Here is a 144,179-nt window from a genome sequence, read left to right as displayed (position 1 = left end):
GACACTGACTACACTGACACAAGCTACAGATGGACACTGACACTGGCTACAGATGGACACTGACTACACTGACACAGGCTACAGATGGACACTGACACTGGCTACAGATGGACACTGACACTGGCTACAGATGGACACTGACACTGGCTACAGATGGACACTGACTACACTGACACAAGCTACAGATGGACACTGACACTGGCTACAGATGGACACTGACACTGGCTACAGATGGACACTGACTACACTGACACAAGCTACAGATGGACACTGACACTGGCTACAGATGGACACTGACTACACTGACACAGGCTACAGATGGACACTGACACAGGCTACAGACTGACACTGACACAGGCTACAGATGGACACTGACACTAGCTACAGATGGACACTGACTACACTGACACAGGCTACAGATGGACACTGACACAGGCTACAGACGGACACTGACACAGGCTACAGATGGACACTGACACTAGCTACAGATGGACACTGACACTGGCTACAGATGGACACTGACTACACTGACACAAGCTACAGATGGACACTGACACAGGCTACAGACGGACACTGACACTAGCTACAGATGGACACTGACACTGGCTACAGATGGACACTGACTACACTGACACAGGCTACAGATGGACACTGACACAGGCTACAGACGGACACTGACACAGGCTACAGATGGACACTGACACTGGCTACAGATGGACACTGACTACACTGACACAGGCTACAGATGGACACTGACACTGGCTACAGATGGACACTGACTACACTGACACAGGCTACAGATGGACACTGACACTGGCTACAGATGGACACTGACACTGGCTACAGATGGACACTGACTACACTGACACAGGCTACAGATGGACACTGACACTGGCTACAGATGGACACTGACACTGGCTACAGATGGACACTGACACTGGCTACAGATGGACACTGACACTGGCTACAGATGGACACTGACTACACTGACACAGGCTACAGACAGACACTGACACTGGCTACAGATGGACACTGACACTGGCTACAGATGGACACTGACACTGGCTACAGATGGACACTGACTACACTGACACTGGCTACAGATGGACACTGACACTGGCTACAGATGGACACTGACTACACTGACACTGGCTATAGATGGACACTGACAAGGATGCAATGATGGACAAGGCTACAGATGGGCACTGATGAGGCTGCATTGATGGGCATTTAAATATAAGTTTTTTTTTTCCCTAAACTTCCCTCCCAAAACTTTTTTTCCTTAAAATCCCCTCCTAAACTTGGCATGCGTGTTATACACCGGAGCGTGTTATACGCCGATATATAAATATATATATATATATATATATATATATATATATATATATATATTTGTCTTTGTATATGTTGGCTCACTCTGCTTTGCTCATAGTTGGAGGAAACATCAAGCCTGGGCCTGTCCTGCAGGCTTCTCCCCCAACCACCATGTAGTGGGTGGGGGGAGACAAAGGTGGAGGCTCTCCAGAGGCACTGAGGCCTACTCCATATGCTCAAGCTGCAATGAATGCTGGGCCTGTCCCTATGCAAGAGCAGTCCTTACTAGGGATGAGCCGAACACCCCCCTGTTTGGTTTGCAACAGAACATGTGAACAGGCAAAAAATTTGTTCGAACACACAAACATCGTTAAAGTCTATGGGACTCGAATATGAATAATCAAAAGTGCTAATTTTAAAGGCTTATATGCAAGTTATTGTCATAAAAAGTGTTTGGGGACCTGGGTCCTGCCCCAGGGGACATGTATCAATGCAAAAAAAGTTTTAAAAACGGTTGTTTTTTCGGGAGCAGTGATTTTAATAATGCTTAAAGTGAAACTATAAAAGTGTAATATTCCTTTAAATTTTGTAACTGGGAGGTGTCTATAGTATGCCTGTAAAGGGGCGCATGTTTCCCATGTTTAGAACAGTCTGACAGCAAAATTACATTTGAAAGGAAAAAAAGGAAAAAAAGTCATTTATTAATGAATTGTCGGTCCGACAATACACATAAAAGTTCATTGATAAAAATGGCATGGGAATTCCCCACAGGGGAACCCCGAACCAAAAAAAAAATGGCATGGGGTCCCCCTAAATTCCATACCAGGCCCTTCAGGTCTCGTATGGATATTAAGGGGAATCCCGCACCAAAATGTTTTTAAAAAAATGCCATGGGCATCCCCCTTATAATCCGTACCAGACCCTTCAGGTCTGGTATGGATTTTAAGGGGAACCCAATGCCAAAATTTAAAAAAAAATGGCATGGGGTCCCCCCAAAAATCCATACCAGACCCTTATCCGAGCATGCAACCTGGCAGGCCGCAGGAAAAGAGGGGGGATGAGAGAGTTTCCCCCCTGAACCGTACCAGGCCACATGCCCTCAACATTGGGAGGGTGCTTTGGGGTCCCTCCAAAGCACCTTGTCCCCATGTTGATTGGGACAACCGCCTCATCCCCACAACCCTTGCTCGGGTGTTGTGGGGGTCTGCAGGCGGGGGGCTTATCGGAATCTGGAATGGAGACCCCCAGATCCTGCCCCCCCTCGTGTGAAATGGTAAGGGGGTACAAAAGTACCCCTACCATTTCACAAAAAAAGTGTCAAAAATGTTAAAAATGACAAGAGACAGTTTTTCCTTTATTTAAAGTCTTCTTCTTTCAATCTTCTTTCTTCTATCTTCTTTCTTCTGTCTTCCTTCAGTTTCTTCCTCCATCTTCTTCTTCTTCTGGTTCTTCCTCCGATCCTCTGCTTCTTGCTCCGGTGTTCTCGTCCGGCATCTTCCTCCGCGGCGTCTTCTTCCCTTCTTCGTTCTCGGGTGACCTCGCCCCCTCTGACGTCACGGGGAAACCCATAGGGAAATCCCCGTCAAGTCCCCGTGCGTCAGAGGGGGGTGGGGTCACTGGGTGGCCCTGCCCTCCGTTATTTAAGAAGTGCCAGAAGACGAGAAGCATCACACAGCGGGAGACTCCCATCATGGATGCAGAACGGCCCAAGAACAAAAAAGGGAAGAAGACGCCGCGGAGGAAGATGCCGGACGAGAACACCGGAGCAAGAAGCAGAGGATTGGAGGAAGAACCAGAGGAAGAAGAAGATGAAGGAAGAAACCGAAGGAAGATAGAAGAAAGAAGATAGAAGAAGGCTTTAAATAAAGGAATTGTCAAAAACTGTCTCTTGTCATTTTTAACATTTTTGACACTTTTTTTGTGAAATGGTAGGGGTACATTTGTACCCCTTTACCATTTCACACAGGGGGCGGGATCTGGGGGTCCCCTTGTTATAGGGGGCTTCCAGATTCCGATAAGCCCCCCACCCGCAGACAACCACAACCACCGGGCAAGGGTTGTGGGGATGAGGCCCTTGTCCCCATCAACATGGGGACAAGGTGCTTCGGTGGGAACCCCAAAGCACCCTCCCAATGTTGAGGGCATGTGGCCTGGTATGGTTCAGGAGGGGGGGGCGCTCTCTCGTCCCCCCATCTTTTCCTGTGGCCTGCCAGGTTGCGTGCTTGGATAAGGGTCTGATATGGATTTTGAGGGGGACCCCACGCCATTTTTTTTTTTATTTTGGCGCGGGGTTCCGCTTAATATCCATACCAGACCTGAAGGGCCTGGTATGGAATTTAGGGGGACCCCCACGCCATTTTTCTTTTACATTTTGGTTCGGGGTTCCCCTGAGGGGAAATCCCATGCCATTTTTATCAATTAACTTTTATGTTTATTGTCGGACCAACAATTCATTAATAGCCGCGAGTAGTTTTGAATGACTTTTTTTCCTTTGAAATGTCATTTTGCTATCAGACTGTTCTAAACACGGTAAACATGCGTCCCTTTACAGGCATACTATAGACACCCCCCAGGTACAAAATTAAAGGAATATTACACTTTTATTGTTTCATTATTAAAATCACTGCTCCCGAAAAAACGGACGTTTTTAAAACTTTTTTTGCATTGATCCATGTCCCCTGGGACAGGACCCAGGTCCACAAACACTTTTTATGACAATAGCATGCATATAAGCCTTTAAAATTAGCACTTTTGATTTCTCCCATAGACTTTTAAAGGGTGTTCTGCGGCTTTCGAATTTGCTGCGAACACCCCAAATTGTTCGCTGACCGGCGAACTGGCGAACAGCCGAACAGCCGATGTTCTAGTCGAACATGAGTTCGACTCAAACGCAAAGCTCGTCCCTAGTCCTTACTAGTCTTCCAGGATAGAGTGGTAAACAGACTTTGCCTCATTGCTAAGGAGGAACAGAAACTTGCTGTCATGATAGAAGATCTCAGGAAAAAGAAATCTCTGCACAGTAAGTCTGGAAACAGTAAGAGGGAAGTCTCCAAGCTGAAGTCTCTGGAAGAGGCATTGAAAAAGGAGGAGAAGTTGGTCGCCTCTCTGAAGGAGAGCAGCGGTGTGTTCATAGAAAAGTGTGAGAATGAGGAGAGATTGCAACAGATGAAGGAGAGTGCCTGTGCCAGTACTAGCCAGAGGGTGGATACCAGAGCAATGACAACAGTATGGATGGGGGGTAAGGAAGTGGCTTCACATGGTGGCCCCAGTACTACCCCTGTGTCAGGATCTGTCATGTCTGAGTTAGTATCTGCCCCCCTCCCTCCCCAGCAGCCTTGGTCATCTCAGGAGGAGGTTGAGGAAAATGGCGGATTGCCGCAGGCCATTACAGAAATGGGATCTCCCTTGAGCAGCACTGACTCATCAGATGAGTATCATGATAAAGGAGTGCTTGCTGAAAATCTCTCTCAGTTTGTGGAGAACTTTCCTGAAAATTGCACCTGCCAACAGATCCTTGCAATCAGCAGGGAATGCAGGATTAGCTGGCTGCGACAAGTCCCACATGGACACTAACAGTGCAGAACAGGAATGTTGCATGAACATTGAAACTGCAGAGCAGGAGGGCTGTGTGAACGCTGAAACATCTGGTGTTTTTTCTAAACAGAAGACTTTACTTGATGACGGACTGCTGGTATCTCTGGTACTTCTAGAACTATGGTGAGCGGGACTGTTGTGCTGGAGGGGAGGAGGGAGTGGTGGGTAATTTACCAAAGCAGATTTCAGAGGTTCCTATGCAGCCAGATAACATTCCTATGCAACCAGTTAATGTGTCATCTGTCCCAGTTATGAATTATGCTAAGGCTGTGTCGGGAGAAAGTCATGCCGCTGCTGGTGGAAGGGAGTCAGTTGTGCAACTTTCACCTAACGCACCTTCCATTAAACGCAGGAATGTGGTACAGCTCAGGTGAGAAGGAGGAGGTATTCCACCTATCAGGGGGGTGGTTGTGGATAAAATCATAGTCATGGGATTTAAGGCGGGGGATATTTATGCTCTTATCAGTCCAGCTGGTTCATTTGAATGTGATTTGTCATTTGGGTGTCCGGAATTGCTGGATCTGTTTTGGGAGAGGTTTGAGCATGTATATGGGGGGCAGCCAGACTGGAAGAGGCTTGTCCCCCAAAAGTTGTCCTTAAAAAAAATATGACTATTCTGACAAGGAATGAGTCTATACCCCCCAAGGATTTATAGGTCTGGTTGAGGAGGTTTGGTGAAACGTTGTGTCCTCTAAAAAAGATTGTGGATGATAGGGGAATCTGGACGGGTGGCTGGTCGGTGTCAATGAGGTTGAGTGTGTGTGGGAATGAGTGGCAACCCATCCATAGGGGGTGCACGGGTGCCTCCCCCCCTCCAGGCAGTCACAAAAGAAAATTTTTTTTTTTTAAATGGCCCTTTAAAAAAAAAATTAAATAATAGAAAAAAGGTCCTTAAGTGCACTGTGTTCGGGCGCCGGACACAGTGCACTATGGGAAGCGCCACATCGAGATTGCAGACGAGGCGCTTCATTTGCGGGCTTTTATCCCATCTTGCGGCGCATTCCATTGCGCCGAACAGCTTCCGCCCGGCGTCCATAGTATGTATTACTACGGCAGGGTGGTTTGATTGACATCCAAGTTAGATGTCACTTCCAGTTTTCTCTCTCCCATTGCGCCCGAGCGGAGGAAGTGTGAGGAACGGACTCCTCCACCGCCGCTGCCAGTGCCCACTGAAGGAGATACAGCAGGAGGAGAGGACACCACAACAAGGTAAGTGCCGGTCCAGACCTCCCGTGGAGAAAGGGAGGAGGGGAGTTTGATGGGACAGTGAGGCTGCATTTTATGGAACACAGGCTGCATTTGATGGGACACAGTGAGGCTGCATTTGATGGGACAGTGAGGCTGCATTTGATGGGACACAGGCTGCATTTGATGGGGCAGTGAGACTGCATTTGATGGGACGGTGAGGCTGCATTTGATGGGACAGTGAGGCTGCATTTGAAGGGACACAGGCTGCATTTGATGGGACAGTGAGGCTGCATTTGATGGGACAGTGAGGCTGCATTTGATGGGACACAATGAGGCGTTGAGGAGCACGGGATGTTGCCACACAATAGCTGGATGTGACGAGCACGGCGCTCGTGGATACATTTCCCCCCAGCTGTCTTTTAAATGTAAGTGTATGATATTTTGGTTTACTCATTAAAGTATATTTTATACGGGATCACGCTATGTGCGGTTCTTTGTTTTTTATACCGCACATTTTTTAACGCTGCATGACGGGCGGTGAGGAGCAGGAAGCGAGGACACTTTGGAGGATCCAAAATCAGCGTTTGGGATTATACGAGCTCAGCGCTCGTGGGTTGAGGCTTGCGCTCATTGTTCACAAGTGAGTGCAACCCCCCCCCCTCCCACTCTCCCTCCCCTCCTGTGTCCTCTACATCAAACGGAATTATACCATATGCTGTTTGTCTTGTTTTTCTACATATGACATACCGCATCCTTGATCAACGTCATCCGCTGTACTTGTGGATTTCCCTATCTACTGGGCTTCCATTATATATGCTGTATACCTTACAGCCGTAAGGTAAGGGGCTTGTGGTCACGGAGGTGCCCCCACTGAAGATCACTCCCCTCCCTTTACTTACACCATTGTTTTTTGGATTTCCATTCAGAAGTGTCACATCTGGTGGCGGGACTGTTGTCACATTTTTTGTAATATTTTTATATATTTTTTATGTTTATTTTACTTTTATTTTTGGATTATATTTGCAAGTTGCCAAGTGTTGGTGTGCTACCAACATTCACCACTGGGACTATTTAACATACTTTGATATATATTTTTTCATTCATGTATTTATTTTGTTGATACTAAATTAATTATTCGTCTTTCATACTATATAATCTTTTTTTTTAGCATATTTTTATACGGTTTAAGAGATTGTATTTGATTACTTTTGGGATTTTGCACCTCTGTATCTGCTTTTCATATCCATGTGCACTGCTTGCTGATATTTATTTTATAATATTCTCTTTGTTGCTTGATGTTAGTACTTTTTGTATGCACTACTAAGTGTTATTCATTTGCACTCGTTAGCCCTCTTTCACTTATTTGACTCATGTTTTTAGGTCATCTGTTATGCTTGTCACGTGCACTTTAGTATAGTCCCCCTCCCCCTTCCCCCCTATTCCCTTCCTATCACAGCGCAACTACTACCCCCCTACCTACACTATTGTTTTGTCTGTTTGGAGCAGTTTTTTAGGTGTTGCACAGCAGTGTCCCTTTAGTATAGAATTCCGCTGACAGTGCAGGAGTTTTTTTCACTCTCTGTAGTCTCTTTTTTGTTGTCATTAAAATCTGTTCCTTTCTATATTATCTTGTCAGGAAACGGTTTTCTTTACTTGCTGATGTAAGCATGCTTGTTTTTGTTTAGATGTTGTTTATTTTTGTGTAAATATGTTTTTATTAATAAGCTGTATGTTTGTATAATTTTTTAATAAACAAAAAATTATACTCTAATGTCCTCCCACAGTCATACACTACTAATATTAGCAATAAAGGTGGTTTTCCCCATTCCCTAATACGTAACTCAGATTACTCTGGAAAGGACTTTGAGATGAAAAATTCCAGCTTTAGATAAGGTCAGTTAGTAATAACACTACCCGCAGTGTGTGATGTGCTTCACAAGCCCGGTAAGTACAACAAAGCTTTTATTATTACTTTTATAATAATCTATAATATAATAATATTTCATTTATATAATATCACATCTGTCTAAATTGTGTTTGGTGAATCTATGAGCGTGTCTGTCTGTCCCTGCGGAGTTCTGTCCCTGCGGTGTTCCTATCGGACTCATATGCCAGGGTCGTGTCACCTGAAGGAAGTCTGTAATCTGTCATGTGTTACAATGTGATCATTTAAGACACTTTGATCCTTAGACTGTCATATTCCTCTTTCAGAATCTATAGGCGGGGGGGGGGGGGCTTATATATGAAGTATTCAGGAAGACAGACTTCGTTTTTTTCTGCTTTTGCAGCAGTTTTATTCCCAATCTTGCAGATTAAAGTTCACTTTACATGTTTTGTGTGGATTGCTGCTCTAAAGCTACATTTCTTTGGTAATATGAAGATCTTTTTCTGTTTAGTCAAATGTTCAAAAGCAAAAATTTGCATCCCATTGCATTGGGATCAGCAGGTAATGCTATTCATTGATGGTGCACTGCACTCATTTTTAAAGCTGGACTTCAAGTACAAAACTTTCATTGAATACAGATGTTTCATCCTCTGCTCCCTCTGTGAAGGCAGGATAAGTTCTGCAACCTTGCCCTTGTAACGTGGATCAAGAAGGGTTGCTAGCCAGTAATGATCCCTCTCCTTGATACCACGAATCCTAGGGTCCTTTCGCAGGCTTTGCAGAATCAGGGAATAGTCACAAAGAATACAAACTCTGCTAACCCCAGACAGAGCACTCAAACCCCTTGAAGCCCATGGAAGCCTAATGTTGGAATTTTTTTCTAGCCGTTTGCAATGCTAATTTGCAAGTGGGTAGCGTGGGCATGGGTAGCTGGTACTGCCATAGTGGACTCGCCTTCAACCCAAACTTGAAACTCATTAAGTCTCTAAAATTTTACTAGTCCAGGTTGGAAAAACAAGATTGGGCCGTATGGAACCTATGTGATAATTTACATTTTTTTTCTTATGTATAGAGGTTTAAAATTGTTTGGATTTAACATGTTTAAAAGTGACAACCAAGGCTTTACAGATTACATTTGTGAACCAATTTTACCAGTTGCCACCCAAGCCAATTCTCTCCTACATGTAAAAATCATCATCTCTTTGCTATAAAATTACTCAGGACCCCAAAACATTGTATAAAATTGTAGCAAATTTTTAAACGCAACTTAAAAAAAAACCAAAAAACACTTTCATGAATTAAAAAAAACAAAACAGTAAAGTTAGTCCGATTTTTTTTGTATAACATGAAAGATGATAATACACTGAGTAAATAGATACCTAACATGTCACGCTTTAAAATTGCACACACTCAAGGGGCATGCGCAAAATCTCCCAAGATGGCTGCGTAAGCCTGGAGCTCCGCACTGCCCCGGTCATATGGCTCCCACTATAGCGGACTAGGACTGATTGGACGCCCGCTAATAGCAGCATCTAAAGGGGGAGAGCCCCCAACACCAGCACATGCCAGGGGCGACCATCAGACGTGACCTCAGACCCCAGTTCGCGTCTGTGGACAAATGGGGAGAATCGAAGATGGCGGTAGTGGCCCAGACAGGGGACCAGGCCATAGAGGGACACACTGATCTAAGGCAAGTGCTGACCCCAGCAACCCTGTCCTTTACACCCCAGGTGCCTGGCTCCAATCCTCACAGCCAAACCCCATCTCCAGCATCCACAGTCTCGCTCATAGAGTACTCCATTGGATCCTATGGATGATCCCTGCTCGGATTAACCCCTGCACCCCCAGACCCCAGCTCAGCTTCAGGTGACTCTGGCCCTGACATCCCTTTCAATGTCACTGATTTATTCACTAAATTCTCGGGGCTGCTTGACAGAGGACTGACACAAACAGCTGACAGACTGGAGACTTAGATCAGACTTTCAAAACCTAGGCTCGAGAATAGAAACCATTGAGCACAAACTGGACATTACGGATCACGTCCACTTGCTCCAAGAACAACTTGATATGGCCCATGCTAGGATCGATGACCTTGAAAATCGATCAATGAGGGACAATTTCAGAATCAGGAGCCTCCCTGAATCCATCACGGATATCCCTTTAACAGTAAAAGAAATCAAAAAAAGACTGCGCTAGAATACCTATTGAACTCCTTGTATGATTAGGTAATTAATAAAAAAGCAATAAGTCAATTATTCAAAGATGAATGAATGAATGATAGGTGAACCAAATATGACACAGATGATGACATTGAAATATATGTGTCAACTACCAAGAATATGTCCAAAGGAATGGTGAAAATGTTCAAAAAAGAAGTGAGTCTCTGAAATCAGAGCTTGATAAAGGGTGATCAAACGGTTACACTCAGCACCCAGTGAAAAATCCTCCACCTTATAGGATATGCGCTTACCAGAGGTAAGCTGGATAATAGCTTATCTATGAATATCCACACAGGGGACACAACTCTATGGACCTCCTCGCCAGGAAGGGGTAGACAGGAACTCTCTTGCAGCGGACCTCAGACAGCATACCAAGGGGACCCAGAAATAAAAGGAATTTCCTCCATAGTGTGAATCCGTTTTGTATTTTATTATGAAATAAGGTAAAAGCACTTACATAAAATCTGGTTAAAATCACAGAGACAGCCGGCCGGCTAGCATACACCCGTTCGGTGAGATGAAACGATGACGTCAGCGCGTCGACCTTCCTAGGACCTTCTGCTCCATGGCCTGTGACACTATAATCACCTCTCTATTCCGTATAGTCTCCTATAACGCACAGGGATTAAGTTCCCCACTGAAATGAAGGAAAGCCTTTCAGGTATATTGTTCTCAGCATATTGACGTGGTCGTGTTGTCCATAGGACCCCACATCTCTCCTCTATGCTGGAAAGACTGAGATGAAAAGAAAGAAAAAAACGATCTCGGCTTCCCAGCCGAATACACGGCAGTGTTTACAACTGCCTTGGCCGGACGTCATAACGTCACGCCTAGCCTCTGAGAGTCATAGAGATGACCAGGGACCATCTTGTCCTTGGTCAGCTCTATGGTGAATTTCCGCCGCCGGCAGTTTCCGCCTCGCTAATAGGACGGGTGAGACTGGATGGGCACCGAAGGGTGGTGGAGTCCTTTTGTAGTTGGTATTTTGTGTTTTCAGCCAACTTAACCAAGGGCCCAGTATACTGTAGTTCCTGGATAATGGCATTCAATGTTGTAATAGCAAATGTAAAATCTCCCTAGTGAGACTTTAGTGAGGGAAGCAAAGTAAAGGTGTCTGCATGCAGTGTCTCTTGAAGTGCAAAAAAGGGTGAACTTTAAATGGGAAAAAGAACCTCTTATGGGATTTTGAAGGCAACAAAAAGTGCATGCATGATGCTCAAGCAAACTATCTGCTGAATATCAAACTCTTCAAAGAGAAATGTAACATTGCCAAAGTATCAATTGCATATAGATGTGTGCAATGGATCTTGGCCCAAATATGGCCATGTGTGTTTTTAGCAAGGCTATGGGGTTTATTTACTAAAGCTGGAGAGTGCAAAATCAGGCTCACTTCTGCATAGAAACGAATCAGCTTTCAGGTTTTATTGCCAAAGCTTAATTAAACAAGTTGAGGTTAGAAGCTGATTGGCTACCATGCACAGTTGCACCAGATTCTGAGTGCACTAGTTTTAGTAAATCTACCCCCTATGTCTTTTTAGAGTTTTATAATAAAAGTTGTTTTATATATAAATGTTTATTAATTTTTCATTTTTTGGTTGCCTTCAAAATATCATAAGAGAGTCTTTTTCCCATTTCAAGTATAGAAATAGGAATAGTGGCAATATAGAGGTATAGAGAACATAGAATCCCAGCTGGAAGTGGTCAAAAAAGCACACAATGAAATAGTGGACGCACATGAGATGAGGGACAGGCATACGCGATCTGCAAGCTACAGTTAAAAATCGCAAACTTAGAGGATCGCTTTCGTCGTAGTAACCTAAAAATAAGGGGAATACCTGAAGCTGTTAAGCCACAGGATCTCATACCTTATTTGCAGCAACTATTCCTAACGCTCATCCCAGATCTTACCCCTAGAGATCTACTGATGGACAGAGCACACAGAATCCCCAAACCAACGCATTTGCCTGATATGGTTCCCAGAGATGTGGTAACTCGGGTCCACTTCTATCACATCAAAGAATGCCTGCTGAGAGCAGCTAGATAAACCCACACGTTCTCACCTCCATATGCGGGAATAGCCCTATACCAAGTCCTCTCCACCGCAACCTCCAAAATGAGGAAAGAATACACCCCATTACTGCGATGCTAAGGGACGACAACCTTGTTTACTGCTGGGGCTTCCCCATCAAACTGCTGGTCACGTATCAGACCCAACAAATTACTATCACATCACCGAAAGATGGCTACAAGATGCTCCATAACTGGAGCCTGACACCCTCACCATCTACAAGACATCCAAGTAATAATTCAACCCCTAAAACCTGAACAACCGGCTACGCAGCAACCACAAATCCCACCCGATGCTCATATTAATACAACTACTGCCATCCATCCCCCCTCTTGTCAAGCTGTCTAACTTCTCACAGATCACTTAACTTGTGTCCTGGAATGTGGACTAACATGTTGTTCTATACATATTTGTTAATCCATTTTCTGGTTTTAACACACCCCTGGCACGAAGCATGTTAAGAACACAGCCTTCACCTGGTTTAACTAGTTCTGTTTTTTTATTTTTTATTTTGTGTTCTCTGTGATAAATACAACTGTTTGTTTAGCTATAACCTACTGTTTATGACTGATCTAGATTGAGTCCAGATACCGTTCCTCACCTCCCTGTACACCTGCCAAACGGAGATATACCTACCTTCTTACCCTACACTTATCCGACGCTAATCCTTCTATCTACAATGTCCATCCGCCTCACCACTATTATTGCAAATGGCCTTAACAGCCTCTTTAAGAGGTGCCGATTCTGGCGGAAAGCCATCAACCTAAAAACAGACATCCTATGCGTTCAAGAAACGCACTTTATACAAGATAAATCTCCCTCCTGTCAGCACCATCTCTACCCCCATACATATTTTGCACACTCTAATAAAAACACGAGGGGTGTCATGATTGCCATACCCAAGTCCTTATCCTTCCAACTTCATCACCTTGACGCTGACCCCTGTGGAAGGTGTATAATACTAGACATCCTATTCGACAATACACCATTTGTTATAGCTAACATATATGCTCCCAACTCCCACAAAAAAAAAAACAATTTTTCAAAACGATTATGAACAAACTATCCCACTATCTGAAGGAACGCATAATTATATGCAGTGATTTCAATGACACCATAGACAATGCACTTGATTCCTCCAGCCAGTGCAGACTAAGATCCTCGGCCCTCCCCACACTCACACAACTAGAAGATCTATATGATCTTCGGTGGTGTTTACATGGAACAGAAAGGGACTTTACCTTCTATTCAGCTGTGCAGAAATCCTACTCCAGGATCGATCTTTTCCTGCTACACAAACTCACCTTGCAAACTATCTCCCAAGCAGGATTAGGTCTAATAATATGGTCAGACCACACACCAGTTACGATCACTATCTCAAGCAATCGATTCCACCATCTGGCACATGAACACTTCCCTTTTATCCCAACCCAAGTGTCAGGAAAAGATGAAACAGGAGTTGGAGAATTACTTTGCTAGCAATGTAAATTCTGTATCAATGTAGTACTTTGGAACTCACATCAAGCTTTTATGAGAGGTGTTTTCATTAAGAGAAACGTGTGTGAACCGAAAGACACAACCACTTCCTTGATCACATACACAAACTTGAAAAAACAAATAACACCTCTCCTAACGACGTTGACACTACCCGCTTATGCATATCCAGAGAAGAATTTCGCACCTTCTTTGATCACCACATTTAACGGTTGAAAGTCCACTGGTACACCTCGGGAAAATCCCCTACATGCACACAACTCAAGGACACAGGGTCAGCAACCCCACAGACATTGCCAACTGCTTTCGGTGCAAGTAATTCAGCAGGTTCTGTACTGCAGGCGTTGAGGGTAACTTCACGATTGTCACCAAGTAAATTGGAGCTGCCAATGGCAGATGCATCCAGACACTCCCACCAGAGGCTTCCCTTGTTGCCTAGGCCACAGCACCGACTCGCACTCCATCAACCGTCCAGTTCACTGATTCCACCTGAAGGCTGTGGTCCCAAGAGAGCGACTCCTCCCCAACACAGGTCATTTATCACCTCTCCCAGAATTCTGTTCTCCCTCTTCAGCCAACTGGAACTTGTAGTCCATAAAGATCAACCCCTAGTGTACATTTGGGCTCTTTAGACTACATGTCCCAAGATCTGTGAGTTCTCACTCTGCATTCAGGAAGTGACATGGCAGAGTTCAGACTGAGCACTAGCAGGAACAGCTTCACTGTGCCAGATGCTGTAAAGTGTCCAATGACAATAGAGGCAATTTAGCCAGCTCCTGGCTACATAAGATTACAAAATACGAGAGTAATGCTGTATGCAAATATACCATTTTATTGTACTAACCTAACACTTAAAAGACAAGCTTTCAAGAATTGTCCTTTCTTCCTCGGGTATTGCTTCAGACCTGAGAAATAGAGGAAAACTTTCAAAAGCTTTTCTTTATAGTTTAAAGCCATCTCAGCAAATACCAGGGCTGTGTAAATAATCCTCTATGTTAAATATGTCACTAATGAAGACCAATGAACAGAGTGCGTGTGTGTGTGCATGCCAGTTTACACATAATAGCCCCCAGCATTGGTGCCAGTTTACACAGAAATAACCCCCAACATTGGTGTCAGTTTACACAGAAATAACCACCAGCATTGGTGCCAGTTTACATAGAAATAAACCCCCAGCAGTGATGCCAGTTTATACAGAAATAACCCCCAGCATTGGTGCCAGTTTACATAGAAATAAACCCCAGCATTGGTGCCAGTTTACACAGAAATAACCCCCAGCATCAGTGGGGAAAATGTCAAGCACTTTTCTGCAGAAGAGAATGACATTTTCCAAACCGAATTTGGGGCCCCGTATCTCGGGGCCACTTGATGCTAGGAACCCCAGCTCAAAAACACCCCCTGGCCACTATAATTCAGATGCCCAGCAAGGGGCCGGAGACCTGGATATGTTGTAGTGCTAGTTCCACTGGGTTTTCACACCAAATTTGGGGTTCCTAGCCCCAAGTGGCCCCGAGATACGGAGCCCCAAATTCAGTTTGGAAAATGTAATTTTCTGCTGCAGAAAAGTGCTTGACTGGAGTATAAGCCGAGGGGGGCATTTTCAGCACAAAAAATGTGCTGAAAAACTCGGCTTATACTCGAGTATATACGGTACATCTTTTTGGGTTCAACGTTGCATGAACGTGCAATTGTCAGTTAAAGTAACGCAGTGTCGTATTGCTTGCTTTCAGCCGTGCTTGTGCTTTTTAAAGTAGACACATGGAACTCAAATGACATACTGGGCCATAAATGAGTGGAATACATTTAATCTGCTGTGTGCCTCACCTACCTAATTCCAGGAAAATTTTAGAACACTCTAATAATTAACTTATTATTAATAACCACAACTACTAATATTTATTCCCTAACTAAATAAAAATCATTATAATTTAACCACCTGCAAGATGATAAGGAAGTAATAAGGAAGTATTTAGTAAATCATGGGGAACTTTTCTCAGCTGGAGGAAAGCTACTTTCATTTAAAATTCTTAAAGTTGAACTAAGGTCAACAATACTTGCCTCAGTTGCAAAAGGCTGAAGCCAGTGATGTCCCTCGCCAGCACTGCCATCTTCTTCTCAGTCTCTTTTTGGGTACTGGTTATCCCTGCACAAAGGCATGCACAGCTCAGTGTACATTCTACAGAAAACTGCAAGCAGGTAGGTTGGTTTATCTTATTGCAGAAGACACATTGCATGCAATAAAGAGACAACCTGTTTTGAATTTTTTTTTAGTTGAGACTTTAATTCCACATTAGGCTGCTGAGGGCCACGAGTAAACCAGAGGGAGTGAGAGGGCCACGTGTGACCCCCCAAAAAACAGGTGTGAGCTGTTCTACGTGCTCTTTTCTGTGGTGGAAAAATGGGACTGGGAGATCTTTCATTGGGCAGAGACTGATGTGGGATGTTCTACAAGCTCTGTATTGTGGTCAAAACATGAGATAAGAAGCTCTTTCATGGGATAGAGACAGGAGATGCTCTACATTCTCAGTATTGTGGTGGGAACATAAGATCTGGAGCTCCATCCAGGGACAGAGACTGGTGTGAGATGTTCTACATGCTCTGTATTGTGGTCAAAACATGAGATAAGAATCTCTTTCATGGGATATAGACAGGAGATGTTCTACATTCTCAGTATTGTGGTGAGAACATAAGATCTGGAGCTCCATCCAGGGACAGAGACTGGTGTGAGATGTTTTACATGACTTTATAGGCTTCAATATGGGAGACACAGACAAGTTTATATAAAAGATAACAATTTTATTTGTATATTTTTAAAATTCAACAATAAAACAAAGGCTTCTCAGCCTGAACCATCCAGTAGCTACTGTTGTATGTAGCTATTGGATGGTTCAGGCTGAGAAGACTTTGTTTTATTGTTGGATTTTAAAAATGTCCAAATATAATTGTTATCTTTTATATAAATTTGTCTGTGTCTCCTACATCGAAGCCTATAAAGTCTGGTATTTAGGTGGACCTGGCATTGCCGGCCCTTTACCTCCTCTTTTGTAGTCCCTTTGGATTTGGCTTTTTTACCAAAATTAGTTTTTTCTTTGTTTTACATGGAAGCTCCATCATTGGACAGGGGTGTGAGATGTTCTACATGCTCTGTACTGTGGTAGAAACATGAGATTGGGAGATCCTTTATGGGACAGAGACTGGTGGGAGATGTTCTACGTGCTCTGTAATGTGGTAGAGACATGAGATTGAGAGCTCAATCCTGGGACATAGACTGATATGAAATGTTCTACATGCTCTGTACTGTGGTCAAAACGTGAGATTGGAAGCTTTTTTTATGGGACAGAGGCAAATGTTTTACATGCTCAGTATTGTGGTGTGAACATAAGATCTGGAGCTTCATCTTGGGACAGAGATGTGTATGATATGTTCTACATGCTCTATTCTGTGCTGGGAACATGAGATTGAGAGCTCCTTCATGGGGCAGAGATTGGTGTGAGATGTTCTACATGCTCTGTTCTATGCTGGAAACATGAGATTGGGAGCTCCTTTTTGAGGCAGAGACTGGGGTGAGATATTCTATATGCTCTGTACTGTGGTAGGAACATAAGATCTGGCTATCCATCCTGGGATGGAGATTGGTGTGAAATATTCTACATGCTCTGTAATGTGGTCAGAGCATGAGAGTGGAAGCTTCTTTATGGGACAGAAATGTGAGACGTTTTATATGTTTGTGGTAGAAAATGAGATCTGGAGCTCCTTCTTGGGACAGAGACTGATGTGAGATGTACTATATGCTCTGTACTTTGGTTGGAACTTGAGATTGGAAGCTCCTTCATGGGACTGAGACTGGTGTGAAATATTCTGCACGCTCTTTATTGTGCTGGGAACATGAAATTGGGAGCTCCTTCATGGGACAGAGACTGGTGTGAGATGTACTATATGCTCTGTACTGTGGTTGAAACTTGAGATTCGAAGCTCCTTCATGGGACAGACATGCACAGTGTTCTACATGCTGTATTGTGGTGGGAACATGAGATCTGGAGCTCCTTCATGGTACAGAGACCGGTGTGAGATGTACTACTTATTCTATACAGTGGTTGGAATTTAAGATTGGAAGCTCCTTCATGGGACAGACATGCAAGATGTTCTACATGCTGTATTGTGGTGGGAACATGAGATCTGGAGCTCCTTCATGGTACAGAGACCGGTGTGAGATGTACTACTTGTTCTATACAGTGGTTGGAATTTAAGATTGGAAGCTCCTTCATGGGACAGACATGCAAGATGTTCTACATGCTTTTTTTTATTGTAGTGGGAACATGAGATCTGGAGCTCCTTCATGGGGCAGAGACTGGTGTGAGACGTACTATATTCTCTGTACTGTGGTTGGAACTTGAGATTGAAAGCTCCTTCATGGGACAGACATGCAACATGTTCTACATGCTCTGTTCTGTGCTGAGTGGGAACATGAGATCAGAAGCTCCTTCTTGGGATGGAGGCTGTTGAGAGATGTTCTACATGCTCTATACTGTGGTAGGAACATGAAATTGGGAGCTCCATCCTGCTACAGAGAGTGATTTGAGATGTTCTTCATGCTCTGTAAATGACTGCACACTAGAAGAACCCCCAATTAGTTAAATATTTATTTTTAATCTAATGGATTTTATATGCTGAATGATTTTGGACTTTTCTTTTCAAAGAATTGTATCTTTTTTTGCTATTCGAATGTTTTGGAAATTTACCTCAAATTTAAGAGAGAAAATTACCCCTTTTTTTTACACTAATCTTTAATTAAAAATGAAAGGCTTTAATATATTTTTTACAAATGTCTCTGAATATTTGTTGTAGTTAGCTTGCCGACAAAGATTTATGAATTTATGTTGTAATTTTAAAAGCTATTTTTTTTAATCTGTTTTAAGGATCTGGCCTTGGGAAATGGTGTCTGTGAAGCCGGTAGTTGGGATACTTTCTAAGGAACACCCAGAATCGTACCAGTGGTTGACTACTTTTCTCTCATCTCTACCAGAAGTGAAAGATGTCCTCTGCACTCACCTTCCTGGGAACAACTCCCCACACTTTAGAGAGGAAGTGTCTCAGTACGATTTTGTGGTTTTCTACACACCAAAGCACATGGAAAAAGAGAGCAGAGAAGAGGAACGGTGGCGTGGACAGGACTTTGTTATGATCGCTGAGACTGAGCCACCGTATACTGAAGATCTGGCACTTGTTTCGGATATGATAGGTACAATGAAAGAAGGATATACTAGCTAAGAAAGAAACATTCCTCGTACACCAATGCTCCACATTTTTTTTCATTCAGTTCTTAACTCTGTCCAATCACTTTGTTATTTCTACTAAGGATATCTTTCATTTTTCTGTAGATTAAGGTGATTCTAAAGGAAAGGAAAAAAAAATAACAAACATGTTATACTTACCGGCTCTGTACAATGGTTTTGCACAGAACAGCCCTCGATCCTTTCTTTTTGGGTCTACCACCAGTAGTCCTGACCCTGCCAACCCCACCCCACCCCCCAATAGCCTCTTGCTATGGGGGCCCCATTTAGCTTCTGCAGGACAGAAAAGAAAAAACTGGAAAAATTGCAACCTTGACCTTCATAAATACGTTTCTTCAAGTGCTATTCTTTTCATGATTGAATCCCGAGCTTTGCAGGCTTTACTCTTCTTCCTGATGATTAGCGGGGCTCACATTAATATTAGTAATTTGGTTGGACAAGGACGTGAATAAAGAGCACACATATGTACATATTAAAACTGATATAAGTTCTGTCCTGACCCACTTCTAGGAAAGAAAAATATTCTGATGGTGACCGATGAGCCAGAGAGAAGCACCTCTGAAGAGAAGACCCAGAACCTCCAGAACCAGGACAATTATAAGCAATGGATTCAAGAACTCTTCCAATTCACTGGACAAGACAAAACGGCTCCTCTCGATTCAAAGCTCTCGAATGGGATGATGACAACCGATCTGCAAAACAAAGATCTGCTCGAAACACAAATCCCAAATGAACCATTAAAGGAAGATCTGGGTGATATGGATTCTGTTTTAAAAGGTCTGTAAAAAAACATGTGTGATTCGTTTTTTATTATGAATCAAAATTCAGACAAAATTCTCATTATTCGGAGATTCAGATGTATCCAAATTTCTGAATCACAATAGTAAGGAATCCGAAATAAATTATAACAAAATGAATTAGCTGAATTTGAAAATGATTTTGAATTTGAACTGGAAACATATTGCAATAAATACAGTAAGGTATTAAAGTAAAATAATTGATATTGAATTAAATTTTAAAAAATTATAATTATTACTTAGGCTGCTTTATAGAATTGAATAGAATAGAGCAGAATAGAATAGACTAGAATAGATCAGGACAGAATATAATAACATAGAATTGAATAGAAAAAAAATAGAACAGAATAGAATAGAAAAAATAAAATAGAATGGAATAAAACAATATAAAAAAAAAGAATACAAGAGAATAGAATGTAAAAAAATAGAAAAGAATAGAGTAGAAAAAATAAAATAGAATAGAATAGAATAGAACGAATTTAGGCATCTTCTGAAATTCTATTTTTTTTTTTTTAATAAAAAATACACAAAATGAATCTGAATATACAAAACAAAACTGAAAACAAAATTTTCAAACAAAATATTAACTTAGCAAACAAATCCCAGGCCCGCAGGGGGCCCAGGCATCTGGGTGAATTGGATGTGGGCAGGAACGGTAATCGGCATGGCAGGGGGGCAATTACTAGAACCTATCCCCTGTAGGGCTTTCTGCAGCAGCTGAAAGATGGCTTCTTGTCCTCCTCCTCCCACCAGCTTTCAGCTGCTTCAGAGAGAGCCATAAAGGAGATAGTTTCCAGTAATTGCCCCACTCCTCACCGCACCAATCACCCTCCTGGAGGACCATACATTTCCCCTGCTGCCCAGACCCCCCCCCCCTGTGTGCCCCCATCCCGGTTGTGCTCCTGGATTCCCTCCTCTCCTTCCTGCTGGCAGCTGTAAGCACACAAAGGGATCCTTCAGAATGGAAAATGGGGGAAGGGTCCAGTAAATATGTCATATATTTACCAGCCCCTTCCTTTGCTAAATGAATACAATGAGTGATCGGTACTGATCACTTATTGTGTTCATTCATAACTGAAGCAAAGTAAACTGTTTTTTTTTTGTGGGAGGGGGGGTCCTGTCAGGTTGGCTGTATGGGGTCCCCATGGTTTCTAACAGCAGCCCTGCTCGTAAGCATGAGTTTTATTTATATTTCTCTTGGCAGGTGATGCTGAAGCTCCTTCAAGTTCAAGTTCATCAGTAGATGTCCAGACAATATTGACCAGCAGGGGGAGCCCTGACAGCACCACAACCAATGTAAATATCACATACGTTCAGTTTTCTCCCTCTTACCTCTGTCACCATCATATAAATACTTTACATTATACATTATTGTATTCCCAATCAAAAGATAAATGTGCCGAAATCAAAACACCTTCTAAACATATTTTAATTATGCTATATTGGTTTGAGCCAGCAAATAAAAAATATGGTTTGAGGTTTTTTTTTTATTACAATCGACTATTTGGTCTCAAAAATTAACAGGAGAACAAGGAATAACATGTGATGGATAGTGATGAGCAGAACACACCTGAGTTCAGTATGAGCAGGGTTCTGCAAAAATGACTGAAGTTTGGGTGCCGGATATCAATCCCATCGCATTCAATGGGAGATGAAAGTTTAGAATCAATTCTGCCCATTTTCTAAACTAATAAGCAGGGAGTCATCAAATAAATGGAATTGGGGGGGGGGGGGGGGGCTGGGCATTGCCCTGGGGGGCATGTACTGAAGCAAAAAACAAAACAAAAATGAAATTCCAATTGGAGGGGAGCAGCAATTTCAGTAAGGTTTAAAGTGAAACTTGCAAAATTCTATGAAATAACATGTCTAGGGGGTGCCCTGACCCTGCCTGTGAAGTGGCACATCTGTGTGATGTATACAACCTACTGCAGTAACACTGATATTTACAAAGGACATCGGGTGTTTAAATTGATGGCAAAATGACAGTTCCCGGGCACTTCAAAGCAGAGACATAGACACAGAACTTGGAGCTGACAGGCAGGGAGGAGTGGGTGAGGGGGAGAGAGAAGAGCAGAGCTGTGGATAGCGGAGGGACATGTGCTGACCACGGTGATCAGGGCTCAGCAGCCCTGATTTTCGTGGTCAGTGCACAGAGGGGGATACAGCAAGTTGCAGGTTCAGGCAGGTTTTTAACCTTCTAGTGAGGGGCAGATTACACAGCACAAGGAGTGTGCTGTTTAATCTGCTTTAAGGGACCAGGATCTCTTTTTTTTGGGGGGGGGTTAACAAACAATTTAAATCTTCTATCTGGAGAAGTGACTCCAGTCAAATTGCTATAAAGATACAGTTTACAGTGGCAATGCAATGCTGCTTTTACTGAGCATGCCCAGAAGTGAAGCACTCGCCCCTTACACCTTGAATGCTTCCTCCTCTGCCCTCCACCAGATCCCTCTGCTGGGGATCCAGTATCTACAGGAAACAAGGAATACTTTTTGCATTTTGGGAAGACAGCAAAAAGGAGAAATCTGAGAATATTTTTTCAAACTATCAGAGCGATCTACTGAAAATATAGGGGCGGAGCCGGGGGGGGGGGGGGGGGGCAAAATCAACAAAATGAATCAACAATGAATAAATCCATAATATTTTATCTTTTCTTTTCTCTCTCCTTTTATTTAAACTGAAAATTAGTCCTTTGCAGCTCCTGACACTTATGTTGTATTTGGCAGGAGGACATTGAAAGCTTTTTTGAGGATACCCGGAAGAAGAGTACTTTCCAGGTTGGTGATCTCCTTAAGAGAACCAGTTGTGATGTAATACAAGAATATTCAGTCTCACATTAGAACAGTGGTCAAGCAATGGACATTTAAACTTCATTCCAAGCTTACCCTTGTAGTGTTGTCTAGTATGGACTTGGGAGGGACCCCATGCCACTTTTTTTTTTTGCTCAGGGTCCCTCTCAAAATCATTAATAGACCCTTTTCAGGACCTCACACTTTTTTTTTCTTTAAGGCATGTGGTCTGGTATGGTTCAGGAGGGGGGTTCACTCCTCCTTTCCTGGCCACTAAGGCTGCATGTCTAGAAACGAGTCTGGTATAAATTTTGAAAATCCCCCATAAAAATTAACATAAAAGTGAGGGCCCCCTCATAATCCTTAGCAGACCCTTAACCTTGAGGGAACCTCACACAAAAGAAAATAAAATGGTATGGGTTCCCTTCAAAATCCATACCCTCGCCGCTTCCCAGCATTACTTTTTTTTCCCCATTTTGATGGGACAAGGACCTCTTTCCCATATCGCTGGCACCATGGATGTTGTGGTCTGTGGTGGGGGGAACCGATCAAAATCTGGAAACTCCCTTTAGACCCAAGGGGCCCTCAGATATCTGATAGACTCCTTACCTGAGTACAGGATACATATTAGTCCTTGTAAAATAAAATTATAATCTGCGTCACGTCAATACTTACTACTACTACTACTTAAAGGAGAAGTCCAGCCTGAGCTCGTTTGGCTGGGCTTCTCCTATGGGTCACAGGAGTGCAATTTGTTTTGCACTCCTGTAACCTGTTTTCAGCAGAGAGCGGTCTTAAATCCGCTCTCTGCTGACGTCACGGATTTCAGTCCAGGCACCATGTCATCACGACAATTAAGTCTGGATCCACCAGGTGCTTGGATTGATACCCGTTTCAGCCTCTCAACAAGCCGCTGAGAGCCTGAGATGGCCGCTGCCCGCCCCTCCAGAGCTCAGCGTTCCAGTGAGCATGGGAGGGGGCAGAGCGGAGAGCTGTTGATTGACAGGCAGCAGCTCTCTGTTCGGGGAGCTCTGAGAACTGAGCCATTGGCGGTGTTCGATCGCTCAGTTCTCAGTGCAGAAGCAGCGGGGGACCGATGCTGCATCCACCTAGGTAAGTATGATTAGGGAAAAAACATACTTCTCTTTTAATACAACAAGGTGTGTATAAAGGTGCAGCTGCTATCAGTAGGATGTATGAAAAACACCCAAGAATAAGCAAATTTCTAGACAGCAGTATAACAAAAAGATATATACAATATTTAATAATACATCACAACTAATAAATAATACATCTTCTAAAAATCCATCTAAAGTATGCTGTGTCAATTCATCAAAGTATTGTGATAAACATTATCAAACATATAATCAATAAATAAAATATGCAATACAAAATGAGAAAATTCCAAAGATGTCCTCTGAAGACGTTGTGAGACGAAACGCGTAGGAACGGGCTTGTGTGAACGTGACATCACCACGTAATGCCAGGTCCGGGCTCACAGCTAGGAAGTGCAGCTGGAGCCAATTTGGTTAAAGAGATACCACCTGTTTTTTTCTGTTGATTGCAACACAGGAATATGATGCACTGTGAACATGGACTTAGGTTGCCGTTGTGAGGCTCTTCAGAAAGCAATAGTGGTTCCAATAAGTGATGTTTCCATGCAGCTTTTTTGGGATGCTCTTTAGTTGGTGTCTCATGTTGCCAGCAAATAATTCTAGTGAGTTAATAGATTGATTGGTGTTGGATTGCACATCTGTGGTGGGCACCAAAATCATTTGTGGATGGTGGGAGGCGATGCACTTGTCAAGGTTTTAAAGTTTCATTTTTCTGCACTGGACACTGTTCTGAGTGAAAATTGTGGCATAGAGAATTTTCTTTTAGCACAATATATCAATAGCACAGGACACTTTCATTAAATTTTGATCTTTATCTTGCACCTTATGTATTGGACACTATATTTATATGTTTTATAATAGTTATTACGAGACTTTGATGAGTTGACACAGCATATTTTGGATGAATTTTTTGAAGACGTATTATTTATTGATTATGGTGCATTATCAATTGTTGTATATACTGTATCCCTTGGTGATAGCCCCGTCTAGGCATTTGATTACTTATTAGTCCTTGTTACCTGTTCATAAAAAAATAATCACATAGTAACAATCGTGCCGATACAGAGCATTTGCCCGAGTACTTGTATTCTTGTATTGTATACTTTAGTATTTTACTAAAATACATGAATTACTTCGGAGGAAGAATGAGGCATTTTTGGCCCTAATCACTTTAACAGAAGTGGAAAAAAATACACAAAGGTGTGCATTACATGCATTTTTTAGGGGTTCCCTGGCCGCCCTGGGGCCGAAAGCTTGTGATCCTTACCCAAAGAAGTTCTTCTATAGCACATTACAGTACACTATGTGCAAAAAACTTCAAAATTACCAACATACACTACTCAAGTGTGAATGGATCCATTATTACGCTGAGCCCCCCCAATGACCCACAGACCTGATGATCACTGCTATGACTAACCTCTCCCACCAATACTCCTGTTGGAAAAGGGACTGCTATCATTGATCATACAGTATATAGTCAATGCTTCCATGGAATTTCCACTGCTTTGTTTACAATGTGAAAGAAGCCGGAGGGCAAGAAGCCATCATTTAGTGGGTTTAGTGATATTGCCACTAAATGAATGAGCTCTGGGTGCAGCTGCTGGAGGTTTGTCTAGGCTAATCCTGATATATACTTTATATGTCATGTGTCATTTGGCATAGTGATCAGTGGCTTTGTTAATAAACAAAGTCAACCCTAATGCCCCGTACACACGGTTGGATTTTCCGATGGAAAATGTCCGATCGGAGCTTGTTGTCGGAAATTCCGACCGTGTGTGGGCTCCATCGGACATTTTCCATCGGATTTTCCAACACACAAAGTTGGAGAGCAGGAGATAAAATTTTCCAACAACAAAATCCGTTGTGGGAAATTCCGATCGTGTGTACACAAATCTGACGCACAAAGTGCCACGCATGCTCAGAATAAATAAAGAGATGAAAGCTATTGGCCACTGCCCCGTTTATAGTCCCGACGTACGTGTTTTACGTCACCGCGTTCAGAACAATTGGATTTTCCGACAACTTTGTGCGACCGTGTGTAGACAAAACAAGTTTGAGCCAACATCCGTCGGAAAAAATCCTAGGATTTTGTTGTCGGAATGTCCGAACAAAGTCCGACCGTGTGTACGCCCTATAAGGCTCCTTTCACATGAGCTGTCCGTTTAGGTCCCTCTATCAGTTTTTCAGGACCATCCATTCACTCCTATGGAACAACAGATGTGACATCCCTAAAAAAAAAAAAAAAACACCAAAATTACTTTATTTTAAACTTCCCCATTGACTTTAGAATTTTACCAAAATGCTGCAATTTTTTGCTAAAATTTCAGTGAATGTTCCCAATTTTGCTGGTCTCTATTGCTCTTAGCGTGGTCTCTTAGTATTACATGATGAGGAATGCCATCATCTATGTTTAATAGATTCATCAAATGCTGTTTATGTCTTTCAGAAATACTTCTATTGGATAACTATCTTAGTTATTTTGAATATTATGATCCTTATCACGGGACTGGGAGTAAATGAAGTAAACAGACAAAATGGAAAAAACACCACAGCCATCCCGGAAAATCACACCTATTTCTCAGAATACACCACCATGGCAACTTCAGGGAATACTATGACCAAAATGACTACGTCTCTTTCTTTATATACAACGCAAAATGCCACAACGCCAATTAATTATACTACTGAATATACAACACCTAGTGCAACAACGACAAAAGGTTACACTACTGATTACGTCACAAACACTACTACAGCATTAACAACTAACACAACTACTCCTCTAACCACAATGAGCCCAGGAATCTCTACTACTGTCTATCCAGAAGACACCACCAATACATCATTGGGGAGCAGCATAAATGAAAGTACCACCTCCCCTACAACACCAACAACTTATACTACAGAGTATACACCATATAATGTCACAACCACAGGAGGCTATAGTGATAATGTCACAAACATTAGCACAACATCAACCACTAACACAACTACTCTTCCAGCCATGACCACAAGAAGTCCAGGAATCTCTACTGACTATCCAGGAGACGCCACCAATACAACATCGGGGAGCAGCATGAATGAAAGTACCACCTCTCCTTCTGTAGAAACAACACCAAAGAATTACACAACAGAGTATACAACATATAATGCCATAACAACAAGAGGTTACACTAGTGATAATGTCACAAACATTATCACAGCACTAACAGCTAACACAACTACTCTTCCAACCATGACCACAACAAGTCCAGGAATCTCTACTGACTATCCAGGAGACACCACCAATACAACATCGGAGAGCAGCATACATCAAAGTACCACCTCTCCTTCTGTAGATACAACCCCAAATAATTATACAACAGAGTATACAACACATAATGTCACAAACATTACAATAGCACTAACGGCTAACACAAATACTCTTCCAACCATGACCACAACAAGTAAAACTATCTCTACTGACTATCCAGGAGACACCACCAATACAACATCGGGGAGCAGCATAAATGAAAGTACAACCTCTCCTGAGGATACACCAAAGAATTATACTACAGAGTATATAACATATAATGTCACAACCACCGGAGGCTATAGTGATAATGTCACAAACATTAGGACAGCACCAACCATTAACACAACTACTCTTCCAGCCATGACCACAAGCCCAGGAATCTCTACTGACATTCCAGGAGACACCACCAATACAACATTGGGGAGCAGCATGAATGAAAGTACCACCTCTCCTTCTGTAGATACAACCCCAGATAATTATACAACAGAGTATACAACATATAATGTTACAAACATTACCATAGCACTAACGGCTAACACAAATACTCTTCCAGCCATGACCACAAGAAGTCCATTAATCTCTACTGACTATCCAGGAGACACCACCAATACAACATCGGGGAGCAGCATACATGAAAGTACCACCTCTCCTTCTGTAGCTACAACCCCAAATAATTATACAACAGAGTATACAACATATAATGTCACAAACATTACCATAGCACTAACGGCTAACACAAATACTCTTCCAACCATGACCATAACAAGTAAAGGCATCTCTACTGACTATCCAGGAGACACAACCAATACAACATTCGGGAGCAGCATAAATGAAAGTACAATCTCTCCTGAACATACACCAAAGAATTATACTACAGAATATACAACATTTAATGTCACAGCCACAGGAGGCTACACTAATGATAATGTCACAAGCATTACCACAGCAATAATAGCTAACAAAACTACTTTTCTAACCACAACCACAACAAGTAAAGGAATCTCTACCGACTATCCAAAAGACACCACCAATGCAACATTGGGGAGCAGCATGAATGAAAGTACCGCCTCTCCTTCATTAGATACAACACCAAATAATTATACTACAGAGTATACAACATATAATGGCACAACCACAGGAGGCTACAGTAGTAATAATGTCACAAACATTGCCACGGCACTAACAACTAACACAACGCTTCCAACCATGATCACAACAAGCCCGGGAATCTCTACTGACCATCCAGAAGATACAACCAATACAACACTGGGGGGAAACATAAATGGAGGTAGCACCTTTCCTTCTGAAGATACAGCACCACATAATTATACAACAGAATATACAACATATAATGTTACAACCACAGGAGCCTACGCTAATGGTAATGTGACAAGCATTACCACAACACTAATAGCTAACACAGCTACTCTTCTAACCACAACCACAACAAGCCCAGGAATCTCTATTGACTATCCAAAAAACACCACCAATGCAACATTGGGGAGCAGCATAAATGAAAGTACCATCTCTCCTTCTTCAGATATACCAAATAATTATACTACAGTGTATACAACATATAACATCACAACCACAGGAGGCTACACTAGTGATAATGTCACAAAGATTATCACGGCACTAACCACTAACACAGCTACTCTTCTAAACACAACCACAAGTCCAGCAATCTCTACAGACCATCCAAAAGATACAACCAATACAACACTGGGGGGCCACATAAATGAAAGTAGCACCTCTCCTTCTGAAGATACACAACCACATAATTATACAACAAAATATACAACATATAATGTCACAACCACAGGAGGCTACACTAATGATAATGTGACAAGCATTACCACAACACTAATAGCTAACACCGCTACTCTTCTAAACACAACCACCACAACAAGCCCAGGAATCTCTACTGATTATCCACAAGACACCACCAATGCAACATTGGGGAGCAGCATAAAAGAAAGTACCACCTCTCCTTCTGTAGCTACAACACCACATAATAATAATACAGAGTATACAACATATAATATCACAACCACAAGAGGCTACACTAGTGATAATGTCACAAACATTATCACGGCACTAACCACTAACACAGCTACTCTTCTAAACACAACCACAAGTCCAGGAATCTCTACAGACTATCCAAAAGACACTACCAGTGCAACATTAGGGAACAACATAAATGGAAGTACCACCTCTCCTGCAGTACATACAACACAGAATGCCACAATGCCAAGCAATTATATTACAGAGTACGCAACATATAATACCACAATAACAAGAGGCTACACAAGCGATAATGTCGCAAACATTACTACAACGCTAACAACTAACATACCTACTCTTCCAACCATGACCACAACAAGCCCATGAATCTCTACGGACTATCCTGAAGACACAACCAATACAACATTGGGGAATAACATAAATGAAAGTTCCACCTCCACATCTGTACACGTAACACAGAATGCCACAATGTCAAGCAATTATATTACAGACTATACTACAGATAATGCCACAACAACTAGAGGCTTTGCTAGCAATAAAGTCACAAACATTATCACAACACTAACAACTAACACAACTACTCTTCCAACTATGACTGCAGCAAGCCCAGGAATCTCTACAGACTATCCAAAAGACACTACCAGTGCAACATTAGGGAACAACATAAATGGAAGTACCACCTCTCCTGCGGTACATACAACACAGAATGCCACAATGCCAAGCAATTATATTACAGAGTACACAACATTTAATACCACAACAAGAGGCTACACAAGCGATAATGTTGCAAACATTATCACAACACTAGAAACGAACATAACAACTCTTCTAAACACAACCACTACAAGCCCGGGAATCTCCAGTGACTATCCAGAAGACACCACCAATGCAACATTGAAGAGCAGCATAAATGAAAGTTACATCTCTCCTTCAGTACATACAACGCTACAGAATTACACTACAAATTATACAACATATAATGTCACAACTACAGGAGACTACACTAGCGATGATATCACAAAACCAACTGCTAACATAACCACTCTTCCAACCATGACCACAAGCCCGGGAATCTCTACTGACTACCCAGAAGATACCACCAAGACAACATTGGGGAATAACATAAATGAAAGTTCTACCTCCACATCTGTACATACAACATAAAATGCCACAATGCCAAGCAATTATACTACAGAGCATGCAACATATAATGCCACAATGCCAAGCAATTTTGCTACAGAGCACACAACATATAATGCCACAACAACAAAAGGATACACTAGCGATAAAGTCACAAACATTATCACAACAATAACAACTAACATAACTACTTTCTAAACACAACCACCAGCTCAGGAATCTCTACTGAGTATCCAAAAGACACAACCAGTGCAACATTGGGGAACAACATAGATACATTTTCATCTCCCCTTCTGTACAATCAACACAGAACACCACAACACTAAACAATTATACTCTGAAGTATTCAACATATAATGACACAATGGCAGGAGGCTCCACTAGTGATAAAGTCACAAACACACAGCACTAACATCTAACACAATTCATCCAAACACAACCACCACAGGTCCAGGAATCTCTACTGACCATCCAAGACACCACCATTACAACATTGGGGAGCAGCATGAATGAGAGCACCATCTCTCATTCAGTACATACAACACAGAATGCCGCAACACCAAGGAATTATATTACAGACTATACTACAGATAATGCCACAATGACAAGAGGTTACACTAGTGATAAAGCCACAAACACTATCACAATACTAACAGCTAATACAACCCAACCCAACCAAGACCACAACAATCCCAGGAATCTCCACTGACTATCCAAAAGACACCATCAATGCAACATTAAGAAGCAATATACACAAAAATACCACCTTCCGTTCTGTGCAAAAAACACAAAATGCCACAATGCTAAGGAAGTATACTACAGAATATAGAACATGTAATGGCACAATAACAGGAGGCTACACTATTGATGAAGTCAGAAACATTATCACAACACTAACGTCTAACACAACTACTCTTTCGAACACAACCACAACAAATCCAGGAATCTCTACTGATCACCCAAAAGGCACAAACAATGCAACATTAGGAAACAACATAGATAATAGTGCCACTTCCCCTTCTGTACATACAACACAGAATACCACAATGCCAACAAATGACACAATTACAGCACACATGTTACCACAACTCCAGGCAATGACACCAAGCTTACAGCACATAGAACATTTACCAGCTGTAACCAGTTCTAACATATCAACCCTAATTCCAGGAAATACATCCCCACATCTCAACTATACCACCCAGGAATGCCTCTGAACAGATCCTGCATCAAATAAGGGCAGAAAGTTCCCACAGTCACTATGAGAAGTCTTGGATCCCCTTTATCCTTTCCAGTACAAACAATCCCTCCAAACAAAAGTGGCAACATAAATGATTACATCAACCTCAAAGAATACATCTCTTCATTCAGAGGAGACTACAGAAAGTATTGTAACCTTCCTCTCAAGCTACAAGCTCAGCTCCGGGATACGTAACTCTTAATACTGGAAACAAATTCTGCTATACCTACACCCCGAGAAACATCTCCATCAACAGGAGACCTCACCATCCCTAATTCTGAAACTACACTCTCAGTTCCTGTACATGTCTCCATCATCACAGCAACAGAATGACTAATACTCTGTTTACAGTGGATATACTCTATCTGCAGATGTAGAACTTACTACTTTAGAGGACATTGATAGTAATGCTGCAATTAAAACTTCAGCACCAGGCCATGAAATGTTGATAACTAGTTCTGAAACACCCACATTTGTTCTAAGAATAACTGTACATTGAAAACACCACTACAAATCAGGAGCTGAAAACCAAAAGTCCCCTATAACACTTTAAGAAATCACAATAAATGTTTTCGGAACACATAGCCCTGTCAGGTCACCTCTGATCCCCAGACTGGAACACCTGACCCTGAAGATGTCACCTCTGATCCCCAGAGTGGAACACTTAGCCTGGAAGATGTCACCTCTGATATCCGGTCTGGAACTCTTGACCCTAAAGATGTTACCTCTCATACCCAGAGTGGAACACTTAGCCCGAAAGATGTCACCTCTGATATCTGGACCAGAACTCTTCACCCTAAAGATGTTACCTCAGGTCTCCAGACTGGAACACTTGGTCATGGAGATGTTACCTCTGATCCCCTAACTAGAACTCTTCACCCTAAAGATGTCACCTCTGGTCTCCAGACTGGAACACTTTTCTCTAAGGTGTCACCTCTGATTCCCAGACCAGAACTAGTCTTGACCCTATTAATGTGACTTTGGGTCTCCAGATCGGAACACTTGGTTCTGAAGATGTTACCTCTGATTAGAGCTCTTCACCCTAAAGATTTCAACTCTAATACCCAGACTAGAACTAATCTTGACCCTGTTGATGTGATGTCAGGTCTCCAGGCTGGAACACTAGACCCTGAAGATGTCACCGCTCATTTCCAAACTGAAACTCTTGACCCTAATGATATCATGTCATGTCTGATCCCCAAGAAACACTCAATCACACCAAGACAACCACTTGTTCTTACAGACTCAAATCCATGATGCAACAACATCACATCATAAAAGACTAATGCTACTAAAGCAGATAAAACTTCTGAATCAGAAGATGCAAACGCAGCTTATTACAATATTATATTGAACTGTGTAGATAATTTCTTAGAAACATTATTTAAGAAGTTGGACAATAAAATGAGCTTTATAAGCTTTACTAATGGTGGACTTACTTGATGATCAGTAAGGTTTAAGCTAAGTTAGTCCACTACTTTAATGTCTTAAAGAATATAGTTCTGAATACAGGAGTATTTTCAAAATGATGCAAACTAATTTAAAATGTACATTTAAATTGAAATAAAAGTAAATGATGAAACTTTAGACTTTCTTTTCTAAAATTAATAACTAAAAACTGTATATGCTTTTTAAAAACAGAGGTCTGTGTTGCATGTAGATACAAATATGTTTGAAACCACACTGTCCCTTCTGTCCATGTGAGTTCACAAGTTGGGACCCTAAAAAAGACAAACAGACCTTTACTTACCCACCCTAAATGCATTTGTATTGCTTTTGTGTCCACAGTGGAGGTAATAACCCATATTTTCAGTTTTTTGCAACCACTGTGGCCAGAGGTATGGGGAGATCCCTGTTTTTAATGCTGCGTACAGACGGTCGGAATTTCCGACAGAAAAAGTCTGATGGGAGCTTTTCATCGTATATTCCGACCGTGTGTATGCCCCATCGGACTTTTTCCGTCAAAAATTCAGACAGACTTAGATACATAGAACATGTTCTGTATTTTTCAGATGGAACAAATTACTATCGGAAAAAAACGCTCGTCTGTATGCTGTTGCGACGCACCAAAAACAATGCATGCTCTGAAGCAAGTATGAGACGGAAGCGCTCGGTCTGGAAAAGCTAGCGTTCGCAATGGAGATAGCACATTCCTCACGCTGCAAATTCTGTGATCTTTTAATGCAGCACATTCTTTTGTGCTTTATAATGCTAGAATAATTAAGTTGTTTTGCTGCTGATATTCACACAGAGTTCTGAAAAACTTATTTCTTTATTATTTCTCGTGACAAGCACAAGCACAAACTGAGCGGCAGTAAAACGATCTGAAAAGCACGAGTCTGAAAAGCGCGAATCGTCTCTCACCAAACTTCTACTAACATGAGATAAACACGAGATTAGCAGAAGGAGCCCAAAGGGTGGCGCAGTGGCTATTGAACTTCCTTTTTCTAGTGCCGTCGTACGTGTTGTACATCACCGCGTTCTTGACGGGTCAGAATTTGGTGTGAAAGTTTTATACTTTTCTAAATTTCTCTGATTAGTTTCATTCGCCAAAAGAAAAAAAAAAAAACAAGTCTGGAGTATTGTTTTCTTTTATTGGGTTTTGTGCGCCGAGCCAAAGCGACCATGACACTAGCCAATACAAATGCCTAGGAATGGCCACATTAAGAACATGGAATAACTGTAAGTGATATTTACAATAACTCTCTCATTGTGGTGGCAACAGGCAGTAATAACAGAATACATTCTTAGATGAATGAAACTCCTGATCAGCAGAGAAATGTTCTTTTATACTAAAGAACAATAAAAAAAGTACCTCAGCTGGTCACAGGACTTGTTATCTCTTCTCTGTTCATAGCTTTGTCGTAGCTTCCAACCATTCTTCAATTGGAGGGACTGTCCCTTATTTATATGGTGGGATCTCACGATCTCATGCTCAAAGTAGGGACATTTATCAGTCACAGAACAAGCCATGACATCATTCCCGGGTGGACAGTGGCTTAGGGAATGAGGTAACTTCCAGGTAGGTAGTGGCTGGTGCTTTGACAGTTACCAGCTATATGCTTCTGGCTATCAGCCAAATGATGTGAATGGTGCCAATATTTATTTTAAAGTGATATTAAAGGCAGATTTTTTTGTTGTTTTAAAATAACAAATATGTCATACTTACCTGCTCTGTGTAATGGTCTTACACAGTACAGCCCCGATCCTCTTCTTCTCGTGTCCCCCGCTGGTGCTCCTGGCCCCTCCCTCCTGCCTAGTACTTTCAAAGGAAGCAGCCACCCCCTCACTCTCTCCTCATTGGCTCTCTGGCTTTGATTGACAGTAATGGGAGCCATTAGCTACCACTGCTGTTTCAGCCAATGAGAAGCAAAAGACCCAGGAGAACCGCTGCTCTCAAACACATGGCTGGATTGAGGTGGGGCTCAGCTATGTTTTAGGGGGGACTGGGGGGGCTGTTGCATATAGAAGGTTTTTACCTTCATGCATAGAATTCATGAAGGTAAAAAAAACCTTGAGCCTTTACAACCACTTTAAGCACAGTGAGGATTATTTTGACCCTTTCTTTGATCTACTGAGGGGCTTTGAAGCTTTCCAATAAAGGGAACCTCTCCATTTGCAAAGTTGTGCATTATAGCGATAATTCACTTGGTAAGACAAGTGTTTGGGTACTATTTATGTCAAGTTGGGCTCAGTGTTTTTTGGGAGGGGTTTTTCTTCTATTGGTCCTTTGCACATCGGATTGTATTGTACACTTTATGTCCCTGTTTGCCTGATGAAGGAGCTGATGTAGGCATTCCAAAACATTATGCTGCTCATTCTGTGACTAAAAAAAAGGTTTTACCCCAAACATGTGATGTGATAGTGACATTCTACCAGTGAAAATTCTTGTTAACGGAACCATTCACTTTGCATCATTGAAACACTCTCTTCTGATTGGCTGGCAAACTGTTTGGACTCCACCATATTCTGATTTACATGTTGTCTTTATTTTGGAACCAATTTTCTCCATTGCTTTTTCCTCCTCAATTGTCCCTCTCTTTGGTCTGGTGTATGAATAGAATGCACTATTTAACTATCAAGGGTGTTACATCACATTAAACCTTCATTCAACCTTGAAAAGATTGATTTTATTTTGAAAGGCCAGAATAAAGGAAACGGAATATTAAAAAAAAAGTAGTTTACCAATCTTGTTGATGGCCCATGTAACTGGGGAATGTTCTTTACCCACATACTTTGTGCTAAAAAGCATCCATACTTCTGATTTCATTCATCTTATTTTTTGGGGGTTATGCTTGTCTGCTTTGGGTAAGATTTTATGTTCCGAAGCGACTCTTTAGGCATATAGCTCCTCCACCCATCGTACTTAAGAGATAGGGATGAGCTGACGTTATGCTCCGATCCACCTAAGTTGGGAATGAACTTTGGCTTTTGAGTGTTTGGATGAATATCCAAAATACTGCCCGTTTGGTTCCCTGGTGGGAGCCAAAATTCATATATACTGTAAAAGCAGTATTTCTACCACTTCTATTTATGACAGCTTTCTTCTGTCATTGGTCCCCAAGGAAGTACCCACAGTGTCCCTAGGAACCATTGGCATAGCTGGAAATCTCCAACCACTTAAACAAAAGGGGCAAGAATAGCAGTGACATCACGGGTCATATTTGGGCAATGACACTGAAGAAAATCGGGCTATGGCCATATTTGGACAATGATGTCCGCGCCATTGCTGCCCCTTCACTTATATAGCTGATGACAGCTCATATAGCTCTGGTTACACATGTCAGCAACAAGTCATTGTTTTTGTTTTCCAGTGGGTCAAAGAGCAGCAGGCATTATGATTGATGATGGATGTACAACAAGGGACATTTTTGGGGGTCTTTATTTTTATAAAGGACTTTTCAAATGTTTGGGTGTAGGTTACAATTCTTTTTAATGTAAATGAGTATGAGGTATTAATGTATGTACCACATACTCATTCAAGTGAAGGGGGGGGGGGGGGGACTGGAATCCAGGGGTTCCCTTATTATTTCTAAAAACTGGGGATGATTCCAGGAAAGTGAATATGCACTCCTAAACAGTAAATGAATCACAATGGGAGTGCAAACCTGTGCAAACCTATCACTAACAGTAGGTTAATTTATATATCACATCACACTATTTCACCAAGTCAAATTCAATAAATAAAAAAATACACACATTTACATTTTTTCTATATATTGATAATATCATAGAATAGGTTCACTTGTACATTATATTATATCATTTCATAAAGAAAGATGTAATGAAGAAAAAAATGAAGAAAAATGTAATGAATATAAATATTGATAAACTTTTACAACTAGTCTGACATTCTGTCATTCCGTCAAGGGCTTAAAACTTGCCAATAATTAATCTATTGCCATTATCATTTGGGAATATGCTGCAGTTGTCATCTGTCCTTCTCCTTTGAAGGTGTCCAAGGTCTGGCTTCTTGCAAGCCCCTCTGGGCGGGATTCCTTCTCTTTGGGAAGGTGAGGACGGAACATGGAGTCTTATGGATCATTCAGTTGATTTAAAATTTCTGGTTGTAGGATCAATTCCATTTTTTAGCAGTAACTATACCATTGTTGCGTACATGGGTGATTGTGCACTGTGAAATGTTTTGAATTTTTGAACTTTTTATGTATCTCTTTAGAGTAAATTATCCCCCTGAAGAAGACCGTGACTGTATAGGTCGAAACGTGTCGGGGCTTCATTTTAGCTGACATTCTGTAAAGTAATGTTTTGCTACAATGCATTGATATCGCTGTATCATGGAGCATGTTTTGCATTGTAAAACCAGAGCTCACATTTTATTTGGTACATGACATTGAACCTTATTTTGTGATAAAAATTTTTAGAACCAGACACTTGTTTTTGATCCTATCATATTGCTGCTTTAAAACCCCTCGGGGGAACATTCCTATATATCCCCCTTAAAATCTATACCATAATCAAAGGGTCTGGTATGTATTTTTTGGTGGGGACTCTACACAATTTCTTTTTCATTCTCGCTTAGGATGTGCTACAGCAAAAGGGATATTTATATATAATAAAAAAAGATACAGGTAAAATTGCCAGCAAATTACATTTATTGTCAGCTTATTAAAAAAAAAAACACCCTTGGAGGGAAATGTGGGCTGTTTTTTTTTAAACAAAGAAGCCGTCAATGAAATGTCATTTGATGTCAATTTTAACACTTTTTTCCTTTGTAAGTGTCAGTGCTGCTGCAGTACTTTCTGTTCATCACAGAGATGTCCCTTCACAGACAAGATTAAGACACCCCCTGCCCCTGGGTGTGTTATTTAAAGGAGTCAGGGAAGAAAGAATCCGCCGCTCCAGGTGTGTACAATGACCCAATTGGAACCCAGTAGGACTGCTAACCCCGGTCCGCCTCTGTGGAATAAGGACAGGTTGGATGTGTGAAACGCGTCTATGTGACTAAATATCTGGTATCCCTGCTGTATCCTGGTGATTTTCAATAAAAGCACACTATTTTGGAACCTTTGGATGTGTTATTTAAAGGAATTGGACATTTTTTAAGTTTCCCTTTAACCACTAGCAGATTTACTGCTACAGGGTGGCCATGCTGAGCAGAATCACATATATATATATATATATATATATACGTGATTCTGCATCTCTGTGTTTTGGGCACAAGTGTGTGCCGTCTTGTTCCCACTGTGATTTTACACAGCGGGAGCTAAACAGTGGGTCCTTTGGACCCGATGCCTGCTGGCACCCACTGATCTTTTGGTACACTGACAGAATGCCAGTCTGTCTATGTAAACAAGGCAGATTGTCATTCTGTCAGTAAGGAAGGCATGGATCCTGTGTTCCTGTACAGCACAAACACCGATAGCAAATACATTTTCGCTATTTTCACACTAACCTTCCTCCCCACCAATCAGGAGGCAGGGCGTCAGACCGGTCTCCTGATTGGCCAAAGTGCCAGGCCATCCTATTGGATGTCTGGTGCTTAGGAAGAGGAGTTGAGGAGACACGCGCTGGAGTGGAGGTCACCGCTGCTCTGGTGCACAGAGCTGCTGCCTGGCAGTAAGTGTCAGGGGTGCCACCAGAGCCACAGGGGGGGGGTTGGGGGTACCAGAGCCGCGCGTGTGGGGGGTGCTGCGAGGGGGGGATCTGTGGGCACAGTGGCTGCATATGATGGGCACAAGTGGCTGCATATACTTGGCACTGCATATACTGGGCAAAAGTTGCTGCATATACTGGGCAAAAGTGGCTGCATTTGACGGGCACAAGTGGCTGCATTTGATGGGCACAAGTGGCTGCATATACTGGGCAAAATTGGCTGCATATACTGGGCACAAGTGGCTGCATATGATGGGCACAGTGGCTGCGTCTGATGGGCACAAGTGGCTGCATTTGATGGGCACAAGTGGCTGCATATAATGGGCACAATGGCTGCATATACTGGGCACAAGTGGCTGCATATACTGGGCACAAGTGGCTGCATTTGATGGGCACAAGTGGCTGCATTTGGTGGGCACAAGTGGCTGCATATGATGGGCACAAGTGGCTGCATATGATGGGCTCAATGGCTGCATTTGATGAGCATAATGGCTGCATATGATGGGCACAGTGGCTGTGTTTGATGGGCATAATGACTGCAATTGATGGGCACAATGGCTGCATTTGATGGGCACAATGGGCACAGTGGCTGCATTTGATGGGCACAAGTGGCTGCATATGATGGGCACAAGTGGCTGCATATGATGGGCACTGTGGCTGTGTTTGATGGGTACAGTGGCTGCATATGATGGGCACAGTGGCTGCGTTTGATAGGAACAATGGCTGCAATTGATGGGCACAATGGCTGCATTTGATGGGCACAGTGAGGCTGCAATTGATGGGGGGGTTGTTCAGTATTTTTCAGTTTGTTTGCGCCCCCCCCGAAAAAAAAATTTGAGCACCAGCCGCCACTGACTTACACTAGTAAAAGCACCTCCCCCAATACACTGAAACACCAGCTAGGCACACAGTTAATCCCCTGATGTTAACTCCTTCCCTGCCATCCAATTCACATGACAGGAGATTGTGTTCACACATTTCCATAGTGGCTCTGGAGCGAATTGCACAGGAGTCCTGTGCATCTTTGGATCCGCTTCAGAGCCGAATTCAGGCAAAAATTTGTTCCTGATTCGTCCCCGAAATGGAGAACCGGGACGCACCACACCCCTGCTGCGAGCCGAATCTGGCATTAGTGTGAACCCAGCCTTACAGTGCATATGTTTAGCACTGATCACTGCATTAGTATCACTGATCCCCATAAAAGTGTGAAAAGTCAGATTTGTCCACCGCAACATCACAGTCCATCTATAAGTCGCTGATCATCACCATTAGTAGTAAAATAATATTTTAATAAATAAAAGTATCCCATAGTTTGTAGACGCTATCACTTTTGAGTAAACCAATCAATATACACTTATTGGGATTTATTTTTACCAAAAACATGTATCAGAATACATATTGGCCTAAATTGATGAAGAAATTTGATTTTTTTTACATTTTTTTTATTAGATATGTTTTATAACAGAAAGTCTTTTTTTTGTTTATAGCGCAAAAACAGTGTTGCTTGACCACACAATTGTCAGTAAAAGTAACACAGTGCTGCTTTCCAAAAAATGGCCTGGTCATGAAGGTGGGGGGGGGGGGGGTCAACTCTCCTGGAGGTCAAGTGGTTAATTTATTCTTCCAAACTATATGGACATTTTTTCTTTGGATATTTTTCTATTGGATATGTTTTATGGCAGAAAGTAAAAAATATATTTTTTTTCTTTTTCAAAATTGTCGGTCTTTCTTTGTTTATAGCGCAAAAAAGAAAAAAAACTTAGAGGTGATCAAATACCACAAAAAAAGCTCTATTTTGCAGGAAAAAATGACATACGGTACATTTTATTTGGGTACAGCATCACACGACCGCGCAATTGTCAGTTAAAGTAACGCAGTGCCGGTCAGGAAGTTGGGGGGGGGGGTAAATCTTCCCGCAGGTGAAATGATTAAGCATTTAAAACAAATCACTGCTCTTGGCTGAATGGAATTTTTTTTTTCCCCATTGGTACACATTTCTCTGGGGAGTGCCCACCCCCATGCTATTTGTTTGACACACTGTAGCCCATTAGCAAAACAAAGAGGGTGCAGCAATATGATGACATTTATTCCAAAGATGACCAGTTAAATCTCACAAGATATACAAGGTGTCAGTGCATATTAGGTTTTATGGTGGTCCATCCACTCCCGGGGAAGACGAGCTGCAATAAGGTGAAGAGACAGCTGCTGGTTCCAACTGTGCTGGTGGCTCCCAACGCTTCCAGGGACTCCGATTGGCTCAGATACAATCCCTGATGTCACATTCATATATAAAAAAGAGTGGGGAGGAACGCGCGTTTGGAGCATGCGTGCTCCTTCATCAGGCCACCACAGACATCTCAACTCTCCCGCGAGTCGTGGGAGTCTCCCGCATTTGGGTGCGGGCTCCTGGTCCCCTGCGAGCGCCGGGCGATCTCCCAGCTGAGCCTGTCATTCAGCCACAGACAGAGCAGCCCAAGTGGCCTGAATGGAGTATGGCCGCCCGGGCTGCTCTATGTCTGTGGCTGAGTGACAGGAGGCAGGGCCGGACTGGCCTACCAGGACATTTCCCGGTAGGCTGCCTGCCCTGGGGCCGCTGGGGGCTAAGCTGTGGCTGCCTGTAGTGCTCCCCTATTCCCCCTCCTCCTTCACTACATGTCACACACAGCGGTCGGAGCTGAGTGTAAAAAAAACTTTGGCCCGCGCTGTGACAAAAGTCTCGCCCTCCTCCTAGACCAGCTGTGTGATAGACAGAACACTGCGTCTATTAGAAAAGCTGGTCTAGGAGGAGGGCGGGACTTTTGTCACAGCGCGGCCAAAGTTTTTACACTGAATTCCGAGACACAGCGGGGGATGTCTGCTTGTGTAATCCAAGCACTGACTGTAGTGAGGCTGAGATTATGGGCATGGTAAAGCTGCAATTATGGGCACAGTGAGGCTGCAATAATGGGCACAGTGAGGCTGCAATAATGGGCACAGTGAGGCTGCAATAATGGGCACAGTGAGGCTGCAATTATGGGCACACTGAGGCTGCAATAATGGGCACAGTGAGGCTGCATTTAATTGGAGGGGGTTTCAGCGACGGTGCAAAACCTCCCTGAAATGAGTTTTTGCAGGTTGGGATGTCTGCAACCAATAGCCAAGACAATTGGCACTTTAATTTGACGGATTTGGTTCCTAATGATTTCATTGGAGTTCCGCTTTGACATCCGGCTCAAACTGAACTCAGGGCAGTTTGGGTCATCCCTATTGAAGAGATATTTGTCCATCTTTGGTCGTGTCTGACATACAACTATACTATACAGGCCCATTTCTGAGCTTTCTGTTCCTTTAAGCCGTACCCATGTTTATCCTTGGCAGGTGTCCACTGGAAATTCCCATTGCGTAAATTGATTGTACATTTAATACAACTTTGGTACACATGACCATTCACATTTTATAACCTGTTCTACGTGATTCTGCTTTTATCTCTTCCAGGAACTATTTCCATGTAATAAAACATTGCTCTTTTACTTTCATTGAAACCCCGTTCCCTATATTTTCAGCAGAGTTCCATTTCAGATTAGAAAGCAACATCATGACTCCTGAGGATAGGAAGGTGTTTGTAGAAACATTCAGCCTAGATAATTGTAGACTGGGGAACCAGGGCTACAACCGGGTCCTCATTCAGCTCTTTGGATATTCGGGTCATGGGAAGTCAGCTTTTATCAACTCCTGTAAGTACGTCCTCGAAGGAGAGTTCAGGATTCATGCTGACCAGAGCGATGCCTTGGGTGCAGAAACATTGGTAAGAAGATCGTACAGACTGACTGATGGTGTTGCCTTGGTGGACAATCGAGGGTTACCTAAAGCAAAATGGAATGAGATAGGACTGATCTACGCCCAGCTGGGTAAGAGAGAGAACATATTCTCAGAACCAATGCTATAACAATAGTGATAGTAGATGAGGGTGGAAGGAGCCCCATTATGGAAATGTGTGCATGCGGAGAACACAAATCTAATACTGTATTACTAGTGATTGCAGAGGTGGCCCTTGAAACTGACCCCGTACCCCCTGTTAGTGGCAAAGTGTGGGTTAATATTATATTGCAACCCACCAATTCTTAGATGTGATGGCTGCATTAGTTTTCTCTTTTAGGCTTCCTTTCCCTTATTTTCACCTAGTGATCCAACCAGCAAGTCTGTTGTTTTTTCAAAAGAACTCTCTCTTGCAGATGTAGCAGTGGTAGGGTTGAGCCAAATCAAATCAAATAATTTAACACTGACAGGGGTGCTTATTATGATCAGGTTTGGTTTATTTACGTAGAACGTTCCCCCCCCCCCCCCCCCCAAAAAAAAAAAAGCTGTTGCTGTAACTGATTATAAAGTGTGAGATGTAGTTTGGCTTTGGTTTGTTAGTGTATCTAATTCATCAAGTACATCTAACACTCCCCTCCCCCCAGAATGTTGCTGTCTCTGTTGCTCCTTCATCCAGAGTGGGGGGGGGGCACTCTAATGTGAGAGGTGTGTTACTGGCCAGATCACCAGGTGAAAACAAAGGGAAATAAGCCTAAAAAAATAAAATGAATGCAGCCATTTGGTTTTGGGTTTAATACCACTTTCTATACATCACAAAGATGCACCTTCACAGGCAGGATTAGGAAACCCCCAGGCATATTATTTAACCACTTCAGCTCTGGAAGATTTACCCCCTTCCTGACCAGGCCATTTTTTGCGATACAGCACTGCGTTGCTTTAACTGACAATTGCGCGGTCGTGCGACGTTGTACCCAAACAACCCCCTACCACCCCACCCCCTGTCATCTTCATCTCCCTGCACCGCTCTGCCAGATCCTACCACTCCACCCCCTGTCATCTTCATCCCCCTGCATCACTCTTCCAGATCCTACCACCTCACTCCCTGTCATCTTCACCCCCCTGCACCGCTTTGCCAGATCTTTCTACCCACCCCACCCCCTGTCATCTTCACCCCCACTACCCCACTTCCAGCACCCTACTGTCCCACCCCCATCATCATCATCCCATCTGTACCCCATTGCCAGTTTCCTACCATCCCACCCCCTGTAATCTTCATCCCCCTGTATTTCTCTGCCAGCTTTCTACCACCTCACCCACTATCATCATCATCATCCCTATACCCCACCTCTGATATCTTACCACCCTGCCTCCTGTCATCAACATACCCCTGTAGCCCACCTCTAACATCCAACCACCATACCCCCATCATTATTATGATCATCCTTATCCCCCTGTACCCTACTGGCAGCTTCCTACCACACCACCCACTGTCATCATCATCCCCCCTGCACCACTTTTACCAGCCTCCTACCACCCCACCCCCCCGTTATCTTCATCCTCCCTGCACCACTCTGCCAGCCTCCTACCACCCCACCCCCTGTCATATTCACCCCCCCTGCGCTGCTCTGCCAGCTCCTTCAACCCCACCCCCTGTCATCTTAACCCCCCCTGCACTGCCTTGCCAGTCTCCTACCACCCCACCCCCTGTCATCTTCATCCCCCCTGCACCGCTCTGCCAGTCTACCACCCCACCCCCCTGTCATCTTCATCCCCCTGCACCGCTCTGCCAGTCTCCTCCCACCCCCCCTGCCATCTTCATCCCTTCTGCACCACTCTGCCAGTCTCCTACCACCCCACCCCCCTGTCATCTTAAACCCCCCTGCACCACTCTTGCAGCCTCCTACCACCCCCCTGTTATCCTCATCCCCTTGCACTGCTCTGCCAGTCTCCTACCACCCCACCCCCTGCCATCTTCATCCTCCTGCACCGCTCTGCCAGCCTCCTACCACCCCAACCCCTGCCATCTTCATCCTCCTGCACCGCTCTGCCAATCTCCTACCACCCACCCCCTGTCATCTTCATCCCTCCTGCAACGCTCTGCCAGTCTCCTACCACCCCACCCCCTGTCATCTTCACCCCCCTGCACCACTCTGCCAGTCTCCTACCACCCCACCCCCTGTCATCTTCATCCCTCCTGCACCGCTCTGCCAGTCTTCTACCACCCCACCCCCTGTCATCTTTATCCCCCCTGCACCACTCTTCCAGCCTCCTACCACCCCACCCCCTGTCATCTTCATCCCTCCTGCACCGCTCTGCCAGCCTCATACCACCCCACCCCCTGTCATCTTTACCCCCCCTGCACCACTCTGCCAGCTTCTTCCACCCACCTCCTGTCCTCTTCATCACCCCTGCACCGCCCTGCCAGCCTCCTACCACCCCACCATCTGTCATCTTCATCACCCCTACATCGCTCTGCCAGATCTTTCTACCCACCCCCTGTCAACCCTCACTACCCAACTTTCAGCTTCCTACTGCCCCACCCCATCATCATCATCCCATTTGTACCCCATTGCCAGTTTCCTACCATCCCACCCCCTGTAATCTCCATCCCCCTGTACTCCTCTGCAAGCTTTCTACCACCTCACCCACTATCATCATCATCATCCCTATACCCCACCTCTGATATCCTACCACCCTGCCTCCTGTCATCAACATACCCCTGTAGCCCACCTCTAACATCCAACCACCATACCCCCATAGTTATTATGTTCATCCTCATCCCACTGTACCCCACTGGCAGCTTCCTACCATCCCTGTCATCATCATCCCCTTTGCTGATATTCTACCATATCAACATCCCCATCATCCCTCTCTACCCCACCTCTGGCATCCTACCACCCTACCGCCTGTCATTATCATCCTCATCCCTCCTGTACCCCACCTCTAGCATCCTATTACCCTACCCCATATTACTATAGTCGAGATATGATCTCAGCCTCTCACCCCAATTCTGCCACATCGCCCCAACCTGCAGTAACCTTTAGCAACAAATCAGTGAGCGGTAATGACGTACAGTAACCTCTATCAACCAATGTATAAACTGTAATCATGTGCAGTAACCTCTAGCAACCAATGGGTGAGTGGTAATGATGTGCAGTAACCTCTAGCAACCAAATATTGAGTGGTAATATTGTGCAGTGACCTCTAACAACCAATCAGTGAGCGGTAATGATATACACTAACCTCTAACAACCAATCAGTGAGCCTGGAGCAATCAGCGAGTGTGAACCAGATCTTTATGTATACATTATTAAAGTTTTTTTTTTTTTTTTTAGATAAGTCTTGTGCATGTTTGTTTTTTGGGATGTTGGTGTGGAAAGGGAAATTGCTAGGGGTGGAGTGGGGGGGTGTTTGCCGAGGGTCCAATCAATATTAAAGATGGCCCTGGGTGTCCCCAGGCTGGTGGAGTGAGCAGACTGGCACACACTTGGGTAAAGCCATGGAGGTTTCAGCCAGCTGTAACACCCCCTCACACAGAGAACATCTCATCAGCTGCAGCCAATAGCAGGCTCTATTGCTTTACTAGCCTTCTCCCAAAGCCTGCACCACATTGCATGGCAGGAGTTGTAGTTCACCACACCACACACTAGACTTGGCCCGCCGGTGCCTGTGCTCTGCAGACACTACACCTCCCAGAATGCACTGCAGGGCACTCAAAGCAAATGTGTCAGCTTCTCATGCTTGTAGGGGATGGAGGAGTTTGTAGAAGGATCATCTGTCTGCACTCTGTCTGTGGCAGAATCATCTGTGGCTCTAGTGTTTGGTGGCTGCTGCAGCAATGTGGTGTTACTGTGTTACCCAGGTGACATTTTGCTTGTCTTTACCATAAGACCATCTCTTGCACAGTCTTTTCCAATTGTTGAAGTGAGTGAGGCCTCATGTCTAAGATTTGCCTAAGGCCTTACAAACCCTAAAGCCTCCTCTGTGCCCAGTCATATGGGCTTTTCTACATGAATCAATGAAAAAAAACACTTAAGAAACAACAATGGTCAGATATACCTTCAAATTTAACTAAAAAAAAATGGACACAGGCCTTAATTAAACTACAGAAATGTCCGGATACAATAATCAAGCGGTCTGACAAAGGCGGGAACATAGTATTGATGACACACCCCTAATACCAAAAAATGTGCCAAGATGTTTTAGAAAGTCCCACCTAGTACAGACCCATTAATGTCAGAGAGTGACAACCCATCCCCACCAGGATGATGGGTGCAGGCTGCATTCCATATTTTGTCACTGCTAGGCATGTGCATCTCGTTTCATTCCGAAACGAAATTCGGACAAATTTTTCATTATTCGGAAATTCGGATGTATCCGAATTTCCGAATTACAAAAGTAAAGAATTTAAACGAATCCGAAAAAAACAAACGAATTCGAAAACATATTCGAATCAAATTTGCAGACAAATTCGAATCGAATTCGAAAACATATTCGAATCGAATTCGAAAAAAAATAGAAAACGTTTTTCTAAAAAAAAACAATAAGATAGAATATAAAATAATAAAGCAATAGAATATATATAAATATATATATATATATATATATATATATATATATATATATATATATATATATAATTTTTTTTTTATTATTCTCTTCTATTGTTTTTTTATGCTTTTCTTTTCTATTATTTTATATTCTATAATAGTCTTTTCAATTCAAATTCATTCTATACGAAATTTGAATTTCGGAACATGGCTTCTGAAGTTTGAATTTCGTATAGAATGAATTCGAATTTAAATAGAAAAGATTAGAACAGAAAATAATAGAAAAGAATAGACTAGAAAAACAATAGAACAGAATAGAAGAAAATATAATATATGTATTATATTTTCTTCTATTCTGTTCTATTGTTTTTCTAGTCTATTCTTTTCTATTCTTTTCTATTCTATTCTAATCTTTTTTATTCAAATTTGATTTCGGTCTATATGAAATTCAAATTTTGGAAGATGTTTTATATATATATATATATATATATATATATATATATATATATATATATATATATATATCTATAGATATAGATATATAATTTTTTTCTATTCTGTTTCATTGTTTTTCTATGCTATTCTCTTCTATTCTATTCTAAACTTTTCTATTTGAATTCATTCTATACAAAATTCGAATTTTGGAAGATGGCTTCTGAAAGTGGAATTTCATATAGAATGAATTCGAATTTGAATAGAAAAGATTAGAATAGAAAATAATAGACTAGACAAACAATAGAACAGAACAGAATAAAATATAATATATAATATATATATATATTTTATTCTATTCTGTTCTATTGTTTTTCTATTCTTTTCTCTTCTACTCTATTCTAATCTTTTTTATTCAAATTCGAATTCATTTTATAAGAAATTCAAATTTCGGAAGATGTTTTTTTTTATATATATATATATATATATATATATATATTTTTTTTTTAATTTTTTTTTTCTATGCTGGTCTATTGTTTTTCTATTCTTTTCTATTATTTTCTATTTTATTCTAATCGTTTCTATTTGTATGCAAATTCATTCTATACGAAATTTGAATTTCTGAAAATGGTTATACAGAAACAGAATGAAATTAATTCAAATTCGAATAGAAAAGTTTAGAATAGAATAGAAAAGAATAGCATAGAAAAACAATGGAACAGAATAGAAAAAAAATATAATATATATATAACCATCTTCCGAAATTGGAATTTGGTACAGAATCAATTCGAATAGAAAAGATTAGAATACAATATATTATATTTTTTTCTATTCTGTTCTATTGTTTTTCTATGCTATTCTTTTATATTTTCTATTCAATCCTAATCGTTTCTATTGGAATTCGATTTCATTCTATACGAATTTCAAATTTCGCAAAATAGTTATATATAGTTTACTTTTTCAAATTCAGTTAATGTTTTTTTTGAATGTGGTAGAATTTTTTCGAATTTTATAGTTTTGTGGTAAATTTTTTTTTGAATTTGACAGTTTTTTTTCGAATGTGGTAGAATTTTTTCAAATTTGACAGTTTTTTCGAATGTGGTAGAATTTTTTCAAATTTGACAGTTTTTTCGAATGTGGTAGAATTTTTTCGAATTTGACAGTTTTTTTCGAATGTGGTAGAATTTTTTCGAATTTGATAGTTTTTTTTAAAATACGGTCGAATTTTTTCGAATGCGGTCGAATTTTTTCGAATTCGAATACGAAACAAAACGAATTCCGAAAAAGAATGTAACGAATGCAACAAATTTAACTAAACAAATTTAGTTAAATAACGAATCGAAAGAAACTAAACACATTTTTTCATCCTGCACATGTCTAGTCACTGCACGTGCACGATTCCCACGCACGTGCAGTGAAGAGAGTCGGATCCAGCCGGCTGATGAGCGTCCGCTGGATTGTAGGCATATAGGGACGCAAGGAGCGGCCCATAGCATGGTGGCCGCTCCCCGGGGCTAACTGGATGCAGGAACAACAAACTGAGTCGTACCATATTGAACACTAACTGTATACTCGTGCTGATCCTCTGCCAACCATGCATGCGGTGCTAAGATTACCATCAAGCACGGACGCAGAGTTATCAGCACTAACCGAGATACTATACATATATGCAACCATACAACCCTTCCCTACTGATTAGAATGTATATCTATTAGGGGCTTGTGATCTTGCTGAGATGCTTGCTTTAATACGGTAAAGATAAAAACACTACTATGGTCAAACTCACATTGTGTGAAGATATGCTGTCTTCACAGAATGTGAGTTTGACCATTGTAACGTTTTTAACTTTACAGTATTAAAGCCGAGTTACACTAGGGCGGCTTTGAGCTCTTTTGTGTTTTTGTCAGGAGTAGGGATGAGCTTCGAGTTCGAGTCGAACCCATGTTCCACTCGAACATCGCCTGTTCGACCATTCGTCGAATTGCGAATGATATTTGCCGTTCGCTCCAAATTCGTGTGGCGCATCACGGCCCATAATTCACTGTGGCATCGCAGTGCATTGCTGGCTGATGATTGGGCAAGCATGCACTATGACCCCCATCCCAGGTGTTGTATGTATATATACACTGTATTCAGTTTAGCTAGATTCGTTCCTGTTATTCTCTTTCTAATATACTGACAGGCAGGCAGGTGTTTTTACAGTATTTACAGTTAGTGTATTGTGTACCCTGCACAGTTGCACCTATAGCTACCTGAAGATAACTGCTGTTGTTCTTTTTCTGATCCTATTAATAGCACAGGCAGGCAGCTTGAAGTATTTACAATTAGTGTACTGTGTACTCTGCACAGTTGCACCTATAGCTACCTGAACACAAGTGCTGGTATGTTTCTTCTGATCCTATTAATACCACAGGCAGGCATTCTGCTAGCTGCAGTATAATCAGTAAATATATACATCCCAGTTTTGTGCAGCTACATCTCACTGCAGGCCATTAGTATGTCTGGAAGGCCAACAAGGAGAGGCAGACAGTCACAAGCCAATAAAAGAGGGCAAGCAGGCTCTGTGTCTAGAGGCAACAGTGCTGGTCTTGGACACGGTGCATCCCCATCAGCACGTGACTGTGGGACACGCTTGTCCTTTTTTTCGGCAGCTGGCCGTGTTGAGCCGCAACATGCGGAAGACTTGGTAGAGTGGATGACCAAGCCGTCCTTATCCTCCTCATCCTCTCTCATCCAGGCTCAGGGTACTTTGTCTGGCAAAGCATCTGCCAACGCGGCCTCTTCCCTCGGCTCAATGGCATCAGTCACTCCTTCCCAAGCCCCACCATGTCCTCCTGAGGAGTCCCCCGAACTGTTTGACCACAGTGTTGGGTACATGCTCCAGGAGGATGCCCAGCATTTTAAAGGCTCAGATGATGGTATCCAGCTAGAGGAAGGCAGTAACGTGAGCCCAGACAGAGGGGGTGCCCAAGAAGGAAAGCAATCTGGCAGTCATGTTCCCCCAGCTGCATAATACTGCCAGGTTTGCTCCAGTGATGAGGAGGGAGGGGATGATGAGGTCACTGACTCCACGTGGGTGCCTGATAGGAGAGAGGAGGAGGAGGCACATCACCAAAGGGGCAGGATGCCCTCCAGGGCCCAGCTTAAGAGCAGCACGACTGCATCACACCGCAGAGCTCCACGTGTGCAGGGCGCTGCTGTCTCTGCCGTTATTCCAAAAGTTATTTGGTGTGGGCCTTTTTTGAGACGAGTGCATCAGATCCCACCGCTGCTATTTGCAACATATGTCTCAAGCGTATCTCGCGTGGCCAAAACATCACCCGCTTGGGCACCACATGCTTGACCAGACATATGTTGACCTGCCATGCAGTTTGTTGGCAAGCATACCTAAAAGACCCACACCAAAGAACAAAGAGGACCTCTCCTTGCTCCTCATGACCTGGGATCTCCAACCCCACTATACCTTCGGTCCTCTCTGAGACCTGCACCAAGAGGAATGAAGGTGTAGAATTAGGTGTGTCACAACCAAGTACTTGAGGGCAATCTGGTATCAGTACACCGACGTCAGATTGTACCAGGCAAATTTCCCTGCCCCAGCTGCTGCACCGCCGAAAGAAGTTTGCTCCCAGCCATCCACATGCCCAGCGGTTGAATGCTAGCTTGACTAAATTGCTAGCACTTCAACTGCTGCCTTTTTAGTTGGTAGACTCTGCCCCTTCCGTGAGTTTGTGGAATGTGCATTTCCTCAGTGGCAGGTTGCCAAACGCCACTTTTTCTCACAGAAGGTGATTCTGGCTCTCTACCGTCATGTGGAAGGCAATGTCTTGGCCTCGCTGGACAGGGCGGTCAGGTGCATATTACCTCTGACTCATGGTCCAGCAGGCATGGACAGGGACGTTACCTATCTTTCACGGCGCATTGGGTGACTCTGCTGGCAGCTGGAAAGGATGCAGGACAAGGTGCAGTAGTTTTGGAGGTTGTTCCGCCACCACGCCTCCAAAATGCCACTGCAAGTGATTCACACACCTCTCTCCTCCACCCCCTCCTCTTCTTCTTCCTTCATGGCCTCTTCCTGTGCTTTATCCTTGCAACCAGCAGTGCTCTGTAGGCATTCAAGGGGCTACGCAAGCACGCAGGCAAAAAGATGCCATGCGGTGCTTGAGCTGGTGTGCTTGGGGGACAGGAGCCACACTGGGGCAGAGATTCTGTCAGCTCTGCAGGGGCAGGTTCAGAGGTGGTTGATGCCATGCCAGCTTAAGGCAGGAATGGTGGTTTGCGACAATGGCACCAACCTCCTCTCTGCTCTCCGACAGGGACATCTGACCCATGTGCCCTGTTTGGCTCATGTCCTTAAGTTGGTGGTGCAGCGGTTCTTGGGAAAGTACCCGGGCTTACAGGATGTCCTGAGGCAGGCCAGGAAAGTCTGTGTGCATTTCTGCCGGTCATATAACGCCAGTGCTCAGCTGGCTGACCTCCAAAAGGAATTTGCCCAAGAACCGCCTAATCTGTGACATGCCCACCAGGTGGAACTCAACGTTGGCCATGCTGCAGTGGCTGCACACGCAGCAGAAGGCCATCAATGAGTAACTGTGCGACTATGGCACCAGGACAGGGTCAGGGGAGCTTGTTTTTTTTCCCCCACGCCAGTGGGCCATGATCAGGGATGCATGCACTGTCCTGTCACCAGTTGAGGAGGCCACAAGGATGGTGACAGTGCATGCATCAGTGACACTGTCCCCCTTGTCCACCTGTTGGAGCACACGCTGCATGGAATAATGGACAGGGTACTTGAGGCAGAACAGAGGCAGGAAGAGGAGGACTTCCTTAGCTCTCAAGGTCCCCTTTATCCAGACAGTGTTCCTGCATGCCCGCCGATCACACAGGAAGAGGACGAGGAGGAGGAGGATTGTGTCAGCATGGAGGTGGAGTCTGGCACTCAGCATCAGCAGCAGTCTTTAAGGGATCATTTACAGTCCCAAGAAACCCATGGACTTGTACGTGGCTGGGGGGAGGTGGCCGCGGATCATGTCGTCCTTAGTGACCCAGAGGACTCTGGACCGAATGCCTCAGCAAACCTACGCTGCATGGCCTGCCTGATCCTGCGGAAGGATCATCATATTCGTGGTATCAAGGAGAGGGATCAATACTGGCTGGAAACCCTCCTTTTTCCACATTACAAGGGTAAGGTTGCAGACCTTATCTTGCCGTCGCAGAGGGAGCAGAGGATGAAACATCTTCGGGAGGCCTTGCAGAAAGGGCTGTGCAACGCATTCCCAGAGACTGGGAGGTTAAAAACTCCTGTTCCTGGACAACGTGTTGCTGAGGCTTCGGTCAGTCAAAGAAGGAGCAGTGGAGAAGTTGGCCGTCTGACCGATGCGTTCAGACAATTTCCACAGCCCCAAGATATGATCGGTTCCAGCAACCATCGCCAGCGTCTGTTTTACATGGTGCAGGAATACCTAGTGGCAAGTAGGGATGAGCCGAACACCCCCCGGTTCGGTTCGCACCAGAACCTGCGAACGGACTTGAACGTTCGAAATCAAAAGTGCTCATTTTAAAGGCTAATTTGCATGGTATTGTCCTAAAAAAGGTTTGGGGACCCAGGTCCTACCCCAGGGGACATGTATCAATGCAAAAAAAACTTTTAAAAACGGCCGTTTTTTCGGGAGCAGTGATTTTAATGATGCTTAAAGTAAAAAAAAAAAAAAGTGAAATATTCCTTTAAATATCGTACCTAGGGGGTGTCTATAGTATGCCTGTAAAGTGACGCGTGTTTCCCGTGTTTAGAACAGTCCCTGCACAAAATGTCATTTTCAAAGGAAAAAATCTTATTTAAAACTGCTTGCGGGTTTAATGTAATGTCGGGTCATGGCAATATGGATGAAAATCAGTGAGACAAACAGCATGGGTACCCCCCAGTCCATTACCAGGCCCTTTGGGTCTTGTATGGATATTAAGGGGAACCCCGCACCCAAATTAAAATAAGGAAAGGTGTGGGGCCACCAGGCCCTATATACTCTGAACAGCAGTATACAGGCGGTGCAAACAAGACAGGGACTGTAGGTTTGTTGTTAAGTAGAATCTCTTTGTAATTTTGAACGGGTACATTTTTAACGTGTTTAGCTCCAGCCAAAAAATCTTTTTTAAGCTTTTTGGAAAACATAGGGAAGGGTTATCACCCCTGTGACATTTGTTTTGCTGTCTTTCCTCCTCTTCAAAAGATTTCACCTCACTTTTTGTCCCAATGAAAAATGTTTTTTGAAAATTTGGATTTTTTTGTGGAACAAGGATTGGAAAGCATCAGTGGAAAGGAGAATTTTTTTTCCCATATTAACTCTTACAGGAGAGAATTTCCCTTCCTAGGGGTAGATTTCATTTCACTTCCTGTTGTCTCCTTCCGTTTGCAAGTAGGAGTCGTTTGTAAGTTAGATGTTTGAAAGTAGGGTCCTGCCCTATATACTCAGCAGAAATTTGGGCCTTAGGTGTTGCTGTGGCCACAACACTGTAAGCCCTCTCAGGGCCCTGCTGTGAAATATTAGATCAAGAATTGTAATTACATGCCCCTGTTGAACAGGAGCTGAAAAATTAGGCCTTAGGCACTGGTGCTGGTGCCACAACACTGCAACCCCTCACAGACACTTTAGTTGGAACGCAGGAACGAGCCCTGCTGCAAAGTATTGCATCAAAAATTGTAATTACACGCCCCTGTTAGACAGGGGCAGAAAAATTGGGCCTTAGGCACTGGTGCTGGTGCCACAACACTGCAACCCCTCACAGACACTCTAGTTGGAACGCAGGAACGAGCCCTGCTGCAAAGTATTGCATCAAAAATTGTAATTACACGCCCCTGTTAGACAGGGGCAGAAAAATTGGGCCTTAGGCACTGGTGCTGGTGCCACAACACTGCAACCCCTCACAGACACTCTAGTTGGAATGCAGGAACGAGCCCTGCTGCAAAGTATTACATCAAAAATTGTAATTACACGCCCCTGTTAAACAGGGGCTGAAAAATTGTGCCTTAGGCACTGGTGGTGGCGCCCAGAACCAAAAATGTTCTTACAAGCTATCAGCGTGATGATTGAGGAGGAAGAGGATAATTACTCAGGGATAGTCACTCAGCATCAGCATAGGCAGTCTTTGAAAGGATCTGAGATTTAAAAAAAAATTATTCGGTTACATCAGCATCAGGTGCTTGGTAGCTGGTGGTGATCTAAGACTGATTCATTTTTATGAAGGTCAGTCGATAGACCGAGTCGGTGGACAGATGAACCCTGTGATCGGTTACCATGCCTCCAGCAGCACTGAATGTGCGTTCCGAAAGAACGCTGGATGCAGGACAGGCCAGTAGCTTAATTGCATACTGTGCAAGCTCTGGCCAGTGATCCATCCTCAAGACCCAGTAACCCAGAGGATTTTCGGTGGGAAAGGTGTCCAAGTCTGATCTTGCCCCTAGGTATTCCTGCACCATGTAAAACAGACGCTGGCGATGGTTGCTGGAACCGATCATACCTTGGGGCTGCGGACCAAAAAATTGTCTGAACGCATCGGTCAGACGGCTACCTTCTCCACCGCTCCTTCTTTGACTGACCGAAGCCTCAGCAACACGTTGTCCAGAAACAGGAGTTTGTAACCTCCCAGTCTCTGGGAACGCGTTGCACAGACCTTTCTGCAAGGCCTCCCGAAGATGTTTCATCCTCTGCTCCCTCTGCGATGGCAAGATAAGGTCCGCAACCTTACCCTTGTAACGTGGATCAAGGAGGGTTGCCAGCCAGTATTGGTCCTTCTCCTTGATACCACGAATACGAGGATCCTTACGCAGGCTTTGCAGGATCAGGGAGGCCATGCAGCGTAGGTTTGCTGAGGCATTCGGTCCGGAGTCCTCTGGGTCACTAAGGACGACAACGTCCGCAGCCACCTCCTCCCAGCCACGTACAAGTCCATGTGTTTCTTGGGACTGATCCCTTAAAGACTGCTGCTGATGCTGAGTGCCAGGCTCCACCTCCATACTGACACAATCTTCCTCCTCCTCCTCCTCGTCTTCTTCCTGTGTGATCGGCGGGCACGCAGGAACACTGTCTGGATAAAGGGGGCCTTGAGAGCTAAGGAAGTCTTCCTCTTCCTGCATCTGTTCTGCCTCAAGTGCCCTGTCCATTATTCCATGCAGCGTGTGCTCCAACAGGTGGACAAGGGGGACAGTGTCACTGATGCATGCACTGTCACTGCTCACCATTCTCGTGGCCTCCTCAAATGGTGACAGGACAGTGCATGCATCCCTGATCATGGCCCACTGGCGTGGGGAAAAAAAAACAAGCTCCCCTGACCCTGTCCTGGTGCCATAGTCGCACAGGTACTCATTGATGGCCCTCTGCTGCGTGTGCAGCCGCTGCAGCATGGCCAACGTTGAGTTCCACCTGGTGGGCATGTCACAGATTAGGCGGTTCTTGGGCAAGTTAAACTCCTTTTGGAGGTCTGTCAGCCGAGCACTGGCATTATATGACCGGCGGAAATGCACACAGACTTTCCTGGCCTGCCTCAGGACATCCTGTAAGCCCGGGTACCTGCCCAAGAACCGCTGCACCACCAAATTAAGGACGTGAGCCAAACAGGGCACATGGGTCATGTGTCCCTGTCGGAGGGCAGAGAGGAGGTTGGTGCCATTGTCACAAACCACCATTCCTGCCTTAAGTTGGCATGGCGTCAACCACCTCTGAACCTGCCCCTGCAGAGCTGACAGAACCTCTGCCCCAGTGTGGCTCCTGTCCCCCAAGCACACCAGCTCAAGCACCGCATGGCATCTTTTGGCCTGCGTACTTGCGTAGCCCCTTGAACGACTACGGAGCACCGCTGGTTCCGAGGAAGAGGCCATGGAGGAAGAAGAAGAGGAGGGGGTGGAGGAGAGAGGTGTGTCACAATCATTAGCATTTTGGAGGCGTGGTGGCGGAACAACCTCCAACACTACTGCACCTTGTCCTGCATCCTTCCCAGCTGCCAGCAGAGTCACCCAATGCGCTGTGAAACTTAGGTAACATCCCTGTCCATGCCTGCTGGACCATGAGTCAGCGGTAATATGCACCTTACCGCTGACCGCCCTGTCTAGCGAGGCATGGACATTGCCTTCCACATGCCGGTAGAGAGCCGGAATCGCCTTCCGTGAGAAAAAGTGGCGTTTGGGTACCTGCCACTAAGGAACCGCACATTCCACAAACTCACGGAAGGGGGCAGAGTCTACCAACTGAAAAGGCAGCAGTTGAAGTGCTAGCAATTTTGCCAAGCTAGCATTCAACCGCTGGGCATGTGGATGGCTGGGAGCAAACTTTTTTCGGCGGTGCAGCAGCTGGGGCAGGGAAATTTGCCTGGTACAATCTGATGTTGGTGTACCAAAAGCAGATTGCCCACAAGTACTTGGCTGTGACACACCTAATTCTACACCTTCATTCCTCTCAGTGCAGGTCTCAGAGAGGACTGGAGGTCTAGTGGGGTTGGAAATCTCAGCTGATGAGGAGCAAGGAGAGGTCCTCTTTGTTCTTTGGTGTGGGTCTTTTAGATACGCTTGCCAACGAACTGCATGGCAGGTCAACATATGTCTGGTCAAGCATGTGGTACCCAAGCGGGAGATGTTTTGGCCACGTGAGATACGCTTGAGACATATGTTGCAAATAGCAGCGGTGCGATCTGATGCACTCGTCTCAAAAAAGGCCCACACCAGAGAACTTTTTGAATAACTCGCAGAGACTGCAGCGCCCTGCACATGTGGAGCTTTGGGGTGTGATGCAGTCAATGTACTGCCCTTAGGCTGGCCCCTGGAGGGCATCCTGCCTCGTTGGTGATGTGCCGCCTCCTCCTCCTCCTCCTCCTCTCTCCTATCAGGCACCCACGTTGAGTCAGTGACCTCATCATCCCCTCCCTCCTCATCACTGGAGCAAACCTGGCAGTATGCTGCAGCAGGGGGAGCATGACTGCCAGATTGCTGTCCTTCTTGGGCACCCCCTCTGTCCGTGCTCATGTTACTGCCTTCATCGAGCTCAGTGTCATCATCAGAGCCTTCCAAACGCTGGGCATCCTCCTGGAGCATGTACCCAACACTGTGGTCAAACAGTTCGAGGGACTCCTCAGGAGGACATGGATGGTGGAGCTAGGGAAGGAGTCACTGATGACATTGAGCCGAGGGAAGAGGCCGCTGCTTTGCCAGACAAAGCACCCTGGGCATGGGTGAGAGAGGATGAGGAGGATGAGGACGGCTTGGTCATCCACTCGACCAAGTCTTCCGCATGTTGCGTCTCAACACGGCCAGCTGCCGAAAAAAAGGCCAAGCGTGTCCCATGGCCACGTGCTGATGAGGATGCACCGTCTCCACGACCAGCACTAGACACAGAGCCTGCTTGCCCTCTCTTATTGGCTTGTGACTGTCTGCCTCTCCTTCTTGGCCTTCCAGACATACTAATGGCCTGTAGCTGCACTAAGCTGGGATATATATATATATATATATATATATGTACTGATACTGCAGCTAGCAAAATCAACTGCCTGCCTGTAGTATGAGAACACCACCAACCTTCTACAGGTAGCTTTAGCTGAACACTGTGAGGTGCACGCACCCCACTAACTTGTAGGTTTAGCAGAACACTGTGAGCAGGATGCACTGCACTAACTGTAACTAGTCTAGCTGCCTGACTGTGGTACTAATAGGATCAAAAGAACACCAGTAATTTTCTTTAGGTAGCTGTAAATACTGTAACAAGACAAGCCTGCCTGTCAGTAGGAAGATAACAGGAACGGATCTAGCTGAACACTGTGAGCAGGACGCACTGTACTAAATGTAAATAGTCTAGAAGATAACAGGAACGGATCTAGCTAAACTGAATACAGTGTATATATATATATATATATATATATGCAACACCTGGGATGCATATATATACACAATACACTGTAAGTGCAGCTAACTGACTGACTGTCCTGCCTAATCTAGCTAACTCAAATGAAATGACACTGTCTCTCTCTCTCTCTCTAAGCACACCGGAACACACTGCACAGGGCCGCCGTGCAGGCGGCCTTATATAGTGTGGGGCGTGTACTAAATCCCCTGAGCCATAATTGGCCAAAGCCTCCTTGGCTTTGGCCAATTACGGCTCTCTGTTCAGGCGGCGCTGTGATTGTCCAAGCATGCGGGTCATAGTGCATGCTTGGCCAATCATCAGCAAGCAATGCACTGCGATGCCGCAGTGAATTATGGGCCGTGACGCGCCACACGAATTTGGCGCGAATGGCCCATATCGTTCGCAATTCGACGAACGTTCGAACAGCCGATGTTCGAGTTGAACATGGGTTCGACTCGAACACGATGCTCATCCCTAGTGGCAAGATCTGACTTTAACACCTTTCCCATCAAAAATCCTCTGGGTTACTGGGTCTTGAGGATGGATCACTGGCCATAGCTTGGACAGTATGAAATTGACCTACTGGCCTGTCCTGCATCCATTCTTTCGGAACGCACATTCAGTGCTGCTGGAGGCTTTGTAACCGATCACAGGGTGCGCCTGTCCACCGACTCGGTCGATCAACTGACCCTTATAAAAATGAATCAGTCTTGGATCACCACCAGCTACCAAGCACCTGATGCTGATGTAACCGAATAATTTTTTTTGAAATGTCAGATCCCTTCAAGACTGCCTATGCTGATGCTTAGTGACTATCCTGTTATGCTGAGTTACTATTCTCTTCCTCCTCAATGATCATGCTGATAGCTTGTAAGAATATTTTTGGTTCTGGGCGCCGCCACCAGTGGCTAAGGCCCAATTTTTCAGTTCCTGTTTAACAGGGGCATGTAATTACAATTTTTGATGCAATATTTTGCAAGGAAGGTTCATTGATGCGCTCAACTAGAGTATTTGTGAGGGGTTGCAGTGTTGTGGCACCAGCACCAGTGCCTAAGGTCCAATTTTTCAGCCCCTGTTTAACAGGGGCGTGTAATTACAATTTTTGATGCAATACTTTGCAGCAGGACTCGTTCCTGCGCTCCAACTAGAGTATCTGTGAGGGGTTGCAGTGTTGTGGCACCAGTGCCTAAGGCCCAATTTTTCTGCCCCTGTTCAACAGGGACATGTAATTACAATTCTTGATCTAATATTTCACAGCAGGGCCCGTTTCTGCGCCCACCAAGAGTAACTGTAAGGACTAAATAAATAGAAAGGTGCAGCGCTAAATCAATAAAATGACCATAATGAAATGTATAATAGCTAAATCACAAAGGAAGCACAGGAAATGTCCAATAATAAAATGTCCAAATTATGCAGAAATGAATCCACCAGGAATGTGATGATCACAGCAAACAATTGTGACTGATACTGGAACCCTTCACCATAAACCAAATGGCCTCTCACCTGGTCCCAAAGATAAATCAGGCAATCTTATAAGGTCAGCAGATAGCAAGGATCTTAAAAGCAGGGGACTCCTCCGGATGACCAGGTGGCAGGTTGATATCGTTATCATGAAATCACAAAAGGTGCAGACATAGTGCTCTCCGTATGTAACAGTTTATTATAAAATGAATGAAATCAAACTTACATAACAAGCACTTCTCAAGTGCCAGGAAACAAACATGGGAACACAGCAGAGTGTGTACGAGCGGTGGAGCATGCGCAGTAGCCGCGGATGACGTCACGACGTCACGTTCTGGACGCGTTGCGTCCCAGTGGGCGGGGACTTCCTCAGCAGATGTCGTGACTACGTGGGCACCCGCGCTATAAGGAGGTGAGTTGTTATGGCAACACCAAAACAACTACGAATGACGTGTACCAAATGTGGGCAGGCTCCGGAAGTGTCTCCACACACATCATTCCGAGCAAATACAGCCCAGTTTGGTATTAAAAAGGCTCAAAGCTGCACATGATATAAAATTAAAATAGAACTATAAGAAAACAAATAAAAACTGGTGTTAGCACAAGACACACATGAAGTGTAGTCTTGAAGGAACAGTGACAAACACCATAATAGATAAAATGAATAAAAGAATGATAACCGTCATCCGCGACCACCGACTGCTCACCAACATGATAAAATAAAATAAAACTATCATTACCATCACAGAACTTCCCAATATACAGATTATCAAAAAAAACTTTATCGATCAGATATGAAACAATTAGTATCGAATTCTACATTTAACCCGTCGGGGTACATGACCCCAGTCTCATAAATCCAGTGGGATTCTCTTTTACTAAGCTGCCGGATGAAGTTACCCCCTCTCCAGTGCTTTGTAACCCTTTCAATGCCCCAGAATTTTAAACACTTAGGGTTTTGCTGGTGGAAGATCTTAAAATGTCTGGACACGTTATGGGTCTTAAGACCTTTCTTTATATTATTAACGTGTTCAGCCAATCTAACATGTAAGGGTCTTGATGTTCTTCCAACATACTGTAGACCACAGCTACACTCCAGCATGTAGACCACCCCAATAGTGTCACATGTGATTAGCTGTTTAATCTCATACTCCCTGTTAGTGACCGAGGCCAAGAATTTTTTCTTTTTTTGATGTTTCCCTTGGCGTGCTTACAGGGGACACATCTACCACAAGCGTAAAAACCTCCCAAGAAGGAAAAAAGCTTATCTGAGGTGGGTACTGGGGGGTTAAGAACACTGGGTGCCAAACGATCCCTAAGTGTAGGGGCTTTTTTGTATATAAACTGAGGTCTATCAGGTAGTATAGGACCTAAAACTCTGTCTTGTTTCAGAATAGCCCAATTTTTTTGAATAATTTTCTCAAATTTCCGGTATTGTATATTATAATCCAATACCATTTTAAAATTGTGGCTATCACCAGCAGGAGGTTTGGAGGTATTGGCAATGAGTTCATTTCTCTCCATTAACATGATTTTAGATACCTCTTCATCTAGTGAAGCCCTATTGTACCCCTTCTGTTCAAATCTAGAGGTGAGGACCTCAGACTGTCTAACAAAATCTTCCACAGTGGTACAATTACGACGCAGTCTAATATATTGACCCCTGGGAATGTTGCACAACCACGAGCTGTGATGGCAACTCCCCAGGGGAATATAAGAACTGCGGTCGGTGGGCTTAAAATAGTTGGTAAGAGAAAACTTATCATGTGAGATACTGATGGATAAATCCAAAAACACTACCTTTTCAGAGCTGATGGTCCATGTGAGAGATATATTTCTGGAGTTGTTATTTAATGATTGAATGAAGTCATCCAACCTGGATCTCTCACCATTCCAGATTAAGATGAGATCATCAATGAATCTCCTGTAGCACAACAGCTCAGGGGGGCGATGGAGAAAGACCGCCTCATCCTCCCAGTGGGCCATAAAAATATTGGCCACACTGGGAGCAAAGCGGGCCCCCATAGCAACACCCCTGGTCTGCAGATAAAATTCTCTGTTGTACCAGAAATAGTTTCTCTTGAGGCAGAAGTCCAAGCAGCTCAAGAGGAATTCCTGGTGGCCACCAGATAGGGAAGACGAAGCTAATGCCCATTCAACTGAGGCCATGGCATCCTCATGGCCAATAATGGTATACAGGGAACCTACGTCCGCTGTTACCAAAAATGTTGAAGGCGAGCATTTCAAGGTTTCAAGGATCTGAATAATATGTTTTGTGTCCTTCAAAAATGCTGGAGTTTGCATAACTAAGGGCTGCAAAAAGAAGTCGATATATTGTCCCAATCTGGCGGATACAGAATCGATCCCATTAACAATGGGTCGTCCAGGAGGGTTGACCGTGTCTTTATGACTAGTGAAATTCGCACCCATAAAAAATCTCAATAAATTCAGTGTTTATGTTAGTATTCAAAAATACATCAGAACATTAAATATGAAAAAATATTTTTTATCCCATCCTTCTCAAGGGCCCAGGCCCTCCGGACAGAATTACTCCACTTTGCGTAACAGATCTACATTTAACCCTCAAATTTCAGATAATAAACATTTAGATGTTTTTAAAAATATGGTCTCCAAAGATTTGGAGAAGTTACATATTAAAAAAGTATCTGATCCATTGTTTATCAAACGGGGAATAAAATCTTTAACCGAACGAAAGGACATTGTGATTCGTCCGGCGGATAAAGGAGGGGGGCTGGTTATTCTAAGTAAGGAATATTACCAAAATGAAATGTCCCGCCTTTTGTCTGACCGTGACACTTATCACATCCTTAACAAAGACCCCATGTTATCTTTTAAGGACGAGTTGCACAGTATTATTGAGGACGGTAAAGACCGTAGGATCCTTAATAAGAAAGAGGCCTTATACTTAGATCCTTTATTTTGTCGAACACCCGTCATATATTTCTTACCAAAAATTCATAAAGACACGGTCAACCCTCCTGGACGACCCATTGTTAATGGGATCGATTCTGTATCCGCCAGATTGGGACAATATATCGACTTCTTTTTGCAGCCCTTAGTTATGCAAACTCCAGCATTTTTGAAGGACACAAAACATATTATTCAGATCCTTGAAACCTTGAAATGCTCGCCTTCAACATTTTTGGTAACAGCGGACGTAGGTTCCCTGTATACCATTATTGGCCATGAGGATGCCATGGCCTCAGTTGAATGGGCATTAGCTTCGTCTTCCCTATCTGGTGGCCACCAGGAATTCCTCTTGAGCTGCTTGGACTTCTGCCTCAAGAGAAACTATTTCTGGTACAACAGAGAATTTTATCTGCAGACCAGGGGTGTTGCTATGGGGGCCCGCTTTGCTCCCAGTGTGGCCAATATTTTTATGGCCCACTGGGAGGATGAGGCGGTCTTTCTCCATCGCCCCCCTGAGCTGTTGTGCTACAGGAGATTCATTGATGATCTCATCTTAATCTGGAATGGTGAGAGATCCAGGTTGGATGACTTCATTCAATCATTAAATAACAACTCCAGAAATATATCTCTCACATGGACCATCAGCTCTGAAAAGGTAGTGTTTTTGGATTTATCCATCAGTATCTCACATGATAAGTTTTCTCTTACCAACTATTTTAAGCCCACCGACCGCAGTTCTTATATTCCCCTGGGGAGTTGCCATCACAGCTCGTGGTTGTGCAACATTCCCAGGGGTCAATATATTAGACTGCGTCGTAATTGTACCACTGTGGAAGATTTTGTTAGACAGTCTGAGGTCCTCACCTCTAGATTTGAACAGAAGGGGTACAATAGGGCTTCACTAGATGAAGAGGTATCTAAAATCATGTTAATGGAGAGAAATGAACTCATTGCCAATACCTCCAAACCTCCTGCTGCTGATAGCCACAATTTTAAAATGGTATTGGATTATAATATACAATACCGGAAATTTGAGAAAATTATTCAAAAAAATTGGGCTATTCTGAAACAAGACAGAGTTTTAGGTCCTATACTACATGATAGACCTCAGTTTATATACAAAAAAGCCCCTACACTTAGGGATCGTTTGCCACCCAGTGTTCTTAACCCCCCAGTACCCACCTCAGATAAGCTTTTTTCCTTCTTGGGAGGTTTTTACGCTTGTGGTAGATGTGTCCCCTGTAAGCACGCCAAGGGAAACATCAAAAAAAGAAAAAAATTCTTGGCCTCGGTCACTAACAGGGAGTATGTGATTAAACAGCTAATCACATGTGACACTATTGGGGTGGTCTACATGCTGGAGTGTAGCTGTGGTCTACAGTATGTTGGAAGAACATCAAGACCCTTACATGTTAGATTGGCTGAACACGTTAATAATATAAAGAAAGGTCTTAAGACCCATAACGTGTCCAGACATTTTAAGATCTTCCACCAGCAAAACCCTAAGTGTTTAAAATTCTGGGGCATTGAAAGGATTACAAAGCACTGGAGAGGGGGTAACTTCATCCGGCAGCTTAGTAAAAGAGAATCCCACTGGATTTATGAGACTGGGGTCATGTACCCCGACGGGTTAAATGTAGAATTCGATACTAATTGTTTCATATCTGATCGATAAAGTTTTTTTTGATAATCTGTATATTGGGAAGTTCTGTGATGGTAATGATAGTTTTATTTTATTTTATCATGTTGGTGAGCAGTCGGTGGTCGCGGATGACGGTTATCATTCTTTTATTCATTTTATCTATTATGGTGTTTGTCACTGTTCCTTCAAGACTACACTTCATGTGTGTCTTGTGCTAACACCAGTTTTTATTTGTTTTCTTATAGTTCTATTTTAATTTTATATCATGTGCAGCTTTGAGCCTTTTTAATACCAAACTGGGCTGTATTTGCTCGGAATGATGTGTGTGGAGACACTTCCGGAGCCTGCCCACATTTGGTACACGTCATTCGTAGTTGTTTTGGTGTTGCCATAACAACTCACCTCCTTATAGCGCGGGTGCCCACGTAGTCACGACATCTGCTGAGGAAGTCCCCGCCCACTGGGACGCAACGCGTCCAGAACGTGACGTCGTGACGTCATCCGCGGCTACTGCGCATGCTCCACCGCTCGTACACACTCTGCTGTGTTCCCATGTTCGTTTCCTGGCACTTGAGAAGTGCTTGTTATGTAAGTTTGATTTCATTCATTTTATAATAAACTGTTACATACGGAGAGCACTATGTCTGCACCTTTTGTGATTTCATGATAACGATATCAACCTGCCACCTGGTCATCCGGAGGAGTCCCCTGCTTTTAAGATCCTTGCTATCTGCTGACCTTATAAGATTGCCTGATTTATCTTTGGGACCAGGTGAGAGGCCATTTGGTTTATGGTGAAGGGTTCCAGTATCAGTCACAATTGTTTGCTGTGATCATCACATTCCTGGTGGATTCATTTCTGCATAATTTGGACATTTTATTATTGGACATTTCCTGTGCTTCCTTTGTGATTTAGCTATTATACATTTCATTATGGTCATTTTATTGATTTAGCGCTGCACCTTTCTATTTATTTATCTGGAGGGATTTGATCGTTTGACCCTGGTGTTCAGCTGCTTTAGTTATTTTTATGTCATATGTGCGCTGATATACTTTTTTACATTTTAACTGTAAGGACTTACAGTGTTGTCGCACCAGCACCACCACCACCACCACCAAAGGCCCAATTTTTCTGACCCTGTTCAACAGGGGCATGTAATTACAATTCTTGATCTAATATTTTACAGCAGGGCACGTTCCTGCGCCCACCAAGAGTAACTGTGAGGGCTTACAGTGTTGTGGCAACACCAACACCTAAGGCCCCAATTTCTGCAGAGTATATAGGGCAGGCCCCTACTTTCAAACATCCAACTTAGAAACGATTCCTACTTGCAAACGGAAGGAGATAACAGGAAATGAGATGAAATCTACCCCTAGGAAGGGAAATTCTCTCCTGTTATGCCCCGTACACATGGTCGGATTTTCCGACGGAAAATGTGTGAAAATGTGTTGTCGGAAATTCCGACCGTGTGTAGGCTCCATCACACATTTTCCATCGGATTTTCCGACACACAAAGTTTAAGAGCAGGCTATAGAATTTTCCGACAACAAAATCTGTTGCCGGAATTTCCGATCGTGTGTACACAAATCCGACGCACAAAGTGCCACACATGCTCAGAATAAATAAAGAGATAAAAGCTATTGGCTACTGCCCCATTTACAGTATAGTCCCGACGTACATGTTTTACGTCACCGCGTTCAGAATGATCGGATTTTCCGACAACTTTGTGTGACCGTGTGTATACAAGACAAGTTTGAGCCAACATCCGTCGGAAAAAATCCTAGGATTTTGTTGTCGGAATGTCCGATCAATGTCCGACCAAGTGTACGGGACATAAGAGTTAATGTGGGAAAAAAGTGTCTCCTCTCCACTGATGCTTTATCACCAATCCTTGTTTCACTAAAAAACCCAAATTGTCAAAAAACATTTGTCATTGGGACAAAAAGTGAGGTGAAATCTTCTGAAGAGGAGCACAGACAGCAAAACAAATGTCACAGGGGTGATAACCCTTCCCTATGTTTTCCAAAAAGCTTAAAATAGATTTTTTTGGCTGAAGCTACACTTTAAAAATGTACCCGTTCAAAATTACAAACAGATTCTACATAACAACAAACCTACATTCCCTGTCTTGTTTGCACCGCCTGTATACTGTTGTTCAGAGTATATAGGGCCTGGGGGCTCCACGCCTTTCCTTTTCTTGATTTGGGTGCGGAGTTCCCCTTAATATCCATACAACACCCAAAGGGCCTGGTAATGGACTGGGGGAGCGGGGGTACCCATGCCGTCTGTCTCACTGATTTTCATCCATATTGCCGGGACCCGACATTACATTAAAGCTGCAAGCAGTTTTAAATGACTTTTAATCCTTTAAAAATGACATTTTGTGCAGGGACTGTTCTAAGCACAGGAAACACGCGCCACTTTACAGGCATACTATAGACACCCTCCAGGTACGATGTTTAAAAGGAATATTTCACTTTTTTTTTTACTTTAAGCATCATTAAAATCACTGCTCCCGAAAAAAACGGCCGTTTTGAAAACTTTTTTTCATTGATACATGTCCCCTGGGGCAGGACCCGTGTCCCCAAACCCTTTTTGGACAATACAAATTATGCCTTTAAAATGAGCACTTTTGATTTTGAACGTTAAAGTCCCATAGACTTCAATGGGTTTTTAAAGTTTGCGCAAATTTTCGGTCCGTTCGCAGGTTCTGGTGTGAACCGAACCGGGGGGGGTTCGGCTAATCCCTAGTCAGGAGAGGCAGTAGCTGTGGAGGCTGCCAATAGCTATGGTGGGTCTCGATCGGCCCATGGCATGGTAATTTTAGAGGATGGTTTAGATGTTGGCGTCTCGGGTGGGGGCCAGTGATTATGTCCCAGTTGTGTAGTTGTTTCAACCCATCTTTGGTGGTCAGAATAGAAATTTGTTGGTTTTGGTATGTGACCTGACCAATAACTTTGTGGTGAATCCCCATTTGTAGGTCATTTTATGCTCCACAAGTGCGGCGGTTACTGGCATTAACGATTTATGCGAGCCTAGGAGGTGGCTGCGGAGATATCATTATTGTGTGATATTTAAAAAAATGGCTTGGGTAGTGAGCACATAGATCTAGCCACTCTAATCATATTTTCCTTAGCATGGAAGAAATGAATTTGGTCTAAAACATCCCTAGGCAGGAAAGCAGCTGGAAGATGTTGTGGTTTGTGGATCCTGTGAGCCCGATAAAAAAATTGCAAATCTTGAGCGGTTAGTGACTGGACTATTTCAGCTCATGTAACAGCCTCAGGGACTCCTCTGATTTTTATATTGTTACGCCTGGAGTGATCCTCCTGGTCAGCAACTTTCAGGCATAACTGTTGTATGGCGTATACAGAAGTGTTCATCCGGTATATCTACTACAGTGTTATGGGCTGTGGTGGCATTGTTCTATGTGCAGAAAAAAGAAGAAGAGAGGGGCCTCTGGGTGTAGACGTTTAAAATAAACTTTAATAGACATATAGGTGTCAACTCACATTTAACCAGTTAAGCCCCGGACCATTTTGCTGACCAAAGATCAGAGCACTTTTTGCGATTTGGCACTGCATCGCTTTAACTGACAATTGTGCGGTCCTGCGACGTGGCTCCCAAACAAAATTGATGTCCTTTTTTCCCCACAAATAGAGCTTTCTTTTGGTGGTATTTGATCACCTCTGCGGATTTTATTTTTTGCAATATAAACAAAAAAATAGCGACAATTTTGAAAAAAACGCATTATTTTTTACTTTTTGCTATAATAAATATCACCAAAAAATATATAAAAAAACATTTTTTTCCTCAGTTTAGGCCGATACGTATTCTTCTACATATTTTTGTTAAAAAATATCACAATAAGCCTTTATTGATTGGTTTGCGCAAAAGTTATAACGTCTACAAAATAGGGGATAGTTTTATGGCATTTTTATTAATAATTTTTTTTTTTTACTAGTAATGGCAGCGATCAGCGATTCTCATCGTGACTGCGACTAGAGTTTTTTTGGGGATACCATAATTTAATAAGTGGCAAGTGTATAGCATAACAAGACCTATATATGCTTACTCACAATGTAGAACATACTGTCATAACAATATAACATCTGAAGGAAGTCATGCGCATATATCTCATATATAAAACATAACAAAAGGATTAACTGCTTGCCGACCAGCGCACGCCGATTTACGTCGGCAAAAGGGCATACAGGTTCCCTTTAAGAAGCGGCACTGCGGGTGCCCACCACTTTCTCTCTGACCTTGACCTCAATCATGTCACGGAGAGGTAGGATGGGGAGTTGCCTATTTAAACAAAGCATTTCCCTGTTCTGCCTTGTGTCATGACAGAGGTCACTGCTCCCTGTCATCAAGAGCAGTGATTGCTGTCATGTGAGTTGAAGCCCAGCCCCCTAACAGTTAGAATCACTCCCTAGGACACACTTAACCCCTTCATCGCCCCCTAGTGTTTACCCCTTCACTGCTAGTGTCATTTACACAATAATCAGTTTTTATAGCACTGATCGCTGTATAAATGACAATGGTCCCAAAATAGTGTCAAAAGTGTCCGATCTGTCCGCCATAATGTCGCAGTCCCAATAAAAATTGCAGATCGCTGCCATTACTAATAAAAAAAAATAATAAAAATGCCATAAAACTATCCCCTATTTTGTAGACGCTATAAATTTTGCGCAAACCAAATAATATACGCTTATTGCAATTTTTTTTTTATTTTACCAAAAATATGTAGAAAAATGCATATCGGCCTAAACTGAGGAAAAAAAGGAAAAAAAAAATGTTTATATATTTTTGGGGGATATTTATTATAGCAAAAAGTAAAAAATATTGCTTTTTTTTCAGAATTGTCGCTCTTTTTGTTTATAGCACAAAAAATAAAAAACGCAGAGGCGATCAAATACCACCAAAAGAAAGCTCTATTTGTGGGGAAAAAAGGACGTCAATTTTGTTTGGGTACAACTTTACACGACCGCGCAATTGTCAGTTAAATCGGCGCAGTGCCGTATCGCAAAAAGTGCTCTGGTCAGGAAGGGGGTAAATTCTTCCAGGGCTGAAGTGGTTAAAAAATGGTACAAATACCTCTAGCTCATATTTCTAACGATACTTACAAAACGATACTTACAATAGTAATATCCCGCCTCCCCCAAGAAATGAAAAACCTAAAGTAAAATAAATAAAGATTAGGAAATGGACTGATAACTTCTACTATAAAGTCGATGAGTGGAGATAGAAATGTATGTGTGTGTTGATATATATGAGGTATTTTATAGAATGGTGGAGATTTCGATGCCTTCGTTAATACCACCAGGCGAAAGAACATCCAGATTATAAATCCAGAATGTTTTTCTGGCACAACGTTTTTTAAATAGTTTTTGCGCCTTCACTTGTATTATTTGTTGTTCTGTGTGCTCAGTACGGTCCTCCAGATAATCAATCCTGTCATGTAAAGTGACTAATAGATGCTGTGAATTCCGTCTGCATGTCAGCTTGTAGTGATGATATCATGGCTTTGAGAGAATGCTTTGATGCAGGATTATCTGAGGTAGGAAATGCTGCAAGTGGCTCGTTGGAGGGAGAATTGGTTGTGAGACTACAAGGCCCAGCTACAAATTGCTTCTTCAGCGGGGGAGCTTTGGTAGGAGAGTGAGCAGGGGATTTAGCCAGTCTTTTACCTCTATCAAAGGGCGACAGTGGTCTGTGACTACTGATCAGATGATTTCTCCATGTTCATGCTGTGGAGGCGGCAGCTCGTGGTTGCTGTGTACCCGGCCGGCGCCATCTTGGGCCAGGGATGTGCGGGCTTCATGCATAGCTCTCAACTGTCCCTGATTTCGAGGGACTGTCCCTGATTTGGAAAAAAGTCCCTCTTTCCTCCTCCTTTGTCCCTCATTTTGGTCTGATCTATATAAATGTATACTTTTTATCTTTTGCCCTGCCTTAAAGAAGGTCAGTGTATATCTCTCATTGTTGAACAGGTAATGGTACAGAAAAGTATTACAGTAGACCTCTATCACAAAAAAAACTGTATATGCCAAGCTGGATGCATGGACCAACAGGAATAGAAAATATATACATCAGTGGAAATGTCAGGGTGGTAATTGTTGGGATCAGACGAATCAGAAAGGCCAATTTTGTGTTAATAATGTTTCATAAATGTCCTGATTGAACTTATTTTATTGATCTTTGTATAATGTGGAGCAGCCCCTTGGTAGACTCAGTCACTATGCATGATATGAGGTGCCTCTATGGCATCAGCTCCTCCCCGGGAGATGTGCAAAGCGTTGTCCTTCTCTGAGTATGGGGGACGCCTACAATCCAGGGATGCCCTGACAGCGGCCTCTTTAAACAAAGGATTGTAAGCAGCTATTGTGGTGAAAATAATCCAATAATCTCATCAGTCAAATCTCTTCTGTGATGATGATATAATCTGCCCGGTTCTCTGTAAGGCCCCTTTCACACTGGGGCAGTTTGCAGGCGCTATTCCGCTAAAAATAGCACCTGTAAACCGACCTGAAACTGCCGCTGCTGTTTCTCCAGTGTGAAAGCCCGAGGGGTTTCACACTGGAGAGGTGCGCTGGCAGGAGATAAAAAAACTCCTGCAAACAGCATCTTTGGAGAGGTGAAGGAGAGGTGTATTCACCGCTCCTAAACCGCTCCTGCCCATTGAAATCAATGGGGCAGCGCAGCTATACCGCCGGCATAGCGTTGCTGTAGAGGTGCTTTGCGGGCGGTTTTAACCCTTTTTTTGGCCGCTAGCGGGGGGTTAAAACCGCCCCACTAGCGGCTGAATAGCGTCACTAAAACGATGGTAAAGCGGCGCTAAAAATAACGCCATTTTACCGCCAACGCCCGCACCGTCCCTGTATGAAAGGGGCCCTATGCTTTGGCCTGGTTATGAAGGTGCAGATGATGTAATCGTCCTGGAGGGGAACGTGCTTGGCCTGGATGAAGGGTTTGGTGGCTTGCCAGGCCTAAGCATACTTAAAGGCCCTGTTAGTGTGTGTATGTCAGGTAGGTAGGTCAGTGTGTGTATGTCAGGTAGGTCAGTGTGTGAATGTCAGGTAGGTCAGTGTGTGAATGTCAGGTAGGTCAGTGTGTGTATGTCAGGTAGGTCAGTGTGTGTATGTCAGGTAGGTCAGTGTGTGTATGTCAGGTAGGTGATTTTAGTAGTCAGCATTGATGGGCACTGGTAAGCCAGGCAGCAAACAGCAAGTGAGCTTACCCCCCCCCCACACACACAACCAGACCACCCCACCGCCCAGCCAAACCCCCCCCCGTGCCTGCCTTGGACTTCGGGCTGAAGCCCCTGGTCTTTTTGCCACCTAGCAACGCCCCTGGTTGTAGGTGACACTGAAGGAGCGCTGTGATAGATAGGCAGAGAACCAGGATAGAGCAGAGTCTCGGAGGCCAAGGGAATGTAGTTTATTGAGGAGCGGGTGGTCAACAGTATCAAAGGCCGCAGAGAGGTCAAGTAGTAAGAGTATGGAGTACTGGCTGTTGGTTTTAGGTAGGAGCTAAGATGGTTATAGACTAATGCCGCGTACACACGGTCGGACTTTCCGGCATACTTGGTCCGGCGGACCAGAGTGTGCCGGACAATCCGCCCGTGTGTAGGCGCCGGCGAACTTTTCCGGCGGACTTTTTCCCAAAAGCCCGCCGGACCTAGATTTGAAGAAAGTTCTAAATCTTTCCGCCGGACTCAGTTTCGGGCGGAAAGTCTGCTCATGTGTGTGCTGGTCCGACGGAAAGCCCGCTCGTGTGTATGCTGGTCCGACGGACCAGATACGACACGAGGGCAGGGTATTGCATCTCGCGCTCGCTGCAATAGGAAAAACACATTTTCCTATTGCGGCGAGCGCGGGGCATACCAGGCCCTTAGGTCTGGTATGGATTATAAAGGGAAGCCCCTACGCCGAAAAAACGGCGTGGGGTCCCCCCTAAAATCCATACCAGACCCCGATCCGAGCACTCAGCCTGGCCGGTCAGGAAAGGGGGTGGGGACGAGCGAGCGCCCCCCCCCCTCCTGAACCGTACCAGGTCGCATGCCCTCAACATGGGGGGTGGGTGCTTTGGGGGAGGGGGGCGCCCGCGGGGCCCCCCACCCCAAAGCACCTTGTCCCCATGTTGATGAGGACAAGGGCCTCTTCCCGACAACCCTGGCCGTTGGTTGTCGGGGTCTGCGGGCGGGGGGCTTATCGGAATCTGGGAGCCCCCTTTAATAAGGGGGCCCCCAGATCCCGGCCCCCCACCCTATGTGAATGAGTATGGGGTACATGGTACCCCTACCCATTCACCTAGGGAAAAAGTGTAAGTAATAAAACACACTACACAGGTTTTTAAAATATTTTATTAAACAGCTCCGGGGGGGGATCTTCCTCCGGCTTCGGGGATCTTCTTCCGGCTTCGGGGGTCCCTCCGCTTCATCTTCTCCCGGCGTCCGGTTGGTTCTTCTCCCGGTGTTCCAGTTCTTCGGCCGGCTCCTCTGCTGTCTTCAGGTAGCTCTCTTGCCAGCAGAGGTCCGGACTTCTGGGCTTCTGGGCTTCTTCTCTTCTCTTCTCTTCTCCAGATGTTGACACGACGCTCTCTCCGGCTGGACTGCTCTCCGAGGGCTGCGTTGTGACTTATATAGGCGGAGACCCCGCCCCCTTTTGATGTCACAGTCCCTGAGCATGCTGGGACTGTGACGTTTTAGGGGGCGTGGTCACTGGGTGATGTTGTTTTAGGGGGGACCCCACGCCGTTTTTTCGGCGTAGGGGCTTCCCTTTATAATCCATACCAGACCTAAGGGCCTGGTATGCCTCGCAACGGGGCTCGCAAGGTGTCAATCTCGCCGATAAAAGCGGCAAGATTGACATCCTTTGCTAGTCCCGTCGCACCTGAGTCACGTTCAAAATGAACGGACTTGTCCGTGTGTGGGCAAGTCCGTTCATTCTGAAAGTCCGCCGGAACTCCGGCGAAAGTCCGTCGGAAAGACGGACGGACCTAGCCCGCCGGAAAGTCCCGGCGTGTGTGGGCAAGTCCGTCCGTTTTAAAGTCCGGCGCACTTGGCGGACAAAGTCCGTCGGAAAGTGTGCCGGACCAAGTAGGATAGAAAGTCCGACCGTGTGTACGCGGCATAAGTGTTCTAGAAGTTTAGAGGTGAATGCGAGCAATGAGATGGATCTTAAGTTGTTTAGGTTTGTGGGGTCCAGTGAGGGCTTTTTAAGTATGGGAGTGATCTGCACATGTTTTAGAGGGTGCCACTAGAGAGGGAGTGATTGAAGATGTGAGTGAGGGAGCACAGGATAGAAGAAGAGGGTGACCGTAGTAGTTGTGAGGGAACAGGATCTAAGGGACAAATGGTTAGGTGGGCATCTGAGAAAAGTTTTGTAACCTCTTCAGTAGTAGCTAATTCAAAAGAGGAGAGCGTTGAATGTGCTATTAGGCAAGGTATGTTGGGTGGGGAGGTATCCTCACGAATTGCATCAATCTTGTCTTTGAAGTGATTGGCAATCTCTTGGGCAGTGAGTGAGTTAGTGGGTAGAGGGGGTGGGGGACAAAGCAGAGAGTTAAAGGTTGAATAAAGCCGACGGGGACCGGAAGACAAAGTATTAATAAGAGAGACAAAGTAGGCTTGTTTGGCAGCATGGAGGCAGGAATTGTATTTTAGAAGAGCAGATTTATATAGGGTGAAGTCTTGTAGGTGTAGTAATAACTCACGGTGGAGCTGCTGATTTAAAGCGGGCTGTTTCTGTCACCTTTTTACCTGTAGTTTCACTAATACCAGAGTTAGAGTCCACGTTGAACTTATCAGCTAACAATGTAGGCACCAGTCACTTTAGTACTTTTCCAATGCTTTAATGGGAGATAACTGGAAGAAGTGGCAGGAAAGAAGTAGAAGAAGAGTTGCAGGGAAGTTCAAATACCTTTTCTTGGTGTAGCACTAAGGAATGGAAATCTCAGAGATGAATGTATCTTCAGTTCAGGATTTAAATCTTTGCCCGCCCCGATAGGTCCCTCTCACTAACCTAGCAACTGGTGCACAGCACGAGCAGAAAGTCTCTGCCACAGACTTGAGTGAAACAAACTGTACGATCCTCTGCCACAGGATGTAGTAGTTTTCAGTGAACAGCAACACAGTACCAGAACCTTTAAGCCGTACTATGTGGTAGGTTAACTTAAGATGCGTCCTCCAATTGAGTCACCAGGCCCCTCTCCAGACCAGCTCTCCGCATAATCCTTCCATGACGGGTCCTCCCCTGGATTCTTCTCAATTGTACAGCTTCTTCCCGCAGGACAGACAGCACAGGACCATCTCCACAGCTGTTGTAGTAGGCCCCAGACAGACTTCTGGGCCCACCCACACGCTGCAGCATCGCAGTCCTCCGGCCCGGAGGACCACGAGGTAGGACTCCTAACACATACCTGTCGGCCAGGAGGGCCAGTAGGTTGAACGAAAAGACCCAGAAATATGGCATCCGACCCTTAAATACCCCCTCCCAGAAAGCACAGCAGGGGACAACCTCTGCCGAGTTACTTCTGAGAAAGAAGAGCACTCAATACACCTCAGTCTGCTGCTTTCCAGCTCCGGTCTGTAGTGACACCGACATCTACAGGTGACGGAGTGGAACTGCACGCAACACAACCAAGGTTGGAACAGAAGCTAATTTAGCTATAGATTAAATCTGAACTATGTACAGAAAATATGACCCACTAAATTTACATATAAGTGGTAGATTAAAAATCTACCAGCGCTACATAGGCATTTGGTTTTACGCCACAGTCGTTCAAGAGTAGGGATGAGCCGAACACCCCCCAGTTTAGTTCGCACCAAATCCTGCGAACGGACTGAAAATTTGCGCAAACTTTAGAACCCCATTGAAGTCTATAGGACTCGAACGTTCAAAATCAAAAGTGCTAATTTTAAAGTTAAAGCTAATTTGCATGGTATTGTCCTAAAAACGGTTTGGGGACCTGGGCCCTGCCCCAGGGAACATGTATGAAAAAAAAAAGTTTTAAAAACGGCCATTTTTTCGGGAGCAGGGATTTTAATGATGCTTAAAGTGAAAAAAAGTAAAATATCCTTCAAATATCGTACCTGGGGGGTGTCTATAGTATGCCTGTAAAGTGGCGCGTGTTTCCTGTGCTTAGAACAGTCCCTACACAAAATGACATTTTTAAAGGAATAAAAGTCATTTAAAACTGCTTGCGGCTTTAATGTAATGTCGGGTCCTGGCAATATGAATGAAAATCAGTGAGACAAACGGCATGGGTACCCCCCCCCCCCCCCCGAGTCCATTACCAGGCCCTTTGGGTCTTGTATGGATATTAAGGGGAACCCCGCACCCAAATTAAAAAAAGGAAAGGAGTGGAGCCCCCAGGCCCTATATACTCTGAACAGCAGTATACAGGTGGTGCAAACAAGACAGGGACTGTAGGTTTGTTCTTAAGTAGAATCTGTTTGTAATTTTGAACTGGTACATTTTTAAAGTGTAGCTCCAGCCAAAAAATCTATTTTAAGTTTTTTGGAAACCATTGGGAAGGGTTATCACCCCTGTGACATTTGTTTTGCTGTCTGTCCTCCTCTTCAGAAGATTTAACCTCACTTTCTGTGCTAATGACAAATGTTTTTCGACAATTTGGGGTTTTTAGTGAAACAAGGATTGTTGATAAAGCATCAGTGGAGAGGAGATACGTTTTTCCCATATTTCCTCTTACAGGAGAGAAATTCCCTTCCTAGGGGTAGATTTCATCTCACTTCCTGTTGTCTCCTTCCATTTGCAAGTAGGAGTCGTTTGTAAGTTGGATGTTTGAAAGTAGAGGCCTGCCCTATATACTCTGCAGAAATTGGGGCCTCACAGTTACTCTTGGTGGGCGCAGGAACGGGCCCTGCTGTGAAATATTAGATCAAGAATTGTAATTACATGTTGAACAGGGGCAGAAAAATTGGGCCTTAGGCACTGGTGCCACAACACTGCAACCCTTCACAGATACTCTAGTTGGAACGCAGGAACGAGCCCTGCTGCAAACTATTGCATCAAAAATTGTAATTACACACCCCTGTTAAACAGGGGCTGAAAAATTGGGCCTTAGGCACTGGTGCCACAACACTGCAACCCCTCACAGATACTCTAGTTGGAACGCAGCAACGAGCCCTCCTTGCAAAATATTGCATCAAAAATTGTAACTACACGCCCCTGTTAAACAGGGGCTGAAAAATTGGGCCTTAGCCACTGGTGGCGGCGCCCAGAACCAAAAATATTCTTACAAGCTATCAGCATGATCATTGAGGAGGAAGAGGATAGTCACTCAGCATAACAGGATAGTCACTCAGCATCAGCATAGGCAGTCTTGAAGGGATCTGACATTGCAAAAAAAATTATTCGGTTACATCAGCATCAGGTGCTTGGTAGCTGGTGGTGATCCAAGACTGATTCATTTTTATGAAGGTCAGTCGATCGACCGAGTCCATGGACATGCGCACCCTGTGATCGGTTACAAAGCCTCCAGCAGCATTGAATGTGCATTCTGAAAGAACGCTGGATGCAGGACAGGCCAGTATTGCATACTGTGGCAAGCTCTGGTCAGTGATCCATCCTCAAGACCCAGTAACCCAGAGGATTTTTGGTGGGAAAGGTGTCCAAGTCAGCTCTTGCACCTAGGTATTCCTGCACCATGTAAAACAGACGTTGGCGATGGTTGCTGGAACCGATCATACCTTGGGGCTGCGGACTAAAAAATTGTCTGAACGCATTGGTCAGACGGCCACCTTCTCCACCACTCCTTCTTTGACTGACCCAAGCCTCAGCAACATGTTGTCCAGTAAAAAAACATTTTAAATACGCTGCGCTAGAGAATAGAAGCAAATAGCAGCCAACACACCTATAGAACTAAGGCAAAAGACAATAAACAAAAAAAGTGTAGCGCTATAAACCCCAAAACAAATTTAAATGAATCAAACAATATACAGTGTATGTGAAACTGATATCACAGACTTATGATGTATCCTTTAGAATACAAAGTGAATCAAAGTGAAGTGCTATAAACTAAAACAAATACTTAATATACCAAAAAAAATTGAAAAATATTAAATATTAATAAAAATATTGATTGATAAAAAACAGAGATAAAGTCCAAAAAAAGTCCAATGGGATTAACACCATTAAGAGTTCTTTTGTAAAAAAAAGTCCACAAATGTTGATTGTAGAAATGAAAAGTGAAGAAAAAACCACCACCAGGGGTCTATGGAGGCTTACCAGAGACAAAAGATCATTAAAGCACATGGCCCACACATCTGCATTTTGCAGGAAACCCAGCGGTAATATGCACCTTACCACTGACCGCCCTATCCAGTGAGGCCAAGACATTGCCTTCCATGTGCTGGTAGAGAGCCAGAATCGCCTTCCGTGAGAAAAAGTGGTGTTTGGGAACCTGCCACTGAGGAATCGCACATTCAACAAACTCACGGAAGGGGGCAGAGTCTACCAACTGAAAAGGCAGCAGTTGAAGTGCTAGCAATTTAGCCAAGCTAGCATTCAACCGCTGGGCATGTGAATGGCTGGGAGCAAACTTCTTTCGGTGGTGCAGCAGCTGGGGCAGGGAAATTTGCCTGGTACAATCTGACGTCGGTGTACTGATAGCAGATTGCCTGCAAGTACTTGGCAGTGACACACCTAATTCTACACCTTCATTCCTCTCAGTGCAGGTCTCAGAGAGGACTGAAGGTATAGTGGGGTTGGAGATCCCAGCTGATGAGTAGCAAGGAGAGGTCCTCTTTGTTCTTTGGTGTGGGTCTTTTAGGTACGCTTGCCAACGAACTGCATGGCAGGTCAACATATGTCTGGTCAAGCATGTGGTGCCCAAATGGGTGCTGTTTTGGCCACGCGAGATACGCTTGAGACATATGTTGCAAAAAGCAGCGGTGGGATCTGATGCACTCATCTCAAAAAACACCCACACCAAATAACTTTTGGAATAACGTGCAGAGACAGCAGCGCCCTGCACATGCAGAGCTCTGCAGTGTGATACAGCCGGTGTGCTGTCCTTAAGCTGGGCCCTGGAGGGCATCCTGCCTCGTTGGTGATGTGCCTTCTCCTCCTACTTCTCTCTCCTATCAGGCACCCACGTGGAGTCAGTGACCTCATCATCCCTTCCCTCCTCATCACTGGAGCAAAGCTGGCAGTATGCTGCAGCTGGGGGAACATGACTTCCAGATTGCTGTGCTTCTTAGGCACCCCCTCTGTCTGGGCTCACGTTACTGCCTTCCTCTAGCTGAGTACCTCATAGTAGTATCATTGGAGCCTTCAAAATGCTGGGCATCCTCCTGGAGCATGTACCCAACACTGTGGTCAAACAGTTCGGGGGACTCCTCAGGAGGACATGGTGGGGCTAGGGAAGGAGTGACTGATGCCATTGAGCCGAAGGAAGAGGCCGCGTTGTCAGCTGCTTTGCCAGACAACGTACCCTGAGCCTGGGTGAGAGAGGATGAGGAGGATGAGGACGGCTTGGTCATCCACTCTACCAAGTCTTCCGCATGTTGCGGCTCAACACGCCCAGCTGCCGAAAAAAAGGAAAAGCATGTCCCACGGGGCCACATGCTGATGAGGATGCACCGTGTCCACGACCAGCACTGTTGCCTCTAGACACAGAGCCTGCTTGCCCTCTTTTATTGGCTTGTGATTGTCTGCCTCTCCTTGTTGGCCTTCCAGACATACTAATGGCCTGCACTGCAGTGAGATGTAGCTGCACAAAACTGGGATGTATATATATACACTGATTATAGAGCAGCTTGCAGAATGCCTACCTGTGGTATTAATAGGATCAGAAGAAGCTCACCAGCACTTGTCTTCAGGTAGCTATAGGTGCAACTGTGCAGGGTAGACAGTACACTAACTGTAAATACTTCAAGCTGCCTGCCTGTGGTATTAATAGGATCAGAAGAAGAACACCAGCACTTGTCTTCGGGTAGCTATACTGTAGGTGTAACTGTGCAGGGTACACAGTACACTAACTGTAAATAATTCAAGATCCTGCCTATGCTATTAATAGGATCAGAAGAAGCACACAAGCACTTGTCTTCAGGTAGCTATAGGTGCAACTGTGCAGGGTACACAGTACACTAACTGTAAATATTTAAAGACCCTCCCTGTGCTATTAATAAGATCAGAAGAAGAACACAAGCACTTGTCTTCGGGTAGCTATACTGTAGGTGCAACTGTGCAGGGTACACAGTACGCTAACTGTAAATACTTCAAGAGCCTGCCTGTGCTATTAATAGGATCAGAAGAAGAACACAAGCACTTGTCTTCAGGTAGCTATAGGTGCAACTGTGCAGGGTACACAGTACACTAACTGTAAATACTTCAAGAGCCTACCTGTGCTATTAATAGGAACAGAAGAAGAACACAAGCACTTGTCTTCAGGTAGCTATACTCTAGGTGCAACTGTGCAGGGTACACAGTACACTAACTGTAAATACTTCAAGAGCCTGCCTGTGCTATTAATAGGATCAGAAGAAGCACACAAGCACTTGTCTTCAGGTAGCTATAGGTGCAACTGTGCAGGGTACACAGTACACTAACTGTAAATACTTCAAGAGCCTGCCTGTGCTATTAATAGAAACAGAAGAAGAACACAATCACTTGTCTTCAGGTAGCTATACTGTAGGTGCAACTGTGCAGGGTACACAGTACATTAACTGTAAATACTTCAAGAGCCTGCCTGTGCTATTAATAGGATCAGAAGAAGCACACAAGCACTTGTCTTCAGGTAGCTATAGGTGCAACTGTGCAGGGTACACAGTAAACCAACTGTAAATACTTCAAGAGCCTGCCTGTGCTATTAATAGGATCAGAAGAAGAACACAAGCACTTGTCTCCAGGTAGCTATACTGTAGGTGCAACTGTGCAGGGTACACAGTACACTAACTGTAAATACTTCAAGAGCCTGCCTGTGCTATTAATAGGAACAGAAGAAGAACACAATCACTTGTCTTCAGGTAGCTATACTGTAGGTGCAACTGTGCAGGGTACACAGTACACTAACTGTAAATACTTCAAGAGCCTGCCTGTGCTATTAATAGGATCAGAAGAAGCACACAAGCACTTGTCTTCAGGTAGCTATAGGTGCAACTGTGCAGGGTACACAGTAAACCAACTGTAAATACTTCAAGAGCCTGCCTGTGCTATTAATAGGATCAGAAGAAGAACATAAGCACTTGTCTTCAGGTAGCTATACTGTAGGTGCAACTGTGCAGGGTACACAGTACACTAACTGTAAATACTGTGAAAACACCTGCCTGCCTGTCAGTATATTAGGAAGAGAATAACAGGAACGGATCTAGCTAAACTGAATACAGTATATATATATATATGTGCAGGGTACACAGTAAACCAACTGTAAATACTTCAAGAGCCTGCCTGTGCTATTAATAGGATCAGAAGAAGAACATAAGCACTTGTCTTCAGGTAGCTATACTGTAGGTGCAACTGTGCAGGGTACACAGTACACTAACTGTAAATACTGTGAAAACACCTGCCTGCCTGTCAGTATATTAGGAAGAGAATAACAGGAACGGATCTAGCTAAACTGAATACAGTATATATATATATATATATATATATATATATATATATATATATATATATAAAATCGTATTTATCGGCGTATAACACGCACATTAATTTTAAGAGGGAAGTTTCAGGGAAAATAAATTTAATTTTAAAGAAGGAACTTTGAAGCAAAATAAGGGTCAGTGCCCATCTACAGTCTCACAAATGCCATCAATGCGACCTCATCAGTCCACATCAATGCAGCAGCCTCACCATTGCCATCAATGCAGCAGCCTCGCCATTGCCATCAATGCAGCAGCCTCACCATTGCCATCAGTGCAGCCTGATCGATGCCCATTTGCAGCCTAGAGGGGACAGGGAGGGGGGCGGGACGAGCGCCGAAAGACTATATACAGTGAGAATCTCCTATGATAGACAGAACAGTGGTCCAATGGCGGCCCAGGAGACGGGACTTCCTATTACAGAGGCCACCAAGTAAACAGGGGATTCTCACTGTATGTAATCTGACAGCTCTCATCCCACCCCCCTCCTTGCCCCCTCCGAGGCAGCCTAGAGGGGACAGGGAGGGGGGCGGGAGGAGTGCTGAAAGATTATATACAGTGAGAATCTCCTATGATAGACAGAACAGTGGTCGAATGGCGGCCCAGGAGACGGGACTTCCTATTACAGAGGCCGCCAAGTAAACAGGGGATTCTCACTGTATGTAATCTGACAGTGCTCATCCCGCCCCCCTCCTTGTCCCCTCCGAGGCATCTAAAATTGAAGTATTGGCGTATAACACGCACGTGCTATTTGCACCCAATTTTTCGGGTGAAAAAGTGAGTGTTATACGCCAATAAATACAGTGTATATATATATATATACATACACACATATACAACACCTGGGATGCATATATATATATACACAATACACTGTAAGTGCAGCTAACTGACTCGTCTGCCTACTCTAACCTAAATCAAATGACACTGTCTCTCTGTCTATCTATCTCTCTCCACTGCCGCAACACACTACACAATGCCACCACGCAGGCGGCCTTATATAGTGTGGGGCGTGTACTAAACCCCCTGAGCCATAATTGGACAAAGCCACCCTGGCTTTGGCCAATTACGGCTCTCTGTACACACGCCGCTGTGATTGGCCAAGCATGGGGGTCATAGTGCATGCTTGGCAAATTATCAGCCAGCAATGCACTGCGATGCCGCAGTGAATTATGGGCCGTGATGCGCCACTCGAATTTGGCGCAAACGGCCCATATCATTCGCAATTAGATGAACGGTCGAACAGGCGATGTTCGAGTCGTACACGGGTTCGACTCGAACTCGAAGCTCATCCCTATTCAAGAGCACGGCAATGTCTCTTGAGATTTCTAGTGTTGTCAGTTTGCCAGGGTTGTCATGGTCGGGGCCTTTTTCTGCGTGTGGTTAGAGGAGTAAGTGCATCTAGTGATGATGAGAGTGAACTGTTGTAGACAGAGGTGGCCAGGTCAGGGGAGAGATTATATCATATAGGTGGTCAGTAGCAGAATAGAGAAGAGAAAGGTTAAAGTGGCGAAGGTTTGCTGCTTGGAGGGACGGGTGGTTTTATATTTTAAATCAACTTTTAGGGTTGTTTAAGTCATGTGTTCAATAAAAATGTGAAAATGCTAAACATTGATGGAATTTGTTTGCAAAAAATAGAAATTCCTACAAATATCCCAACCTTCTTTTCACACCAATACCTGTACTTTATAGGAAAAAAATGCCAACGTTGGGTTTAAATTCTCTGCACTGACCTTGTGATTTGGTTTTCAGGAAATTTGATACCTCTGGAGCAGTGGATCGTCTGGCCAAACAATTACAAAGACCTAATGACCTGGATAATGAACAACAACTTGAATCCAAATTACACGGATTTCATTGTTCCTGTTTTAATATACAGGTGAGAAATGAACCATCACCTTTATTGGATGAGCCGAGGAGAAAATTGAGGCAAGCTACCAATTAGCTGAGAAAATTACTGAATAGCTTATTTTTTTTTTATTGAGCTTAACATATAAATGTAAATTTATTGGGTCTGCAGAGAATCATACAATTCAAGAATCACAGCCCAAATGTGATTCTGTTATGTTATGTGACTCCCAACAGGTCTTACAGCACCACATAAAGATATTCAGACCAATCACAAATTATAACACATGCTCCTAATTCTCCGATAATCAGTAAAAGTGAAACATAGTCACTAAACATCAATCTTTTTAATTTTTTTTACTCAGTTAAGGTTTAAATCTGGTTAGTCGGTGTGGGTTATCACTAGAGATGAGCCAACAGTTCTGAGCGAACTTTGGTTGTTTGGGCATTTGCAAGAATGTCTGAATTTTGGCCTGTTTGGTGGGCACTGTAAATCATACAGTATATATAGAAGCAGTATTTTTACCACTTCTATATATGACAGCTTCCTTCTGTCAATGGTTCCTAAGAAAGGAGCAGGTGCAGGCACCCAATGCTGTCAAATTTGGTCAATGATGTCACTACTATCCAGTGTTGCCAACCGCCCGTTAATTTATGGGCAGCCCGTAAATTTAAGCCTATTTTTGGGCTGCCCGTAAATGTCCGTTACGGGCAGCTGTGCCCGTTAAAAAGATGGCTGTGGGCCGAAAGCGCAACTGTGCATGCGCCATTCCAAGGCCTGCAGGACTCGGGAGAACTTGCACACACTCGGTCGGGCACTGAGAGCAGGCACATGCGCAGTGATGTGATGGCATCGCCTGGCACCCTTTTTTAATGGCAGGCGCTCGTTCTCGGCAGCGCCTCGCCACAGCAGTGGTCCGGGGAGGTCGATCTTTGCCTGTGCCTGGATTCTGGAACGGAGCACTGACTGACCATCCATCCAGGTCAGTCAGACCTCAGACATGTATTGTGCTGACCTATACTTAACTGAGGAGGGGAGAGGGAGGACAGAGGACAGAAAGACGGAGCAGATCAATCCCCAGAGACAGACCCCCCTCTTGTACCATGTCCGCACATACCTCTGATCCCTGTACCATGTCCGCACATACCTCTGACCCCTGTACCATGTCCGCACATGCCTCTGATCCCTGTACGATGTCCGCACATGCCTCTGACCCCTGTACCATGTCTGCACATGCCTCTGACCCCTGTAGCATGCCCGCACATGCCTCTGACCCCTGTACCATGTCCGCACATGCCTCTGATCCCTGTACGATGTCCGCACATGCCTCTGACCCCTGTACCATGTCCGCACATGCCTCTGACCCCTGTACCATGTCCGCACATGCCTCTGACCCCTGTACCATGTCCGCACATGCCTCTGACCCCTGTACCATGACCACACATGCCTCTGACCCCTGTACCATGTCCGCACATGCCTCTGACCACTGTAGCATGTCCGCACATGTCTCTGACCCCTGTAGCATGTCCGCACATGCCTCTGACCCCTGTAGCATGTCCGCACATGTCTCTGACCCCTGAAGCATGTCTGCACATGTCTCTGACCCCTGTAGCATGTCCGCACATGCCTCTGACCCCTGTACCATGTCCGCACATGCCTCTGACCCCTGTACCATGTCCGCACATGCCTCTGACCCCTGTACCATGTCCGCACATGCCTCTGACCCCTGTAGCATGTACGCACATGCCTCTGACCACTGTAGCATGTCCGCACATGTCTCTGACCTCTGTAGCATGTCCGCACATGTCTCTGACCCCTGTAGCATGTCCGCACATGTCTCTGACCCCTGTAGCATGTCCGCACATGTCTCTGACCCCTGTAGCATGTCCGCACATGTCTCTGACCCCTGTAGCATGTCCGCACATGTCTCTGACCCCTGTAGCATGTCCGCACATGCCTCTGACCCCTGTACCATGTCCGCACATGTCTCTGATCCCTGTACCATGTCCGCACATGTCTCTGACCCCTGTAGCATGTCCGCACATGTCTCTGATCCCTGTAGCATGTCCGCACATGTCTCTGATCCCTGTACCATGTCCGCACATGTCTCTGACCCCTGTACCATGTCCGCACATGTCTCTGATCCCTGTACCATGTCCGCACATGTCTCTGATCCCTGTACCATGTCCGCACATGTCTCTGACCCCTGTACCATGTCCGCACATGCCTCTGACCCTTGTACCATGTCCACACATGTCTCTGACCCCTGTACCATGTCCGCACATGCCTCTGACCCTTGTACCATGTCCGCACATGTCTCTGATCCCTGTACCATGTCCACACATGCCTCTGACCCCTGTACCATGTCCGCACATGTCTCTGATCCCTGTACCATGTCCACACATGCCTCTGACCCCTGTACCATGTCCGCACATGTCTCTGATCCCTGTACCATGTCCACACATGCCTCTGACCCCTGTACCATGTCCGCACATGTCTCTGATCCCTGTACCATGTCCACACATGCCTCTGACCCCTGTACCATGTCCGCACATGTCTCTGATCCCTGTAGCATGTCCACACATGCCTCTGACCCCTGTACCATGTCCGCACATGTCTCTGATCCCTGTAGCATGTCCGCACATGTCTCTGATCCCTGTACCATGTCCGCACATGTCTCTGATCCCTGTACCATGTCCGCACATGTCTCTGACCCCTGTAGCATGTCCGCACATGTCTCTGATCCCTGTAGCATGTCCGCACATGTCTCTGATCCCTGTACCATGTCCGCACATGTCTCTGACCCCTGTACCATGTCCGCACATGTCTCTGATCCCTGTACCATGTCCGCACATGTCTCTGACCCCTGTACCATGTCCGCACATGTCTCTGATCCCTGTACCATGTCCGCACATGTCTCTGATCCCTGTACCATGTCCGCACATGTCTCTGACCCCTGTACCATGTCCGCACATGTCTCTGACCCCTGTACCATGTCCGTACAGCCTCTGACCCCGTCGTGTACCGTGTAAATGGAGAAATATGTTTTTTGACTTTTGTGTAACCACTGCAGCCCCCAAAGAATTTACCCCCTTCCTGACCAGAGCACTTTTTGCGATTCGGCACTGCCTTGCCTTTAACTGACAACTGCGCAGTCCTACAACGCTGTACCCAAACAAAATTGATGTCCTTTTTTTTCCCACAAACAGAGCTTACTTTTGGTGGTATTTGATCATCTCTGCGGCTTTTATTTTTTTCGCTATAAAACATAAAAAGAACGATGAATAAATAAATGCAGCGCTAATGTTGCAAAAAAAGCTAATTTGCATAAATTATATAAGTGTGACATAAACATAAATATATCAAATAAACAGAGATTCATGCATGGTGAAATGTGAATCAACCAAAGAAAAAGTGAAATTTCTGAAAAAATACAGGTATGGTAAAAAATGTGCTAGTATGGTGACTTTACCATAAATCAGGTGAGAGATAGAAATTAGGGTGTTAATATTAAACAGAAACACATCAAATAAACAAGGATTAACACATAATGAATGTGAGTCCAAACTCAGAAAAAATGAAAATAATTTCTGAAAAATGTGCTAGTATAATAATGTGCTAGTATAATAACTGCACAATAAACAAAGTCCAAAAAACAAAAATGGTGATTTATAAAGTCCAAAAAAATCCAATTAGATGTGCAGTCCCGTTAAAAAAGAAACATAAGAAAAAAATGCTGGTATAATGAAAAATGTGCTAGTATGGTGACTATACCATAAATAAGGCGAGAGATAGAAATTGGGATGTTAATATTGAACAGAAACACATCAAATAAACAAGATCTTATTGACTTTGCGGGGCTTACACCCCCCAAGTCTGCAGAGCTTATTAGGTTATTAGGTTGAACACATCTGTTGGAAACAACTGGTCCTAGATCTGTATCAACCAATCGACCTTGGACTGTCACTGAATAGTGACTTGAAGGCTCCAATCATCCTGAGGAGGGTGGAAGGTAAATGCCAGCAGGGATATATATTGCAATGAAAAGATGGGCTAACATAGCATGATACCGTATAAAAAAGGCAATTTATTAAAAATAGAATAAAACACTCACATTTGGAAGAGTAGAAAAAAGCATGTATATAACAAAGAGTGATGCAAACAGGAGGTCCACCCGACGCGTTTCGACTCCACGGTCGTCATCTGGGGTGTGGAATCCCTGCAACAGCATATAAAGTGAAAATGACCCCAGAACCTGCTAAACGCTGGAAATGGCTCCACATGACATCACTTCTGGTTCCTGTGTCGCGATCCCGGAAGGAAATGGATACCTAGATATTCCAGGTCAACATTATGTGCGTGTCTCCATAGTACATGATGTACATGACATAAAATAAAAGGCGGATAAAGTGCAGTGCACAGCCCTGCAATTACAAAATGTCCTTATGTCGAACCAACGCTTCCTTGTAACTTTAACTTTAACATAAAAAGAGCGACAATTTTGAAAAAAAACACAACATTTTGTACTTTTTTGCTATAATAAATATCCCCATTTAAAAAAAAAAAATTACTTTTTTACTTTTTTTGCAGTGCCAGTAAAAAATGTGTCTGTCAGTAAATTTCATGATTTTTGGGTGAAAAGGTAAGGGGCAGGGCCACCTGCTGACATCAGGTCCAGCGGTGTAGCATGCATCATGATTGACGATGGATCTACATTGGGGGGACATGGTTTTTTATTGTCTTACATTTTTAAAAAAGTCAAAAACTGTTTACTGTTTTTATTTATTTTTGACACATTGTTTGTACCCCTACTCATTCACATGGGGGGGTGGGATCTTAGGGTCTCCTTGTTAAAAGGGGGCTTCCAGATTCTGATAGGCCCCCTGCCCACAGACCCCCACAACCACCGCCCATGGTTGTGGGGAAGAGGCCCTTGTATCCATCAACATGGGGACAAGGGCTTCTGGCAGAGCCCCCCTGCCCAAATCACACCTCCATGTTGAGGGTATGTGGCCTGGTACGGTTCAGTAGAGGGGGGAAACCCCCCTTTTCCTGGCCTGCCAGGCTGCATGATCGGATAAGGGTCTGGTATGGATGTTGGGGGACCCCAAATTTGGCATTGGTTTCCCCTAAAAATCTGTACCAGACCCAAAGTGCCTGGTATGGATTGGGAGGGACCCCCGCGCCTTTTTTCTTTTTTTAACTTTTTTTAATTGCCGGCAATTTTTTTTTTTTTTTCATTCAGCTGTCAGCGGGGAAGCCCGTTGACAGCTGATTACTCATTCATTGTTAAGGATGCATTGGCCGGCTTCCCTGCCCTGCTACTTAACAACCAGATATTCATTGTGCCCTGAGCTTTCCCAATCAGGGCTTAGAGCGCACTGCATTGTAGTGGGATGTTTGGGTGCTCACTGAATGGGCGAACAGGCGATGTTCAGGCTGAACTTTTGCTTGGACCGAACCGTTTTCCCAACTCTACTACCATCCCCTCCCCTTCCCTTATATAGCTGAGGACAGGTTGGGGAGCGATCATTCAGCTATGTGTGCATTGGGATTGGTCATGTGCGTGGAGTTTATTGCATTTTTCACATTGGCGAGTCAACTGATGAAACACATTGTGTTTGATGATGGAGGTACAATAAGGGAGTTTTTGGGGATTTTTTATTTTTTTAGAAGAAGATGTCAAATATTTTGGGAATCTATTTCTGGACTACATGCTTGGATTAAGGGTCTGTATTTTTAGGGGGACCTCACACATTTATTTATTTTTTCGCATGAGGATGCAACACATTTTTTTTCATACTTGCTGTAAGATGGGCTACAGCAAACAAAATCGAATTATACAGTTTAAATTGCCAGCACGCTATATTGCATTGGCAGCTCCTTTTTTTAAAAAACAAGTACCTGTATAGATTTGTTTGTCCCACACATTTTTGAAACCACTTACTTCTGGAAGTCTATTCCAAGCATCAACTACTCTTTCAGTAAAATAGTACTTTCTAAAGGCCCAAACATAATAAGAAGACTGGAAGAAAAATGTTGTCAGCCGATTATCTAATCGCTAGTATAGTGCTTTCTGCAGCCAATGACAAATCTTTAAAGTGCAGGCTAGGACATTTTTATTGTAAGTGAACACAACGTCTGATTTTCAATAAATTAGTACAGTTGTTGTCTGAAAAAAATCGTAAGGCAAGACTCCACATGATTGGAAACAAAAGAATTTATACAGTAACTGTTGAGAACATTTCTGGTTGAGACACTGAAAATAAAAGTTAACTCTGCATATGCAGGAACAGATTCACAGGACACAATCTCTGTGTATCCATTCTGACAAAATGTATTACAGTAATACCTCGGATTGCGAGTAACGCAGTTAACGAGTGTTTCGTAATATGAGCTATTATTTTTTTTAAATCCTGACTTGGTCTGCGAGCGTTGTCTCACAAAACGAGCAAGATTCAAGCCTCCGGGGTGTGCAGTACCACATGTGGCCAGAGGTGGGGGGGGGCACTGGAGCCGCTCGGATGCACTCGGAGCCACTCAGAAACACTCTGTTCTGGAGTGTCTCCGAGAATCTCCGGTGCCCGCCCACCTCTGGTCACATGCGGTACTGCATACAATATAAGTCACTGTGGAACAAATTATCTGAGTTTCCATTGATTCCTATGGGGAAACTCTCTTTAATATATGAGTGCTTTGGATTACAAGCATTCTTCTGGAACAAATTATGTTCATAATCCAAGGTACCACTGTATTAAATTGTCCTTTCTTGTATTAAGAGAGGTATGGACTCTAGAGAGAGAGAGATAATTCTGCCCCTGTACAATTCATTAGTAAGACCTCATCTGGAATATGCAGTTCAGTTTTGGGCTCCAGTTCTCAAAAAGGATATCAGGGAACTGGAGAAAGTGCAGAGAAGGGCAACCAAACTGATAAGAGGCATGGAGGAGCTCAGCTATGAGGAAAGATTAGAGGAACTGAATTTATTCTCTCTTGAGAAGAGGGGATTGAGGGGGATATGATCTCCATGTATAAATACATAAGGGGGATATGATCACCATGTATAAATACATAAGGGGGATATGATCACCATGTATAAATACATAAGGGGGGATATGATCACCATGTATAAATACATAAGGGGGGGATATGATCTCCATGTATAAATACATAAGGGGGGATATGATCTCCATGTATAAATACATAAGGGGGATATGATCACCATGTATAAATACATAAGGGGGGATATGATCACCATGTATAAATACATAAGGGGGGGATATGATCTCCATGTATAAATACATAAGGGGGGATACGATCACCATGTATAAATACATAAGGGGGGATATGATCTCCATGTATAAATACATAAGGGGGGATATGATCTCCATGTATAAATACATAAGGGGGGATATGATCTCCATGTATAAATACATAAGGGGGATATGATCTCCATGTATAAATACATAAGGGGGGATATGATCACCATGTATAAATACATAAGGGGGGATATGATCTCCATGTATAAATACATAAGGGGGGATATGATCTCCATATATAAATACATAAGGGGGGATATGATCACCATGTATAAATACATAAGGGGGGATATGATCACCATGTATAAATACATAAGGGGGATATGATCACCATGTATAAATACATAAGGGGGATATGATCACCATGTATAAATACATAAGGGGGGGATATGATCACCATGTATAAATACATAAGGGGGGATATGATCACCATGTATAAATACATAAGGGGGGATATGATCACCATGTATAAATACATAAGGGGGGGATATGATCACCATGTATAAATACATAAGGGGGGATAATATCTCCATGTATAAATACATAAGGGGGGATATGATCTCCATGTATAAATACATAAGGGGGGATATGATCACCATGTATAAATACATAAGGGGGGATATGATCACCATGTATAAATACATAAGGGGGATATGATCACCATGTATAAATACATAAGGGGGATATGATCACCATGTATAAATATATAACTGGTCCATATAGTGAACTTGGTGTTGAGTTATTCACTTTAAGGCTATCACAGAGGACAGGGGGGAACTCTTTACATGTAGAGGAAAAAAGATTTCATCTCCAAATACGGAAAGGTTTCCTCACAGTAAGAGCTGTGAAAATTTAGAATAGACACCCTCCAGAGGTGGTTCTCAAAAAGGATATCGGGAAAGTGCAGAGAAGAGTGTCAGGGTACCATTGGCGCCGGACCTGGGCGTTGGCGTACGCCTATGCGCCGGCGCGCTCCATTACGCTCTTTTCAGCAGGTCCCTGTTGTTCCTCGGCGTCATCGCGGCGCTAGGGCGCGCGCGGGTACGCGGCGCTTGTGCGCGTGCGCGTGTGCACGTGCGCGTGTACGGGCGTGCGCGCGTTCGCGATAGCGCCGGTTTGGCGCCAAAGTGCACATAAAAGTTCCTCTGTGCCTCTGGCACATTGCTGCTTCGTCTCAGCTTCGTGATCTGTGTTATTTGAACTTGATTATTTGCTACTCATCTGACCCGGCTTGTCTGACCATCCGCCTTGCTCCAATCCGACCCCGGCCTGTCTGACTACTCTTCTTTTGCCTGCCTGATACCATTGCCAACTTCTGCCTGCCTACCGACTCTGTCTCTGCCTGCCGTTTGCCTGTCTTATACCCCTGCTGACCCGGACCGTCTGACTCTGCTTGTGCCTGCTGTTACCCGCGCTGTTGCACCTTCAGCTTCAGCTCCAGTAATCTCTGCATCTCCAAGTGTTCCAGCTTGCTGCCTCCAGCTTCACCAGATCTGAGTCCAGCCATCCCTGAGGGATCTCTCATCACTTCAGCATCAGAGACTCTGCTCTTCAGGCACTCCTACCCCACTGCGCTCAGGAGACCACTGTTCCCACTCCAGTGGCTCCTGAACCAGCGTTGTATGAGAGGTCTTCTCCTACAAGTCGGGCTCTACTACCAGGTACCTAACAAAGAGCAACCGAACTGATAAGAGGCATGGAGGAACTCAGCTATGAGGAAAGATTAGAGGAACTGAATCTATTCACTCTTGAGAAGAGGGGATTGAGGGGGATATGATCTCCATGTATAAATACATAAGGGGGGATATGATCTCCATGTATAAATACATAAGGGGGGATATGATCTCCATGTATAAATACATAAGGGGGATATGATCACCATGTATAAATACATGAGGGGGATATGATCACCATGTATAAATACATAAGGGGGGATATGATCACCATGTATAAATACATAAGGGGGATATGATCACCATGTATAAATACATAAGGGGGGATATGATCACCATGTATAAATACATAAGGGGGATATGATCACCATGTATAAATATATAAGGGGGGATATGATCACCATGTATAAATACATAAGGGGGGATATGATCTCCATGTATAAATACATAAGGGGGATATGATCTCCATGTATAAATACATAAGGGGGATATGATCTCCATGTATAAATACATAAGGGGGGATATGATCACCATGTATAAATACATAAGGGGGATATGATCTCCATGTATAAATATATAAGGGGGGATATGATCTCCATGTATAAATACATAAGGGGGGGATATGATCTCCATGTATAAATACATAAGGGGGGATAATATCTCCATGTATAAATACATAAGGGGGGATATGATCTCCATGTATAAATACATAAGGGGGGATATGATCTCCATGTATAAATACATAAGGGGGGATAATATCTCCATGTATAAATACATAAGGGGGGATATGATTTCCATGTATAAATACATAAGGGGGGATATGATCTCCATGTACAAATACATAAGGGGGGGATATGATCACCATGTATAAATATATAACTGGTCCATATAGTGAACTTGGTGTTGAGTTATTCACTTTAAGGCTATCACAGAGGACAGGGGGGAACTCTTTACATGTAGAGGAAAAAAGATTTCATCTCCAAATACGGAAAGGTTTCCTCACAGTAAGAGCTGTGAAAATTTAGAATAGACTCCCTCCAGAGGTGGTTCTGGCCAGATAAGTAGATTGCCTTAAAAAGACCTGTATTCTTTCTTTGGTGTACATAATATAACTGGGTACTAACATTTATAGGTAAAGTTGATCCAGGGAACATCTGATTGCGTCTTGGGGGATAAGGAAGGAATTTTTTCCCTTGCTATAGCAAATTGGATCATGCTTTACACCTCTGTATCACCTGAAATACCTGGCTGATCCTGCCAGTTTCTGCCCCCCTCCTGTAAAATGACCATGGTTTATCATGGCTGCTGAGCCCTGACACCTTGGTCAGTTTACATGCCTCCATCATCCACTGTGTCTCCTCTCTGCTTTCCCCTGTCCTCTCCCCCCTCCCCTCCCTGCCTGTCAGCTCTTACCAGTGCCCGCCCCCTCCTGCTGCTGAAATTACTTGCAATCCACTCTGTTAGAAAGCATCCTAATCTGAAATCAGGTAGAAATGGGCATATTTTTTACAAAGCACATACACTGTTGCATAGGACACTGTCTGACAGAGGGGATTGCTTGTAATTTACTAAGTGGCTTAACGACCACTTTAAGGTTTCAGCATTATAAGTTGGAAACCGCATTTTGGTGTTTCACATTCACATAGGGGGTTTCCACCACTATTCATAGATCTGTTTTTAAGGGGGCAGCGCTACACTTGGCTATTAACCACTTGTGGACCACCTGCCATAGTTTCACTGTTGTAGGGCGGCCGCTCTGTGCCAAATCATGTACATGGTACGTGATCTGACACTTCTGGATATGGGGCGCACGCTGCCGGCGACCCGCACCCGCTGTGATTGGACACAGCCGGAGCTAATCAGCGGGTCTGTCTGTTGGGACCCACCGATCACTCGTGAGAAAGGCAGAATGGTGGTCTACCTTTCTACACAAGGCAGACCCCCTTCTGTCAGAGGGTAATGTGCTGTTCTTGTGTTCCTGCCAAGCAGGAACACGGATCTTCACATTACCCCAGTCAAAGAACCCCCCCAACGTTAACAAGCACACCCAGGGAACACAGTTAACCCTTTGATCGCCCATGATGTTAACCCCTTCCCAGCCAGTGTTATTAGCACAGTGACAGTGCATATTAGTGTCACTGGTCCTCAGAAAGTGTCAAAAGTGTCAACCTCAATATTGCAGTCCCACTAGTAAAAAAAAATGAAATAAAAAGAATAAATAAAAATATCCCATAGTTTGTAGACACTATAACTTTTGTGCAAACCAATTAATATTGGGATTTTTTTTTATAGCAGAAAGTAAAAATGATAGTTTTTTTTTCAAAATTGTTGCTCTTTTTTTGTTTATAGCTTAAAAAATAAAAACCGCAGAGGTGATCAAATACCACCAAAAGAAAGCTCTATTTGTGGGAAAAAAAAGGACATCAATTTTGTTTGTGTGCAACGTCGCGCGACCGCGCAATTGCATAGCTCCCAACTGTCCCTGATTTGGAGGGACTGTCCCTGATTTGGAGGGACTGTCCCTGATTTGGAGCAATGTCCCTCTGTCCCTCATTTCTCCTCATCTGTCCCTCATTTTGATCTGATCTATAAAGATGTATATAAAATGCACTTTTTATCTATCAAAAAGTGTTTTCCAGCGCTAAACCTTTCATCTGATTTCTAAATTGCTGCATTTGTAAATTCCAAAAGCCAATATAAAGGAATAGTAGTGGTAAAAAAAGCCATTGTGGGTTTAACCAATCTCTATTTTTTTGTACAATTTTCCTTTAAGGGGGTGTGGCAGGGGGTGTGTCCTATGCCTGCATACTTTTGCTGATAGGTGTCCCTCATTCCCATCTCAAAAAGTTGGGAGGTATGGCAATTGTCAGTTAAAATAACGCAGTGCGGTATCGCAAAAAATGGCCTGGTCATGGAGGAGGGTAAACCTTCTGGAGCTGAAGTGGTTAAAAAAATAAAAACTACTAAGGGAGCGTTCACTAAATAAAGGAGATCCCCAACTTTCAGATGCCTACAGGCTGGTGTCAGTAAGAGGCTGGAGGGGCTATTTTTGAGGATTTACAAAACAATAAAAATAACACGTTATCTCTTTCCCTCAGTGTGAGAATGAAGGATGAAACTGCTAAACTAAGGACTGTACTGGAGAATGCTGAACAACTGACAGGTACTCATGTATACACATAGCAGGGCCTCTTGCTTTCATTGTTTGTAGCAGGCAGAGTGTTGTTTATGCTCAACTGGAAACTGTCATAGTGACTCGTATGTACAATATCTTCTAGTAGAATGTCCCTAACTTGAATCATGTTCCTGCAGAGTTATGTGAGCTCAGCACAAGAATGGTGGGAACTAGGGATGGGCTGAACGACCCCCTGTTCGGTTCACACCAGAACTTTCCAACATCGCAAAAGTTCAGAACAGAATAATGAACCCCACTGAAGTCTATGGGACCCAAACTGGAATAATCAGAAGTGCCCATTTTGAAGGCTTATATGCAAGTAATTGGGTATACAATGGTTTGGGGGTCCAGGTACTGCCCTGGGGGACATGTATTAATGAAAAAAATGTAAAAAAACATAATTTTTAACCAGTTAAAGACCAGCCACCGCAATTATACTGTGGGGAGTTGGCTGCCCTGGGCGAATCACTGTAGCTGTATGTCGGCTGCTTTAAGAGCACTAGGGGGCACCCGCGATCGCTTATGAGAGACACAGAATGGAGTTCTGTCAATGTAAACAGAGAGATCTCCGTTCTGTCAGGGGAGAGGAGACAGACCTGTTGTTCCTACTGATTAGGAACAGCGATCAGTCCTCTCCAGTCCCAGTCAGTCCCATCCCCCCACACTTAGAAACACCTCCATAGGGACACACTTAACCCTTTCATCTCCCCCTAGTGTTAACCCCTTCCCTGCCAATGACATTTATACAGTAATCAGTGGCTATTTTTAGTTCTGATCGCTGTATAAATGTTAATGGTCCCAAAAAAGTGTCAAAAGTGTCCGATATGTCTGCTGCAATGTCGCAGTCACGCTAAAAAAAAATCGCAGATCACCGCCATTACTAGTAAAAAATTTATAAAAATTACATAAATCTATCCCCCATTTTGTAGACGCTATAACTTTTCTGCAAACCAATTAATATACGCTTTTTGCAATTTTTTTTTTACCAAAAATGTGTAGAAGAATACACATCGGCCTAAACTAAAGAAGAAATTATATTTTATTTTTTCTTTGGAGATTTATTACAGCAAAAAGTAAAAAATATTGTTTTTCTTTTCAAAATCGTCAGTCTTTTTTTGTTTATAGCGCAAAAAATAAAAACCACAGAGGTGATCAAATACCACCAAAAGAAAGCTCTATTTGTGGGAAATTTTGTTTGGGTACAGTGTCGCATGACTGCGCAATTAACAGTTAAAGCGACGCAGTGCCATATCGCAAAAAATAGCCTGGTCAGGAAGGGGGCAAATCCTTCCGGTCCTTAAGTGGTTAAATGAGCAGTTATTTATTGATACTTAAAGTGAAAGCATAAAAAAGAAAAATTCCTTTCAATATAGTGCCTGAAGAGTCCCCTTAGTCTACCTGTAAAGTGGCACATCTGTACTTGTGTATAGAACCTGCTGCAGCAATAATTGCATTTATAAAGCCCAAAAATGACATTTTTCCTGCAAGCTTTCTTTATTTTGTAAGCAATGGCTTGGGGAGCCAGTCTGTATGATGAAGCCGCAATGTAGTGGACTGGGAACAAGCTTAGAGATTTTTTGGATAAATTCTGGTGTCTCTTCCACAGACTTTGGATAAAAGTCACATGTGCAGAAAAATTGGTCTTTGGGTGTCGGTGGTGCCTTCACACTGAAACCCTATAGAGGTACTCCTGATGAAAGCAAGAATTGCCCTTGCTGTCAAATATTGAAAGGATATGCCCCTGTTAAACAGGCATGGAAAAATTGGTCTTTGGGTGTTAATTGTGCCCATGAAACCTACACCAAAAAATTCTTCCAGTTTAAATCAACACCCACAGCGCTAGGCAGCCTAGAAGTCCTGCAGATATTTAATCAGTGACATTGGCATCAGGGGCTTCATAACTGCTGGTAATCCATGACTGATTCATTTTGATAAATGTCAGAAGGTCCACAGAGTCTGTGGACAGATGCGTTCTATTATCAGTAACAAAACCTCCAGCAGCACTGAATACCAGTTCGGAAAGCATGCTGGATGTAGAGTGGCCTAGCAGCTCAATTGTATACTGGGCAACTGCTGGCCAGTGGTCTATTCTCATGACCCAGTAAGCCAGTGGAAAGCTCTTCATCTCTGTTTTCGCCCCTAGATAATCGTCCACCATGTGATGCAGACGCTGCAGATGAGATGTGGATTCTGACAGCCCCATGCAGTGAGGACTAAAAAAATTGTGAAATGCATCACTTAGGCGGCCACCTTCTCCACCGCTTCTCTGTTGACCAACAGAAGCCTCAAAACTTGTGCAACAGGAGCCATTGTTCTAAATTAAACAAACAAAAAAAAAAGAAGCCTCAAAACTATGTTTTCCATGACACTGTAACCTACCAGAGTCAGGAAAAGCATTAGATAAACTCCTCTTTAAGGTGTTCTCAAGAGATTTCATTTTCTGCACTCTCTGTTGGGACTGGATGAGCTCTGAGACTTTCTCTTTGTAACAGTGTTCAAGGAGGGTTGCCAACCAATAGTGATTCTTCTCCTTTATGCCACATATTCTTGGATTCTTTCGCAGGCTTTGTCATGTAATTTTTACCATTTTCACACCTTTTTGGGGAAATGGTAGGGGTACATTTGTACCCTGTTACCATTTCACACAGGGAGGGGGGGCGGGATCTGGGGGTCCCCTTGCTAAAGGGGGCTTCCAGATTTCGATAAGCCCCCCACCTGCAGACCCCCACAACCACCGGGAAAGGGTTGTGGGGATGAGGCCCTTATCCCCATCAACATGGGGACAAGATGCTTTGGGGGGCAACCTCAAATCACCCTCCCCATGTTGAGGGCATGTGGCCTGGTACAGTTCAGGAGGGGGGGTGCTCTATCGTCCCCCCCTCTTTTATTGTGGCCTGCCAGGTTGCATGCTTGGATAAGGGTCTGGTATGGATTTTTGGGGGGACCCCCACGCCATTTTTTTAAAATGTTGGCGCTGGTTCCCCTTAACCGCTTCAGCCCCGGAAGAATTTACCCCCTTCCTGACCAGAGTACTTTTTGTGATTCGGCACTGTGTCGCTTTAACTGACAATTGCGCGGTCATGCGACATGGCTCCCAAACAAAATCGACATCCTTTTTTTCCCACAAATAGAGCTTTCTTTTGGTGGTATTTGATCACCTCTGCGATTTTTATTTTTTGCGCTATAAACAAAATAAGAGCGACAATTTTGAAAAAAACACATTATTTTTAACTTTTTGCTATATTAAATATCCCCCAAAAATATATAAGAAAACATTTTTTTTACCTCAGTTTAGGCCGATACGTATTCTTCTACATATTTTTGGTAAAAAAAATTTGCAATAAGCGTTTATTGATTGGTTTGGGCAAAAGTTATAGCGTTTACAAAATAGGGGATAGTTTTATGGCATTTTTATTCATAATTTTTTTTTTACTAGTAATGGCGGCGATCAGCGATTTTTATTGTGACTGCGACATTATGGTGGACATGTCGGACATTTTTAACACATATTTGAGACCATTGTTATTTATACAGCAATCAGTGCTATAAAAATGCATTTATTCCTGTGTAAATGACACTGGCAGTGAAGGGGTTAACCACTAGGGGGTGGGGAGGGGTTAAATCAGTACTGGAAGTGATTTCTAACTGTAGGGGAGTTGGGCTGTGTGTGACAGTCACTGGTCAATGCTCCCGATGACAGGGAGCAGAGATCAAGTGACACTGTCACTAGGCAGAACGGGGAGATGCTGTTTACATCAGCATCTTCCCGTTCATGCTCTCTGTGAGACGATCGGGGGTATTCCCGCAGCGATCGAGTCCGTGGGACCCGGGACCCGAGACCCGAGACCCCACTCACGGAGCTCCCGGCCATCGTGCACACGCAATGGCACGGCGGGAAATTCAAATGGACATACCTGTACGCCCATTTGCCCAGCCGTGCCATTCTGTCGACGTACATCGGCGTGCGCCAGTCGGGAAGTGGTTAGAATCCATACCAGACCTGAAGGGTCTGGTATGGATTTTGAGGGGGACCCCCATGCCATTTTTTTTATTTTGGCATGGGGTTCCCCTTAATATCCATACCAGACCTGAAGAGCCTGGTATGGAATTTGGGGGGACCCCCACGCAATTTTTTTTTTAATTTAAGGTTGGGGTTCCCCTTAATATTCATACCAGACCCAAAGGGCCTATTAATGGACTGTGGGGGAATACCATGCCGTTTTTTTCAATGACTTTTATGTGTATTTCCGAGACCTGACAATTGATTATAGCCGTGAGTACTTTTACATTTTTTCCTTTAGAAATGTCATTTCGCTGTCAGACTGTTCTAAAGACGGGAAACATGCGCCCCTTTACAGGCATACTAGAGACACCCCCAGGTACGCAATTTAAAGGAATATTTCACTTTTATTGTTTCACTTTAAGCATTATTAAAATCACTGCTCCCGAAAAAACGGCCATTTTTAAAACTTTTTTTGCATTGATACATGTCCCCTGGGGCAGAACTCGGGTCCCCAAACACTTTTTAGGGTCCCCAAAGACTTTTTATGACAATAACTTGCATATAAGCCTTTAAAATTAGCACTTTTGATTATTCATGTTCGTGTCCCATAGACTTCAACGGTGTTCGCGTGTTCAAACAATTTTTTTGCCTGTTCGCATGTTCTGCTGCGAACTGAACCGGGGGGTGTTCGGCTCCTCCCTAGAGACAACATGGTAATCCACTGCAGCTGGGGGAACATGACTGCCAATATATGCACCAGTGTTCTCCCCTATCTGTAGGCTCATGTTCCTGCTTTCCCTCAACCTCAGAGTCTTAACTAACATCTGAATCGAGTAATGGCTGTGCATCGTCAAAGAGCAACTGGCTGGTGCTGTGTTCAAATAACTCAGCTGACTCCTCCATACCTGATGCTGGGGCTATGGCAGGAGTAGCTGTGGACAAGGAGGCAAGTTTACACTAACACACAGATATATACTGCGTTAAACTTGCAGTAATGCACAGTAATATACTGTGTTAAACGGCACGTAATATTTAATACTAAAGTGGAACCTTGGTTTGTAAATAACACGGTTAACGAGCAGTTCGCAAAACGAGCACTGTATTTCTAAAAATCCTAACTCGGTTTGCGAGTGTTGTCTCGCAAAACGAGCAGGATTCAGGCCAAAAGCGGTGTGCAGTACCGCTTTTGGCTTGAGGTGGGGGGCGCCAGAGCCGAATGGCGCCGGTCGTCAACATTCGGAAATGCACGGAAAGGCCCGAGGACAGTTCGGCTGACCTCGGCAAACCTCGGAAAGACTTCGTTCCCGAGCCTTTTCGAGGTTTGCCGAGTTCAGCCGAAGTGTGCTCGGGCCTTTTCGGCCCTTTCCGAGGCTCTCTGGCGCCCCACGCCTCTGGCCGCATGCGATATTGCATCCCATTGAAGTCAATGCGGAACTGATTATTTTAGTTTCCATTGACTTCAATGGGAAAACTCGCTTTGATATGCGAGTACTTTGGATTACGAGCATACTCCTGGAACCGATTGTGCTCGTAATCCGAGGTTCCACTGTATATAATTATTGGTTTGTTCATTCCTAACTGTGTACTTCATATAAAGTCCCACTATTCTCCCCGTCCTCCCATTTTCCAAACGGCATGTAACGCACAGAAATATATGGCGTTAAACGGCATGTAACACACTGAAATACTGCAGTAAACCTGTCCTGACAAAATAAACTGACACTAATGTAAAGATGAATGGTCGCACTACTCACACTGTATAATCACTAGAGTCACACTAAACTCATATTCTACACTGACAATAAAATCAGAATAGAACATTATAGCACACTGTCTAATAGCACTGAACAGAGCCCTGTACTATCTCTCTCCACGCCAATATCACACTACAAATGGCCGCTATTGAAATAATACTTTTCTAGTGTGGGGTGGGACTAAGAGCAATGAGTCATGATTGTGTAGACCCATCATGACAGTGTTCAATTATGGCTCTGACAGTGCACTGTGCCCTGGTTGGGTAAAGCTTTCATTGCTTCAGACAATCAGGGATTCCAATGCAATGTGCGGTGGCGCAGTGCATTGTGGTCATTCGGCAGGCCCAACAAACAGTTGAACTCCCCGATAATTTGGGTGTTCGATGAGCGGGCAAACAGCCAATGTTCAGCCTGAACTCAAACTCTGGCCAAACTGTTCACCCATCCCTAGTGGGAACCCTCAAATTGGCACAAAATTTGTACTAACCTGGGAACTGGATGGTGGGAACCCTTCATAATGGGCAGAGCATGAGTTGGTGATATTTTTAGTGTGCAAAGAAGGTGTACAGACCTGGAAATTCAGCATGTGGATAGTGGGAACCCTTCACAATGGGCACAGTAGGCTTACAGACCCAGGAACTTAGCTCAGGGATGGTGGAAGCCCCTCATAATGGGCACATCAGGTGTACAGACCCAGGAACTCAACACAGGTATGTTGAGAACCCCTCATAATGGGCAAGAAAGTTGTGCAGAGCTGGAAACTCAGCATGTGGATAGTGGGAACCCCTCACAAAGGGTACAGCAGGTGTACAGGCACAGGAACTTGGCACAGGGATGGTTGGAACCCCTAATAATAAACCAAAAGAATGAGTACCCCTAAGTGGAATTTTAAGGCATCAATATCTAAACAAAAAAAATTTAACTGCAGTGGATGGCGGGACGTGTAGCGGAGCTACACAGAGGGATCTTTTGTCAAATTATACCAGTAGTCTATATAAATAGAAAGATCTGCTCCCCAAACTAATATTTTGGAAAGTGACACTTTTATGTCTTCGATCATTGCACTTTTTTAGTAACATCTCTACTGTGGACTTCACTAAGATTACTTATTTTGGAGAACCCCTAGGACATTGAGCCTCTGCTCATTTGTGTGACATTTTTTGCTGCCTCTATTGGGACTTGTGTGGATGCCTGATGACCTGGTAGAACTATGTCTTTGCGACATCAGTGATGTTAGTCCATGACGCCACCGCTACCTCCAAACAGCAGTAAAAATTACATGATGACCTTTCTGGTGTGACTCTTTCTTGACTATTGTCCCTGACGAAGGGACATTGTGTCCTGAAATGCGTCGGGTTGTCCGGATCCATGCATTTATCATTATTGTCAATCAATTTTAGTGGTTTGATTTTTCATATTTGTATATATGTGTATTTTTTTAAATAAATTATATTTGTATTTTTGTACTTTCGTTGCCATTAAAGTCCCATTTCCTCTTTGGGGATTACCTCCTTTTTTTACTAACTGCACAAGGGATGTTGGCAATTATTTAGTGGCGTGGTTGGATGTTCTCTTTCTATATCCAAAAATTTTAAGAAGTGTTCGAATGTTACAAAATATTTATTATACAAAACATTACATTTAAAAACATGGTCACTTGGGACCGAAAATTTATTGGAATGTATACAGATCTGTATGGAAAAACACCACTGTGAAAGCTCACGATCAGATGTGATCCGTCACTCGACGCGTTTCAGTTAAATTCTTTCCTCAGGCGTGTTCTTCAAGAGATCACAAATGTGCATCTATAATATTGTTAGAAATATACAATATCAATAAACATAATTCCATAAAATACATGTAAATCTGTACAAAGTGTCATTTTCGTATAATGGATGTACTTACATGTGCTGAAATGGTGTCATAGATGAAACATTCCATAATAGAAAGCAAAGAAAAAATTGTGTTTCACAAATCGATTTTGAACGCCCCACTGAGGTACAAGCCTCTAAGTTGGACATACAACGGGAAGTCAAAAATGGTGGGCCTCCCCCAAGGAAAAAATCCCCCAGCACAGGGCAGACAGGAGCACTGAGGCCAGCAGGTGGGAGGTCAGCCTAAATGCAGTAGATAAATAATATATGTATGATATTATGTATATATACCCTCTTATTATGGTTAAGGTATAAAAAATGCGCCATGGAAATTGGTATCTGATTAGTGTATTAATCCAGAACAGGGACACTAATATTCACAGAAGTCACATGGGTAACCAATGTCTATAAACAGAAATTTAACTTAAGTCAATATGGGCCTTGGTATATCAATCAGTTAAGGTATAAAATGAAGATGGTGAGTATAGTAAATGAACGGACATCGCATGGCGAATGAAACCTCAAATTGAGCTTTAAAAATAAATCATTACCTTTAAGGGGATTAGGAGAGCACACAGCGTCCTGACATCCAGCTATTGTGAAGCGGATGCCATGACAAGACTGCTGTTTGCTTATAAATACTCCCTAATTGCTAAGTTAGCACAGCTGACTGGTGTCAGCTGTGCTGCATTATAGATCTGCCTCCCTACAGGCCTCCTGGGCCCCATGCGCACCACCAGAACTGCACATGTGCAACGTCAGCACGGCGGAATGGAGAGCTGTGCGTACCGCCTACCGACACACAAGTCTTCACTGGCGGACTGCGCATGTTCACCGGAGTAGCAATATGGAGGGCAGCCGACCAGAAGGTCCCTGCGCTCCAAATAGCGGCCATAGGTAGAAAACCCAGGCGGCTTTGCGTGCCGGGTGACTGTAAACCTGCCTGAAAGTGAAACCAAAAAAGGGGGAAGAAGTGAGCCTAACATAAATGATGACCCGGCATAGTGTGGGGCAACAAAATACATTATACAATGAGATCAAATACCTCCATTCTATATTGTATGTCCAGCAGAGCCTGGATTTTTTTCCAAAGGATGTTGGCTCAAACTTGTCTTGCATACACACGGTCACACAAATGTTGTCGGAAATTCCAAACGTCAAGAACGCAGTGATGTATAACACGTACGAGTCAAGAAAAATGAAGTTCAATAGCCAGTGCGGCTCTTCTGCTTGATTCCGAGCATGCGTGGAATTTTGTGCGTCGGACTCATGTACACACGCTCGGAATTTGAGAACCTGCTCTCAAATATTTTTTGGTGGAAATTCCGCCAACAAATGTTCTATGGAGCATACACACGGTTGGACTTTCTGACAACAAGCTCACATCCAACATTTGTTGTCGGAAAATCCTATCGCATGTACAGGGCTTTATAGTTGGCAAAATGCTTGGGTCGAAAGATTCTCCCATTGGGGAGGATGGGATCCTTCTGAGTAAGCATGTACTTGCAATAGTTATATGCCCCACACATGAAAGTGACCTTGAATATACAGGGATTATTACAAAATTCTCCCTTGAGTTCGTTACAAACCAGTTGATCCTTAATAGACTGTGCTCACTCAAATGTGAATGGTGGATATTCAGGGACAAATTGTCCGAGTATCGGATCCATAGTTAACATATGCCAATATTTGGTCACAATAGATTTTTTCATGTTGGTTGGTATAGTTTTTGATTATTGTTATAGAGTCAGTGTTCTTAGTAGTTTTCTGGGAATAAAGTACCGTTCTTATCGGTGTATAACACACACGGAAAAAATTGCGGTTGCGTATTATAGGCCGATCCTCGCCGATCCCCCCCGCTGATTGTGAGCGGAGCGAGCGCCGGCCGCCGATATACATACATAGCCAGGTGTACTTGGCTAGGCTTGGTTAGTTCCACTCACAGTCACACCCAGTCCCACCCTATGATGGACATAACACAGGGACTGGGCGTGACTGTGAGCGGAGCTAGCCGAACCTAGCCGAGTACACTCGGCTATGTATGTATATGGGCAGTGCTCGGCTCCGATCACAGTCATGCCCAGTCCCGCCATTGGACCTGTGTTATGTCTATCATAGGGCGGGACTGGGCGGGACTACGAGAGGAGCCGAGAAGAGTCGAGGACCGGCTCTGTGTATCTCGGCGCCGGCGGCGCCATTTTCAAACTGCAGTGACACTGATAAGTCACTGCAGTTTAACTGCAGCCTGGGCAAGGCTGCAAATGTCACTGACAAGGCTTGCAGATGGACACTGACAAGGCTGTAAGGCTGCAGATGGACACTGATAAGGCTGCAAATGACACTGGCAAGGCTGCAAAGGCTGTAAATGACACTGGACAAGCATGCAGCTGGACGCTGTGCAAGGCTGCAGATGGACACTGATAAGGCTGCATTGATGGGCATTTAAATGTAAGTTTTTTTCCTTAAAAAGTTTTTTCCTTAAAATTCCCTCCTAAACTTGGGGTGCGTGTTATACGCCAGCGCATGTTATACGCCAATAAATACGGTACTTGCGATCTAGTTTTAGACATTGCTTTTTTGTAAGCCCTCTTCAGGGAGGCATGTGAGTACCCCCTCTGCAGCAGTCTGTCCCGAACCCCTAATAATGGGCACAGCAGGCAGTGTTGGGACAAGGCCATCTGGTGCCCAGGGCAAAGATGGCAAACTGCGCCCCCCCGGGTATAAAGAAAGAGTCAATGTCCTTTCAAAACCAGAAAACACTTAAAACAATACAACACTACAATACAACAATACAATACTGTAGCTGCAGCCCCGCCGCAGTATATGTACTGTGGCGGGTTGGCAAATGGTTAAATTGTAAGTTCACCTTAAATAAAATCTGTAAGGTGAACTTAAATTGGACCCCCTCCCCATCCCCCCCAGTCCTGCTAAACTGTGATCCCCGCACTCGTATCACCGCTGTCCCATCCGGGGGTTTAAAACCCTGCGGCTTTCTCTCCTCTTCCCCTGCGGTGACAGAACTGGCTACACGGGTACTGATTAATTGGCAGTGCCCATGTGACGGCGCCAACCAATTAGAATGCCCCTAAATGTACCTGCTGACGAGGTACGTTTTGGAGATTAAGCTGCAGGGATTTCTTAACCCCAGACGGGTAATGCAGCGACCCTCTCTAGGGGAGAGCGTCCTGTGTAAGTTCACTTTACAGATTTTTCTGTAAAGGTGAACTTACCCTTTAATTACTAATGGTATTTGTAATATGCAGCATGAGGGGGTTCATGTTTTGCCACTGGTCACTAATGCATTAATGACCATTGTCAGTTAGACCCCTTTCACACTGAGGTGTTTTTCAGGCGCTAAAGGGCTAAAAAATAGACATGTGCAATTCGTTTCGTTCCGAATTATTTTTTTAGCGAATTTCGACAAATTTGTTAATTTGGAAATATCAGAATTAACGAAAACCCGTTTAAGAAATTTTTCTGAATATTTTTTCGAAAATTTGTAAATTCGTAAATGCGTATATTCGTATATTCATAAATTCGTACATTCGTAAATTTATACATTCGTAAATTCGTACATTCGCAAATTAGTAAATTCGTAAATTAGTGAATTTGTAAATTTGTAAATGTGGAAATCTGAAATAGTAATTAACTAATAATAACTTAACTATTACTAACTATTAAATTATAGGTATTGTAATTTTCTTTCAAATTTGGCTGTTAGTGAACGTAACACATACAAATTTATCCGAAGTTACGAATTATCCGAAATAACGAATGCTGTATCCAAACGAATGGAATATAATGAATTAATAATAATAAATAACAATAATAATAATAATAAAAACTTTTTATTATTATTATTTATTATTAATTTGTTCCATTCCATTTGTTTAGATGCGGCATTTGTTATTTCAGGAAAATTCGTAACTTCAGATAAATTTGTATTCGTTACATTCACTAACAGCCAAATTTGAAAGGAAATTACAATACCTATAATTTCAGATTTTAAAATTTTTGGGTTTTTGGATTTTCAAATTTCGCATATAGAAATTTCCGAATTTTCTAATTTACAAATGTATGAATTTACGAATGTATGAATTTACAAATTTACGAATATACGAATGTACGGATTTACGCATGTACAAATTTACAAATTGTGATCATAACGAATGACCCGAGCAACGGAAAAAAAAGAAAACAAATGAAATGATAACTAAAATGAACACATTTTTTGACAGTGCACATGTCTACTAAAAAATAGCGCCTATAAAGCATCTGAAAAATGCCTCCCCTGTAGTGTTTGAGCCCGATTGCTTTCACACTAGGGTGCTGCGCTGGCAGGACGTTAAAAAAGTGGTAGTAGCGGCCGAATAGCTGCACTAAAACGACGCTAAAGCGCCGCTAAAACTAGCTAAAGTGGCCCACGGCTCAGTGTGAAAGGCGTCTTAATTAACAACTTTGTGCTGCATTAGTGGCAGTGGTGGCGATGTTATGCTGCATCATGAAGGGGTTAATGAACACTGATACTGGTGCCACTAATGCAGCCCAAAGGGGTTAATTAACTGACACTGGTCATTAATGCATATTGCAAATACCATTGGAAAATCATTAATTATTAATCTCACCTCATCGCCCCACCCCCCACCACCACCACCAGAGTTAGCCAATTCATTCATTCATAGATGTCCATCTGCTTACTTTGTTACTGCCTGGTTGGCTCCTCCTCTTGCCCGGCAGCTCTCTATGGTCCTCTCTCTCCTCCCACCTCCCGGTCAGCCTCTCGGTGATGTCACGTCATGCCTCCCAAGACTCGGATGCCTCTGTCAGGCGGAGATTACTCCATGGCTCTGCCTGACAGGGAAGACCGGGTCCTTTGCTTGTGCCAGGTGCAGGAGCGTACTTGGCACATCTTTGCAAGCAGGCGCAGCTCTGCATTGTTGTAGGGGCGGCCAGCGGTAGTCAGTCACTTTTTGCCCAGAAAGTTTAACAGCAAACTGCCAGCACTGCGCCCCCTTCCTACAATAAATTGCTTCGCCCAGGGCATCTGCCCTTTCCGCCCACCCCTTGTACCGGCCCTGACAGCAGGGGTACAAACCTGTAAACTCAGTGCAGAAATCTCACCAATGTAGCCCCAAAGATTTAGAGCAAACTTTCAGGTGGTTTAACTTTTTAACTATATGGGATATTTTTAACCAGACTACCTATGTAACATCTACAAAACAGTGAGATATCTAGTATGGATAGACTGTTCCTATAATTCACTTTGGTGCGGTCTTTTCATAATTTCATTAAAAGCAAAGTGTTGGTGAGTAGTGCTGGCTGTGTGGAGAATGTGCAATGTGTTGCTTTGCCCAGAAGAGTTCTATGCTGGATTCTAAATATCCAAATGTTATTTTTCTTGTCAGGAATCAAACCATTTGTTATTCTGACACACAAATCTCAGGGGAGATTGACTGAAGTAAGAAGTATTTTTCAGGATATGGGAATAAATTACATATTCCAGGTGGAGAATTACACTCGGCAGAACCACAATAGAGTACGGGCCACCCATGAGGAGATCCTAAAGTTCCTCTATGATGTTCTGAAGGATGTTGAATGCCGCATGGAGACGAGGAGAAATCCCCAGCAAGAGAGGATCGATCGCCAGAAATTTATACTGGATTTTGCACATGAAAAAGAGAAGGAGATGGAAAGGAACCATGCATGTCAACCAGCCCAGCAAGGGAGAGCTAGGGAGGGCCGTCGTTGCCCAATATTGTGAGTCACAGTCGGAACAAGTAGACCATATCTGAGCATCAAGTTGTAATTAATAATGATGTTCTGTATGAAGGTATGTAGTGGAAGATATATAGTATTGTATCTAGGACATATTGAAATATTTTGTAAGAACTTGATTTTGAGGTGAAATTGAAGATTCCCTGTTTACTTAAATTGATTTCTAATAGCCTAGCAATACTGCAAGAGAATTGGTTTAAAGTTGAACTAAAAAAAATAAATATATATTTAACTAGATTCCTAATTAGCCGCAAAGGATATAAATCCACTTGGTATGCAACAAATGCTTTTACGAACCCAGATATTACTTTGCAAAATTAGCAGTGACCTCACCATTGTGCTGTACATAGCATGTTCAGAATTAAGAGCAGTGGAAGGGATGCAGAAGGCTCCACCCACTGCAGGCTGCCTGCAGAAAACTACAGGGATGGGCGGAGACAAGACCAGTCATCCTGTACAAGGAGAAAGAGCAGCAGTGTGCGGTCTTTATTACAGGAAAGAAAAGTCTTACACTGGATTACTCCACAGATCTGGAAGAAATACACAATACTCAAGGCCATGAGGCATCACACGACAGATCTTTTCTGAAATATATACACTACCCCACTCTTAGGTCTCATGTACACTGGTTTATTGCAAATATTGTTTCTCCTAACAGGAGAAAATCAGCGCTAATCCATGCTTTTTTCAATTGTGTTTAGGTGTGTTTAGATGCATTCAGGCATATTTGGCATTTTGTTATTTGTTTACTGTATTTATTGGCGTATAACACTCACTTTTTCACCATGAAAATCGGGTGAAAATAGCATGTGCGTGTTATACGCCAATACTTCAATTTTAGCTGCCTCAGAGGGGACAGGGAGGGGGGCGGGACGAGCGCCATCAGATTACATACAGTGAGAATCTCCTGTTTACTTGGCGGCCTCTATAATAGGAAGTCCCGTCTCCTGTGCCCCCATTGGATCACTATTCTGTCTATAAAAGGAGATTCTCACTGTATGTAATCTGTCGGCGCTTGTCCCACCCCCCTCCTCGTCCCCTCTAGGCTGCAGATGGGCATCAATCAGACTGCACTGATGGCAATGGTGAGGCTGCTGCATTGAAGGCAGCGGTGAGGCTGCTGCATTGATGGCAATGGTGAGGCTGCATTGATGTGGACTGATGAGGCTGCATTGATGGCCATTGATGAGGCTGCATTGATGGCAATGGTGAGGCTGCAGATGGGCACTGACCCTTATTTTGCTTCCAAGTTCCTTATTTAAAATGTAAGTTTTTTCCTGAAACTTCCCTCTTAAAATGAATGTGCGTGTTATACGCCGATAAATACGGTATTTAATTGGACAGAATTTGAATAAATTGAATACATGAATAACTGCCCAAGCCCCAAACACGCCTATCACTTTGGTGCATTTAGGTGTGCTTAGGCGATTTTTAGCTGCCTTTGGCATTTTTTTCTTTATGCCCAAAGGCTCCTCTCCTGAATGTTGTTCTTCTGCGTTCAGGAGAGGAGCTTTGACTGCCTATAAAGAACGTTGCTCTAAAAGCCTACTGTATGTGTGCATGGAGACATAGGCTATTACTGAGGTGCTTTCAGGGGCTTAGGCAAAAAAAACAAAAGCCCCAAACATGTCAGTTTAGGAGCAGCAGTGTGTATGAACCCTAATCTGTACCATAAGATTTGGCTTCTCGTAAAATTGGTTACCGACATGGGTGGGTGGGTGCTTTGGGAAACCTTGTCCCAAAAAAAATGGCGTGCCCCTCCCCCCAAAATCCATACCAGACCCTTATCTGAGCATGCAACCCGGCAGGCCAGGATAGGGGGAGACGAGCGAATGCGCCCCCCCTCCAGAACCATACCAGGACAGGGGAGGGTGCTATGTTGATGGGAACAAGGACTTCTTCCCCACAAACATGGCTGGTTGTGGGGGTCTGTAGGCGGGGGGCTTATTGGAATCTGGAAGCCCCCCTTAACAGGGGGACCTCCAGATCCCAGCTCCCCCCTATGTGAATGAGTATGGGGTACCATACTTTGTACCCCTACTCATTCACCCCCAAAAAATTTCAAAAATAAATAAACACTAGACAAGTTTTTGATAAGTCCTTTATGAAAATAAATAAATAAAAAACTGTCCCCCGTAAAACCATTATCAATCATGACACCCGCCGCACTGCCAGACCCAGAGAAAAAAAAATGCTTCGCATTCATTAACTGCTGACCACCAAATGCCTCCTCCGCTGGGTGACAGTTCATAAATAGGTAAGGGGCGGGGCCACCTGGTGATGTCACCTGGTGGCCTCGCTCCCTTGTGATGTCACCAACTGGCGTATGCTGGGTCAGTGACATCACCAGGTGGCCCCTTATCTACAGTATTTATGAACTGTCACACGGCAGAGGAGTCATTCGGCCATCCTTCGTTGTGGGCAGAATTATTTTTTTCCAGGTCCGGCAAGCGTCGATGGATCTACATCAGGGGACATTGTTTTTTATTTGTATTTTTTTGTTGATAAAGGACTTGTCAAAAACTTGTCTTGTGTTTTTATTCATTTTTGGCAGTTTTCTGACTGAATGAGTAGGGGTGTTATAGGGGTCATCTAGATTCCAATAAGCCCCTTGCCCACAGACCCCCACAACCACTGGCCAGTCATCGGTTGTTAAGGACACGGTGGCCGACTTCCCAGCCACGCTGCTTAACAACCAGCTATTCTTCACACAGAATTGGCTGTTCATTTTCAACCATTCCGAATTTGAATCGTTACGAAAATTTGGAATTTGTTAGAAAATGAATAAACAAAACAAAATTGAACAAAAACAACACAAAACTAAATGAATTCTGAAATGAATCAACACAACAAAATTAATAACATAACGAATCTACCTGAAACACAACTGGTAACAAAGAATCTATTCAAAACTAAACCAATTTTTCCGTTCTGCACATGTGTAACTGATAACTGTGATTAACCTGAATGTAAACTAATGATCTTTACCTATATGTGTTCAGCTATACCCTTATCCATTTTTACCTTTTAATGGTAATAGAAGCCCACAACATGGTATATTTTTAATAACACTTTATTGCATAACTTGTACAACATTTTTTTTTCATTCTATTGCTCAACTTCATTTTTCTCTTTGTAATAACCAGTTGGTTGTTCTCTGTTGTATTATTGATCAATGGTCCATTGTCTATTCTATACATTTCGTGTTACTGTTCCATCATTCATTTTTTATAACTTCTAAGTGTATTTACTCTGTACGGATGCTGTATTCTTACCCGTTGTATTTTTGGATCAATACTTAATTGCAATAAAACTATGTCTATATGTATACACATATATTAGAAAACAGCAAAAAGACTGTTCACTTCTCAATGGAATTTTTTCTAGTGCTTTCTTTGCATGTGATTGGGTGCTCATTGCAAAGTGAAACTTCACCACATTCACTAAGCTCTTGGGAAAATTCCCTTGCTAAGTACAACTTCACTTGCTAAATTAGCAATTTATTTGCCTTTAGTAAATCTACTGCATTGAATCTATTCATATAGAATCTCCATCAGGTTTTTCTTGCTCTATAGGTCTCCATTGAAGTGGTTTCATCTCATTTCCGGCTGTCCAATATAAGACCTTTGACTTCATTTTTTTTTTTTGTCGCACATTTTTTGCTTCTAATAAACATGTAATAAATACTTACAATAAAGCTTGTTGAAATATAGTACGGTCTTATGAGATACTTGCTATAAATTCTTTATTGGTTTGACTTTCTACAAACAAATCTCCTCCAGGGGCTTCCCAGCAAACTTAGGACATTAGAAAGGGGAAGCAAGGGTGGGCCAACCCAATATGGAATCCTATGGACTAAAGTTCATGTGCATGTAAAGGCAGGCGTCCCAATACTTTTGGTAATATAGTGTATGTAGTCTGATCTGTATAAGTCTGGGTAAAAAAAAAAAAAAAAGACATTCATACATCTCTGCAATACATGCACATTTTATTGACATAGAAAATTTGTCAGCTCATTATTATGTTATATAATAATAATAATAATAATAATAATAATAATAATAATATTAACAACAACAACAAAGTCCCACACCATGTGCATCTAATTCTGATCACACTTCTAAAAACTTAAGAAGCAAATAAGACTTTATAGATAAATAAATGCAAATCATGAGTACAGAATCTTATATACAATTTGTATTGATTATGAAAATAATAAATACATGTGTAAAAATTACAAAAAAGTGAAGATATGTGTGGGTAGGGGCAATTGGCGCTACCTGTATGGGTACGTATCAGTTATGTGTTAGCTATATAGCTCAAAATTACTTGTGTGCTCTCTTAGTAGTGAACTGTAGGTGTGCTTGAGCAAAACCGTGTAATAAAGTGTATATGTGCCCAATGGGATAAATATCCCGTACCACAAATTGCATCCAAATTGAACCGGTTTAGCAGCAAAGTGCATATATATACAAGTGTAACAAAAAGTATCATCAGTGGTATTACCAATAATTATAAATAATAGGTGTAACTGCACACAACTCTCTATTATTGTATAAAGGGTTAACCTTATTTTACAATTCGTTCTTACAACTCCTGCAGTGGCTAATAGAGAGTCTCTTATCCGTCCACATCCAGTGCCACCCACTGGTTACAAATTACCACTAGATATCCACTGTGCACAATTAGCGTGACAAAAAGATATATATATAAATATATAACACATAAAAAAATAAATAAAATATGTATATAAGGTGACCGATTGTTTCAGAAATAAACCGATTGTGACACAAATATAATATATAAAGAAAATTGTAGATAAAAATCAATATTGTGAAAGTCCTATCTTGAAGATATTTCATTCAAAAATTCCTGCGTGAGGTGACTGTAGTGATGACAGTTGAAATCCAGTGACTTAGGTGCTCCCCCTCAAGGGTCCCCACTCACCCGCTCCCTGCACCCCTGCAGGGGTAAAAGGCATCTAGTATCCTCGATACTTTCTTGGAATCCGACGTAGTTGTCCAAATGGGGTTATCCATAGGGGGCTTCCGCTCCAGGTGTAGCTGTCCTTCAGGTTTAGGCTTTATCCTCATATAAAAGAAAACAGGGCTCCCATAGTGTGATAACGTATGTATTTATTAAAAAGTTATTTGGTCCAGTGACCAGTAGAATAAAATTAAAATTGAAGTTTAAAAACAATTAACACTCCTGAGGGAGTGAAAGTATCACACTGCGTAGGGGAGATCAAGCCCGGAGAGGAGATCGTGGATGTACGCTAACAGCTGAGCGGCGTGCGCCTCAGCTGCGCTCCACACTCTCTCCGACTTCCGCGTATGACGTAGGTACGTAGCTCCGCCTTACACGTTTCGTCATCGACGTTCTCAAAGGCGGCGACGGAGAAAGTGCGATCGGATTGTGTTGTGGGAAATTCCGATCGTGTGTGGGCTCCATCTGCCTTTTTCCATAGGAATTTCCGACACACAAAGTTGGAGAGCAGGCTATAAAATTTTCCAACAACAAAATCCGATCAGTTAAATTCCGATCGTGTGTACACAAATCCGGCGCACAAAGTGTCACGAATGCTCAGAATAATCTAAGAGACGAAAGCCATTGGCTACTGCCCCTGCTGGGTGAACACACTGTGATTATTGCTAGTGACTGGCAATAATCGCATGAAAAATCCGACAGGCTGGTTGTACCCAAGTTGACGGATCAATCATATTGGGTACAATCAGCCTGCCCATATATGGTTTGAATCTCAGCCAGTCTCTGCTGAACCAGCCGAGATTCGAACTATCTATGACCGGTTTAGAAGGTTAGAGGTTCATCAGCCCACCAGACTCTACCTATGACTGGAATCCGACTTTTTAGATGACTGACCCTCTAAGTGATTCTTATGCCGCATACACACGGTCGGACTTTCTAGAAAGCTAGGTCCGACGTACTTGCCGCCAGACTTCCGGCGGACTACCGCCGGACTTTCTGAACGGCCGGACTTGCCTACACACGGCCGGACTTTCCGGAATCCGGTCTTCCCGACGGACTTCCGCCGGACTTTCAGAAGACTTTCCTACACACGGACAAGTCCGTTCATTTTGAACGTGACTTGGGTACGACGGGACTAGAAAAGGAATTCAATCTCGCCGCTTTTTTTGGCGAGATTGAAACCTTGCGAGCCCCGTCGCAGGCCCTTAGGTCTGGTATGGAACTTTAAGGGGAACCACCTACGCCGAAAAACCGGCGTGGGGGTCCCCCCAAAATCCATACCAGACCCCGATCCGAACACGCAGCCCGGCCGGTCAGGAAAGGGGGTGGGGACGAACGAGCGCCCCCCCCCTCCTGAACCATACCAGGCCGCATGCCCTCAACATGGGGGGTACTTTGGGGGAGGGGGCGCCTTGCGGTGCCCCCCCACCACAAAGCACCTTGTCCCCATGTTGATGAGGACAAGGGCCTCTTCCCGACAACCCTGGCCGTTGGTTGTCGGGGTCTGCGGGCGGGGGGCTTATCGGAATCCGGGAGCCCCCTATAATAAGAGGGCCCCCAGATCCCGGCCCCCCCACCCTATGTGAATGAGTATGGGGTACATGGTACCCCTACCCATTCACCCATTCAGCAGGCTTCAAATCTAAAGTACGTCGGATTTCCGCCCGAAATGGTCCGTCGGAAGTCCGATGGAGACCACACACGGTCGGATTGTCCGCCGGACTTGGTCCGGCGGCGTCCGTCGGACTTTTGCAGGTGAAAAGTCCGACCGTGTGTACGCGGCATTAGAAGTAGTTGTAGTAGTATACTTTCCAGACCTTTGTAGATGTTTAATTTCCATGAAAACATGTTCTGCATGTGAAATATTGTCAGTCTCCAACTGCTTCTCTGCAGTGATTAAAATATGACAAATGCCGCGTACACACGTGCAGACTTTACGGCAGACTTTGTCCGGCAGACTTTTCGACGGACTTTACGATGGACTTTCTGAATGAACAGACTTGCCTACACACGATCAACCACAGTCCGACAGATTCGTACGTGATGACGTACGACCGGACTAAAACAAGGAAGCTCATAGCCAGTAGACAATAGCTGCCCTAGCGTGGGTTTTAGTCCGTCGGACTAGCATACAGACGAGCGGACATTTCGACCGGACTCGAGACAGATTTGAAACATGTTTCATTTCTAGGTCCGTCAAACTTTTGAGAGCCCACACGATCGAATTGTCCGCCGGACTCCGGTCCGCCTGACCAAGTATCCCATAAAGTCCGGTCAGGTGTACGCGGCATAAGAGCATTGTGGGGAATATGTTCTTTGGATATTTGAGTCATGGGAAGTCAGCTTTTATCAACTCCTGTAAGTATGACCTCCAAAGACAGTTCAGGATTCATCCTGAGGAAAAAAATGACTTCATTGGAACAATGGAAAGAAGATCATACAGACTGACCAATGTCATTGCCTTGGTGGATAATCAAAAGTTAAGTAAAGCAGACTGGCATGAGACGGGACTGTTCTACGCCCAGCTTGGTATAGGAGAGAATGAATTATGAGAACCAATGCTATAACTAGAGTGTTGGTAGACGGGGTGGAAGGTGTCTCCTTATGGAAATGTGTGCATGTGGAGATAACACAAATCCAGTACTGTCTTGCTAATTATTACAGAGGTAGCTCTTGAAAAACCGACCCTTTGATAATGGGGACAAGGACTTCTTCCCGACAACCCTGGACTGTGGTTTTGGGGGTCTGCGGGCAGGTGGCTGACCGGGATCTGGAAGCCCCCTTTAACAAGGGGGCCCCGAGATCCCAGCTCCCCATGTGAATGAGTACATTGTACCCCTACTCAACAACCCAAAAAAAGTGTCAAAAATAAATAATGACAAGAGGCAGTTTGTGACAGTTCCTTTATTAAAAAAAAACAAAAAAAACAATGCCCCCGATGTAGATCCATTATCAATCACGACGCCCACCGCACTGCTGGACCTGAAAAAAGAAAAAGAAACACTTCGCCCGCAAGAAAGGCTGACTTCTGAATGCCTGCTCTGCCAGGTGACAGTTCTTAAATAGGTAAGGGGTGGGGCCACCTGGTTCATCTGGTATGAATCTGGTATGGATTTTTGGGGGGACCCCCACGCTAAGACTTATCCAAACTGCTCTCCAACATGCTGGAGAGTCTGTGGTGAGAAAGGCACACTGGCCCACACTCTATGGTCCAGTAAGTCTTTGAGATCCTACTGAGGCCAAGTCTTTGCCCTAATTTCTGACACCTCTGGCCACCACGTAGATGTGGTGGCTGCATTAATTTTCTTTTTTTTTTTTTTTTAGGCTTACTTCCCCTCTGTTTTCACCTGGTGATCTGGCCAGTAACACCTCCTGTATTAGAGCGCCCCCACTCTGGATGAAGGAGTAACAGAGACACCTTTGGACAGCAGAATTGTCAGTCTGGGGGGATTAGATGTACTTGCTGAATTAGAAAAACTAACAAACCAAAGCCAAATTCCAGTTCACACTTTATAATTAGTGTTGGGCGAACGATTTGGGCCATGCAAAAGTTTGGCCTGAACATTTCCCGTTCAAGTATTCGCTGAACACCCACATTTTCTGTACGCTCGACGGGATGTTCGCCCATCAAATGCACAGTCAATATGTTGTTAAGGAGTGGGATGGGAAGCCGGCCGCCGTGTCCTTAACCACTTCAGCCCCGGAAGAATTTACCCCCTTCCTGACCAGAGCACTTTTTGCGATACGGCACTGCGTCGCTTTAACTGACAACGATGTTGCACCCAAACAAAATTGACGTCCTTTTTTTTCCCACAAATAGAGCTTTCTTTTGGTGGTATTTGATAACCTCTGCGGTTTTTATTTTTTGCGCTAAAAAAAAAAGGGCAATATTTTTTATTTGTACTATTTTTTGCCATTACACCATTGGTGTAATGTTTTTAGGTAGAGCTCCCAGTGAGGGGAGCAGTGGAAGGCCGTGTTAATAGCTACAATCGCTTTTTGCCACAGTAGGGCTGCTGTTAGAAATCACAGGGCCCTGTACAGCCTACCTGGCAGGCCCCCCCCCCAAAAAAAAACAAAACAAAACAATATTTTCACTAAAAATAAAAAAACAAAATCATTATTAGTGGACACAAACAGAGAACGGAGAACCTTTGTGAATTAGCCCTTTTTAAATAGTTTTTTTACATTTAAAAAAATAAATGTATAATTTAAAAAAAAAAGTTTACATTTTTAAAATTATTTTATTTTACAATTTCTAAAAAAATATTACAATGTTTACAAATTATTATTATTATTATTTTTTAACAATTTTTTTTTTACAGGATAGGGAAGCGGGCAGCGCCACCGGAGGGGGCAGCACATTGAAAGGGGGACACACGGGGGGGATATCAGAAGCAGGCAGAACAGGGAGGGGGTTCGGTGCGGGGGAGCAATTACAGGAATGATGCCCTGTGTCTGTGTTTCTCCCTGCAGCAGCTGTAAGCCAGTGGGAGGGCAAAAAACAGCTTTCAGCTGCTGCAGAGCACCACACAGGGTATCCTTCTGTAATTGCCCCTCCGCCAGATCACACTAATGCCGCGTACACACGAGCGGACTTTACGGCAGACTTTGCCCGGCGGACGGGATTTGGTCGGACAATTCGATCGTGTGTGGGCTCCAGCGGACTTTGTTTTCTCAAAAGTTGGACGGACTTAGATTTGAAACATGTTTTAAATTAATCCGTTGAAATCGAGTCCGGTTGAAAAGTCCGCCGTCTGTATGCTAGTTCGACAGACAAAAATCCACGCTAGGGCAGCTATTGGCTACTGGCTATGAACTTCCTTGTTTTAGTCCGGTCGTACGTCATCACGTACGAATTCGACGGACTTTGGTGGATTGTGTGTAGGCAAGTCCGTTCATTCAGAAAGTCCGTCGTAAAGTACGTCGAAAAGTTCGCCGGGCAAAGTCTGCCGTAAAGTCCGCTCGTGTGTACGCGGCATAATTCCCCCTGCTGTTTGCCCCCCCCTGTGTGCCTGGGCCCCCTACAGAAGGACTGGTGGCCCCCCCCTATCTGCGGCCCTGCTGGGAAGGATTCTCCCAGTTCAAGCTCTCCTTTTTGGTATGGTGTAATATGGTCGGTCATCTTTTAGGTTGGCATAGAAGAGAGAAATACCTTTCTTCGGGTATTGGGAATGAGAATAGAACTGATATGTACCTGATGGTAGGTATGTCGCGGTCTATATAGACTTGGAGTGGAGATAGAGATGCGAGTGTAGGTACAGTAAATGCCTCAGCAGGAGGCACGTTTGTAGTCAGTACAAAGGGAGTTCAGGGGTTTAGGATTTTGGTCAAACTAAGTGCAGGTCATCAAGATGAATAATGTGATGCCATCACTAGTTCTGCAGATTGAGGTCGGGAATGAATTGGTACAGGCATTCTAGGGGCAGAAGGAGTTTGTGGAAAGGTTGGGAGGGTGAAGAGTGCAGAGAGCTCTTTTCAGACTCAAAGGAAGCTATGTGTGTGGGGTATGGTGAAGATGGAAGAGGAAGACGTGCGCTCATGACCCATTAGCTCAGCTGGCTGGTAGAAGGAGGTCTCCATAATTGATCAAGTTTTTTTGGTCCATTGGGTGCCACCAATGATAGAGTTGATTAAGCGTGTTGCATAGTAATAGTTTTGTATATGTGGGGGCTTACTAACTGATACTGACATCACCAGTGGCACTAATACAGTGATCATCAAGTTTATACATTGTCACTGTACTAATGACACTGGCTGAGAAGCAGTTAACAGCTAGGGTGATCAAAGGGATAACTGTGTGTCTAAAACTGTTAATGTGAGAAGATCGCTGCTGTATGAAGAGAGCTCTGTGTCGTTTACCTACACAGAGCTCTCTCCTGTCATTTGCTTAGCCGATCAGTGTGATTTGGTCATAAATCTTTGGTGGATACCTGCTGATTGGCTTGTGCTGTAGCGACATCACAGCTGGGGTGGAGGGCACACGTGTGCACACCCCCTACCCGGAAATGCAAATCGCATATATTTACGCAATCCTGCCCAGCTGAACCGCCCTGTGGCAGTAAAGCTACAGGAAGTGGTCAGCAAGTGGAGATAACTAAAGCTACATGTTTTTAAAATTGCTATTAGGGATGAGCCGAACACCCCCCGGTTCGGTTCGCACCAGAACCTGCGAACGGACCTAAAATTCGCACGAATGTTAGAACCCCATTGAAGTCTATGGGACTCGAACGTTCGAAATCAAAAGTGCTCATTTTAAAGGCTAATTTGCATGGTATTGTCCTAAAAAGGGTTTGGGGACCCGGGTCCTGCCCCAGGGGATATGTATCAATGCAAAAAAAACTTTTAAAAACGGACGTTTTTTCGGGAGCAGTGATTTTAATGATGCTTAAACTAAAAAAAAAAAAAAAAAAAGTGAAATATTCCTTTAAATATCGTACCTGGGGGTGTCTATAGTATGCCTGTAAAGTGACGCGTGTTTCCCGGGTTTAGAACAGTCCCTGCACAAAATGTCATTTTTAAAGGAAAAAAAAGTCATTTAAAACTGCTTGCGGCTTTAATGTAATGTCGGGTCATGGCAATATGGATGAAAATCAGTGAGACAAACGGCATGGGTACCCCCCAGTCCATTACCAGGCCCTTTGGGTCTTGTATGGATATTAAGGGGAACCCCGCACCCAAATTAAAAAAGGAAACAGCAGTATACAGGCTCTGTACTCTGAACAGCAGTATACAGGCAGTGCAAACAAGACAGGGACTGTAGGTTTGTTGTTAAGTAGAATATGTTTGTAATTTTGAACTGGTACATTTTTAACGTGTTTAGCTCCAGCCAAAAAATCTATTTTAAGCTTTTTGGAAAACATAGGGAAGGGTTATCACCCCTGTGACATTTGTTTTGCTGTCTGTGCTCCTCTTCAGAAGATTTCACCTCACTGTTTGTCCCAATGACAAATGTTTTTTGAAAATTTGTGTTCTTTTGTGAAACAAGGATTGGTGATAAAGCATCAGTGGAAATGAGAAATGTTTTTCCCATATTAACTCTTACAGGAGATAATTTCCCTTCTTAGGGGCAGATTTCATCTCACTTCCTGTTGTCTCCTTCCGTTTGCAAGTAGGAGTGGTTTGTAAGTTAGATGTTTGAAAGTAGGGGCCTGCCCCACATACTCAGCAGAAATTTGGGCCTTAGGTGTTGTTGTGGCCACAACATTGTAAGCCCTCACAGGGCCCTGCTGTGAAATATTAGATCAGGAATTGTAATTACATGCCCCTGTTGAACGGGGGCAGAAAAATTGGGCCTTTGGTTATGGTGGTGGTGCTGGTGCCACAACACTGTAAGTCCTCACTCGCTCTTGGTGGGCGCAGAAATGGGCCCTGCTGTGAAATATTAGATCAAGAATTGTAATTACATGCCCCTGTTGAACAGGGCTGAACAATTGGGCCTTAGGCACTGGTGCTGGTGCCACAACACTGCAACCCCTCACAGATACTCTAGTTGGAAAGCAGGAATGAGCCCTGCTGCAAAGTATTGCATCAAAAATTGTAATTACATGCCCCTGTTAAACAGGGGCTGAAAAATTGGGCCTTAGGCACTGGTTCTGGTGCCACAACACTGCAACCCCTCACAGATACTCTAGTTGGAAGGCAGGAACAAGCCCTGCTGCAAAGTATTGCATCAAAAATTGTAGTTACACGCCCCTGTTAAACAGGGGCTGAAAAATTGGGCCTTAGGCACTGGTGGCGGCGCCCAGAACCAAAAATGTTCTTACAAGCTATCAGCGTGATGATTGAGGAGGAAGAGGATAATTACTCAGGATAGTCACTCAGCATCAGCATAGGCAGTCTTTGAAGGGATCTGAGATTTAAAAAAAAAAATTATTCGTTACATCAGCGTCAGGTGCTTGGTAGCTGGTGGTGATCTAAGACGGATTCATTTTTATGAAGGTCAGTCGATCGACCGAGTCGGTGGACAAATGCACCCTGTGATTGGTTACAAAGCCTCCAGCAGCACTGAATGTGCGTTCCGAAAGAACGCTGGATGCAGGACAGGCCAGTAGCTCAATTGCATACTGTGCAAGCTCTGGCCAGTGATCCATCCTTAAGACCCAGTAACCCAGAGGATTTTCGTGGGAAAGGTGTCCAAGTCAGATCTTGCCCCTAGGTATTCCTGCACCATGTAAAACAGACGTTGGCAATGGTTGCTGGAACCGATCATACCTTGGGGCTGCGGACTAAAAAATTGTCTGAACGCATCGGTCAGACGGCCACCTTCTCCACCGCTCCTTCTTTGACTGACCGAAGCCTCAGCAACACTCCAGAAACAGGAGTTTGTAACCTCCCAGACTCTGGGAACGCGTTGCACAGACCTTTCTGCAAGGCCTCCCGAAGATGTTTCATCCTCTGCTCCCTCTGCAATGGCAAGATAAGGTCCACAACCTTACCCTTGTAACGTGGATCAAGGAGGGTTGCAAGCCAGTATTGGTCCTTCTTCTTGATACCACGAATACGAGGATCCTTAAGCAGGCTTTGCAGGATCTGGGAGGCCATGCAGCGTAGGTTTGCTGAGTCATTCGGTCCGGAGTCCTCTGGGTCACTAAGGATGACATGGTCCGCAGCCACCTCCTCCCAGCCACGTACAAGTCCATGTGTTTCTTGGGACTGATCCCTTAAGACTGCTGCTGATACTGAGTGCCAGGCTCCACCTCCATACTGACACAATCCTCCTCCTCATCCTCTTCCTGTGTGATCGGCGGGCACGCAGGAACACTGTCTGGATAAAGGGGGCCTTGAGAGCTAAGGAAGTCCTCCTCTTCCTGCCTCTGTTCTGCCTCAAGTGCCCTGTCCATTATTCCATGCAGCGTGTGCTCCAACAGGTGGACAAGGGGGACAGTGTCACTGATGCATGCACTGTCACTGCTCACAATCCTCGTGGCCTCCTCAAATGGTGACAGGACAGTGCATGCATCCCTGATCATGGCCCACTGGCATGGGGAAAAAAAAACAAGCTCCCCTGACCCTGTCCTGGTGCCATAGTCGCACAGGTACTCATTGATGGCCCTCTGCTGCGTGTGCAGCCACTGCAGCATGGCCAACGTTGAGTTCCACCTGGTGGGCATGTCACAGATTAGGCGGTTCTTGGGCAGGTTAAACTCCTTTTGGAGGTCCGTCAGGCGAGCACTGGCAATTTTATGATCAACGGAAATGCACACAGACTCTCCTGGCCTGCCTCAGGACATCCTGTAAGCCCGGGTACCTGCCCAAGAAACGCTGCACCACCAAGATAAGGACGTGAGCCAAACAGGGCACATGGGTCATTTGTCCCTGTCGGAGGGTAGAGAGGAGGTTGGTGCCATTGTCGCAAACCACCATTCCTGCCTTAAGTTGGCGTGGCGTCAACCACCTCTGAACCTGCCCCTGCAGAGCTGACAGAACCCCTGCCCCAGTGTGGCTCCTGTCCCCCAAGCACACCAGCTCAAGCACCGCATGGCATCTTTTGGCCTGCATACTTGCGTAGCCCCTTGAATGGCTACGGAGCACCGCTGGTTCCGAGGACAAAGCACGGGAAGAGGCCATGGAGGAAGAAGAAGAGGAGGGGGTGGAGGAGAGAGGTGTGTCACAATCATTAGTAGTGGCATTTTGGAGGCGTGGTGGCGGAACAACCACCAACACTACTGCACCTTGTCCTGCATCCTTCCCAGCTGCCAGCAGAGTCACCCAATGCGCGGTGAAACTTAGGTAACGTCCCTGTCCATGCCTGCTGGACCATGAGTCAGTGGTAATATGCACCTTACCGCTGACCGCCCTGTCCAGTGAGGCATGACATTGCCTTCCACATGCCAGTAGAGAGCCGGAATCGCCTTCCATGAGAAAAAGTGGCGTTTGGGTACCTGCCACTGAGGAACCGCACATTCCACAAACTCACGGAAGGGGGCAGAGTCTACCAACTGAAAAGGCAGCAGTTGAAGTGCTAGGAATTTTGCCAAGCTAACATTCAACCGCTGTGCATGTGGATGGCTGGGAGTGAACTTCTTTCGGCAGTGCAGCAGCTCGGGCAGGGAAATTTGCCTGGTACAATCTGACGTCGGTGTACCGAAAGCAGATTGCCCACAAGTACTTGGCTGTGACACACCTAATTCTACACCTTCATTCCTCTCAGTGCAGGTCTCAGAGAGGACTGAAGGTATAGTGGGGTTGGAGATCTCAGCTGATGAGGAGCAAGGAGAGGTCCTCTTTGTTCTTTGGTGTGGGTCTTTTAGATACGCTTGCCAACGAACTGCATGGCAGGTCAACATATGTCTGGTCAAGCATGTGGTACCCAAGAGGGTTTTGGCCACGCGAGATACGCTTGAGACATATGTTTCAAATAGCAGCAGTGCGATCTGATGCACTCGTCTCAAAAAAGGCCCACACCAAAGAACCTTTTGAATAACGCGCAGAGACAGCAGCGCCCTGCACATGCGGAGCTTTGGGGTGTGATGCAGTCAGTGTGCTGCCCTTAGGCTGGCCCCTGGAGGGCATCCTGCCTCGTTTGTGATGTGCCTCCTCCTCCTCCTTCTCCTCTCTCCTATCAGGCACCCACGTTGAGTCAGTGACCTCATCATCCCCTCCCTCCTCATCACTGGAGCAAACCTGGCAGTATGCTGCAGCAGGGGGAGCATGACTGCCAGATTGCTGTCCTTCTTGGGCACCCCCTCTGTCCATGCTCATGTTACTGCCTTCATCTAGCTCAGTACCATCATCAGAGCCTTCTAAACGCTGGGCATCCTCCTGGAGCATGTACCCAACACTGTGGTCAAACAGTTTGAGGGACTCCTCAGGAGGACTTAGTAGGGCTAGTGAAGGAGTCACTGATGCCATTGAGCCGAGGGAAGAGGCCGCATTGGCAGCTGCTTTGCCAGACAAAGTACCCTGAGCATGGGTGAGAGAGGATGAGGAGGATGAGGACTGCTTGGTCATCCACTCGACCAAGTCTTCCACATGTTGCCGCTCAACACGGCCAGCTGCCGAAAAAAAGGCCAAGCGTGTCCCACGGCCACGTGCTGATGAGGATGCACCCTCTCCACGACCAGCACTGTTGCCTCTAGACACAGAGGCCTGCTTGCCCTCTTTTATTGGCTTGTGACTGTCTGCCTCTCCTTGTTGGCCTTCCAGACATACTAATGGCCTGTAGCTGCACTAAGCTGGGATGGATATATATATATATATATATATATATATATCCCAGCTTAGTGCAGCTACAGGCCATATATATATATATATATATATATATATATATATATATATATATACTGATACTGCAGCTAGCAAAATCAACTGCCTGCCTGTAGTATGAGAACACCACCAACCTTCTACAGGTAGCTTTAGCTGAACACTGTGCAGAGCTCGCACTACACTAACTTGTAGTTTTAGCTGAACACTGTGCAGAGCTCGCAAACAACTAACTTGTAGCTTATTTAGCTGCCAGCCATAGTGATAGGATCAGGAAAACACCACCAACCTTCTACAGGTAGCTTTAGGTGAACACTGTGCAGAGCTTGCAAAAAACTAACTTGTAGCTGATCCTGATAGGATCAGGAAAACACCACCAACCTTCTACAAGTAGCTTTAGCTGAATACTGTGCAGAGCTCACACTACACTAACTTGTAGTTTTAGCTGAACACAGTGCAGAACTCGCAAAAAACTAACTTGTAGCTTTAGCTGAACACTGTGCAGAGGTCGCACTACACTAACTTGTAGTTTTAGCTGAACACTGTGAGGAGGATGCACTACCCTAACTTGTAGTTTTAGCTGAACACTGTGAGGAGGACGCACTACACTAACTTAAAGCTTTAGCGGAACACTGTGAGGAGGACACACTACACTAACTTGTAGCTTTAGCTGAACACTGTGAGGAGGATGCACTACACTAACTTGTAGTTTTAGCTGAACACTATGCAGAGGTGTCACTACACTAACTTGTAGCTTTAGCTGAACACTGTGAGGAGGACGCACTACACTAACTTGTAGTTTTAGTTGAACACTGTGCAGAGGTCTCACTACACTAACTTGTAGCTTTAGCTGAACACTGTGAGGAGGACGCACTACACTAACTTGTAGCTTTAGCTGAACACTGTGAGGAGGACGCACTACACTAACTTGTAGTTTTAGCTGAACACTGTGCAGAGGTCTCACTACACTAACTTGTAGCTTTAGCTGAACACTGTGAGGAGGACGCACTACACTAACTTGTAGTTTTAGCTGAACACTGTGCAGAGGTCACACTAAACTAACTTGTAGCTTTAACTGAACACTGTGAGCAGGACGCACTGCACTAACTGTAAATAGTCTAGCTGCATGACTGTGGTACTAATAGGATCAAAAGAACACCAGCAATTTTCTTCAGGTAGCTGTAAATACTGTAACAAGACAAGCCTGCCTATCAGTAGGAAGATAACAGGAACGGATCTAGCTAAACTGAATACAGTGTATATATATACACAACACCTGGGATTCATATATATATATATATATATATATATATACACAAATACACTGTAAGTGCAGCTAACTCACTGACTGTCCTGCCTAATCTAACTCAAATGAAATGACACTGTCTCTCTCTCTCTCTCTCTCTCTAAGCACGCCGGAACACACTACACAGGGCCGCCGTGCAGGCGGCCTTATATAGTGTGGGGTGTGTTCTAAACCCCCTGAGCCATAATTGGCCAAAGCCACCCTGGCTTTGGCCAATTACAGCTCTCTCTACTGACGGCGCTGTGATTGGCCAAGCATGCGGGTCATAGTGCATGCTTGGCCAATCATCAGCCAGCAATGCACTGCAATGCCGCAGTGAATTATGGGCCGTGACGCGCCACACGAATTTGGCACAAACGGCCCATATCGTTCGCAATTTGGCGAACGGGCGAACAGACGATGTTCGAGTCGAAGCTCATCCCTAATTGTTATTATAGAGCTTTTATCACATGAAATTTTGACCTCTAACCACCCTCCTTTTGATATCTTATTATCAAAATATATTTTTGATCAACTTTTAGGGTTGTTTAAATCATGTGTTCAATAAAGATGTGAAAATGCTATGCATTGTTGGCATTTGTTTGCAAAAAAAATAGAAATTCCTACAAATATCCCAACCATCTTTTCACACCCATACCTGTACTCTCTAGGAAAACAATGGCAACATTCAGTATAAATTCTCTGCACTGACCTTGTGACTTCTTTTTCCAGGAAATGTGATGCCTCTGGAGCAGCGGATCGAATGGCCAAACAATTACAGTGGAACCTCGGATTGCGAGTAACGTGGTTAACGAGCGTTTCGCAATACCAGCACTGTATTTTTAAAAATCGTAACTCAGTTTGCGTGTGTTGTTTCGCAAAATGAGCACGATTCAGGCCAAAGCGTGTGCAGTACCACGTTTGGCCTAAGGTGGGGGGGCGCCGGGGTCGATCGCAGCCGAACGGCGCCATTCCGAAATGCACGGAAAGGCCCGAGGACAGCTCGGCTGACCTCGGCAAAACTCGGGAACTGAGTCTTTCCGAGGTTTGCTGAGGTCAGCCGAGCTGTCCTCGGGCCTTTCCAACCATTTCCAAGGCTCTCCGGCGCCCCCCCACCTCTGGCCGCATGCAGTATTGCATGTCATTGAAGTCAATGTGGAACAAATTATTTTCATTTCCATTGATTTCAATGGGGAAACTCGCTTTGATATGCGAGTCCTTTGGATTACGAATATTCTCCTGGAACGGATTATGCTTGTAATCCGAAGTTCCACTGTACAATGAAATAATGACCTGGATAGTGAACAATAACATGACTCCAAACTACGCAAATTTCACTGTCCCAGTTTTCATATACAGGTGAGAAATGAGCCTTCACCTTTATTGGATGAGCCGAGGAGAAAACTGAGGCAAGCTACGGCCACCTGTGCCGTTCCTTCAGAGCCCTGTGCTGTACCAGGGTTCTGAGCAAACTTTGGTTGTTTGGGCATTTGCAAGATGGCCTGTTTGGTCCCCGGTTTTGGTGGGAGTTGAAAGTCATATATAGAGGATAAAGTAGAAGCAGTATTTTTATCACTTCTATATATAACAGCTTCCTTCTGTCAGTGGTTCCAAGGAAGCAGCGGGTGCAGGCACCCAATGAGTCCGTAGCAACTGCTGCTGTCATATTTGGTCAATGATGTCACTACTATCCCCTCCCCTTTCCTTATAAAGCGGAGGACAGCTTGGTCAGCTATGTGTGCATTGGGATTGATCATGTGCTTGGGATTTGTTACGTTTTTCACATTGGCGAGTCAACTGGTGAAACACATTTCGTGCTTGATGATGGATTTACAATAAGTGCTTTTTTGTTTTGTTAAAGAAATTGTCAAACAATTGGGTGTCTATTTTTTTTTTTTGTGAATGAGTAGAGAATCTACAGTATGTACCCCATACTTATTCACGTGGAGAGGGGACTAGTATCTGAGGGGCCCCCTTATAGAGGAGCGTCCAGATTTGAATAAGCCCCTCCTCCACAGACCTCCACAACCACTGGACAGGGTTGTGGGGAAGAGGTCCTTGTCCTCATCAACATAGGGACAAGGTACTTTGCCAGGGAGACCCTACCCCGGCAAGGCACCCCCTTCATGTTGAGGGCCTAGTATGCTTCAGGAGGGGGCTGCATGCTTGCCCACACTCCTTTCCTGGCCAGCTAGACTGCATGCTTGGATTAAGGGTCTGACATGCATTTTTAGAGGATTTTGACAGGCATTTTTGTGTGTTTTGTTTTTTATTTGCATGAGGGCACATTTTTTTCTTTTTTTTTTTCATACTTACTGTAGGATGTGCTACAGCAAAGGTAACATTTACAAAGAAAAAAAGTCATACAGTTTAAATTGCCAGTAAATTAAATTGCATTGCCAAATTCTTTTTTTTTTTTAAAAACAAAAACATAGAAACACAGAAAAGTGATAACAGAAAAAAAGAGTGGTGCATCTGGTCATTTTTTTTTTTTTTATTTATACATGTTTTGTATTTTTTTTGTCAACTTTTCTAGTTTCGTTTTTGTTTTTTTTGTTTGTTTTTTTTTTTTTTTTTTTGTTTATCAGATCATTCGCTATGATCTGCATTTGTTACTTCAGATCATTCGTAAATTCAGATGCATTCGTATTTGTTCTGTTCAATTCGTTACTTCGGATAATTCGGATACATTCGTATTCGTTACATTCACTAACAGTTACTTTAGTCAAATGTGAAATGAAAATTCCAATAAAAATGTAAATCTAATATATCCCAAATTAGCTGCTATGTCGCAGTGACCCGAATAGCAGAATTACTGATTTCAGCTATTTTACCTATAATTAAATAGTTTATAATAATAAATAAAAGGAAAAAAAATGAACTAAATAAAAGGAATAAAAAACTCTAATAATAGTTAATAATTTAGTTAATAATTTAATTATAATAGAAAATACCAAAAATTAAATGATCCGAATGTAATAGATTAGTTAAAGCGGAGTTCCACGCGTTTTTTTAGTTTATTAAAAGTCAGCAGCTACAAAAAGCATAATAATGCTTAATATAATAATAATAATAATAACAACAAAGACCCACATCTTATTCTGATCACACATTAAAAATGTGAGAAGAAAATAGGACTTTATAGATAAATAAATGCAAGGAGTACAGAATATTATATACAATTTTTATTAATTATGAAAATAGTGAATACATATATAAAATATAGAAAATACATATGGCAGAAAAGGTATGATTCCTAAAGGGATGTACAGTAAGAGAATAGAGGTTCCTATTGTCAGTCTGCGACTTCTCTGCAGTAATTAAAATATGACCAGGGAGGTTGTGGGGAATTTACAAAATTGCTGGCTCGTCTTTCCTTCCTTGAAGTTTATTTGAATCTTTTTTTTTTTTTTTTCCTACAGCTTTCATGACCTAGTTTGCCCCTGTGGAAATGATGCCTGGTCCTCTTCCTGGTGTTGAACATCCGGAACTGTGGGGGGTTAATAGATTTGGGCCTTTAGGCTAGAATCAATAGAAGAAGCTCCTAATGGAGTCCCGCCCCCTCCTCCTCTCTGATCCAATGAAAAAAAGCATGTGCATAGTGTACACTTCATGTAACATGCTCTGTGAATGGAGGAGAGTCTGATGAATGACAGAATTCTCTCTCCCATTCACAGATTATGCTCTTTTCAATATATGAGAGGGAAGGAGGGAGGGGGTGGACCCCGTCAGGAGCTTCTGCTATTGAGTTCACCCTGGAGATCCAATTTTTTAACTGCCAAAAGCACCAGAAGGGGGACCAGGCACCAACCATGTGCAGAAGGTTCCCAGGGGGTCCAGCAGACTGCAAAACATGTGGCATCCTTCTTTACAGGTAAGTTAGGTCAATGAAGTTGTAGCTTTTAGCTAAACTTCAGCTTTAAAGTCAGAAATATATCGCTCTAGGGCAGTGTTTCTCAACTCCAGTCCTCAAGGCGCATTAACAGGTCATGTTTTCAGTATTTCCCTCAGATGAAACGGCTGTGGTAATTACTAAGGCAGTGACACTGATCAAATCACCTCTACAAAATAATGGAGAGCCTGAAAACATGACCTGTTGGGGCGCCTTGAGGACTGGAGCTGAGAAACACTGCTCTAGGGAATAGCTGACGTGCAATAGATAACGGAGCACCAAAGGAATGCATGAAAAGATGATCAAATATGGTCACACTGATTTAGAGTTGGGGTCCAATGTGTTTCAGAGGTACCACAAATCCCCTTTGCTTAGGGCTCCTAACTGACTGTTCTATGTCCAATATTATTGTTGAAGTCAACGCTGTTTTCAAAGACAGTTAAGTGGAATGATTGGCTGGACAGGAGAAAAAATAGGGGCATTAGTAATGGAGCCATTGTTTTTTGCTGTCCGCACATTAACTTCACAGTCTTCCTAGCTGACTCTGGACATCTGGCACTGAATGCAACTTTAACATTAGATGGCTTGCAGCTTCTCCAAAGCCTTGAAGAAGCGAGATTTGTGTAACCCCCAAAACGCACTGGCTTTCAACTCTAATGCCGCGTACACATGGTCGGACTTTTCTTCTACAAAAGTCAGACGGACGCCGATGGACTAAAGCCGGCTGACAATCCGATCGTGTGTGGGCTTCACCGGACCTTCAGCTGACTTTTCCAGCCGCAAATCTGACGGACTTTAGATTTGGAACATGCTACAAATCTTTACGTCGTAACTCCGCCGGACCCAGAAATCCGCTCGTCTGTGTGCTAGTCCGACGGACAAAAACCCACGCCAGGGCAGCTATTGGCTACTGGCTATCAACTTCCTTATTTTAGTCCAGTGTACGTCATCACGTACGAATCCGTCAGACTTTTGTGTGATCGTATGTAGGCAAGTCCGTTCGTTAGAAAGTCTGCCGCAAGTCCGCCAAATGTCCGTCGAAAGTCTGTCGGACGGGCTGTCAGACTTTTGTAGCGGAAAAGTCCGACCGTGTGTACGCGGCATAAGTTAAGAATGATTCGACCATACTGGACTAATAGGTTGATCTATTCACCTCAAGTTTTATTCATGATCCCCTAGTGATTGGTGGGCCTCCATGACCCGAGGAGTAGATTAAAAACCACATGTTCATCACATGGCTAACAAGTAATAAAAATGTAGAAGCTCCACTCCCAAATCAGTTTGCCAATACCCTACATTGTGAGTCCATCTGGAGCCATACTTTCCCTGTCTCTCGCTCCACTGTTGTGTATACAGAGATGACAGACTGTAACGCCATAAGAAGCCCATTGGGTTACTATGGGGGCCAGTACTATGTACATGGGGGAATACCTTCAGAGGGACCTTTCACCACTGCAAAACGAAGACATTATACAAAAAGAATGCAACCAAATATAGAGTGACAGTTATGGTGATTGCTATCAGTTGCATCCTGAATGAACAGATCTGAAAAAGAACAGGAGGGAGGACAATATGAATATCTTGTATTAATATTATTATGTTTTTTTGTAATTAATATATAAATAAGGATGAGCACACATTACACTCTGATTGTAAAATCTCTATAAATCTGTATGTTGATGGGTGTTACTGATGCTAGTCGATGCATATGCAGCAAGCTGCTGAGGTTAACCTGATTTGCCCGCAATGCCAATGCATACCAACAGGTCCTTCTGCATCCAAAGAGATATAAAGCCAAGAAGGTCAAACAAAGCTTCAGAAACATCATTTACATTACATCATTGAAATGGAACTTCAGCTTTATTTGTTTTCCTCCCTCCCCGTGTTGTCAAAGTTCTACTTACCCTCTCTGTGCTCCAGTGCCATCCCAGTTTTCCTCCTTGGTCCAGCTCCAGCAGTCCTCTTTGGGCATTCTGCCCACTTCCTGTAAACCTAGTCCATCATTTACACACCCCCTAGGGGCCATGTTTTGCACACATGCTAGGATTCCCTGTTAGATCTTCCCTGCTACATTAGTGCTGGAGGTTATAGGTTATAGACTGGTCTGTGTATTCTCCCCACTACCAGAAAGATATAGCTTAGTGGGAAGAATTTGAGATAGATGGGTCAGTTTTTTTGTGTTCAGCTTAAAAAAAAATGGACCCATTTATGGCCTTCCTTGGTCCTGGAAGAATGCCAACCCCTCTCCACCACCAGCCGCTGCCAGAGGTAACATAGGAATCACTGGCGATGTCACCGGACCAGCAAAAGGACTGCAGGAGCAAAGGTATGTATAGGGTTAAGGAACTACCAGCTGGTGGGAGGGCTTGGGGCAGGGGCGGACTGACAACTCATGGGGCCCCCGGGCAATAGGAGATGGTGGGGCCCCCGGGTTTAACCACTTGCTTACTGGGCACTTAAACCCCCCTCCTGCCCAGACCAATTTTCAGCTTTCAGCGCTGTCACTCTTTGAATGACAATTGCGCAGTCATGCAACAGTATACCCAAATTAAATTTTTTGTCATTTTTTTCACACAAATAGAGCTTTCTTTTGGTGGTATTTAATCACCACTGGGGTTATTTTTTGCTAAACAAACAAAAAAAGATGGAAAATTTTGAAAAAAAATTTAAAAATTTCATAGTTTGTTATACAATTTTGCAAACGGGTAATTTTTCTCCTTCATTGATATGAGCTGATGAGGCGGCACTGATGGGCACTGATAGACACAGATAAGGCGGCACTGATATGCACAGATAAGTTGGTACTGATGGGCACAAATAAGGCGGCACTGATGGGCCCTGATGGATGGCACTGATGGGCCCTGATAGGTGTTACTGATAGGTACCTTGGGGGTATAGGTTGTTACATACCCGGAGTTCCACTTTAAAGTAAATAGCAATCTGTAGATTTGTGATATATCCAATCAGCTAGGCTAAGACATCAATTGTTAGTAAATCTCAAGGAGATGGAACCATGCAATCAGCATATAGGGGTTCAGGGACAGAATGCACTTTTCATTACATACAATTATTGGGTGTGCACTTCAAATTAATAATAACACTGAAGGCCGCTATAAAGAGGTGAGATCTTTGGGGGGGGTCTACAATCTTTACTTCAGAGGGGGTCTACAATCCCAACGGCATTGCAGGAAGCAGGTGAAGAGCCGTGACCAAGCTTGGAGTTGCTGAGCTATGCCAATGGCCACACACTGGCACTCCGACTGACACCAACTGCCACTGCAATATGGTCCACCCACATTTAAGTACGTCCCCACAATGGCTTTTAAGCATCATGCACACAGGACAACATCCCCCCCCCCCCCCCTCCCTTGGACGCCTTTGATCCAGGGGAGGAAAAATCTGCATTAAAAATGCACCCAAAGCCACATTTTGCAAATATACGTTTTGACACATCAAGCATCTGAGCATTCGTTCATTCATTCCCTTGACCAGAATATGAATTTATTCTGGCCATTGGAACAAATGAACGCTCAAGTGCTAAAAGTGCCTAGGATTTACAGTAAGTGCATTTACATGGGTCCAGCAAGCTTTTTTTTGGTCGAAAAATGCCCCTCTCCTGAATGCGCTGTCACTGTTTTATTTTACCTCTAAATGCCTATAAATGCCTATGTGTGCGTGGATACACAGTCTAACAAAGGGGCATTTAGTGGCAAAAAAAAAATGTCAAATGCCTTTAAAGTGGCATTTTTGATGCCCAGTGTGTATGAGGCCTTAACCACTTGCCAACCGCCCACAGTCCTTTTACTGTGGGCAGCCAGCGCAGGCAAGTACCTCACCCAGCCTTCTCTAGGTTGGGGGCACACAGCACGCTGCTCCCTTTCCACCAGACACAGCGGAATGCGGATCCTAGTACCCACGGCCCTGTGATCGCTATGCGATCGACATGATCACAATGCCAACAAAGCTGTTAGGAATGATTCATTCACAACAGCTGTGTTTCCAATGCTATGATTGGCCCACAGCTATCACATGGTACCTGGGCCAATCACAGCATTATGTACCATGTGGTTAGCTGTAGCCAATCACAGCTGCCATTAATGTATTCCATTCATAACAGTTGAAAACATTGCTGTTACAATAATCATAGTTGCAACAGCAAACAAAGTGTAAAAAAAAAAATACTATGATGACACTGAACTACTCTGATGACAAAAAAAAAAAAAAAAAATAGATAAATCATATTATGACTCAAAAAAAAAAGCCTACATTTTAGTCAATCTCTTCATTCAAAAAAAAAATTGTGGCAAAAATGTCAACTTCAAAAAACTTGCCATGCCTCTTACTAAATACCTTGGACTGTCCACTTTCCAAAAAGGGGTCATTTTGGGGGGTATTTGTACTGTCCTGGCAATTTAGGGCTTCAAGAAATGAGATCGGCCGCCAGAACATCAGGATTAATCAATCTTCAAAAATATATCCCATAGTTTGTAGACTCTATAACTTTCACACAAACCAATCAATATAAACTCATGCCCTGTGCACACGGTCGGACATTGATCGGACATTCCGACAACAAAATCCTAGGATTTTTTCCAAAGGATGTTGGCTCAAACTTGTCTTGCATACACACGGTTACACAAATCTTGTTGGAAATTCCGAACATTAAGAACGCGGTGACATACAACGCGTACGACGAGTCGAGAAAAATGAAGTCAGTGCGGCTCTTCTGCTTGATTCCGAGCATGCGTGGAACTTTGTGCATCGGAATTGTGTACACACGATTGGAATTTCCGACAACGGATTTTGTTGTCGGAAAAGTTGAGAACCAGATCTCAAATTTTTGTTGTCGGAAATTCCGACAACAAATGTCCGATGGAGCCTACACACGGTCGGAATTTCCGACAACAAGCTCCCATCGAACATTTGATGTCGGAAATTCCGACCGTGTGTACGCGGCATTACTGTTTTTGTAGCAGAATACATTTTGGCCTACACTGAAAAAATTTGATTTGATTGGATATGTTTTATAACAGAAAGTAGAAAATATTTTTTGGTCTTCTTTTATTTATATCGAAAAAAATAAAAAACCCAGGGGTGATCAAACACCTTCAAAAGAAAGCTCTATTTGTGCGAAAAAAACAAACAATAAAAATGTCATTTGGGTACAGCGTTGCATGACAGCACAATCACCAGTTAAATTAACTCAGTGCTGAATAGCAAAAAATGGCCTGGTCATGAAGGGGGTAAAACCGTCTGGATCTGAAGTGTTTACTCACTTCCGGACTGCCCACCGTACATATACGGCCTTGGCTGTGCAATATCACATACCTGTACATAATTTTGTGCACGCGATCTGGGGTGCACCCAATCTGGGGCGCACGCAATCTGGGGCGCACGCCACCGGAGCGCCGTTACCGCTGTGAATGGACACAGTGGGAGCCAATCAGCCGGTCCAGCAGCTGCGATGGGTGCTGGGACCCGCTGATCGTTCAGAGGAAAGGCAAGAAAGGCCGCTGTTCTGTCAGGGAGTAAAAGAGAGATCTTGTGTTTCTGCTAAACAGAAACACGTTCTCTCTTTTCCTCCAGAGCATCCACTCCTCACACAGTTAGAAAGTACTCCCTGGGAGGACACAAATCGATCGCCCCTGATTTGTTAACCCCTTCCCTGCCAGTGGGGGGGGGGCGGAGAGGAGGGATCACTGCTCCAGGTGGATATGTGGATAGAAGACTCTCCTCAGGACTGGAATACCAGGTGCAGGCTAAGCATATAGCAAATGAGGCAAGGAACAGTTCTGGGCAGCCACACTCCGGAATATAGCCTTTATTGTAAAAAGCCAAAAATACAAGCCACAGCAAAAAAAGGAACAAACTAGCTGACGCGTTTCACACTTAATAGTGCTTAATCTCTATGATTAAGCACTGTTAAGTGTGAAACGCGTCAGCTAGTTTGTCTCGATTTCTGAGGCTTGTATTTTTGGATTTTTACAATAAAGGCTATATTCCGGACTGCGGCTGTCCAGAACTGTCCCTTCCCTGCCAGTGTCATTAGTAGTATTAGTCATTAGTGACAGTGCATTTTGCATGTTTGCACTGATCACTGTATTAGTGTCACTGGTCCCCAAAAAGTGTCAGTTAGGTGTCCGATTCGTCCGCTGCAATGTCGCAGTCCCACTAAATATCGCGGATCACCGCCATTACTAGTAAAAACAAAAGGTCCATACATATATCGCATAGTTTGTAAACGCTATGGGGTTGATATACTTCAGGTGCAATTGCTCCAGATCTTAGTAAATGAGGTGAAGCTTCCCTTTGCAAAGAACATCCAATCACATGCAAGGAAATAAAAAAAAAAAACAGCATTTTTGCTTGAACATGATTGGTTGATGGAAGTCAGCAGAGTTTCTGCTCATTTACTAAACTCTGGAGCAACTGCACAGTCTATTTGCCTTTGGTAAATCGACCTTGATAACTTTTGCGCAAACCAATCAATATACACGTATTGGGATTTTTTTTTACCAAAAATATGTAGAAAAATTGATATTGGTCTAAATTGATAAGGAAATTCGATTTTTTACATTTTTTTTATTGGATGTTTTATAGCAGATAACAAAAATATATATATATATATATTTTTTTTTTTTTTTTTTTTCTTTTTCAAATTGTTGCTCTTTTTTTTTATTTATAGCACAAAAAAAAAAAAAACGCAGAGGTGATCAAATACCACCAAAAGAAAGCTCTATTTGTGGGGAAAAAAGGATGTAAATTTTATTTGGGTACAACGTTGTATGACCGCGCAATTGTCATTTAAAGCAAAGCAGTGCCATATCGCAAAAGATGGCCTGGTCAGGGGGGGGATAAAACCTACCGGAGCTGAAGTGGTTAAAGTGCATGTCCCCACATTTACTGACTTGACATTGGCTTGAGACCCTGATGGTGTTTCTACTACATTTTTTTTTCACTAAGAACTGTGCCTAGCCTGAAGATACAAATCTGGCCAAGACCGGAGGTTCTCTGTGATTTATGGATGCCGAAATATCCAGATTTATATGTAAGTTATTACTTTTATTAAAACTTTGATTTGAAATACTACACTTTGGAATCCTCTCTTTCCTTGTATGAGCTATACGGAGGAGATTGGAGGAAATGAGGCGATATGTAATGGCACAGCGGGAGGACACATTCCTACTACTATCACTTATACCTCTGCCTGGGTTCCCAAGGAAAAAAAAGTGTTTGGAGAGGTTCAAACAAGGAATTTATTATCGGAAGGGTTATTAGACCCGTTTGGGTCTATATATTTGAGGTGAGCGGCTGGAGCACAATTTTGGTGGATTATATATGGCGGAAGCAAGTAGGACTACAACTAAAGGTTTGCTGCATTTCCTGCACTCTAATTTTTTGCACAATTTTGTTATTGGACTATTGCACTTGCACTTTTTTTTGCACTATATTTTGGGATTGGACACTTTTATGAACTTGAATTATCATCGTATTTATTGTATTTTTGTTCACTTATTGCTATTTATATACCTAGTCATTTATTGGCACTTTGCATTGTTAGGTAGTGCCACCTTTACTCATTAAAAAACATACATTTATTTGTGGGGACACTATTCGTTAATGTTGGCAGGCACCTCCCCTTTATATTTACACTTGTGGTTTGCGCATTCATTTTTTTCCCCTTTATACGTTATTGGTCCCCTAAATGCCCACCAGTGCTGCAAATCCATGCCCACCAGTGCCCATCAGTACTGCTAATTAGTGCCCACCAGTGCCACCTATCAGTGCCTTATCAGTGATATCTGATCAGTGCCCACTAGTGCTGCCTATCAGTGCCACCCATCAGTGCCAGCCATCAGTGCCACCCATCAATGCAGCCTCATCAGTGCCTCCTGATCAGTGCCCACAAGTGTCACCTCGTCAGCGCCTCATCAGTGCCTTCTGATCAATGCCCACTAGTGCCACCTATCAGTGTCCACCAGTGCTGCCTATCAGTGCCCACCACCAGTGCCGCCTATCAGTGCCACCCGTCAGTGCCCGTCAGTGCCACCCATCAGTGCAGCCTCATCAGTGCCTTCTGATCAGTGCCCACCACCAGTGCCACCTATCAATGCCACCCATCAGTGCCCATCAGTGCCGCCCATCAGTGCAGCCTCGTCAGTGACTTCTCATCAGTGCCCACCACCAGTGCTGCCTATCAGTGTCCACCACCAGTGCCGCCTATCAGTGCCACCCATCAGTGCCCGTCAGTGCCACCCATCAGTGCAGCCTCATCAGTGCCTCCTGATCAGTGCCCACCACCAGTGCTGTCTATCAGTGCCACCCATCAGTGCCCATCAGTGCCACCCATCAGTGCCCATCAGTGCCACCCATCAGTGCAGCCTCATCAGTGCCTTCTGATCAGTGCCCACTAGTGCCACTTATCAGTGTCTATCAGTGCCCACCACCAGTGTTGCCTATCAGTGCCACCCGTCAGTGCCAGCCGTCAGTGCCAGCCTCATCAGTGCCACCCATCAATGCAGCCTCATCAGTGCCTCCTGATCAGTGCCCACCAGTGTCACCTCATCAGTGCCTCATCACCAGTGCCTTCTGATCAGTGCCCACTAGTGCCACCTATCAGTGCCCATCAGTGCCACCCATCAGTGCAGCCTCATCAGTGCCTTCTGATCAGTGCCCACCGGCGTCACTTTATCAGTGCCCATCAGTGAAGGAAAAAAAAATTACCTGCTTGCAAAATTGTTCAACAAAATCTAAAAAATGTTTAGCAAAAAAATAAAAGTGCTAATTAAATACCACCAAAAGACAGCTCTATTTGTGTGAAAAAAAATGATACAAATTGTATTTGGGTATGGATGTTGTATGACCGCGCAATTGTCATTCAAAGTGTGAGAGCGCCGAGAGCTGAAAATTGGCCTGGGCAGGAAGGGGGTAAAAGTGCCCGGTAAGCAAGTGGTCAACTCGTTATTCTCTTTCTCCATTTAATTATTATTTTCCTGCTGATTTTTTTTTTTTGTTCACTTCTATTTGATAAACTATTAATAATTAAAACTTTTTTTTTTTTGCCTTGTCGTTAATATTTGTATACCTTTAACATATATTTACACGTTTCACATTGAAAAAAGCACAACAATTAAATACAAAAATACATTTACTTCATTTGTAAATAATCTTTTAGTACTTTGTACCATTGCTGACAGCTGAAGTATAAACAAAACACTTGCGGTAGGTATCGGTAATGGGTATCGGCGAGTACTAAAAAAAGTATTGGTATCAGTACATCCCTAAAGTACTTACCATTGTATAATTTGTGTTGCTCGATAATGTAAGTGGCCGGGCTGCTGTCAAAACAAAAAAATTTTGCATTTCAGGTAAATTCATCACCAGGAATAAAAAATGTACATTGTATATCATTGTGTGATCGTCAACATAACCGGAGCCCAATTTTTATATATCTCCTATAGAAGTGACAACCTTCATCCATTGTGCAAATCACAACATAGACCAATAGTTATTATGTCCTCATTTATTACACAATGTAAAATAAAAACAAAGACATACAACCACCATCTCCGAATAGTAGATTTATCACCAACCGCACTTCTACAACCTCCTTGCCTTAACCCTTACATAGGGGGATTTCATGTCTTCACTACCATAAACAAGCATGGGCTCAGGGCTGGGACAAGGGGTGGGCAGGAGGGGCGGGTGTCCTGGGCACTGTGGTATCATGTGAGGTGGAGGAGTGCCACAAGGAGATTGGGTGGGGGATTTGATGGGCAACAGGAGGTAAGAATTTAGGGTGTAGTCCCTCGAGCTACTAAGTGAATAAATACCAACTTTGCAAAAGTGATAAATGAAACTACTGCTGAATCTGAAGTGTTCGCAGTACACATGAATAATAGTAAATATAAAAGTGATCAGCGCAATTTCTCAAGTATAAAAGATACATACACGTGAATATTGGAAAAGTGAAAAAAGAATATCCAATATTGTAAAAAGCGCATTTGAAATAAAACAGCGGCGTTACAGACGTCTCTCCCGTCACTTCCGGTCTGCTACTCACTTCCGGCCACGCCCTATGTGTTACATCACGTGACTCCCCCTGATGAAGTCACATGATGTAATGCGTAGGGGTGCGGCCGGAAGTGACGTGAGAGGCGCCTGTAACTACGCTATTTTATTTCAAATGCGCTCTTAACTACACTTTTATGTAAGCTTCCAATTGGCTTTTAATAAATCTTCAGCTGTTTATACGATTTTACACTATGGGAGGCATTTATTTCATTCCCACGTGCTATCTGGTACCCTGAGCGATATACCAAGAGCCGGCAGCCGGGAGCCCTCCAAGTGGGAGTTCGCCATCATTATATTTATCCTTATGGCTGAGTCATCACTTTATAGAGGTGAGAGTTTTGTGAGCACTAAGCAGGTGTGTGAAGTCACGGGAACACTTACTGTTTATGAAGATCTAATTCGAAGGGCTGCACATATATACGTTTGGATGAACGTTTCGGACTTTCAACCACTTTGCACTTTTTTTTGCTGTGACGCCCAGGATTTTGTCACTTTACAATATTGGATGTTCTGTTTTCACTTTTCCAATATTCACTTGTATGTATATTTATATTTGAGAAATTGCGCTGATCACTTTTATATTTACTAGGGAGGTAAGAATTGTTCTAGGAGGGGATTTTTTTTTTTGGGGAGGGAGGGTGCTAGGAAAGGTGATTTAGGGGGATCTGTGTTGGGAAGGGGAGATGGGGGAAGAGGATTTGTGCTAGAAGGGGGTGATATGGAGTGTTTGTGGTAGAATAGGTAATATGGTAGAGGGGGGAGGGGATTTGTGATAAGAGAGTCATTCTTTCATTCTTTTTTTTTTTTTGAAGGGGGGTTTATGGCAATAGGGATGAAAGGGGGGTATTTTGGAGAAGGTATACTGTGGTATCTGACACCAAGCCATCGGTAGCAGATCCTTTAAGTCCTGTGAGATGCGAGGTGGAGCCTTCATGGAACAGACTTGTTTTTCTATAGCTATAGACAAGGCCATCTTTAATATTGATTGGACCCTGGGCCCCCCCCCCATTCAATTTCACTCTCCGCCTGCTCTGAGACATACAATAAATAGCAGCTAGACTTAAAATCAGTTTACTGTATCAGATCAGGCAGCTATTGCGATTGGTTGCCAGCGGTTACAGCACACATTACGGTTTACTGATTAGTTGCTAGAGGTTACAGCAAATTAATTCTGCTTGTTAATTGGTTGCTAGAGATTACTGTACAGTAATACTGCTCACTGATTGGTTGCTAGAGATTACTGTACAGTAATACTGCTCACTGATTGGTTGCTAGAGATTACTGTACAGTAATACTGCTCACTGATTGGTTGCTAGAGATTACTGTACAGTAATACTGCTCACTGATTGGTTGCTAGAGATTATGTACAGTAATACTGCTCACTGATTGGTTGCTAGAGATTACTGTACAGTAATACTGCTCACTGATTGGTTGCTAGAAGTTACAGCACATCATCTCCTCACTGCAGGGGAGCATGATATACATATGAATGCCGCCTTTATTTACATATCAATGCCACAGCCGCCGCTATTTACATATGCATGCCAGTTATTTCCATGTAAACACAGGGTCTGCAGGTGAGTCATCTGTACACAACAATAGGGCAGAGCTGAGCAGCATTAGTAGCAGAACTTCACACTGAGATATCGGGACACAGCACAGGACTAAAACTGCACTTCCAAGTGCACTTTCAGTGCAAGGTGGATTTGCTTTTAGTAAATCAACCCAATTGCATTGTAATGTATTGTATACACATTTGTTTTTTTTATATTTATTTATTATTATTTTTTTTATATTTATCTTTATTTATTACATACTAGGAATTCAAAATAATAAATCCAAAGTTTCTTTACAGAGAGTTTAAAGTGAAAAGCACTGGGCTCTTTAAAACAGCCAAGTATCAGCCACAGTTGTTTGCTGTTTTGCTGCAAGTTCATTGATATGGCTACAGTTCACTTGCACTATGTTTTCAAAAGTATTGGGACTCCTGCCTTTAGACCCCTTTCACACTGGGGTGCTTTGCAGGTGCTACAGCGCTAAAAATAGCGCCTGCAAAGTGCCCTGAAAGAGCCGCTGCTGTGTCTCCAATGTGAAAGCCCCGAGGGCCTTCACACTGGGTGGTGCGCTGGCAGGAAGGTAAAAAAAAAGTCCTGCAAGCCGCATCTTTGGAGCGGTGAAGGAGCGGTGTGTATATTGAAATCAATGAGCAGCAGCAGCAGCGCTTTGCGGTGGTCTTAACCCTTTCTCGGCTGATAGCAGGGGAGTAAAACCGGCCCGCTAGCGGCCGAATACCACCGCTAAAACGACGGTAGCGGCCGCTTTACCGCCGATGCCACTTCCGCCCCAGTTTTAAAGGGGCCTTACACACACACACACATGAACTTTAATGGCATCCCAGACTAAGGCCTCATACACACTATTATGCCGTGTACACACGAGCGGACTTTTCGGCAGCAAAGATCCGACGGATCAAATCTGCCAGACAATTCGACTGTGTGTGGGCTTCAACGAACCTTTGCTGTCAAAAAATCAGAGGGACCTAGAAATAAAACATGTTTCAAATCTTTACTGACGGACTCGAGTCCGGTCGAGAAATCCGCTCTTCTGTATGCTAGTCCGATGAACAAAAAAGGACGCAAGGGCAGCTATTGGCTACTGGCTATCAACTTCCTTATTCTAGTCCCTTCATACGTCATCACGTACGAATCCGTCGGACTTTGGTGTGATCGTGTGTAGACAAGTCCGATTCGATGGAAGTCCATCGAAAGTCCGTCGAAAAGTCCTTCGGAGTTCAGTCCATCGAAGCCCATGTGTACACGGCACACCGGTACACAAAGCAAGGTCCATAAAGACTTGGATGAGCGGGTTTGGGGTGGAGGAACTTGAGTGGCCTGCACAGAGTCCTGACCTCAACCCGATAGAGGACCTTTGGGGTGAATTAGAGCGGAGACTGCGAGCCAGGACTTCTCGTCCAATATAAGGGCCTGACCTCACAAATGCACTTCTGGAAGAATGGTCAAAAATTCCCATAGACACCCTAAACCTTGTGGACGGCCTTCCCGGAAGAGTTGAAGCTGTTATAGCTGCAAAGGGCGGAGCCAACTCAATATTGAACCCTACGGACTAAGACTGGGATGCCATTAAAAGTTTATGTGCATGTAAAGGCAGGCGTCCCAATAGTTTTGACAATATAGTGTATATCTTTTTTGGTTATTTTCGCAATTAGCTGCAGACAATGGTAATTAAATAAAAATAATTAATTAAAAGAACGTATAAATAAATAAACAAACTCAGCATCCAATGCTTTTGAGAGGCACTATTAATGTTACCCTGCCTGACAGCTGTACCCCAAGAGAGGCGCCCCATAGGGATTTGCACCTGCAATAGACTGGAGTACATTCTCACAGGGTTTTGAGTTCCTGGCTGTTCCAAAGGCACAGCGACATTGCCTGTCCCTCCCCCCAGAAGCATAAAACGCCAGGATCGATTTTTTTTCTTTTTCTCTTTTGTGAAAACTTCATTAGTTTGAAGCACCCTCTAGTCTAGTGTGTGCTATCGGAAGTAAGAGTAATCAAACTTTACCCTAACTCATGTGAGTCTGTAATTGGGTCAGAGTTATTAGAGGTCAGGCTGGATGACTCATACAGACAGCACACCTCCCAACATTTTGAGATGGGAATGAGGGACACCTACTAACAAACGTATGTAGGCATAAGACATGCCCCCCGCCACACCCCCTTAAAGGGGAATTAACCAAAAAAAAGATTAAATCCGCAAGGAGTTTTTTTTTTTTTACCACTACTATTCCTTTATATTGGCTTTTAACACTGGGAAATACTTTTTAAAAGATAAAAAGTGCATTTTATACACAACTATATAGATCAAGCCAAAATGAGGAACAAATGAGGAGGAATGAGGGACAGAGGGACATTGCTCCAAATCAGGGACAGTCCCTCTAAATCAGGGACAGTTGGGAGCTATGGGAAAGCCCTCTGGTGTCTCCCCCTGGATTTGGAACATTGGAGAACATTCTAGATACTAGTGGGCTGTTCTGCATATTTGGGGGCCCTTGGCCAATTCCCAGGAGTGGGCCAAGCAGGGCACCAAGGATTCCTTAAATAGACATGGACCATGCCAGCAGGGGAGTTCGGGTGGAAGATGGAGAAGCAGTGCTGAGGGAATCTGTTGTGGCCCTTGAGGGACCCCTGGGGGGGGGGAGTCTACCTGGGGCTGGAATTTGGGAGGCTGGCCTGGATGGTTCCTACCACAGGAGGCAGATGGAGGGACCATAACTGGACAGGCAGCAGGAGCAAAGAGAGACAGTGGGGGTTATTTACTAAAGGCAAATCCACTTTGCACTACAAGTGCACTTGAAAGTTCAGTTGCTGTAGATCTGAGGGGGACATGCCAGGAAAATAAAAAACAGTATTTTTGCTTGCACATGATT

The 144,179-nt window shown here is 43.9% G+C and overlaps 2 protein-coding genes across 2 annotated transcripts; both read left to right on the top strand.

Annotated features, from left to right (window-relative positions):
• The first annotated feature begins 18,680 nt into the window (after positions 1-18,680).
• LOC141148166 (uncharacterized) lies at positions 18,681-33,028 on the top strand. The gene is made up of 5 exons (XM_073635353.1): positions 18,681-19,001; positions 19,564-19,830; positions 21,055-21,146; positions 22,577-22,627; positions 26,201-33,028. Exons 1-5 carry the CDS (start codon positions 18,695-18,697, stop codon positions 29,438-29,440), a joined length of 3,957 nt encoding a protein of 1,318 aa, XP_073491454.1. The 5' UTR covers positions 18,681-18,694; the 3' UTR covers positions 29,441-33,028.
• Positions 33,029-42,004: 8,976 nt separating this feature from the next.
• On the top strand, positions 42,005-108,276 carry LOC141147860 (uncharacterized). The gene is made up of 4 exons (XM_073635028.1): positions 42,005-42,454; positions 82,621-82,747; positions 94,808-94,872; positions 107,921-108,276. The coding sequence occupies exons 1-4, from the start codon at positions 42,142-42,144 to the stop codon at positions 108,274-108,276; spliced, it is 861 nt and encodes a 286-aa protein (XP_073491129.1). The 5' UTR covers positions 42,005-42,141.
• The last annotated feature ends 35,903 nt before the right edge of the window (positions 108,277-144,179 follow it).

This window comes from Aquarana catesbeiana, linkage group LG06 (assembly GCF_042186555.1).
Source record: "Aquarana catesbeiana isolate 2022-GZ linkage group LG06, ASM4218655v1, whole genome shotgun sequence".
Classification (NCBI taxonomy): Eukaryota; Metazoa; Chordata; class Amphibia; order Anura; family Ranidae; genus Aquarana; species Aquarana catesbeiana.
This window is presented reverse-complemented; position numbering and strand designations above follow the sequence as displayed.

Bases quoted from the DNA above. Each gene is read 5' to 3' on its own strand.
- LOC141148166 (XM_073635353.1), top strand. From the start codon at position 18,695: ATGGTGTCTGTGAAGCCGGTAGTTGGGATACTTTCTAAGGAACACCCA. The intron at 19,002-19,563 runs GTACAATGAAAG...ACCCACTTCTAG, and splicing joins ACTTGTTTCGGATATGATAG to GAAAGAAAAATATTCTGATG. The intron at 21,147-22,576 runs GTAAATATCACA...TGTATTTGGCAG, and splicing joins CTGACAGCACCACAACCAAT to GAGGACATTGAAAGCTTTTT.
- LOC141147860 (XM_073635028.1), top strand. From the start codon at position 42,142: ATGACTCCTGAGGATAGGAAGGTGTTTGTAGAAACATTCAGCCTAGAT. The intron at 42,455-82,620 runs GTAAGAGAGAGA...TTTGGTTTTCAG, and splicing joins ACTGATCTACGCCCAGCTGG to GAAATTTGATACCTCTGGAG. The intron at 82,748-94,807 runs GTGAGAAATGAA...TCTTTCCCTCAG, and splicing joins GTTCCTGTTTTAATATACAG to TGTGAGAATGAAGGATGAAA.